Below are 144,179 nucleotides of genomic sequence, written 5' to 3' on the forward strand. Positions count from 1 at the left end.
AGAAAAGAGCCCTCTGCCAGAGGTTGAGTCCTGGGAAGCAGTGTGGAGGGGCCTCCAGGCTATCTCCTCCATCTGAGGAAGGTAGACATTGGAGAGAGTGGGCAAGCTGAGACCCTGGTAGAGTCATTCTAGAGTAGCACGCCAGGCCTGGACCCTTTGGGCCACCCCACTCCTGTGCAGAGAAGGGAGCTGCCCCCATCTCTACTCCTTCCCTTCCATTGCTTAAGTGCAACACGATGTTAAAATGGACGTTTGTGTTAAGAATCAACACAGAGATCAGATTGCTAAAGCGAGTTGTGCGGCAGACCACCATACAGAATTGGCAAAAAAAAAAACCATATAGTGGCTGAGAAATTGTTAGATTATTAAGGTCCTCACCCATACTAGGAGCATCGAAGGGTTCAGAGAAGAAATTGGAGGGTGTTTTCAAAATTTTGGAAAGAGCTTCACAAAGGAAAGGGAGTGGAGAGGTTGCTTGCCCCATGGTTCAAACCTCGTGAGCAGACTTTAACAGGCTACTTGCACAGCTTGATATACATAAGAGTTTGGGGTCTCAGTGGCCTGATGCATATTTTTCCTTAAGAAATCTAAAGGGCAAGAAATGGTCAGGTTGGGGAGAAAATTTGGTGGCAAAAGATGCATAAGTTCTTCCCATGGTCTAGACATGATCATGTGCCTGGGTCCTCTTAGGTATTTTCCACAGGGCTGTTCGGATCTCCTAGAAGAGAACTCTAGGTGTTGAGCCAATAAAGAGAAACCAATTGAAATAAAAACACATTTGCCAGGGCTAACTGAAATGCAGGAGAGGAATCCTCAGCACTGAGGGAGTCTCAAAATTCTACCAAAGTCCCAGAGGGTAAGATCCCTGCTGATGACACACTACTGACCACCTGCATCCTTGTTTGTCCTCCCTTCCCTGCTCTGACTCTGAAGAGGCCAGAGACACAGGGAGCTGTGGGTGGACAGCTAGAAGCACAAGACCAGGAGGCAAGGAGTCGTAACTTTAATTCATGTTCATAGAGTTGACTATCATGTGGTCTGACTGTTGTAATCACAGCCTGGGGGGTTATTCTTATCATAGAATGACCACAAAAATCTTGGAAATTGTGTGGGATTGATGGGGTTAATACATAATTCAAGTAATGTAGAAATCAAATGTATAAGCACACATGACTTGATTGTTTTTCCCACATACTCTGTTGATGTGTAATCACGGACAGAGTGATGAGAACCAAAGCAGTTCTCATGGCTCGGAGCCACCTTCACACAGTTTGGTATCCTTGAGAAGCGTTGCGACCTTGGGCTAGACTCAAGGCCGGATAATGATGTTTGAGTTCATTGTAAGTTCATTTATTCAATAAATACGAGAAATGCCTTCTTGGCATTACTCTTGAGCTGTTAAGCCTTGAGTACCCTGGCTGACCCTTTCAGGCGGGTCAGAGGCGGGAAGGGGACCGACAAGTGGCACCCGAACAGGGACCATTGAAACTCAGAACAGAGACTGTTGAAACTCAGAACGGCGACATTTGAAACCCAGAGCGGGGAAGCTCGGCTCGGGAGACGCTTAAAAAGCAGAGCGGGCAGCTACGAAGACCGTAGATCCGGTAAGATTCCCGGGAAATTGTGCGTAGGGATAGGATCGAGACATCAGGGACGCTATAATGAGCCAAACTGAAACCAAAACAGCTAAACCGGAGGATTATTTAAAATTGCTCCGTGCCCTCCTCAAAACATCAGGATTGAAAACTTCTAAAAGAGATTTTGCTCAGCTTTATAAATATATTAAGAGACATTGTTATTGCTTGCCACCACAGGGAACCCTCAAACAGACTGGGCTAATGTTATGAGAGATTTAAAAAAAGGCTCACAGACAGGGAAACATTATCCCTGTGCCTGTTTGGGTGGATCAATAGCCCCTTAACAAAGAAAAACTGGCATCCTTACACACGTTAGTTTAAGAACAGCTTCAGTTAGATAGATTAGAATTTTCCACAAGCCCGTGTAATTCCCGTATTTGTTATAAAAAAGAAGTCAGGAAATTAGAGACTCTGGCATGACTTAAGGCAAATTAATGCGGTTCTTAAACCTATGGGACCTTTACAACAAGGCCTCCCTTCTCCGGCTATGATTCCAAAAGACTGGAATATGGCTATCATTGATCTTAAAGATTGTTTTTTTTACAATTCCTTTGGCCATAACACATAGGGGAAAATTTGCTTTTACTTTCCCTTCTTTAAACTTACAGGCCCCTTCAGAAAGATTTCAATGGAAAGTGCTTCCTCAAGGAATGCTAAAGAGCCCTACAATGTGCCCAAATTAGGTGCATAGGACTCTTCAGCCTATATGGGAAATGGCCCTCAGCTTATATTATTCATAATGTGGATGATATTCTCATAGCTCTACATAAACATCTCTCTTACTACTATTCTCAATGAGACCGAAGCTGAATTAAAACAATGGGGCTTATAAATAGCTCCTGATAAAATACAAATACAATACCCAATTAATTACTTGGGGAATAGAATTCAAGAAAAAATTCAATAATCCTTCAGAAAAATCAGATAAGGGGAGGTCATCTTAAACCTTTAAATGATTTTCAAAGATTATTAGGAGATATCATTTGGATCTGACTGTTATTAATATTCCTACTTATAAACTGCAACATCTCTTCAATACTTTGAAAAGACCCTCAGATCTTAATAGTCCTAGAGGCTTAACCTTAAAAGCTGACGAACTCAAGGAGGTAGAACAACACATTCAAAAAGCTCAATTATTAAAAATTGACTTACACAAACCTTTACTCTTATTAATTTACCTTGCTCCCCTTTCAAAGCAGTCAGTCCTCTTAGGCCTGTGCCGCTTTCTCCTGTGTAATGTAAATGGCGCCTGTAAAGTAATCAAGCCGAACCCTCAGACCAACAGGTAAATAGCTCTATTCTATTAACTCCTTTCCTTAGAGGCAGTCATCCTGGAGCTAAGCATTTCCTTTCTGCAGCCCCAGGGAAGCGAAACAAGCCTGTGGCTCAGATCAAGACTCTAGCAGCAAAAAAAAAGTCACACAGTCCCTGCGCTTATTAGACAGGCAGGGGCCTCTCAAGGAACGACTAAAGCTCGGGCAGAAAAAACTAGGGAAGCTAACTGAGAGTAATTCAATCCCTAAACTCTAAAAAAGAAGTGTCTTATCTTCTACACACAAACCTGGCCTCAGTACAAACACTCTGATTAGAGAGGCTTGGCCCCTGAGAGAAGTATGCAACGTACTGTTATGCAGCTAAATATATTTTGCCACAAGGAAAGAAGATAGTCAAAAGTCCCGTGAACTACTGCAATATGGAACTAGTGTTCTAAATTCTTTTAGTGAAAATCTGTTCTACTTATTAAGTTCATCATTATCTTTGAAAATTGGGAAGTCTTAAACTAGACTCCCTGAGATAGAAGAAATTTATCTTTTACAATCCAACCTGGCTTTAAATAGCTGGTGCTAGAATTGTACTTGTATTTCATTTCCAGCCCCCTGGATGCACACAGTCCCTATCAGTTCAGAGCCTTCATCAGCCCTGTTAATCTAGGGCCATTTAAACCTTAACCCAGTTATGTAAACTGCTTGCCCTTAGAGTGTATTCTTGAAAACTGAAGTACTTTTAATCAAGTAAGCTAAAAAGAAAGAAGGCAATTGAATATTAGTAACTCAAATCTTTATATCAGTTTATCTGTGTATATGCTTTTATATGAAAAGTGTTGCTAACTGTAGTCATTACGTCTCTGTATGTTTGTGTGTCTAAGTGTGAAAATAAAAAATATTTTCTACCTCTGGATGGTATTAATAAAAATTGATTTAAAAACCAGTGCTTGTGAAAATTGGGCATTCTAAAACTTCCAGAAAATCTAATAAAAAATATTAAGCATTAGTGCTAATTTAAGTTTAACTGAAATGGACATGTCCTTACAGTTATCAGCTGCCAAAGTTTACTTAAAGTCATTGAAGTTGATATTACCTGTTAAATATTTCAAGAAGACGCTTAAAGAAAAGCTTGACTTTGTCTAATGTTTGGTTAAAGTTTTATAAGTAATCTGGCATGGTTGCTAAAAATAAGTAAACAAGTGTAGCAAATGAACATCTTAATAACAATACTGTATTAATGTATAACAGTGTATATATCTGCAAACAGCTTGAGAATTTTTGTGGTAACCAAAATTCTTGAAGTTTTGCTAAGTTATATAGACATATTTTGTGCTTAATGAGAAATTGTGCTGTAAGGCACATTTCCAAAAATGATAAAATGTGTTCATCAATGTATCAATCTGAAGACTGCTGATGTAACAGTTTATAATGGCCTATTTTTCAGTGTTCACTGAGGGTTGAAGTACCAAATGGTTTTAAGTTCTAATTAAAACTAAATATAATAAGGAAAACATTTCTGTATGCTAAAGAATGTGTTTTAATAAGGGAAAGTATAAGGAATAAAAATGCATTGTATTGAAAGTAAAAGAAGATAACTATTCAAAAGTACAGCTGTTTGTTTAAAGACAGTGAACACTGAATGTAAAAGGAAAGTCGTAAAAAGTTTATAAAAAATTGATATAGTCATGCTATGTGAAATTAAAGCAAATAAATCTTGATATCAAGTACACAGCAAGACTAGAATTTTTGTTTGTTAAAAGGACAAAAGTTTATTACTCTACCTTTAATGTTGAAAGATTGTAAAAAGTTTTCTGATTGTTTATTACAACAGTTTCTTATGCTTAAAGTCTCATTGAATTGTTGAGTATTTAAGAAAACAAGATCTTAATATTAAAAGGACTGTAAGCTAAGTGTTGTTAACAACTGTGTAACCTTCTGTATTTGCTTTTAAGCCTTCTTATTATCATTCTGGTTAAATAACAAGTGTTATTTAATAACTATAATTCTATTTAGGCAAGTGTCTTAAAAACTTTTGACAGCTTCCCAAGACCAAATTTAAAAAAGTACTTTTACCTCTAGTTAACTCTGATATTTTCCAGAGGGCCCCTGGAACATGTCAGAGGAATTTCTTCTCCTCATCAAGGAAAATGTTTGATTAATTTGGCTTATTTACCTGATATATATACTTACCTGGAAAGCGCTGTCAAAAAGAATAACGCTAAACTTTATTACTGAATGTTTTATGTTACAGAAATATCACTCTTCCCCATAAGACGCTTACTCCTGATGCCTAATTAAATTTACCTGTTAGCACTACTATAATTACTGAATGTGTATGTATTAATTGTACTCATGTAGCCTTTTATTGTAATTCTACAATCAATGTAAAATGGTCTTCTAGATATAGACTTCCAAATGGTTGGGTATTTTTGTGTGATAATAAAACGTATCAAGCCCTTTCTTCACACTATCGAGGTGTTTGTGGTGTGGGACGCATTCTTCCTGCCCTAATAGATCATCCTGGATATAAGCATAAGAGACTTCACCGACCTCTGCCATCTGATTGTGATGAAAACTTGAAACTTTCAGATCCTGCCGCTGTTGCAGTTGGAGCTGCATTCCTCCTGCTGGTTCCTGGACTTGTCGTAGGAATGCAGAAAGGGATATCCAAGCTGGCCTGTGTGTACAGTAAAATAACAAATCTGACTGCTTCTATATTATCTGAACTCAACCAAGAACTAGGAGAAGTACGAGTTGCAGTACTTCAAAATCGTGCTACTATAGACTTTCTATTGTTAAAAGAACATATGGGATGTGAACAGTTTCCAGGATTGTGTTATTTCAATTTGTCTGATTTTTCTCAAACTATTCAAAATCAATTAGATGATATCCATCATATCGTCAATAAGTTCTCACAAATGCCTGAGTTATCTAACTAGTTTTCTTGGTTTCATTAGATATGGCTGGTAATTGTAAAAAAAAAAACCAAAACCTTCCATTAGAAATTGTCTACTTATTATACTCCTATATCTATGTACTACTTAAAAGAAAAGGGGGAAATGTGGGATTGATGGGGTTAATACATAGTTCAAGTAATGTAGAAATCAAATGTATAAGCACACGACTTGACCGTTTTTCCCACACACTCTGTTGATGTGTAATCACGGACAGAGTGACAAGAACCAACGCAGTTCTCATGGCTTGGAGCCACCTTCACACAGTTTTGGTACCCTTGAGAAGCGTCGCGACCTTGGGCTAGACTCAAGGCCGGATACTGATGTTTGAGTTCATTGTAAGTTCATTTATTCAATAAATATGAGAAATGCCTTTTTGGCATTGCTCTTGAGCTGTTAACGCCTTGAGTCCCCTGGCTGGCCCTTTCAGGTCTTCGATAACTCATCGTGTCTCCTCCCTTATCTGCGGGTCAGAGGTGGGAAGGGGACTGACAAATTGTCCCTCCTCTTTTCACCCTCCTTAACTGCCTTGTCCATGAGAGGGAGAGCTAGCAAACAATATATGTTTAAGGGATGATAGGAAACAAAGTCACTTCATGATCCCATCTCACATTTGCACTTGTTTAGAATGCCCTCTGAAATAAAAGCTAGATTCCATTTGCTTCCCATCCAAATTCCTTGGATAAGAAATGCAGATGGTTTAGCATCTGTCAGGAGAGCATCTCTCTGGCTGCAGAATCAGGTCATGTGGCCCAGGCTGGTTAGAGTGACAGAAACACCGTCACTGGGCGGAACCATAGGCCGACAAAATTTATCAAATACTGTGTCTGCAGCAAAGCTCTGACATCTTTAAAACTTACTTCTCTTTTAAAATAAAGCAACACAACTTGTTTGGTGTGGAGGGGGGTGTACAATAGATTAAAAGAACAGAATAATCTATAGGAATTAAAAAAATATCAGATTCGTTGGTTCAGGTGGAATAAATCTTGAAATTAAGTGTAAGGCAATTTTCCTATCTTTTTCTTTCTCCTCATCTCTACATTTTCTTTCTAAAAATGATACTTTGCCCAGAAAAAAATGCTCTTGCTCCAGTTTTTCTAAAACCATAGGCTGATTTTCTTTTCTCAATATTGGGAGAACAAGTGCTGATTCTTCTGAAATAAGTGAGCTGGGGGTTATTACTGATGACTGAACATCTGCTTTTATAATAAAAAGGAGATTGTAACGGTAAATAGTATCTAGCTAGTAGAGCTTTTAAAATGTGGTTTATGTATATATGAAAAGAGAATTTTACCAATTTACTTAAGAAACTTGGAAGGACCTCATTAAAATTAGAAAATTAAAGTTTGCAAAGACCTGATTCTTAGGCTATAATATCTATAAAATAGATTCTTGGAATGTAAAATTTTTGAAAGGTGGAAGAATCTAAAGAGTTTCAGAGTTTTTGTCTGGCATCACATTAAAATGTTAATTATAGGAGATTTAAATAAATAGAAAGGTGTTGTTTTCTATTCCAGCTGAGGAGGCAAGATCCATTTAAGACATTTAAGTTAAAACTCATGTCAAGATGAGGGATCCCTAGTGTTTAGTACTGATTTCATCGTTGTTCACTGGTTCACAATAGCAATGGAACCACGTTGGAAAAGGGAAGAAAATGTCACTGCAACAAAGCCCCAAAGGACAGCTTCCAATCTCTGAAAATGGGGATGGAAGTGATGCCCCCAGGATGTCCTCCAGCTAACCAGTCTGAGGAAGGGTTAGACCCCCACCAGTGAAGAGAGATCAGGGCCACCCAAGCAGCAGCCACAGTACCCTTCTGTTGACTCACACAGAGTCTAATTTTCGATGAGTAAGAGATAACAGCAAGCTTATTTGTCTTTTAATTCTGCAGAACTAGGAAAAGAGAATTGTTCCTGGCACAAGAAAACTATACCGGTGAAAATTATGAAAGGGCTCAGAACTTTTTTTGTAGGGGCCGGCCTACGGCCGAGGCTGAGTCCCACTATGGCTGAACACCGCCCTTCCACTGTAGCTGACCAACGCCCTAAGATGGCGCCCGCTTTCTGGGCGCCACCCTTCCTGGTTTGGTGGCATTAGCATAAGGAAGTTGCTCCTATAGGCTTGCCCCATGCTTCCGCGCTCGTGCTCAACTCATGCAGAAGGCATGCTACCAATCAGCTTAAAGGTCACGCATGATCTTGATCACCATAGGCCAGCTTCCTTTATATAAGGCATAAGCAGGAAAGAGAAGCTCTCTCTCTCTCCTCTCATTCTTCCTCTCACTCGCTCCCTCCGGCTGTTGCTTCTCCTCACTCACCTTCTCCCGACCTTCCGAGCAACAATAAAGAACTGAAGTGAACCAGGTCTGTGTACGTATCGCTGTCGTCTCCGCCACAAGGAGCGAACGCGATATTTTTTTCCAGAAAAAAGTATGAGGCATCCTCCGAGATAATGGAGTCCTTGATATGAGGTGTGAAAAGCCTTATGGAGCAACAAACTGGGTTTAAAAGAGAGTAAAACAAACCAAAGGAAGACCTTAAGGAAACCAAGATGGACATGGCAGGATTCCAATGTACTCTGTTTAAAGAGCAGAACTGAAGTTGTAGAAAATGGAATCCCAGACGGATACCTCAAAAAGCAGAGAAACTGTGAAATCACAATATATCCACTATATATAAGGATAGATGGCATCCCTGGAAAAAGTCTAGAACAGAAGGAACAGAACCAAGATTGAAAAATATACTAGAAAACTTTTCTAAGCTGGCTGAATGAAAAATATTCTTCTATACTTGATTTCCTCCATTACTGGGCTATGTCCTTGTTCTCCTTAACAGCTTTAAGGATATGAGCACTGCAATTAGCCTTTTGACCACAGGTTAACCAATTGTATAGGTTAGAAATAACATTGATGTTTTAATTTTAACTTATTTTGAAAGATGTCTTTTCGTGTTTATAAGTAATGTATAACTCATTTTCTGCTGTTCCTCTGTACCTGTTTCTTGTTGGTCTTTTAAAAAATAGCTTTTCTGGTGACATGTCCTGTGACCTGGCAAAGTGGAGAGGTGCACAGGAACCTGAGTAAGGTTTCAACATCAGGGGGTCTCCCGCGAGGGTGCCCAGGTGGTGAAGTAAGGCCTCTCAGTGTCTCGTGAATTTTCCCATTCACTTGCGAAAAGGACACCATCTAGTCATTCCGAGAGTTAGTTCTCAGATGTTTTTTGCTCTGAAGGGACAAGGATACCCACCGAGGGCCTTGCAACACAAGCGTTGAGGCTTTCTGTTTCATCAGATGGGAAAACGGGCAGCTATGGTTATGACCCCGACGTGACTTGAACGCGCAACCTTCTGATCTGGAGTCAGATGCGCTACCATTGCGCCACAAGGTCACAAGAAACAGTTCGCTTTTGATCTACTAAGGCTCTTTCCCACTACACATGTTGCTTGCTTCCCTGTGCAGATCCTTTCCTTTTCGTAGGAACTCAAGTTAAACAGAAAGAGTGAAGGGAAGGGGCGGCAGGCTGGACGGTGCGAGACCCGGGCTTCCCTTTGGCCGTGTGCCTAGGCGCCTCCAGCACCTGCCGGGCGCTCGGCCTGCGCCCCAGGAGTCGGCTCCGCGGCGGCCGGAGGGGCGCACCCACTGGTCTCTGCCGCCCATCGCGCGTCGGCTCCCGGGTCCCTGGGCCGCTGCAGGCGGGCCCGGCCGCCGGTCGGCGCGTAGTGCTTCTGTTTCAAGGGAGAACGAAAACTCAGTCTGCGGTCACACTTAGGAGGGGACTTTGGCGCTTAGTATAAAAATAGAAAGCTCTTGAGTCCTGCTCCCCTACTTTCCCAGCTTCAAATCTAAAACTCATTTTTGAAAACTTGGACATTATAGAAAAGTGCAATAAAAATTAAAATAAATAATCTCACCACCCATGGTAAACATCTTGATGTATTTCTTTCCAGATTTCCTTCCTCCCAGGTGTACACAGGTGTCCGACTATGTTAAACCCTTTGTCACTGAAAGCACAGCGCAGTTACAGAAAATAGAGTTTAAGGAATTATCAGTGAACAGCCCTGCCACCACCAACCAGGTCAAGAAACAGCACCTGCCACCGCCCCCAACCCCCAGGGAGCACAGCCGCTTTCCTCCCGGCAACGGCAACTCCCCTGTGTATGGGACCCTTTGCTTTTCTTTATAGAGTTGTATCAAATGTGCATCCATAAACATTCTAGTTTCGTTTTTTCTGGTGCATATGTCACTTTCGATCTTCTGGTGGTTGCCCCTCCATCCTTTTCCCCTTCACATCCTCCCTCCACCCCAAAGAAATGATGCGACCTCCTCAGTACATCGCATGAGGAAGTTCCTGTTGTATGTCTTATTACCGCTGATGTTACCGCAGGTCATTTACTTAACATGGTCTCTGCTGTGTTCCTTCACTGTAATTCTACTATCTCCTCCTTTGTAACTAATAGATATTTTGAGGTAAATGCTTTGAAAAGATGAACTATCCTGTTTCTGCTCAAACTTGCACCCCTAATTTAACTACTTAATTTCGTTTAAAATTTTTTTGTGTCCTTTTAAAATTTGTCTAGTTGATATACACTATATTGGTTTCAGATGTACAACATTGAGATACAACTATATACATTACAAAATGCTCACCATGGTAAAGTGTGGTTACCATCTGTCACCATACAAAGTTATTACAATATTGATTACATTCCCCATTGCACCTGCTAATTTTTGCATCCATCTTGACTGCAACAACCATTACTGTGGTGTGTACCTTATGGTAATTTTCTATTTCCCTTTTTCCTTGTACATTTATCACAATAATTCTTTGGTAAGAAAGCACTGATTCTTCACTCCCTTTTACTTCTATATTATATATTCAATTATTTATTTGCATTAATACAGACTCATGAGATTAATTCTATAGGTTTAATCTATAGAATAACATTTCTATAGTTTCCGAAATTGTTCCAGCTTTGGTCATTATAAACTCCTTCACGTTGGCTCATGAGTCCTTTTGATGTGCTGCCATCCTCTTTAGCACTTCCTTACTTTCTGGCACAAGATGTTCCTGGTTCATCTTGTGTTTTTCCTGTGCCGGTCCTGGAATTAACCATTTCTCCAAGGAACTCTGGTTCCTATGTTTTCAGAATGGTGTTTAGAAATCAAGATCTGGGTGTTAGGTGTGCTCGTTGCAATGTGGTGTCATTCCTCTTTCCCTTATTTGTAACTTTTCTCTTTGACATTGACAGACCCAAATCTCATTACCTATATATACTTATTACAAATACAGATCTGTATGAATGTGTATATATATATATATGTGTATGCATTTCAGAGTTACTAACCTGTACATCTGTAAGAAAAGATTTACTAAAGGGATTACATGTGTACAGTTCTTTTTGTCTTTAGTTTTGCAGTCAAAATATTGTTTTGAAAAATATTAGTTCTTCTCTTCCCCAAGCCCTTCACTGTTGGTTCTGTTATTCATTTGTAATAGAGTTAGGCTGCTAGTTTTGTATTCTATTTCAGGTTCACACCTGCATGCACACCCTGACTGATTTTCATTATTTTCTTTAAAAATTTGCACGTGTAAAATATTACCATAGTTCTGTGTCAGAGCTATATAAAAGGGTATACTAAAAACTGTGTCATTTTTTTTATCATACCTATACGCACACCCACTGTCCCCTCCTTCCCACCCCTTTACCAACCATCCCTGTGGGTAACTAATATTTTCATTTTCTGGTTGATCCTTCCATTCTTTTGCAAGATGAGTAGATACATCTTCTTGACTTTGCCATAGGAAAAGGCTTCTTAGGTCACAGAAAGCAATAGGTATAAGAGAAAATGTTTATCAGTTAATCCTCATCAAAGATGAAGTCTACATATAAAAAGGCACCATGAAGGAATGAATAGCCAAGTATGATGTTTATAGCTTTAGAGATGGGAGAAAATATGTGTTAACCTACATTTGATAGAGATCAGGTAACCAAGGTTTGTAAAGAACTTCTACAAATTAATAATTAAAAGGATGAACAATTCAATAAAAATGGGCAAAAACTTTAAACAGACCCTTCACAAATGAAGACATATGAATGACCAATAAGCACATTTGACATTATCATTCATCAAGGAAATGAAAGTTAAGAACACCTGAGTTATCATTACAAGCTCCCAGAATAGCTGAAATTAAAAAGACAGACAATACTAAATAGTGAGTTGTGGCACTACCAGAACTCTCATACATTGTTGGTAGAATGTAACATTCAGCTCCTTGTAAACTAAGCATATGCCAGCATGCATCAGCAATCCCACTCTTAAGTATTTACCTAAAAGAAGTGACATTATATGTCCACAAAACACTTGTACACAAGTATTTATAGAAGCTTAATTAATAATGACCCCAAACTGGAAATGGGTTGGGTGTCCACATACACTTTTAATGGAATAATGTATTACATATTTGGTTAATTTTTTTTCATTTAACACTGTACAGGAATTATTAAACATTCTTCCATACCATAATTTATAATGTCCTGATGGCTGCTTTATGGATCCTAATATTTTACTCAAGGCTGTGGTTTTGATTATTAAAGTAATTATAATAGTTTTGTCTAGTTGTTTACAAATAGGACGCACTTGCATTTACTTAATAAGTAAAATACTTGAGAGGTAGTGAAATCCCATGGGGTTTATATACCCCCATTCCTCCAGGAAAGGACAAGGGAGTGGAGCCAAGCTGGGCAGAAGAGCTTCGGGGGGAAGCCTGGGGGAAGCCCCGGCCATGGCACAGAAGAGAAGTTCTGTGTGGGGCTGGGGTGCTCATCCTCCCCCACCCTCCCAATCACCCCAGAGCTTCTGAGGCCTCTGCCTCGTCAGACATGAATGAGGCCCAGTTGGTCTCCGGTTTGTTTTGTTATTTGCCACCCACTGTGTGTGGGGCTGTAGAGAGGCCACACTGGTGCCAGTAGAAAAGCAAGGGCCAGAAGACCGATTCTTGTCCTCAGATGGAAAACCTAGCAGAGCACAGGGCCAGTTAGGAATACAGTTCCAGGGAACACGGCACGTTCCAGACCCGTGTCTTCTAGCGAGTTCATTCTGAGGGTGCTAGCACAGCCTCGGGTGGTCCTACGTGGGCACAGTACTGGGGTACCTTGTGTTCCTCTGACCAGTCAGAGAGTCCTCATGCGTCTGGAAAGCAAGCGTGCTCACCATCTGAGATTCAACAGCACTCCCACTGGTCGGGTCACACGGGCGGGAAAGGGAGGGAGCGCAGGATGACGTGGGTGTGGTTTGCTACGGTGCTGCGAGGAGGTGAAAGGAACCGGTGAGAGGGCGGGGACGTTGTGTCTGGAGTCAGAGGGCCTTTGTGACTCCGAGTCTGACCGGACCTGGGACCTCGCCCACCCCCCATGAGGCAGGGACGGTCCCGCGGCTAGTCACACCTCCCGGGGTTCTGCGTCCCGCCTTCCTCTTGACCTCCCCAAAGGCCTTGCTGCCTCCTCACGCCCTGCTGGCGCCCAGGAGCTGCTGGGGTCCTCCTGGAATGACTGAGACTTTTTCTGCTTTCAGTCTTGACTTCAACAGCAAGAACATGCCACCCATGCAGACCTCGCTGTACACGCTAATCTCATCCAGAGGCGCAACAGGCGCGGCCCAAGAAGTCTGGAAGGCGTAGAGAAAGAAGTGTTTTTTCTCAAGCCTTTCTCATGGCCCAAAGCCCTGCATCTGAGATCCTGCCGTGAGACCAGATGCTTTTGACTCATGCAGGTGCTTTTCTTCTCCAAAATGCTCCTATGGATATGAGAGCGGTGACCTCACTGCCACCGTTTATGAAGCAAAGGAGCTCCAGTACAATGGGAATTCCAAGGTTGTTCTGGGGAGTTTCCAAGAGCAAGTACTTAGAGGACTGGACAAAACTTCTAATTGCTTTTGCTCTGTGCTAATGCTGGCTTCACTGGTCACTTTACCCCACTGGACAGAGAGCTCCCAGAGGGTAAGGAAGGAATAAAGGCCCACGGGTCTGTGGTCTGAGTTCCGCTTTAGCCAGGCAGCACCCTCCTGCCTTCCCTTCCACTCTGTACTGTGAGCACTGGCCCCACAGAGAAGCCCCTGTAAAGGAGACCACAGCTCCCCCTCAGAAAACCTAAGTCCAGAGTCTGCCCGGGAGTTTCTCACCTACAGAGAACAGTGGCACTGAGATGCCAGTCCTCTTCTCCCGTTCCTAGATACACCTGGGTTTTCCTGAGCTACCTACTGCCTGGGTGTGTGCAGCATCAGGATTTTCCATGTCAGTAATATCGCCCCAAGGGGCAGTCTGTGTGGTGTTCTGCACGTGTGAGGGGATTAGGAGAAACTCCTGGTGGAGATGGCATGGCAGGAGTTGAAAGTTTTCTCTCAAAGATTTGATTCCTGCTTACTTCAATTATCTTGATATTTTCAAAAACTCATTTCCTTCTTTTGTATAAGAATAAGGTCCTTTTCGAGTTGCTTAGAGAAGACAATGTCAAAATAACAGTTAATAAAAAAGGATGTGACTGCCTAGTGTTGGCAAAGGTTGTGGGGCCAGGAGGCACTCTCCATACAAGTGGTGAGAGTTCAGTGCTTTTGGAAAGCATTCGGCATGTTATTAAAAGGCCTTATCAATTTGTGTACTTTGCCCCCCAAATTCTACTTTTATTACCCCTGCCCCCAGAAACAGTTAAAGATGTTTGCAAAGACTTTCCCGTACAGTTATTAAAATTGTGTTTATAATAGTGAAAAATTAGCAGCAACCTTAGTGAGCTCTGTTCCATTAGTAGAGTCTAGATTTTCAAAATACGAGTGGCAGGGATCCCAGGTTAGGTTCCCCAGGAGGCTGACTCTGAGATGGACATTTGCATGGGGGCCGGGGATTGCACACTGTGGAGGAGAAGAAAGCAGGATTGGGTAGAGAGCAGTTGGCTGGCTATGCAGTCTCAGTAAAGGCATCAGCTGACCCCACGGAGAGCTCCAGAGCTGCGGTGGTCCTTCAGAATTGCGTGGAAGGGCCAGACCTCTGTCCTGTGTTAACCAGTCATTGGGTGTGGCTGTCTCAGGAATGGGGTGTGCTCCTGGCTGAGATGACTCTCAAGCTGAGGACTGCTTGCTAGTATCTCACTTAGCAGCTGGAGAATAAATCATCCAGCTCTGAAAGGGAGAACCGGGTGGTACAGGCAGCATCCACCACAGCCCACTTTTCACAACTTAGATTCACTTCTTCATGTAAGTTTTGGGAGAAGCAGCTCCAAGATACTGGAAGACCCTGGATCCTGGGAGAAATCTACAAGAGGGCTCAACTGAAGCTTTACCTCCCCTTGCCGCTGGTATTAGGGCTGCAAATTACTGTTCATCACATGTTGCCCTCCCCTTATATGTCTTCTAGATGCTCTCCCACCTCATCCAGCCCCTCTGCTGCTCTTGGTAACTTACCAGGCGGCCTGACCCGGATACCCATCTCTGAGGCCCTGAGTACCATATGCTCCTCAGGCTATGACTTCTGTACTTATCTATTTACTACCAAGTGGGTGAGGGAGTACCAAGAGGTATTGTACTAGTACAGCGAATTCCCTGGCTGCCGAACATAGCCCTCCCTTCTCCCACAGTGTGACAGTGGCCTCACCTTCTAATGACTGGGATCAAATATCCCTGGCACGATGGTGCCTCCTCTTCTTGCTGGCTGGTCTCTTGACAGCAGCTGTAGTTTGTAGCTCAAAAGGACTGTCGATGTGTTACCTGAATGGAATGTTCTGCCTTGGGAATCTCTAAACCTGTAGTACTCAGGTTTGCAGAATAGGGAAGCATATATTCTTCAAGTCACTCTCCCGCGTCTATTCCCTGGTTCCCAGTAATACATTCTGTCTATCAGCAACTCAACCACATACAAGTAGTTGATTTAAAGTATACATTGCACCCTGAGGATGAGGCCCCATCCTTGTAAACCACTGCCTCCAAGCTGCCACTTCAGCTGAGCCTTCAACAGGCCATGACATCTCCGTCATTCCATCAGCCTGGCAGCTTCCGGGGGATGGGGCATGTGATGGGACCAGTGGGTCTCATGAAAATATGCACATTCTTTACTGTCTCTGCTATAAAGTAAGTTCCCTAATTTGGTTTGATGTGATATTATGTGTGACCCTATGCCAATGAATCAAACATTCTCCACACCCCAAAAGAGTTTTTTTCCCCCCGAGGCCTTGGAAGCAGGAAAGGCAAACATATAACTAGAGTAAGTGTTGATTCCAGTCATGAGAATTGCTGCTGCTTCTAGAATAGAAGGGGTCCATGTAGCCAACTTGCCATCATGTGTCTGATTAGTTTTCTGGTGGGATGGTAACCATACTGGGAACTCTGTTACTGGAAGGTTGGACACTGAACAGTTGCAGTAGCTAAATAAATTTTGGAAAGAGGAAGCCTACGATATTGGGCATATGCATAGTTTCTATTTCTGCCACCATGGCTACAACAGTCATGTTTACACTGTGTCAGCAATGAGTGACTAATGACAGAAGCTGATTGACATCAACTAAGATCTTTGATAGAAATGAAGTGTAAGAGATGATCTTCATATCTACCTAGTTTTTCCTCTGTGAGCAATTTCCAATTTATGGAGCCCAGGAAGAAAATAACACTCTTACTGTCAGAAGTTAGAGGTGTTGCTGGAAGAAAAAGGGCTGTATCCTAGAGGAAATAGCTCTAAAATTTGCATAAACATTTCCCTGAAATCTTTAGCTGATCCCTGAGCTGTGCATGGTGAAAATAAGACAAACTGAACAAAGCAGCATCTGACTAGAATAACCACATGAGTGTAGATTTCAGCAGCGCCCCAATACTGGGAAGACAGGAATTACAGTTTGGGATCAAGCCCTACCAAGTTAGGGGGGCTTGGTAAACACTTTGGAGTTTCTGTTGTGACTCCAGAAGAACCATGTTCTAGAAGTAAGGGCAACTTTAACAAATCTTAAAGTTTATCGTAAATAGGATCAAGGTGTACACTAGTACATTAGTACACTAGCTGTCTGCTAACTTAAAACTTGACCCCCTTCTTTAGAGGAAGATAAATCAGGAACCTGTAGAATTTTTTTATCTATAATGTCTGGCATCAAATAAAATACTACAAGGCATGCTTGAAAAAAGAAAAAAGGACAAGATTAGAAGAAAAACAATAGACATAGGAAGAGACTCAGAAGTGATTCAACTTTGCAGTAAGAATCAAGGACTTCAAAATAAATATTATTAACATATTCAAGAAAAAAGAGAAAAGAATGTAGAATTTCAGAAGATACCTAGAATCAACATAAAGGACGAAAATTCCAGAAATAAAAAATTTAAAATTATGAAGTCAAAAGGTGGTTTTAATAGCAGATTAAAAACAGCCAAACAGATATTAGCTGATGAAAAGGCAGGCAGGTCAGGAGAAATTATCCAGTTTGGTGCACAGAGAGAAAAAAGGGCTAGGAAATACAGAAAACCTTAAGAGAATCTGGAACGTGGTGAAAGGTCTAATTTATATATTTGGGATCCCAGAATGAGGGGATGGGATAGAAATAATACATAAGCGCTGGTTGGGCATTTCCCCATACTGATGAAAAGACACATCAAGCTCTACAAACTGTAAATTTGATTTTAAAACAAACAAACAAATAAAACACTCCATACCTAGGCAGATCACATTAAAACTTATAAAAACCAAAGGCAAAGATAAAAATCCTAAAAGGAGCTATAGAAAAATAAAAACAGGAACAGAACATTTAATTGACTTTTCAGTAGAAACTCTGTAAGTCAGAGACAAAGGAATGTTATTTTCTTTTAGGCAGTGAAAGAAACAACAAAAAAATGCCACCTTTGCACCCTAATTCAAGTGAAAATATCCTTCCTAAATTAATGCAAAATAAAGATATTTAAGACAAAAGCTAGGATAATCCATGGGAATACTACCAAAATGACTAAGGGAATTAACCAAGCAGAAGGAAGATGGTCCTACTTGGAACAAGACACTTGAGGAAAGAAAAAAACTAGACTAAATATGTGAGTAAATATAAACAAACATTTCTTAAATAATAATCATAATAATATCTTTGGATTTTAAAACATATGTAGAAATAAAATATATGACAATGGAACAAAAGGCAAGGAATAAATGGAATTAAACATTTTTGTTCATTGCTTCAAAATGCTAAAATATTAATTTCAAGAGTGCTCCAATGAGTCAAAGATTCATATGGAAGTTTAAGGGCAGTGACTTTCAAATATTTCAGTTTCAGGACACCTTTACAATTTTAAAAATTATTGAGAAAACCAAAAAGCTTTTATTTACATAGGTTATATCTTGATATTTACTGTATTTTAAATTAAAATTGGAAAATTAAAAAATATTAATTAAAAATATCAATAAACTACATGCTATTAAAATCATTTTTGTCATTAAACTGAAAAATCATATTTCCAATAAAAATATTTCCAAAACAGAAATATTAGTGCAGAGTGGTAGCGTTTCATGTTTTTACAAATCTCTTCACTGTCTGACTGTATGAGTTTGCAAGGAGTGCAAAATACCACAGGTTTGAACAGCAGAATTTTTTCCTCACAGTTCTGGAGGCCAGCAGTTCCAGATCACAGTGCCTGCAGGGCTGATTTCTCCTGAGCCCACTCTCCTTGGCTTGCTGATAGCCACTCTCTTGCTGCCTCCTCACAGGACATCCAAACTTCCTCTTTTGACAAAAACACCAGTCCAATCAGATTAGGGCCTACCCTAACGGCCTCATTTTAACTTGTTACCTCTTTAAAGTCTCTATTTCCAAATACAGTCACATTCTAGGGTACTGGGAGTTATGGTTTCAACATATGAATTTGGGCAGGGACACAATTCAGTTGATAATAAGGGATGAATAGGAGATGGCTGAATTCTTAGATCTCCTTCTACATTAAATCTTTTGCAATATCACATGTCATTAAGTTTCTGAAAAACTTCAATATATACTGAGAAAAATGAGAGTGTAAAAGGTAAATAATATCAGAATTATTGTGAAAATTAGAGAACCATTGCTCTAGGATAATCAACTAAATAATGTGTAATTAAACTGAATAGGGTAGAAAATGAGATAATGAAAAATACCTGATTAATCCAAAGAGAAACAAGAAAGGAGAAATAAAAGAACAGATAAAACAAATAGAAATAAATGAGATTTACACCCAAATATATTAGTAATCACATTAAATGTAAATGGACTAAATACTCTAATTATAATACAAATGTCATCTGACTAGATAAAAACAAGACCAAATATATACTGCTTACAAGAGACACATTTTAAATATAAGAACACAGATAAGTTGAAAGCAAAAGAATGGAAAAAAGACCATGAGTATAGCAAACAGTAGCTTAAAACAACTATTTATTAGCTTACTGTTCAGAAGATAGATCAGAAGTCTAAGCATGGCATGGCTGGATTCTCTGCTTTGGTTTCACAGACTGAAATCAAGAAGTCCCTCTTTCCTTGTTGGCTGTCAGCCACAAACTACTCTCAGTTCCTAAAGAATGCCTACATTCCTTGTCACATAGCCCTCTATCTCAAAGCCAGTGATGAAGAATGTCACTCACACAGAATCCCCCTGATATGTTAAATCTCTTTCACCAGGGAGAACCCCATATACTTTTTACAGTCTCACCTGATTAGGACAGGCTAACTGAGGGTAATTTTCTTATCTTTTGATTTAGCCAATTTGAAGTCTTAATTACATCTGCAAAACCCTTTCACACAAGCACCAGATTAGTATTTGAATAACAGGGAGCTGCTTGTATACCAGGGAATAGGAACCTAGAGACCATTTTAGAATTCTGCCTATCATGTCATGCACACACTTAACCAAAATAAAAAACACTTTTTTTTGCCATATTAATATAATAAAAAGTAGAATTTACAGCAAAAACATTATTAGAGGTAAAGAAGGGTACTTAATATTGATAAAATGGTCAATTCAGCAAGAAGATATAACAATCCTAAGTTTATATGCACTGAATAACATAGCTGCAAAATATGTAAATCAAACACGGATAGAAATAAAAGAAAAACATAAATCCACAATCATAGCTGGAAATTTGAAGATACCACTCTTAGTAGCTGATAGAACAAGCAAAAAAAATAAGTCAGTCAGAATACAGAAGATCTGAGGAACATCATTAACAAACTTGATTTAATTAAATTTATAGAACATTACATCTAACTGCAGAAATTTCAAGTGAAAATCCAATTTCTATGTAATTTTCATGTGAACATGGAATTATTTACTGAAATAAATCACAGGCTGGCCCATAAAGTAAGTAACAAGTTTCTAATATTGAAATAATCAGTGTGGTCTTTGACCATAGTGGAATTGAACTAGAAATCTGTAATAAATAAAAATCCACAAATTCTTTAAAATTAAGCAACACACTTATAAATAACCCAAGGGCCAAGGTAGAAGTTAATATGAATCTTATAAAATATTTTAATTGGATGATAAAAATACAACAATCAAAATCTATAAACAGAATAATTAACTCCCCCCAAAATCATAAGCCTATACATAAAATCTAAAATTACACTTTTAGAAGAAAACAGGGAAAAAAAACCCTTGAGCACCTTAGAGTGAATAAAAATTAGGACACAAAAAGGATGACCCATGAAAAAGAAATGTTAATGTCTGCTCTTTAAAGATAAACTAAGAAGAGTTAAAAGGAAAGCCAAAGACAGGGAAAATTATTTCTACATGTTTATCTGACCAAGGTTTTATAGCTAGTCTATATAATAATAATAATGTTATTACTACAACACAATGGGCAAAAAATTTAAACAGATAGTTCACTAAGGAGAGAGATAAATGGCCATTAAACACATGAAAAATGTTCAACATCATTGTCACAGAAATGCAAACTAATACCACCACGGAGTGGTATTACACACTTTAGAAAATCTAAAATTAAAGATTGACAATAGCATGAGGTGGCAAGGCTAGGTGTAACTGGAACCCTCACACATTGTTGATGAATTGCAAAATGCTACACAGTTGTAGCAAAGTACTAGTTTCTTATAAAGTTATACATGCATTTACCATATGACTCAGCAATTCCAAACCTACGTTTTCATATAATATGAAGGAAAATATATCTATACAAAAACTTGTACATGAGTGTTCACAGCAGGTTTATTCATAATAGCCCCCAAATGTAAATAATCCAAATGTCTATCAATGGGTGAAAAAATAAATTGTGGTATACTAACACAATGGGATTCCACCCATCAAAAAAAGGAAACAAAGTATTGACACACAAAACATGGATCGCAAAACTTAAAGATGAGTGAAAGAAGGTAGATACAGAACAGTATGTACAATATCATTCCACTTATATGAAGCTCTAATATAGTAACAGAAAGCAGATTAGAGGTTTCTTAAAGTCAAAGATGGAGAGAATTGTCTAGGAAGGGATATAGGAAATTTTTGGGGGGATGAAAATGTTTTATATCTTGATTTTCGTGGTGGTTCGTACCAGTGAGTACACTTGCAAAAACTCACCAAAATGTAAAGATAAATTTAGTGCAACTTATTATATGTTGATTATGTCTCAAAGGTGATAAAACATCTATTAGGTGCAGCTAAATGAGTTCTTAGAAATTTAGAGTGTTAAATACTAATATTAGCAAAGAAGAAAGGTTGAAAAAAATTGGTTATCTATAATTTCACTTAAAGAAGATAAAGAACAGTGAATCAAATCAGTAAAGTAAAAGAAAATATAAGAGCATGAATCAATGAAAACAACTTAGATATATAATAGATAAGAGGTGTTTTTTTAAAAGATTGAGTGTTAAATCATTGAAAGCCTAATCAAGAAAATAAAGAGTACACAAATTACAGAGAACAAGACTGAAAAGAGAACATTGCTTGAGATCCTAGAGATATTAAAAACAATAAGCAGATATTATGAATAATTTAAAGCCAATAATTATGTATTTCAATGAAATAATATGGACAAATTAAAAAAGAAACTAAAATTACCACAAGCAAAAATTTCAGTAGTCTTGTTTATCAAAGTAATTGAATCTACAATTTAAAACTTTCCTACAAGAAAATTTCTGGCTCAGATGGCTTTGTGAGTTTTTTTTTTTTGTTATTTAAATATCTTTTTTATTTTATTTTATTTTATTTTATTGAAGGGTAGTTGACACACAGTATTACATTACATTAGTTTCAGGTGTACAACACAGTGATTCAACATTTATATACATGATAATTCTAGGTACCAGCTATCACCATACCAAGTTGTTACAATATTTTGACTATATTCCTTATGCTATACATTACATCCCGGTTACTTATTTATTTTACAATTGGAAGTGTGTACTTTTTTTTTTTTTTGTGAGGGCATCTCTCATATTTATTGATCAAATGGTTGTTAACAACAATAAAATTCTGTATAGGGGACTCAATGCTCAATGAACAATCATTACTCCACCCCAAGCCTAATTTTCGTCAGTCTCCAATCTTCTGAAGCATAACGAACAAGTTCTTACATGGAGAACAAATTCTTACATAGTGAATAAGTTACATGGTGAACAGTACAAGGGCAGTCATCACAGAAACTTTCGGTTTTGCTCATGCATTATGAACTATAAACAGTCAGTTCAAATATGAATACTCATTTGATTTTTATCCTTGATTTATATGTGGATACCACATTTCTCTATTATTATTATTTTTAATAAAATGCTGAAGTGGTAGGTAGATACAAGGTAAAGGTAGAAAACATAGTTTAGTGTTGTAAGAGAGCAAATGTAGATGATCAGGTGTGTGCCTGTAGACTATGTGTTAATCCAAGCTAGACAAGGGCAATAAAACATCACGTATGCAGAAGATTTCTCTCAGAACAGGGGGGGTGAGGTTCTAAGCCTCACCTCTGTTGATCCCCAATTTCTCACCTGGTGACCCCCCTGCGACTGTGCCTGTCTTAGGTTGTTCCTCCCTTGAGGAATCTTACCCGTCTCTGGCTAACCAGTCATCTTCCGGGGCCATACAGGGAGATGTAAAGTTGGTAAGTGAGAGAGAAGCCTTATTGTTTGAAAAGGTTAGCTTTTCACTTCTTTGCATATTTATGCCCTGTGGCTTCTATGCCCAGCATTTGTCTTGAGGTGTCTTTACCACTTGGAAGAATTATGATACTTGGTAAATTTGATATGAGGCACGAATTCTATTTAAGGGTTGTAATTAGGAAGGAAAAAGAAAAGCTATAGAAGTAGCAGGCAGAAGAAAACATGGGAAGATTGATTATTTCTTTGACATATCCTCTTGTAGAGTAACTTCAGCATGTATATGTTTTAAACTACTACTTAAATTGCGCACACATATTAACATAATAGGAGTATAGTTACATAACCAAAGCATATCTGTAATTACCAGCCATCTCCAGTGAAACCAAGAAAACCAGTTAGGCACCTTAGGCATTTGTGAAAACGTATCTATGGTATGGTGGATATTGTCCAACTGAACTTGAACAGTCTGAGAGAAATCAGACAAATTAAAACAACCCATTCCTGGGGACTGTTCACATCCGATATGTTCTTTTAACAGTAAATAGTCTGTAGTTGTAAGATTTTGGAGCAATACAATTTGCACTTCTCCTAATTCTTGGTTGAGTTCCAACAGCATAGATCCAGTCCAATTTGTTGTTTTACTGTATGCACAGCCCAGCTTAGATATCTCCTTCTTCATTCCCATGGCAAGTCCAGGAACTGGTGGGATGAGTGCATCTACAGCTGTAGCAGTGCGTGGATCTTTGTTGGGGTTTCTTGATGATCATCTTCTGCCATGAGTCTTCCAGAGAGTGCTGATGTTGGAACTTCTTTTTCATATCGTATCTTAGTTCATTTTCGGGATAGCCCAATTAGGCTTTGATCCTCTGTATAAACACAAACAGACCCTTTGCCTACACTTTTATATGCCCTTTATACCCTTGTGTAGAACTCATTGGAGGTTACCACACAGGAAATGCCTTTTTTTCCCTTTTTTTTTTTTGCTATCACTAATCTACACTTACATGACGAATATTATGTTTACTAGGCTCTCCCCTATACCAGGTCCCCCCATCAACCCCTTTACAGTCACTGTCCATCAGCATAGCAAAATGTTGTAGAATCACTACTTGCCTTCTCTGTGTTGTACAGCCCTCCCCTTTCTCCCACCCCCTCATGTATGCTAATCTTAATACCCCCCTACTTCTCCCCCCCTTATCCCTCCCTACCTACCCATCCTCCCCAGTCCCTTTCCCTTTGGTACCTGTTAGTCCATTCTTGAGTTCTGTGATTCTGCTGCTGTTTTGTTCCTTCAGTTTTTCCTTTGTTCTCATATTCCACAGATGAGTGAAATCATTTGGTATTTCTCTTTCTCCACTTGGCTTGTTTCACTGAGTATAATACCCTCCAGCTCCATCCATGTTGCTGCAAATGGTTGGATTTGCCCTTTTCTTATGGCTGAGTAGTATTCCATTGTGTATATGTACCACATCTTCTTTATCCATTCATCTATCGATGGACATTTAGGTTGCTTCCAATTCTTGGCTATTGTAAATAGTGCTGCGATAAACATAGGGGTGCACTGATCTTTCTCATACTTGATTGCTGCATTCTTAGGGTAAATTCCTAGGAGTGCAATTTCTGGGTCAAATGGTAAGTCTGTTTTGAGCATTTTGATGTACCTCCATACTGCTTTCCACAATGGTTGAACTAACTTACATTCCCACCAGCAGTGTAGGAGGGTTCCCCTTTCTCCACAGCCTTGCCAACATTTGTTGTTGTTTGTCGTAAGGATGGCAGCCATCCTTACTGGTGTGAGGTGATACCACATTGTAGTTTTAATTTGCATTTCTCTGATAATTAGCGATGTGGAGCATCTTTTCATGTGTCTGTTGGCCATCTGTATTTCTTTTTTGGAGAACTGTCTGTTCAGTTCCTCTGCCCATTTTTTAATTGGGTTATTTGTTTTTTGTTTGTTGAGGCGTGCGAGCTCTTTATATATTCTGGACGTCAAGCCTTTATCGGATGTGTCATTTTCAAATATATTCTCCCATACTGTAGGGTTCCTTTTTGTTCTGTTGATGGTGTCTTTTGCTGTACAGAAACTTTTCAGCTTAATATAGTCCCACTTGTTCATTTTTGCTGTTGTTTTCCTTGCCCGGGGAGATATGTTCAAGAAGAGGTCACTCATGTTTATGTCTAAGAGGTTTTTGCCTATGTTTTCTTCCAAGAGTTTAATGGTTTCATGACTTACATTCAGGTCTTTGATCCATTTTGAATTTACCTTTGTATATGGGGTTAGACAATGGTCCAGTTTCATTCTCCTACATGTAGCTGTCCAGTTTTGCCAGCACCATCTGTTGAAGAGACTGTCCTTTCACCATTGTATGTCCATGGCTCCTTTGTCAAATATTAATTGACCATATATGTCTGGGTTAATGTCTGGATGGTCTAGTCTGTTCCATTGGTCTGTGGCTCTGTTCTTGTGCCAGTACCAAATTGTCTTGATTACTATGGCTTTATAGTAGAGCTTGAAGTTGGGGAGTGAGATCCCCCCTACTTTATTATTCTTTCTCAGGATTGCTTTGGCTATTCGGGGTCTTTGGTGTTTCCATATGAGTTTTAGAATTATTTGTTCCAGTTCATTGAAGAATGTTGCTGCTAGTTTCATAGGGATTGCATCAAATCTGTATATTGCTTTGGGCAGGATGGCCATTTTGATGATATTAATTCTTCCTAGCCACGAGCATGGGATGAGTTTCCATCTGTTAGTGTCCCCTTTAATTTCTCTTAAGAGTGACTTGTAGATTTTAGAGTATACGTCTTTCACTTCTTTGGTTAGGTTTATTCCTAGGTATTTTATTTTTTTGATGCAATTGTGAATGGAGTTGTTTTCCTGATTTCTCTTTCTGTTGGTTCATTGTTAGTGTATAGGAAAGCCACAGATTTCTGTGTATTGATTTTGTATCCTGCAACTTTGCTGTATTCCGATATCAGTTCTAGTAGTTTTGGGGTGGAGTCTTTAGGGTTTTTTATGTACAGTATCATGTCATCTGCAAATAGTGACAGTTTAACTTCTTCTTTACCAATCTGGATTCCTTGTATTTCTTTGTTTTGTCTGATTGCCGTGGCTAGGACCTCCAGTACTATGTTAAATAAGAGTGGAGAGAGTGGGCATCCCTGTCTAGTTCCCGATCGCAGAGGAAAAGCTTTCAGCTTCTCGCTGTTCAGTATGATGTGGGTTTGTCATATACTGCCTTTATTATGTTGAGGTACTTGCCCTCTATTCCCATTTTGCTGAGAGTTTTTATCATGAATGGATGTTGAACTTTGTCAAATGCCTTTTCAGCATCTATGGAGATGATCATGTGGTTTTTGTCTTTCTTTTTGTTGATGTGGTGGATGATGTTGATGGACTTTAGAATGTTGTACCATCCTTGCATCCCTGGGATGAATCCCACTTGGTCATGGTGTATGATCCTTTTGATGTATTTTTGAATTCGGTTTGCTAATATTTTGTTGAGTATTTTTGCATCTACATTCATCAGGGATATTTGTCTGTAGTTTTCTTTTTTGGTGGTGTCTTTGCCTGGTTTTGGTATTAGGGTGATGTTAGCTTCATAGAATGAGTTTGGGAGTATCCCCTCCTCCTCTATTTTTTGGAAAACTTTAAGGAGAATGGGTATTATGTCTTCCCTGTATGTCTGATAAAATTCCGAGGTAAATCCATCTGGCCCGGGCGTTTTGTTCTTTGGTAGTTTATTGATTACCGCTTCAATTTTGTTGCTGGTAATTGGTCTGTTTAGATTTTCTGTTTCTTTCTGGGTCAGTCTTGGAAGGTTGTATTTTTCTAGGAAGTTGTCCATTTCTCCTAGGTTTCCCAGCTTGTTAGCATATAGGTTTTCATAGTATTCTCTAATAATTCTTTGTATTTTTGTGGGATCCATCGTGATTTTTCCTTTCTCGTTTCTGATACTATTGATTTGTGTTGACTCTCTTTTCTTCTTAATAAGTCTGGCTAGAGGCTTATCTATTTTGTTTATTTTCTCGAAGAACCAGCTCTTGGTTTCATTGATTTTTGCTATTGTTTTATTCTTCTCAATTTTATTTATTTCTTCTCTGATCTTTATTATGTCCCTCCTTCTGCTGACCTTAGGCCTCATCTGTTCTTCTTTTTCCAATTTTGATAATTGTGACATTAGACCATTCATTTGGGATTGTTCTTCCTTTTTTAAAAATGCTTGGATTGCTATATACTTTCCTCTTAAGACTGCTTTTGCTGTGTCCCACAGAAGTTGGGGTTTAGTGTTGTTGTTGTCATTTGTTTCCATATATTGCTGGATCTCCATTTTGATTCGGTCATTGATCCATTGATTATTTAGGAGCGTGTTGTTAAGCCTCCATGTGTTTGTGGGCCTCTTTGCTTTCTTTGTAGAGTTTATTTCTAGTTTTATGCCTTTGTGGTCTGAAAAGTTGGTTGGTAGGATTTCAATCTTTTGGAATTTTCTGAGGCTCTTTTTGTGGTCTAGTATTTGGTCTATTCTGGAGAATGTTCCATGTATACTTGAGAAGAATGTGTATCCTGTTGCTTTTGGATGTAGAGTTCTATAGATGTCTATTAGGTCCATCTGCTCTACTGTGTTGTTCAGTGCTTCAGTGTCCTTACTTATTTTCTGCCCGGTGGATCTATCCTCTGGGGTGAGTGGTGTGTTGAAGTCTCCTAGAATGAATGCATTGCAGTCTATTTCCCCCTTTAGTTCTGTTAATATTTGTTTCACATATGCTGGTGCTCCTGTTGAAAGGAAAGGAGTGACACACAGCAGCCATTCACCAGAGAAATCCGCTTTATTGGGGAAAGGTGCTGGGTTATATAGGAAGGGGCATGGGGTGATTCTGGTGTTACTTTAACGGGGCTGGTGGCTATTGGCTAGGTGCTGGGAGTGGGAGTGGGGAGAGAGGTGATAGGTCTTTAGGTGGCGCCGTCGGGAACTGAGGACCCGGAAGAGAAGCCGGAAGTTCACCATCTTACTGGTGGGGGCCCTTCATTCCCCCCTTTCTCCTCTATGGGGTTGTGGACGTTACTTTCTTTCTGACTGCTTCCTGCTGAACGGGGGCAGAGAAGGGAGTGAGGGCTTGAGGATTGGGGGGAAAGATTTGATAGGGCTCCCCACAGTAAGGACGAGTAGATGTGGACTTCTTCAGGTTGGAAATCAGTGAAGGTTTCTTGTAACTATAGGTCGAGGACTTGTTGATTCTAATGGTGCCAAGAGGATACGGGTGTCAGAAGCCAGGCGTCTGCGGCCATTGTTTCCAGGAACAGTTTCCAGCGGAGCGAGGGGTCCATATCAGCGTGTGGTGAGGAGGTTACGTGAGGGTGAGGGATCTTCTGTGGCTAAAAGCTGGTAGTTCCTGAGTAAAAGCTGGTTGAAAGTTTGATTAGAGATTTTTCCGACTTGGGATTTGATGAACTTCATTATACAGGGTAAGAAGAGACAGGCAAGAAGAATGATTATTATGGGGACTGCAATGGGCCAGAGCCAGGTAAGGAGGGGGTTTGTTAGTATTGAAGAGAATGGGTTGGAATTGGAAGCAGACTGGAGGCTGGAGGCAAGGTCGGTGAGTTTGGTAATGTCAGTTTCTACAATGCCGGATTCATTGATGTAATAGCAGCACTCTTCCCAAAGGAAGATGCAGTTGCTGCCCTTCTCGGCTGTAAGCAGATCTAAGGCCTGCCAGTTTTGAAGGGTGACTTTAGCTAGCGAAGTGATCTGTCTTTGGAGAGAGGCTAGGGAATTGGCAGTGGATGTCAGGGCTCTTTCAAGTTTGTTGTTGAAATTTCTAATTGCCCATAGAGAGTGACTCAAGGCTCTTCTCGAAAACCCTGCACCAATGGCTGAGGTGGTCAAAGAGCTACCGACCATGATGGGAAGGAAAGCAGCCCTTTTTGTGCACGAGGGCAAGGGAGATTGGAGCTCAAGGAATTCTGCCATGTTGTAAAGTGTAAGCTGTGGGATTAGGGTGATGAGAATGCAGGGTATATCGGAGTTGGGAGGCAGTGAGTTGAAAAGACTGCCATTGCACTAAAAGAAGTGTCCCGGTTGAGTGAAAGTCTTAGAGCCAGAGGTAGGGGTGTAGATAGAGAGGCAGTGAAGTGCGCTGGAGGGGGGTAGAGCAGGGCCTACACAGTGGTGGATGGTGAGATTATCTGCATATTCTGGTTCCCATAGGGGTATGTCTGCCAGGGGGTGGAGGGGTTGTCTTTCTGCATGGAAGGAGTAGTTGGAAATATTAAGGGGCACGGCGGTCAGCAATGGGCGCTGTAGTGATGCGCACAAGAAACAATTGGCGGTGTTGAGGGTGTGGTTGAGAAAGATGGTGGTGTCTTGAACAAGCTGTAACTAAGAGTAGGAGGAATAAGAAGATGAAGAAGTGCCGTCAAGAGTTTGGATAATGACTTTTTTGGAATGTCCGATATCTGATGCAACTTGAGAGATCTGGGAGTGAGAGGGAACATACTCTTGAGAGATATGAAGGGTACTGTGGGGGGTCGAGGACTCCTCATAGTAAACTGAGGCTGTGACCCCGGCGGCCCATCAAGAGTCCCAGGGATCTGGGATTGATAAGGAGAATGAGCCGTTGGGGTATTTCATGAAACGGTTGGAGGAGTAATACTGTGGTTACTGGGAGTTACTCATGTAGTGAATGGCGCAAGACCAGTAGGGACATCCCCCGTAGATGTCTTGCCATCGCCTGCAATAGGTTTGTCTTTGGTCATAGAGGAAGCAGAGGTAGGGAGAATAAAGGTAGCTGCTAGTGAACACTTCAGTGGAGGGAGGAAAGTGGAGGTATAAAGGCTCAGAGCAGCTTTTCAGAGGGCAGTCTGATGTGGCAATGAGGGCAGTAACTTTTGTTTGACGCTGTGTGTAAGTCTGTCTTACTTTGAATCGCCATACAAAGGAGGCTGGGGTGGCGGGGAAGACAATAGGAATGAGGAGAAAAAGCAAGAGAGTGGTAAAGGAGGAAAAAGTCATGATTCGGGTATGGATGGCAAAGGGGGTGAACGGGATTTTGGAGGAAAGAGGACAGTAAGGTCAGGAGTCTGGAGGGAGGGAAAGTCTGTAAACTTTTGTAAGTTAAGAGATCTTTTAGGTGATGTGGGGACAGAATGGTAAGGGGCGCCCCGAATGTCAGTTTATGAGCTTCCTTCTGCAAGAGCTGTCCAGCGGCTAATGCCCGTAGGCAGGGGGCTCATCCCCGAACTGTGGGGTCTAATTGCTTGGAAAGATAAGCTACTGGGGCAAAGGATGGGCTATAATATTGGCTTAGGACTCCTAGAGCTTGACTGGACCTCTCATGAATGTATAATGAGAAGGGCTTCGACAAATCAGGAAGGTGGAGAGCTGGGGCTTCCACAAGGGCTCGACGGAGCTTAATGAAGGAGTGTCAGGGTGAGGAGGATAACGGTTCTTCAGGGGAGCCCTTGCTGAGGTCGTATAGGGGTCTTGCCAACAGGGAGAAGTTAGGGATCCACGCTCTAAAATACTTAGCCAGGCCTAGAAAGGAAAGCATTTCTGTCTTGGTTTTGGGAACGGGCAGGTCAGAGAGGAGCTGTTTTCTGTCTAAGGTAATGGACTTTCTTTGTTGAGGTAGAAGAAATCTGAGGTAAGTGACAGAAGGGGAAGAGATTTGAGCTTTGACAGGGGATACTCAGTAACTTCTGGAAGCTAGAAGGTTAAGTAGGGAGGCAGTGTCAAGTTGAGACTGTTCCCACGAGGGACTGCAGAGTAGAAGATCGTTCACGTATTGTAATAAGGTGGACTCAGAAGCTTTGTGGCAAAACTGTCTAAGTGAGTTGTTCAGAATGTCTTGTGTATGGGTCCGTCCAGGTGAAGGCGAAGAAATCTTGGGAGGAGGGGTCCAGAGGGATAGAAAAAAATGCATCCTTGAGATCTAGGACTGAGAAGTGGGAGGCTGAGGCAGGGATCTGCGATAAAAGGGTGTATGGATTTGGAACTAAGGGATGGATAGGGACAACAGCCATGTTGATGAGGTGAAGGTCTTGGATGAGGTGGAAAGATCTGTTGGTTTTTTTAACAACTAATATGGGGGTATTAAACGGGGAGTGAGTGGGTCTGAGGTAATTTTTGTTTAAGAGATCTTGGATGATGGGTTGGAGGCCTATGAGGGCTGAAGTGGTTAGGGGGTATTGGGCCTGACAGATATACTGAGAGGGGTCACGTAGTTTGATAGAGGCAGGAGGACATAGAGCCACGGAGGGGCTTGTAATGTCCCAAACTTTGGGATTTACAGGGTGTATGAGGGCGAAACTGGAGCTTTCATTGGGTAGAGGGGGGTCGTCAGCTATGAGGGCCATCAGAAAGGGAGTACTGGGGGCTGTGGGAGTGGATATAGTTATGGAAACATGGAGGAGAGAAAGGATGTCTCGTCCTAGTAAAGTGATGGGACACTGGGGCATAACTAGGAAGGAGTGGGAGAAAGGTATAGGATTGTCTTGGATTGTGCATAAAAGGGGGAGGTTTAATGGGAAAACCTGTTTACCTCCTACCCCGACTATAGGAGTAATGGCAGGCGTGGTAGGGCCCCAGTATTCCTGCAAGACTGAGAAGGTGGCTCCTGTATCTAGGAGGAAGGAGATGGGGCGACCGTGTATTACTGAAGTAACCCTGGACTCCTGTTTGGTGATGGAAATGGTCGGGCGAGAAGCTCCCAGGCCCCGTCAATCTTCTTCTGCCAGCCCCACTACGGCGGGCTTAGGATGGGGGTTGTTCGTCCAGCCTCCCCTTCGGGTGGCTGGGCAATCACTCCCAGCGGCCCTTTTTGTGGCATCTGGGGCATGGGGTGGTAGGAGATCTGGGGTAGGGGCATGCCCTTGACCAATGTCCTTCTTGTCCACACTTGAAACAAGCTCCTGTGGGGGGCTTGTTTGTAGAAGAGTGCCCAGGTTGTGGTTTTATCAGCTGGGCTAACATTTGGAAATTGGCGTGATCAGCCTTTTGTTTACGGCGTTCCTTCTCCTCTTCCCGGTTATGGAAGACTTTAAAGGCCACTGTTAAGATCTCAGTCTGTTGGGTAGCGGGGCCCTGTTCTAACTTTTTGAGTTTAGCTTTAATGTCGGGGTAGCTTTGAGCTAGGAAGTAAGTCATAAGGACATGTCTTCCATCAGGCGTTTCTGGGTCCAGGCTGGTATACTGTAATAGGGCTTGAGTGAGTCTGTCTAAGAACCCGGAGCTTTTGAAAATTGATTATTTACGAGCTGTTTTTTTCAGACTTGCTATTAAGCAGCAGGCAAAGATATCTCGAGAGCGGAGACACACAGTGGTGTTATAATCTCAGTGTGGGTCTTGTTCAGGGACAGCGGTGGGGCCAGAGGGATAGGTGGGGTCAGTCCTGTGGGTTTAGGTGGCATGCATTTGGGTGAAGTCTCAAACTCATCTATGCTCTTCAGGAAGGAGGGTATTGGCTAGGAGCATGAAAATGTCATGATGTGTGAGGCTGTATGACTGGAGGGTCTATTGAAACTCTCTGATATATGTTGTGGGATCAGTGGAAAAGGAACTTAGGCGTTTCTCAAGTTGGGCTAAATCTCTTAAGGAGAAAGGGATGTGAACGCGCACAATGCCTTCGGATCTTGCTACTTCTCAGAAGAGGGGCGATAATTTTGGGAGGCCCTCGGGACTGAGTCTGAGGAGGACTGAAGGGTTCTGGCTCAGTCTGTGGGGGAGAAACAGGTGATGGGGGCAAAGACAGAGGAGGCTCTTGGAACTTAGTTAGAGGGGGGCTGAAAGGCTCAGGCTTGATCTGCAGGGGGGTGAGGTGGGGGAGGAGATGGTGGTGGAGGAAGGGGGAGGGGCTGTTGTAGGAGAGGAGGGGGAAGGGAGTGGGCGGGAGGCTTCTGTGGGAGAGACGGCTTGCAGGCTAGGAGAACTTGGGGGGAGGCGGAGGGAGGAGGATGCAGCAGCTGCGAGGGAGGCGGAAGGAGGAGGAGGAAGGGAGTGAAAGGGAGGCTTTTGCAGGGGAGACGGCTTGCAGGCTAGGAGAACTTGGGGGAAGGCGGGGGGAGGAGGCAGAAAGCTTCGGTATAGGGAATCTCATTCCAGTTTTTCAGGCGCTGGCAGTAGTTAAAGAGATCGCGAGTGATGTTAGGATCAAGAGTTTCCCCTGCGGGCCATTGGTTGTTATTGTTTAGGGGCTATGTCGGCCAATCTTGGGAGCAGTATTTGCGGAGAAGTTTTGGTTTTATATCAGGCGTCAGGGAGAGGGTGGCTAGATACTTGAGCAGGCATTCAAGAGGTGAACTTTCAGGGAGGGATGAGGAGGCTCCCATGGCTAAAGGACAGAGAAGGAGACAAACAGGGGAAGACGAACGGAGATCCTCGGACTGGGAGCAGACCGCAAGGAGACAAAGGGCATCCCCAATGATCCTTGGGGATCTGCGGAAACTCGTATACGAGTCGGTTTCTTAGGAAGTGTGGGTCGTCACCCAGACTTCTCTAAGAAGGCAGAGTGCCGGAGTCCGAGGTACCTAGTACTAGGAGTTTTTGGCGGACGGAATGGATTTTGGCAGGTAATACGGAAGGAAGGAGTGGAAAAGGGAGCGTTCTCATCCACAAAGGAGTCACCTCGTTTATGGCTGTTGGAGGAGGGGCCTGAGGGTCTGCTGCAGCCTTGAAGGCCGGAGGCGGCAATTTATGGCTGTTGAGGGGGGCCTGAGGGTCTGCTTCAGCTGTGAAGGCCGGAGGCGGGGAGAGTTCTTTCGGAGCCTCAGGGCCTTGCCAGACGATCACAGTCAATGGCACTGCGATAGCTCGGGGAAGAGTGGCTCACTCTGGGGGAAAACTTACCTAAAGGCCAAAGAGGAGAGGTGAGTGTGAGGAGCCAGCGCCGGAAAAAGAGGACGAGGGCAAGGTGCTGCTGGTGTCGGGGGGAAGACGGGGCCCAGTTGGGCTGTCCCATCTCCCAGGTTTCGGCACCAATGAAAGGAAAGGAGCATCACACAGCAGCAATTCACCGGAGAATTCCGCTTTACTGGGGAAAGGTGCTGGGTTATATAGGAAGGGGCATGGGGTGATTCTGGTGTTACTTCTACGGGGCTGGTGGCTATTGGCTAGGTGCTGGGAGTGGGAGTGGGGAGAGAGGTGATAGGTCTTTAGGTGGTGCCGTCGGGAACTGAGGACCCAGAAGAGAAGCCGGAAGTTCACCATCTTACTGGTGGGGGCCCTTCACCTGTGTTGGGTGCATATATATTTAGAATGGTTATATCCTCTTGTTGGACTGAGCCCTTTATCATTATGTAGTGTCCTTCTTTATCTCTTGTTACTTTCTTTGTTTTGAAGTCTATTTTGTCTGATATTAGTACTGCAACCCCTGTTTTCTTCTCACTGTTGTTTGCTTGAAATATGTTTTTCCATCCCTTGACTTTTAGTCTGTATATGTCTTTGGGTTTGAGGTGAGTCTCTTGTAAGCAGCATATAGATGGGTCTTGATTTTTTATCCATTCTATTACTCTGTGTCTTTTGATTGGTTCATTCAGTCCATTTACATTTAGGGTGATTATTGAAAGATATGTACTTATTGCCATTGTAGGCTTTAAATTCGTGGTTACCAAAGGTTCAAGGTTAGCCTCTTTAGTATCTTACTGCCTAACTTAGCTCGCTTATTGAGCTGTTATATACACTGTCTGGAGATTCTTTTCTTCTCTCCCTCCTTGTTCCTCCTCCTCGATTCTTCATATGTTGGGTGTTTTGTGCTGTGCTCTTTCTAGGAGTGCTCCCATCTAGAGCAGTCCCTGTAAGATGTTCTGTAGAGGTGGCTTGTGGGAAGCAAATTCCCTCAGCTTTTGTTTGTCTGGGAATTGTTTAATCCCACCGTCATATTTGAATGATAGTCGTGCTGGATACAGTATCCTTGGTTCAAGGCCCTTCTGTTTCATTGTATTAAATATATCATGCCATTCTCTTCTGGCCTGTAGGGTTTCTGTTGAGAAATCTGATGTTAGCCTGATGGGTTTTCCTTTATAGGTGACCTTTTTCTCTCTAGCTGCCTTTAAAACTCTTTCCTTGTCCTTGATCTTTGCCATTTTAATTATTATGTGTCTTGGTGTTGTCCTCCTTGGATCCTTTCTGTTGGGGGTTCTGTGTATTTCCGTGGTCTGTTCGATTATTTCCTCCCCCAGTTTGGGGAAGTTTTCAGCAATTATTTCTTCTAAGATACTTTCCATCTCTTTTCCTCTCTCTTCTTCTTCTGGGACCCCTATAGTACGGATATTGTTCCTTTTGGATTGGTCACACAGCTCTCTTAACATTGTTTCATTTCTGGAGATCCTTTTATCTCTCTCTATGTCAGCTTCTATGCGTTCCTGTTCTCTGGTTTCAATTCCATCAATGGCCTATTGCATCCTATCCATTCTGCTTATAAACCCTTCCAGAGTTTGTTTCATTTCTGCGATCTCCTTTCTGGCATCTGTGATCTCCCTCCGGACTTCATCCCATCTCTCTTGTGTATTTCTCTGCATCTCTGTCAGCATGTTTATGATTCTTATTTTGAATTCTTTTTCAGGAAGACTGGTTAGTCTGTCTCCTTCTCTGGTGTTGTCTCTGTGATCTTTGTCTGCCTGTAACTTTGCCTTTTCATGGTGATGGGAATAGTTTGCAGAGCTGGAATGAGTGACGGCTGGAAGAACGTCCCTTCTTGTTGGTTTGTGGCCCTCCTCTCCTGGGAGAACAGCGACCTCTAGTGGCTTGTACTGGGTGGCTGTGCACAGACAGGGCTTCTGCTTCCTGCCCGGCTGCTATGGAGTTTATTTCCGCTGTTGCTGTGGGCGTGGCCTGGCTCAGGCAGCTACTCCAAAGTGGTGGATTCGCGTTGGAGGGGGAGTGGCTGGGAGGCTATTTATCTCCGTAAGGGGCCTCCCTGCTCCCTGCAGCCCAGGGGCTAGGGTGCCCAGAGATTCCCCGGATTCCCTACCTCTGGATTAAGTGTCCCGCCCTGTCCCTTTAAGACTTCCAAAGAGCACCCACCAAAACAAAACAATGACCACACACACACACACACAAATTTTTAAATTTAAAAAAAAAAAAAAGGTGTCTGCTCGCTTTTCTTTATTCTCCGGCACCAGCCTCAGGCATCTGCTCACCGGTCTTGCTGCCCTGTTTCCCTAGTATTGGGGGTCCCTATCACTTTAAGACTTCCAAAAAGCGCTAGCCAAAACAAAACAGAAAAAAAAACTAAAACAAAAAAAATGGTCGCACGCTTTTCTGGTGTCATCCGGCGCCAGGTCTCCGGTGCCCGCTCACTGTTCTTGCTGCCCTGTTTCCCTAGTATTGGGGTCCCTATCCCTTTAAGACTTCCAAAACGCGCTCGCCAGAACAAGAAAACAGCAAAAAAAATTTTTTTAAATTAAAAAAAAAAAAACCCCAAAAATGGTCGCATGCTTTTCTGGTGTCCTCAGGTGCCAGGCCTCCAGTGCCTGCTCACTATTCTTGCTGCCCTGTTTCCCTAGTATTGGGGTCCATATCCCTTTAAGACTTTCAAAACGCGCTGGCCAAAAAAAAAAAAAAAAAAAAGTGGTCGCACGCTTTTCTGGAGTCCTCAGGCGCCAGGCCTCCGGTGCCCGCTCACTGTTCTTGCTGCCCTGTTTCCCTAGTATCCAGGGCCCCCCTGCGCACGCACTGTGTCTGCACTCTGGCCAGGATGGCTGGGGCTGGGTGTTCGGCAGTCCTGGGCTCCGTCTCCCTCCCGCTCTGCCTGCTCTTCTCCCGCCGGGAGCTGGGGGGAGGGGCGCTCGGCTCCCACCGGGCCGGGGCTTGTATCTTACCCCCTTCGCGAGGCGCTGGGTTCTCTCAGGTGTGGATGTGGTCTGGATATTGTCCTGTGTCCTCTGGTCTTTATTCTGGGAAGAGTTGTCTTTGTTATATTTTCATAGATATATGTGGTTTTGGGAGGAGATTTCCGCTGCTCTACTCACGCCGCCATCTTGGCTCCCCCTATTTCGGCTTTGTGAGTTTTACAGAAAATACTTATGAAAAAAATAAAACCAACAGCAATAATACACAATTCTACACAAACTCTTCCAGACAAAAAAAAAGAAAGGAAGTGATTCCCGATTCATTTTATGAACCTAGCATTATCCTGATACTGATCCCTGACAAGGCTATTACAAGAAAAGAAACAAAACAATATGGAAATAGACATAAAATCTTACATAAAACTTAAACAATTTAATTCAACAATATATTAAAAGGATAATACATCATGAACAAATGGAATCCATTCCAGGAATGCAAGGTTGCCTTAACAGTAAAAAATCAGTCCATACTAATGAACTCTGAGTGCTATTGTGTTAAGTGAAATAAGTCAGTCACAAAGGAACAAATATTTATATGAGGTACCATTTGAATTCTCAGAGACAGAAAGTAGAATGGTAGTTTCCAGGGGCTGAGGGTAGTGGAGATGGGGAGTTATTGTTAATGGGTATTGAGTTCCAGCTTAGAAAGATGAAGAAAGTTTTGGATATGGATGGTGGTGATGGTTGCATGACAATATGAACCTACTACCATTGAACTGTATACTTATAAATGGCTAAGAGTAAAATTTATGTGTATTTTACCACAATTTTTAAAATAAATAAATCAATCCATATAATTCAACATTAACAGAATGAGGAACACCATATGGTCATTTCAATGCAAAATATGTATCTGATGAAATTCAACACTTGTCCATGATAACAAATCTCAGCAAATTAGGATTTGAGAGGAACATCCTTAATCTGATAAAGCTTATCTACAAACACATTTACACCTCATGTCATACCTAATGGTAATATGTTTAGTGTTTTCTTTTAGATTCTGGGAAAAAGGCAAGGATGTCCACAATCACCACTTCTAGAGGTCCTAGCTACAGCAATAAAGGAAGAAAAAATGGTATAAAGATTGGAAAGGATAAAGTATTTTTTTAACTTTACTGCAGATGGCATATTGTGTATATGCCAAAGGAATGAACAAAGTATTATACTAACAAATGCAAAATATATGGTATATATCCATTAGTATAGATGTTATATAGTATTATTAAATATACATGATGTATTACATATTATATATATCTACTTATATATTTAACATATATTAACAAGAATCAGAAAACGAAATAAATGGCATTTATATAACATCAAAACATCAAACACAAAGGATTAATCTAACAAAAATATTCAAAATTTCTACATTGAAAAAATTTAAAAATTGCTGAAAAGAGGCATACAAACAAAAGGTATAGCATGTTCATGGATTGGATGTCTCAATATTGTTAAGGTATCCATTCATCAAAAATTATCTATATATTTGATGTAATACTAATACCCATTAAGATCCTAACTTTTTGATGTTGAGCAACTGAAAATTATTCAAAACTGTACATGAAAATGCCAAGAACCTAGAATTGCAGTGACAATTTTAAACAAGAACAAAATTAGAACACATATGCCACCAGATGTGAAGTTACTTATAAATCTGCTTATCCTAAGAACATTTTATGGTAGATAGAACAGTGGAGAAAAATAATCTAGAAATAGACCCCCACCTAATATCATCTGATTTCTCATGAGTATCACTGCAAACCAAGGGGGAGGGAAGATGGTCTTTTCAATAAATGACTTTGAATAAATTGTGTATTTCTATGAGATATACTTCGACCTCTACCCCACACCATACATAAAAATTAATTTCAGATATACTGTAATCTAAAAGTGAAAAGTAAAACAGTAGATATGCAGAAAAAATGTAGGAAAATATATTTATGACTGGTTCAGGAAAAGTTTTCTTAAAAGCACTAATCATAAAGGAAAATATTGAATTATTCTTCATCAAAATTCAAAACTTCTGTTCACCAAAGGACATGATTTAGAGAATGAAAAGGCAGACTGCAGGTGGGGAGATATTTGTAATACTGTTTAGATATTTTTAATAATTAAAATTACCTTGCATCCAGAATATATAAAGAATCCTATAAATGAACAAAAAGAGTTTACAGTTGAAAAAATAGACAAAAGTCTTGAACAGGCACTTTTCAAAAGAGGCTCTTAAAAAACCAACAAATACCTACAAGGGGACTCAAAATCATTAGCCACGAAGGAAATGCAAGTTAAGCCTATCAGATACTATGACACACTAGAACCAGACTTTGGTGCCTTACCATTCCATTAAAACCCAGTAAAGGAAGACAGTCATCTCCATTTCCTAACTCAATGGAGACTTTTCAGTAACAGTCAGACATACGTCATTTGAACAGTGCTCTTATTGAAATGCTTGGCTCTAGTGCAGTGAGGTGGAATTTAGGTGTGGGGAGGGTTAGGAGTTAGAAAGCAGCAGCCTATAGAGTTGGCATCAAGTCATGTCAACTATTTGACAGTAGGGTTTCTTAAGGGTAGTATTTCAAGGTCTAATCCTCAAACTTTCCAATCAGAAAGTGGTACATTACATTCAAAGAAGGCAAGTTTCTTGGTAATAGTTTAATACATTCCACTATTAAAATTCAATCAGAAAGGGTAATTTTAACCACAATGTCAAATTACTCATTTGCAATGGGTGATAGCTCAAATCATTCATCCAATATTCCTTTCCCAATATTAAATGCACATATCCTAGCATTGGGGGAGGGACAGTTGATTTCCTTTCCTTCAGTTTCCACTGGAGCTTAGCTCATATCTTTCCTTTTTAGATATCAGGTCCATGGTCTATAAGGGTCTTCTCATATTAGGGCCACAGCCTCTGGGGTCTCATTTATATTCTATTCTTTAGTATTTCCAGAACTGCCAAGCCTTCATTTATGGACTTGGGAATCCTTGGCTGTTTCCCCTCTCTATACTCCATCATGTACTGTTCTGTAAGGCTGTACACAGACCTTTTAACCATAGTGACCTTTCCATTGGTGTCTTGTTGAAAGTAGAACTTTCTCTCTGAGGCTTTGTCTTCTGGTCTAGAGCCTGGACACAAGTTGCAGATACTCTTGGATACATTTCTAATCTACCTGACCTTCACCAAGTGAAACTGAGAGGTGGGGGCAATGAGGTACTGGGTAACCTTTTTGGAATCTAGGCAGCATCAAAACCAATTCCCATGCTCTTAGACCCATGACCCCCCTCCCCCACCAATGTATTAAATAAGTTTCACAAGAAAAATAGGCTTTTCCTGTTTATGTAACTATTACATGCTCAGTGGAAAGAAAAAATTAAAAATACTGAAAAGCATGGGAAAGTCAAACCAAAAACACCAGATACTCCAACTCAAACATAATCCCATAATCAGGTAAGTTCACCTCTCAGGACTTCTGGCCCCAGTGCTACTTTTTCCCTCCCTCTGCTTATTGCCTGAAGTGATGGAGTGCCCAGAGGCTGTGCATGGTATGTACCCTTCACCACAGGAACGCTTCATCTCTGTTCTTTTTGGAGGCCATCACTTCATCCATGGCTCTTGAAAGTTCACACAAGTACGAAGTTTTACATAGAGTTTTAAACCATACATGCTTACATTTTTCTATTTTCCCTCTATCCCCTCTGATCTCCCTACTTTTCCTTTTCTCCATGAAGGTAATCAATATTAACAGTTTGGGTGTGTATTCTTGCATACCTGTTTCCATGCTCATCTTACCATATACACATATACATGACTGTGACCATTACTTCAAAATAAAATTTTGTACATATACATCTCTGTAACAGAGCAATTACTTATTAAAAAATCGTGAAAATACCTTGATGTCAACTTGTGTAGATATAACTCATTAAAAAAATTACTCTCATGCTGTTCCATAGTATGTATGCATCAGTTTATTCACCATTCCCTTATTAATGGGCATTCACTTTCTATCCAGTTGGTTTTCTTTGCCTCTACAAACAATATTTCAACAAACACCGTTATTTCAACAAACATCATTCTTATGCACTGATGTTGCTATTTCTATGGGGCAGACTCCCAAAAGTGAGACAATGGCTCAAAGTGTTTTTCTTTTTAAATTTTATTTAATAATTTCAAATGTGTTGCTGGATTGCTGGTGGAAATATTAATTGTTAAAACCTTTTTGTAATGGTACATGGTTTCCCAAGTCCCACTAACAAAAGATTTAATTTTTGTCAACTCCATGAAGTGGAAGCAACATCTCATTGATTGCTTTAATTTGCATTTCCCTGACTAATATTTAGGTTCATAATACTTTTGTAGATTAATGGCCTTTTAGAGTTACTCTTCTAGGAAAAACCATCCAGTCCAGATGGATTAAAGACTTTAAAGAATAAAATTATCAAAATCTTAGGAACACGGACAGCCGCATGAGAAGCAGATGGATGGCCCCAGGTGTCGGCGCGGAAAGCCGACGAGCTGGCGGTGCAGTAACGGTAGTTATGAGACAACGTCAACAAGAACTGGCTGATACCCTAAAAAAGCAATCTGTCAGAGGCTTCGCTGGAGGTTACATCAAACTACAGAATTAATTTAGAAGATGAAACACAGGATTTAAAGAAGAAATTGAGGCAAATCAGAAGTCAAGCTTGAAATAGAAAATGACAACTTAAAAGTAATCAAAAAGCAAGTGGACAAAATTGAACAGCTTCAGAAAAACTTTCTAAGTACAGATTTGTCTCAGGATGAAAAGGAACAGTTAAGGAAATTGACTGAGTTAAAACAATCTCAAGAACACAGTTTGGATCAAGAAGTGAAGAAAAATAGTGAATTAGAAAAAGAGATTTCTGGACTTAAGAAACTCTTAAAAATGACAAGAAAGAAGTTAAATGAATATGAAAATGGAGAGCTTAGTTTCCATGGAGATTTAAAACCTGGTCAAATTGAAGTGGATATTCAGATTAACACACTAAAACATAAGATTGATGATCTTACAGCAAAATTGGAAACTTCATCAAAATATCTACATCTAGATGCAAGAAATCAAGTTCTTCAACAGGAGCTATTATCTATGAAAGCAATGCAAAAGAAATGTGAAAAACTAGAGAAGAATAAAAAGAAGTTGGAACGGAAAGCACAAGCAGCATCTCAAGAAGTTAGAGCAGTTCAGAGAAAATAATAATGCTTCAATAAGAAGCCAGATGGAACTCAGAATTAAAGACCTGGAATTTGAGCTCTTCATAACAAAAACTTCTCAATATTCTAGTAAAGTAGAATTGGAAAAATACAAGCAACTCTACCTGGAAGAATTAAAAGTTAGAAATTCATTGGAAAATGAATTAAACATGACTAATGAGAGGCTAACAGAGATGAATGCCAAACTTCTTGAGGAGAACCAGCAGAGCAGAACTTTAATCAGCACTCCTACTATGAGGCCAGTGCTGGAAACACCTTGCATTGGAAATCTTACTCCAAGAGAAAACTTAGTGATTCCTACCACAAACCGGTGGACTTAAGATAACGTGGAGACGTTCTTTTTTTGCCAAGATGCAGCCAGAATTGGAAGAGACTATAACTAGAGAACTAGAAGAAGCTGCTGCTGAATTTGAATCTGAATCCTGTAGAGTTCCTCCACTAGGAGCTACTGATGTGTCAAATCGAACTCAATATCTACTTTTGAAAACAACACAAGAATATGCAGATTTTGAGGAAAAATTATATGATCTGAAAGATAAATGTAAAAATGTATATACTGGTCTGTTTATATAACACTTTAATCCTTTCTCATTAAACATAGGACATGTGAAAATCTTAAAAAACAATCAGGAACAACAAATTTAGGTGTCTATGTACAACCTAAGGATTAAGAAGACCCTTTAACTAAAAGAGTGCTTAAAGACTCTAAAAAGGAAAATACATTTTACTATAAAAAATTAAAATATGTGGTGACTCCTTTTACTACATAAAAAAGTATAAAGACAAATGCTTATGGAAAACATTTGCAACACACCATTTAATATTTCAAATATATAAATAGCACCTCCAGATAGATAAGACACACAAACCAAACAAGTAAAAATTACAGAGGCAATCCATTGGAGATAATTTGTTCAATGAATAAAGTATGAAATCTGGATGAAGGCTTTTATTTGTCTGGTATTTTTCTCTGTTGTGAATTTTCCTATAACTTCTAAGGTTTAATATGACTAAATGCTTTCCCATATTCTTATCTTTATAGTGTCTCTTTAGTATGTATTTTCTGGTAAATTGCTCCTGAAAGTTTTTCCACATTCATAAAAATTAGTTTATTATTTTTGGGGACCTGACATCTGGGTGAATGATTCATTGTTCTCTATATTAACTGCATTTCTCTCTGATGTATTCTTTGATGTACAGTAAGGCTTGAGCTGCTCCTAAAGGCTTTTCCACATTCCTTACATGTATAGGGTTTTTCTCCAGTATGCATCCTCAGATGTACAGTAAAATCAGAGTTAGTTCTGAAGGCTTTTCCACATTCTTCACATTTATAGGGCCTCTCACCAGTATGAATTCTCTGATGTAGAGTTAGCTGTGATAGAGTAATACAACCTTTCCCACATTCCTTACACATATAGGGTTTTTCTCCAGTATGTGTTCTCCAGTGAACTGTAAGGTATGAACCCCTCCTGAAGGCTTTTCCACAGACATCACATTTATAGGGTTTCTCTCCACTATGGATTTTCTGATGTTCTGTGACATGTACCATCTGGCTGAATGCCTTCCCACAGTCATTACATTTAAATGGTTTCTCTCCAGTATGTGTTCTCTGATGGGTATTAAAGCCTGAGTTACTTGTGAAAACCTTCCCACAATCATTACATTTATAGGGTTTTTCCCCAGTATGCCTTCTTTGATGCACAGTAAGTTGTGATGTATTAGTGAAAGCTTTCTCACATTCATTACATTTGTATGGTTTTTCTCCAGTATGGGTCCTTTGATGTACAATAAGATATGACTTAGTCCTGAAGGATTTTCCACAATCATGACATTTATAGGGTTTCACTCCAGTATGAATTTTCTGATGTTCCTTGAGATTTACCATTTTTGTAAATGCCCTCTCACAGTCAGTACATTTATATGGTTTCTCTCCAGTATGAATCCTTTGATGTACAGTTAAGTGTGATTTTATTCTGAAAGATTCCCCACATTCATTACATAAATAAGGTTTCTCTTCTGTATGAATTCGCTGATGTATAATTAGAGATGAAGAACGCATGAAGGCCTTTCCACATTCATTACATTTATAAGGTTTTTCTCCTGTATGCATTCTGTGGTGTACAGTAAGGCATGAATAATTAATGAATGCCTTCCCACATTCATTACACTTATAGGGCTTTTCTCCTGTATGAATTCTCTGATGTTCTGTGAAATTTGCAATGCGATTGAATGCTTTCCCACATTCATTACATTCATAGGGTTTTTCTCCAGTATGTGTTCTTATATGTACAATAAGGCTTGAATTACTTCTATAGGCTTTCCCACATTCATTACATCTAAAAGGTTTCTCTCCAGTATGAATTCTTTGATGAACATTAAAAATTGTGGTATTCTTGAAAGATTTCCCACACTCATTGCATTTATATGGTTTCTCTTCAGTATGTGTCTTCTGATGTACGCTAAGATATGACTTATTCCTAAAGGCTTTCCCACAGTCATTACATTTGTAGGGTTTCTCTCCACTGTGAGTTTCATGATGTCTTGCAAGTTTTGATTTATCACTGAAAGCTTTCTCACATTCATTACATTTATAAGGCCTCTCTCCAGTTTGAATTCTCTGGTGTTGATTAAGACGAGCACACTGGCTAAAAGATTTTCCACAGACATTGCATTGATAAGGTTTCTCCTTAGTATGAATTCTCTGATGTACCATAAGTGATGAAGAAGCAATGAAGGCCTTTCCACATTCATTACATTTATAGGGTTTTTCTCCAGTGTGAATTTTTTTATGTTGACCAAGATATGAAGGCTGGCTAAACATTTTCCCACATTCATTGCATTCATAAGGTTTTTCTTTCGTATGGGTTCTCTGATGTTGAATGAGTAATGACCTATAACAAAAAGCCTTTTCACATGTACTACATTTATAGGGTTTTTCTTTATTACTGTGTTTTTTCCCTAAAGTAAGTTCTGAAGTAGGCCTTATGGACTTGCCGGCTTCTGTATCATTGCAAATGTTCTTCCCTAGATGGATATTTGTAATCAAATTCTCAGTGAAAATTTCCTCATGTGTCTGGAATTTGCTGTGGGGCTCTTCTGAGATAACTCCTGGTTTTGAAAAAGGAATAGATCCAAATCTAAAGCTTGTGGGAGTTTTTTTTGGTGTAACTATTCTTTGACTCAAATGACTTTCTTGACTATTTTGTGATCTCAATATCCTTTCATCCCAGTTCCATATTCTTGCGATTGTAGAGTCCCATAGACTATTCCCTGTGAACTTCTCTACTATGGTGTCCTGTGATAAGTCTTCAGAAATAACCTCTGTTGGTATAACATTCTTGGTTGCAGGTTTGGTCTCCAACTCTGGGAGGAACAAAAAAAAGAAAAACCAAGTGACTCCTATTTCCAAAGTTGGAGAGATCTCACTAAACAGTGAAACTTGGGCTAAAAATGAATATATAGATTTAACTTATTGCCAATTGGCCTTCATTTCTAGGAAGGAGGAGGTATGGTTATGGGAGGCTGGTTGAGCAAGAATCAAATAGTAAATTCAAGGAGTATTCCCCTTCAAAAAATTAATTCATGGTAACCCGCCTAGAATCTAGTCTCTCAAATATTATTCTCATTCCTTTTAGAGCCAACTTCTTTAGAGAGCATTCTTCATAGGTTGTAACTATTTCCTTGCTTTCCATGTATTCCACAAATCAGGTATTTTGTCCCCAACTGTACTGTTTATTCTCATTCTTTGTTCACCAGCTGTCTTTGGGCGAGGGCTTTCTCAAATTTCCCTGGTAGAGTACAGTACCTTACTAAAGAATTTGCATAGTTTTTATTGAACTTTTATGGAAGAAGACACTTTGGTTTTTCAGAAAGTAGAATGAATTATAAATAAGAATTCATAACATTTATTGATACTTCAAATAGTGATAATTATTAGCAAGGATAGTTTTGCAACCTTTCAATGGGTCTTAAGAACATTCCTAAAAGTTTGTCAAAAACTCCTTTAAAAAAATTACTGTGGGGTCATATATTATTTTGTATATGCAATTTAATATTTTACTTTTTAAGATACTTTTATATTTCCTTTACATTTCTATTTCCAGGCAATTACATCTAAATGTTTAAAAACAAATTGGATCAAAACCTTTTGTGGATAGAATGGCTTTATGAGTTTAAAACTCAAGGTAAATAGAATTTCAATGGACTCACAGGCCTAGATAAAGAGCTGAACTCAGCATGACCACTCTTTGGTCAACTAGAGTCCAGCTGACTTAAATACCTAATTGAATAAGGTGACTGAGGATTGTTAAGCCCCTATCCTAGCAGCCCACCAAAATCAAACATTAGGAGATTCAAGATGGTGGCATGAAAGGTGAGAAGGAGAACTCCTTCCAAAACCACAAATAGTATGAAAATGTAGTTAATTGATACAACTAACCTTAAAACAGCCACAAGAAAGAAGGCTGAACCAGACTGCATACAGACCTCATGAACAGAGCAGACCTCACAGTACAGGATAATGTATGAAAGCCTTAATCTGGCAGGATCCCAGTCCTTCTCCCACCCCAGCTCACCAAGAAGAGGAAGAGACATGGAACAGGGGAGGGGGTGGAGGCCTGGAGCTGCTGAACACCAAGCCCTGGGGGTCTGCTTTGGGAGCAGAAACCTACATTGTGTGGTGCTCTGGACGTTGGGGAGCTCAGACAGGTGGAGTGCTTGAGAGACAGATTCTGGCCATTTGTGGAGGAGGGGATCCACACCCGGCTGCTCTGGGAGAAGGGAAAGTCAGTGGTCTGAGAGGCTTCCTAGCAGTGAGAGGGCTACTGAAGGAGCAGGGTCTGCACGGAGCTTGCTGCATGGGGGAGGGGAGAGCTGGACAAGGTTGTCTGGGTGTGCTCTGTCCACCAGGTTGGGAACTTTGAGGAGCTTCAGGTGCCCCATCCCCCTGGCTGCCAGCTCAGCTCTGAGGCCCCCCACTGTGACATGCAGCCTGCTGCGCCTTCCTCCTAGCCTGCCGGCACTGGTTTGAAAACCTGCAGTCACTGTGCTGGCATCAGGCCAGCCAGAGGGAGGCCCCACCTACAAAAGCTAGAGACGCAAAGCACAGAGGCTTACACCTGTGAGCTTGGCCCACTGGCTCTGATGCCAGAGACAGGCACCGCAGATGGGAATCAGGAAACAGATCTTTCCTCCCCCAAGGCACCAGCTCTGCTCCCCTATGACTCCTAACCTCACTCTAGGGGCTGAGCAGCTCCAGAGACTGGAGCTTCTGGGCAATAGAGGGCACCACAGAGAAATATGAAATGCCAAAAGAACATGGTTCAGACCCAAATCTCACAAACCCCAGAAAAAGGGTAAAATGAAATTGAACTCACCAAACTGCCTGAAAGAGAGTTAAAAATAAAAATCATAAACATGCTTATGGAGGTACAGAAAAATATTAAAGAACTCAGGAACGAATTTGAGTCAGAGATTCAATCATTAAGAAATTCCATACCTGAAATGAAACATACAATGGAGGGATTTAAAAGCAGATTAGATGTATTAGTAGAGACGGTAAATGGAATAGAAATTAGAAAAGAGGAATACAAAAAGCTGAGGCACAGAGAGAAAAAAGAATCTCTAAGAATGAAAGAATTTTGAGAGAACTGTGTGACCAATCCAAACGGAAAAATATTTGCATTATAGGGGTACCAGAAGAAGAAGAGAGAAAAAAGGGATAGCAAGTGTCTTTGAGGAGGTAATTGCTGAAAACTTCCCCAATCTGGGAAAGGAGATAGTCTCTCAGGCCATGGAAATGCACAGATCTCCCAACACAAGGGACCCAAGGAAGACAACATCAAGACATAATAATTAAAATGGCAAAGATCAAGGATAAAGACAGACTCTTAAAAGCAGCTAGAGAGAGAAATAAGATCACATACAAAGGAAAGCCCAGGCTATCATCAGACTTCTCAACAGTAACCTTACAGGTCAGAAGGGAGTGGAATGATATATTTAATGCAATGAAGCAGAAGGGCCTCGAACCAAGAATACTATACCTGGCAAGGTTACATTTAAATTTGAAGGAGTGATTAAACAATTTTCAGGTAAGAAAAAGTTGACAGAATTTACCTCCCACAAACCACCTCTACAGTGCATTTTGGAGGGACCGCTATAGATGGAAGTATTCCTAAGGCTAAATACATGTCACCTAAGGGATAGACAAAGAGTACAGAATATGATTCATAACATACAAAGAATGGAGAGGAAGAAAAAGGAGGAAAAAAAAAAAGAACCGTTAGGTTGTGTTTATAATAGCACATGAAGTGAGTTAAATTAGACTATTAGATAGTAAGGGAATTACTCTTGAACCTTTGGTAACCACGAATCTAAAGCCTGCAGTGGCAATAAGTACATACCTATCGATAATCAACCTAAATGTAAATGGTCTGAATGCACCAATCAAAAGACATAGTCACTAATGGATAAAAAAACAAGACCCATCTATATGCTGCCTACAAGAGACTCACTTCAAACCCAAAGACATACACAGACTGAAAGTAAAGGGATGGAAAAAGATATTTCATGCAAGTAACAGGGAGAAAAAAGCAGGAGTTGCAGTACTAGTATCAGACAAAATAGACTTCAAAACAAAGAAAGTAACAAGAGACAAAGAAGGACATTACATAATGATAAAGGGGTCAGTCTAACAAGAGGATATAACTATTATAAATATCTATGTACCCAACACAGGATCACTGACATATGTGAAACAAATACTAACAGAACTCAAGAGGGAAATAGAATGCAATGCATTCATTTTAGGAGACTTCAACACACATTCACTCCAAAGGACAGATCAACCAGACAGAAAATAAGTAAAGAGACAGAGGCACTGAACAATGTATTAGAACAGATGAACCTAACAGACATCTACAGAACACTCCATCCAAATGCAACAGGATACACATACATTCTTTTCAAGTTCACATGGAACATTTTCAAGAATAGATCATATACTAGGCCACAAAAAGAACCTCAGTAAATTAAAAAAGATTGAAATTATAACAACCAGCTTCTCAGATCACAAATGTATGAAACTAGAAATAAATTACACAAAGAAAATGAAAAGGCCCACAAACACATGGAGGCTTAAAAACATGCTCCTAAATAATCAATGGATCAATGACCAAATAAAAACAGAGATCAAGCAGTATATGAAGACAAATGAAAACAATAATTCAACAACACAAAAATCTGTGGGCGCAGTGAAGGCCATGCTAAGAGGGAAATATACTGCAATACAGGCCTACCTCAGGAAAGAAGAACAATCCCAAATTAACAGTCTAAAGTCACAATTAATGAAACTGAGGCCCAAAGTCAGTGGAAAGGGACATAATAAAGATTAAAGCAGAAATAAATAAAACTGATAAGAATAAAACAATAGAAAGAATTGATGAAAGCAGGAGCTGGTTCTTCAAGAAAATAAAATAGATAAACCACTAGCCAGACTTATCAAGCAAAAAAGAGAGTTTACACACATAAACAATCAGAAATGAGAAAGGAAAAATCATGACGGACACCACAGAAATACAAAGAATTATGAGAGAATAGTATGAAAAATTATATGGTAACAAACTGAATAACCTAGAAGAAATGAACAACTTTCTAGAAAAATACAACCTTCCATGACTGACCCAGGAAGAAACAGAAAATCTGAATAGACCAATTACCAGCAAAGAAATTGATTTGGCAATAGAAAAACTACTTAAGAAAAAAAATTCCTGGACCAGATGGTTTCACTGCTGAGTTTTATCCAACATTTAGTGAAGACCTAATACCCATCCTCCTTAAAGTTTTCCAAAATGTAGAAGAGGAGGGAATACTTCCAAACTCATTCTACGAGGCTCACATCACTCTAATATCAAAACCAGGCAAAGACACCACACACACAAAAAAACTACACAACTATATCCCTGATGAAGATACATGCAAAAATACTCAATAAAATATTAGCAAATGGAATAAAAAAATACATCAAGAAGATCATTCACCATGATCAAGTGGGATTCATTTCAGGGATGCAAGGATGGTACAACATTTGAAAATCCATCAACATCATCCCCTACATCAACAAAAAGGACAAAAACCACATGATCATCTCCATAGATGCTGAAAAAGCATTTGACAAAATTCAACATTTATTCATGACAAAAACCCTCAACAAAATGGGTATAGAGGGCAAGTACCTCAACATATTAAAGGCCATATATGACAAACCCACAGCCAACATTAGACTTAACAGCGAGAAGCTAAAAGCTTTTCCTTTAAGATTGAGACCAAGACAAGGATGCCCACTCTCCCCACTTTTATTCAACATAGTACAGGAGGTCCTAGCCACAGCAATCAGACAACACAAAGAAATAAAAGGCATCCAGATGGGCAAGGAAGAAGTTAAACTGTCCCTGTTTGCAGATGACATAATATTGTACATAAAAAAACCCTAAAGAATCCACTCCAAAACTACTAGATCTAATATCTGAATTCAGCAAAGTTGTGGGACACAAAATAAATACACAGAAATCTGTTGAATTCCTATACACTAACAACGAACTAGCAGAAATAGAAATCAGGAAAACAATTCCATTCACAATTGCATCAAAAAGAATAAAATACCTAGGAATAAACCTAACCAAGAAGTGAAAGACCTATACTCTGAAAACTACTCTTAAGAGAAATTTAAGAGGACACTAATAAATGGAAATTCATCCCATGCTCTTGGCTAGGAAGAACTAATAAATGGAAATTCATCCCATGCTCTTGGCTAGGAAGAATCAAAATGGCCATCCTGCCTAAAGCAATCTACAGATTCAATGCAATCCCTATCAAAATACCTACACCATCCTTCAATGAACTAGAGCAAACAGTTCTAAAATTTATATGGAATGAGAAAGGACCTCGAATAGCCAAAGCAATCCTGAGAAGGAGGAATAAAGCAGGGGGAATTATGCTCCCTGACTTCAAGTTCTACTACAAAGCCACAGCAATCAAGACGATTTGGTACGGGCACAAGAACAGATCCATAGATCAGTGGAACAGAACAGAGAGCCCAGATATAAACCCAAGCATATATGGTCAATTAATATATGATAAAGGAGCCATGGAGATACAATGGGGAAACTGGACAGCTACATGTAAGAGAATGAAACTGGATTATTGTCTAACCCCATACACAAAAGTAAACTCAAAATGGATCAAAGACCTGAATGTAAGTCATGAAACCATAAAACTCTTAGAAAAAAATATAGGCAAAAATCGTTTGGACATAAACATGAGCAACTTCTTCATGAACATATCTCCCTGGGCAAGGGAAACAAAAGCAAAAATGAACAAGTGGGACTATATCAAACTAAAATCTTCTGTACAGCAAAGGATAGCATCAGTAGAACAAAAAGACATCCTACAGTATGGGAGAATATATTCATAAATGACATATGTGATAAGGGGTTGACATCCAAATTATATAAAGTGCTCACAGACCTCAGCAAACAAAAAGCAAATAAGCCAATTAAAAAATGGGTAGAGGAGCTGAACAGATACTTCAGATAGCCAATAGGCACATGAAAAGATGCTCCACATCGCTAATCATCAGAGAAATGCAATTTAAAACCACAATGAGATATCACCTCACACCATTTAGGATGGCCAACATCCAAAAGACAACAAATGTTGGCAAGGATGTGGAGAACGGGGAACCCTCCTACACTGCTGGTGGGAATGTAAACTAATTCAACCATTGTGGAAAGCAGTATGGAGGTTCTTCAAAAAACTCAAAATAGAAATACCATTTGACTCACGAATTGCACTCCTAGGAATTTACCCTAAGAATGCAGCAGTCCAGTTTGAAAAAGACATATGCAACCCTATGTTTATCGCAGCACTATTTACAATAGCCAAGAAATGGATGCAACCTATGTGTCCATCAGTAGATGAATGGATATAGAAGATGTGGTATATGTACACAATGGAATATTATTCAGCCATAAGAAGAAAACAATTCCTACCATTTGTAACAACATGGATGGAGCTAGAGGGTATTATGCTCAGTGAAATAAGCAAGGCAGAGAAAGACAAGTATCAAATGATTTCACTCATCTGTGGAGTATAAGAACAAAGCAAAAACTGAAGGAATAAAACAGCAGCAGACTCACAGAACCCAAGAATGGACTAACAGTTAGCAAAGGAAAAGGGACTGGGGAGGGTGGGTGGGAAGGGAGAGACAAGGGGGTAAATGGGGCAATACGATTAGCATACATAATGTACCGGGGGGGGGAACACGGGAAAGGCAGTATATACAGAGAAGACAAGTAATGGTTCTATAGTATCTTAGTATGCTGATGGACAGTGACTGTAATGGGGTATGTGGCGGGGACATGATAATAGGGGGAGTCTAGTAACCATAATGTTGTTTAAGTAATTGTACATTAATGTATCAGAATAAAAAAAAATCAAACATTAAATCTTTGTTGAAAAATATTACATAACTTAAAGCCTTAAACATTTTAAGGTTTTCATATTAATTAAAAATAATAGGCATACAAGGAGACAAAAAGCTCATGAGAAAGTAACAGAAAAAAAACAATAGAGTTCTTAAGCATCCAGACTATTGAGGTCTCAGAAAAGAACTTTTGAAATAATCATGATTAGTATATTCAAGAAAATAAGACAAGATTAACAATTTTACCAAATAATTGGAAAGTATAAAATAAGAACCAAATAGTGATTCTAAAACTGGAAAATAAATTAAGAACTCAAATGATAGGCTAAATGTGCAGTAGATATGGCAGATGAGTGTGTTAGCAAAATGGAAAATAGGTCAGTAGTAAACATCCTTATAGAAGCACAGAATGATGAAAAGTTTAAAAACATTTAAAAACATAAGAGTCATACAGGATAGAGTGAAAAAGTCTAGCAAAGATGTACAAGGAGCCTTAGAGGGCTATTTCAAAAATTGAGAGAGAATGGGATGAAAACAAATTCAAAGAAATAATACCCAAGAATTTTACTAAACAGATAAAAAATATCAAATTTCAAGTTTGAGACATCAAATGAATCTCAAGAAGGAGAAACACAAAGGAAACTCAAAGACAAATTTCCATCCAGGAGTGACAATTAGATCAGAGGTTGCAAACTACAGCCAAATCTGGTTAACTACATGCTTTTGTATAGCCAGGATATAAGAATGCTTTTTATGGGGGGATGGAGAAAAAAGGTGGCAGAGTAGGAAGGTAAGGTGGGAACTTCCTCCCAAAAACACATAAAAGAAGAAAATACAGTGAATACAATTAAACCTGAAAATGACCTGAAGACTGCAGAACAGACTACCCACACCTGGGGAAGAAGAGAATACCACACAGAAAAGGGCCAGGAAACGGAATATCTATGTAATACAATGGAAGAAAAACAGATACTCTGACAAAATGAGGAGGCAGAGGAATATGTTCCAAACAAAACCACAGGACAAGACACCAGAAAGAGGCCTAAATAAAATGGAGATCACCAATATTCTTGATAAAAATTTCAAAATAAAAGTCATAAACATGCTCACTGAATTACAGAGAAATAGTCAAGAACTCAAGGACTTCAACAAAGACACAGAAGAGCTGAAAAAAGCCACTCAGAGCTGAAGTAACTGAAATGAAACATATAATGTAGGGATTGAAAAGTGGATTATTGTAAGTAGAGGAGACAGTCAACAAGATGGAACTTAGAGAACAGGAACACAATGAAGCTGAGGAACAAAGAGAAAAAAGGACCTCAAGGTATGAAAGAATGGTAAGAGAGCTGTGTGACCAATCCAAAGAAAACAATATTTGCATAATGGGGTACCATAAGAAGACTGAGACAAAGGGATAGAAAGTCTCTTTGAGGACATAATTGTTGAAAACTTCCCCAATCTGGGGAAGAAATATATACTCAGTTCATGGGATCACAGAGAGCCCCTAACAAAAGGAACCCCACGAAGACAACACCAAGAGATAACTAAAATGAGAAAAATCAAGGATAAGAAGAGAGCACTGAAAGCAGCCAGAGAGAGAAAAAAGATTACTTACAAGGAAACCCCATCAGGATATCAGCAGACTTCTCAGCAGAAACTTTACAGGCTAGAAGGGAGTGGCATGATATATGTAATATAATGAAACAGGACTTCTGACCAAGAATCCTATATGTGGCAAGATTATCATTTAAACTTGAAGCAAGGATTAAACCATTTCCAGATAAACAAATGTTGAAGGAATTTACCACCACTAAGCCAGTCTTACAGGATATGTTAGAGGGACTGCTGCAGATGGAAATGTTCCTAAGACTAAATAGCTTTCACCAGTGAAAATAAAACCACAGTAAAGGTGGTAGACCAAGTAATTACCAAGAAAGTACAAAATTAAAACAAAAGAAGCAAAATCAATTATACACAAAATCAGTCAAGGGATACACAAAAAGTGCAGATTATGGCATCTAATACATAAAGTGTGGAGAAGGAAGAAGGAAAAAAGTATCTTTACATTGTGTTTGAAATAGAGTAACTGGCAACTAATATAGACTGTATTATAGTAAGGGAGCTTTCCTTGAATCTTTGGTAAACACACAAAAAAAAAATTAAAAAAGAGAAATCTAATCACAACACAAAAGAAAACCATCAAATAACAAGAGTATAAGAGAGGAGAAAGGAACAGAAAGGAGCTATAAACAACAACCAGAAAATAACTAATAAAATTGCAATAAGTACATAGTATAAATAACTATCTTAAGTGTAAATAGAATGAATGCACAATCAAAAGACAGAGTGGCACAATGAATAAAGAAACAAGACTCATTTATATGCTGCTTACTAGAGACTCATTTCATAACCAAAGATACACAGACTACAAGTGAAGGGATGGAAAAAGATATCTCATGCAAATAATGAGGAGAAAAAAAGCAGGAGTAGCAGTACTTATATCAGACAAATTAGATTTCAAAACAAAGAAAGTAACAAGAGACAAGGACATTACATAATGATAAAGGGGTCAGTCCAACAAGAGGATATAACCATTCTAAATATCTATGCACCTAACATAGGTGCACCTAAACATGTAAAACAAATACTAATAGAATTAAAGGGGGGAAATAAACTGAAACACATTAATTTTAGGAGACTTTAACACACTACTCACATCAATAGATCAACCAGACAGAAAATAAGGAAACAGGCGCTCAACAATACATTAGATCAGATGAACTTAACAGATATCTACAAAGAACATTTTACCCAAAAGCAGCGGGATACACATTCTTTTCAAATGCACATGGAACATTCTCCAGAGTATGTCACATACTAGGCCACAAAAAGAGCCTCAGTAAATTAAAAAAAAAGATTGAAATTATATCAAGCAGTTTGTCAGACCACAATGGTATTAAACTAGAAATAAATTATACAAGGAAAACAAGCTCACAAACACATGGAGGCTAAACAACATGCTCCTAAATAATCAATGGATCAATGATCAAATTAAAACAGAAATCAAGCAAAACACAGAGACAAATGAAAACAAAAATTCAACAGCCCAAAATCTGTGGGACTCTGTGAAGGCAGTTCTAAGAGGGAAGTACACAGTAATACAGGCCTACCTCAAGAAACAAGAACAATCTAATAAACAGTCTAAACTTACAACTAAAAAAACTAGAAAAAGAAGAAATGAAGCCCAAAGTTAGTAAAAGGAGGAACATAATAAAGATCAGAGCAGAAATAAATAAAACAGAGAAGAATAAAATAAAAGAAAAAAATTAATGAACACAGGAGCTGGTTATTTGAGAAAATAAAATAGATAACCCCCTGACCAGAATTATGAAGAAAAAAAGAGAATACACACTTAAACAAAGTCATAAATGAAGAAGGAATAATAATCACAATGGATGCCATAGAAATACAAAGAATTATTAGAGAATACTATGAAAAATTATACGCCAATAAATTGGACAACCTAGAAGAAATGGGACAACTTCCTGAAAATATACAACCTACCAAGACTGATGCGGGAAGAATCAGAAAATCTGAACAGACCAATTACCAGCAGTGAAATTGAATTGGTAATCCCAAAACTACCTAAAAACAAAATTCCAGGTCCAGATGGCTTCACAGCTCACTTCTACTTAACATTTAAAGAAGAGTTAATACCTAGTCTTTTTAAAGTATTCCAAAAGGAGGAGGGAATACTTCCAAACTCATTCTATGAGGCCAGCATCACTTTAATACCAAAATCAAAGACACTACAAAAAATAAAATTATAGACCAATATTCATGAAGAACAAAGATGCAAAAATAATCAACAAAATATTATCAAACTGAATTAAAAAATACATCAAAAAGATCATTCATCATAATCAAGTAGGATTTACTCCAGGGATGGAAGGGTGTTAACAGTATTTGTAAATCAACCACTATCACATACCACATTAACAAAAAGGAGAAAAACCACATGACCATTTCAACAGATGCTGAAAAAGCATTTGACAAAATTTAATATACATTCATGATAAAAATAAAATGGGTATAGAGGATATGTATACCTCAACATAATAAAGGCCATATACAACAAATGCACAGCTAACATCATACTCAATGGCAAAAAGCTGAAAGGTTTTCCTTTATGATCAGGAACAAGCCAAGGATGTCCACTCTTACCACTCTTATTCAACATAGTACTGGAGGTCCTAGCCATGGCAATCAGAGAAGACACATAGATAAAATGCATCAAAATTGGTATAGAAGAAGTTAAACTGTCACTGTTTGCAGATGACAAGATATTATACAGAGAATATCCTAAAAACTCAACCAAAAAACCACTAGGACTAATAACTGGATTCAGCAAAATTGCAATATACAAAATTAATATACAGAAATATGTTGCATTCCTATATACTAACAACAAACTAGCAGGAAGAGAAATCAGGAAAACAATTCCAATTACAATTGCATAAAAAAGAATAAAACACCTTGGACTAAACCTAACCAAGGAGGTGAAAGACCTGTATTCTGAAAACTGTAAGATACTCATGAGAGAAATTAAAGAAGACATAAATAAATGGAAATCTATCCCATGCTTATGGATAAGAATTAATATTGTCACAATGGCCATCCTTTCCAAAGCAATTACAGATTCAATTCAATCCCTATCAAAATACTGACAGCATTTTTCAATGGACTAGAGCAAATAATCTTAAAATTCATATGGAACCACAAAAGACCCTGAACAGCCAAAGTAATCCTAAGAAAGAAGAACAAAGATGAGGGTATTATGCTCACTGACTTCAAGCTATACTACAAAGCTACAGTAATCAAAACAGTAGGGTATTGGCACAAGAACAGATCCATAGGTCAAGGGAACAGAATAGAAAGCCCAGGTATAAACCCACACATATACAGTCAATTAATATATGATAAAGGAGCCATGAGTATACAATGAGGAAAAGACAGCTTCTTTAATAACTGGTGTTGGCAAAACTGGACAGCTATATGTAAGAGAATGAAACTGGATTACTGTCTAACTCCATACACAAAAGTAAAGTTGGAATGGATCAAAGACCTGAACGTAAGACATGAAACCATAAAACTCTTAGAAAAAAACATAGGCAAAAATCTCCTGAACATAAACATGAGCAATTTTTTCCTGGACACATGCAAGGGAAATAAAAAAATGAAATGGGACTACATTAAAGCAAAAAAGCTTCTGTACAGTAAAGGACACCATCAATGGAACATAAAGGCATCCTACAGTATGGGAGAATATATTCATAAATTATTTATCTGATAAGGCATTAATATGCAAAATATATAAAGAACTCATATGCCTCCACACAAATAACCCAATTAAAAAATGGACAGAGGACCTGAAGAGACACTTTTCCAAAGAAGAAACACAGATGGCCAACAGGCACATGAAAAGATGCTTCACATTGCTAATCATCAGGGAAATGCAAATCAAAACCCCAGTGAGATATCACCTCACACCAGTTAGAATGGCCACTATCTAAGACAAGAACTAACAAGTGTTGGCAAGAATGTGGAGAAATGGGAAGCCTCCTACACTGTTGGTGGGAATGTAAATTGGTGTAGCCACTATGGAAAGCAGTATGGAGGTTCCTTAAATAACTACAAATAGAAATACCATTTGACCCGGTAATTCTACTTCTAGGAATTTACCCGAAGAAAACAAAGTCCCTCATTTGACAAGATACATGCACCTTTATGTTTATTGTGTCATTATTTACAACAGCCAATTATGGAAGCATAAGTGTTCATCAACAGATGAATGGATAAAGAAGATGTGGCACATAAACACAATCGACTTTGAAAATACAAACAAGGAATCAGTTCAGAGTCAAAATACAGTATTTATTTATTTAAGCACTTTTACTGGACATCTGTACATAGTGAACTGGGTTCAGTACTAGGTCTAAGGCAGTGAGTAAGAAACTAGAGGAAAGAGGATTCCCCTAAAGTTTCAGGAGGTATACAAATGAAGAAAGTTAAATAATGAGTAAATAGGATTTGTTTCAAAGAAATCAGTGGTGATCCTTAAGAAAGCATTTTCAAGAATATCAATGAAGGAAGAGATATCAGTTAATGGTTAAACAAGTGAAAAAAATGTAAGGATAACTAGAGAGGACAGAACTCAAGGGGATATTTATGCATGTTTGAATGAAAGAATTATTGTAAAAATAATGTCCTCAAGAAAAGAAAGTAGAATAGGATGGAACAGAGAAATAGAGGACAGAGAAAGTTGGAGAGAGAAAAGGAGAGGAAAACAGAGAGAGAGAGTGAGAGACAGACAGAGAGAGCGGGGGAAAGAGGGATAGGGAAAGAGAAAGAGATGGAGAGAATCTTTTCTTTGGAGATAGCTCTGAGCACAGATACTCCTCAAGATATTTCAGATGTTCTGCTCCATCCAAGACCTATTCATCTGAAATAAATGCCATCTTCCTGGTTGTGGGAAAAATGAAAGTTCCTATGTCCAGGATCCTCACCTGACCCTAAACTACTTGATGATATAATTGGCCTGCTGCTAGGCTACTGCTTCCACACCTGTAGGCAATAAGCTATTAATGACTGAGTCACTATATAAAGAGTTCTGCCCAGTGCTCTGGGCAGAGGCAGACACGGAGGAGTATTACAGACCTGTGGACTGCTGGGTGAAGATGTGATTCTAGGACTTGACCTATTGCTGGGGAATAAAGCCAGGTATAAATCCTTTTACCCCAAGAACGTTCCATTGTCATTTCTTAGTCTCATTGAATCCATAGTGAACTTGCCTGGGGCTGAAACCCACTGGCAAGACACTGGTTCTTATTAACTCACCTGGATAGGGAGGTCTTGAAATTTCTCTCACTACCACCCATGGTCCTTTCCCATTCTCCAAATGAGATATCATGTCTGGTTTGGAAACTGCAAGCCCTGTTCCAGAAAAAAATGGATAGGATTTGATTATCTCTATGAGCAAGAACTATTGCCAAATTGAGTCTCAGTTCTTAATCTTCTGTGCAGAGCAGCTACTATAGGAAGTTCAAGAGATGCACTGTCCAATACAGCTGTCAATAGCCAAAATGTGGCTATTTAAATTAAAATCACACAAAATTTAACATTTAGTTCTTCAGTTGGACTAATCAGATTTCAGGTGCTCAACAGTCACAGGTGGCTAGCCCCTGCCATATTGGACAGCACAAATACAGAACATTCCCATCACAGAAGAACATTCTACTGAATAGTGGTGTTACAGAGAATTACAAGTCTCAAAGGAGCTCAACAGTATGATCTCAGATTTGCTAGGATAATAATAGATCATGGAAATAGTCTGAGTTTAGAAAGAAAATGAATACATTTTTTCCTTTCTAGAGGCATTAGTAACTCCCATTTATGTAAGTGACCAGAAAAAACCTTAGTCCTAAGTCTGAAGGTGGTTAACAATCGCCAAAGTTTCCAATGAAATATTCTTCCTCTAATGGGCAGACCATTTAGTTAAGAGCAAGGAACAGCATGATTCATAACAATACACTCCTAAGATTATGAGATTTTAATGCCTAAACTCTACCCAAAAATTCACTTTAGAGGCTCTATGTCTTCAGCAAACCAGGTCAAATGGGCAGACACATGAACACAGCATTTATTCTTACCCAGGGAGACAAGATTCCTATAATTTTCTAGCATCACATCCTTGTGCAGGTTCCTCTGTGAAGGGTCCATCAACCTCCACTCTTCTAATGTGAAGTCTATAGCCACATCTTTAAATGTCACTGAATCCTAAAATAAATACAGTGTGGTCACCTAGGGACTATACAATTGGACCTGTAGGGCAGAATGACACAATCAAAGCTGAGAACTGCAGAAATCAGAATCACCTAATGACCATGGAAGTCAACCAGTTCAATCCTTGATGGAAGAACTTGAACCTATAAGCAAGAGCCCATTGTACTTTCAGAGTTTCACCTGAAAACAGAATTCTTTTTCAGACTAATTCAAATCTGGCTTCTATAACTTCCAAATAATGGCCTTCTGTATTATCAGGAATCAAACACAAGGATTCCTCCTTCCCTAGAAAGTCTTCAGAATGTTTGGTAACAGCTAAGAGTTTCCACACAAATCATTTTTTTCCCCTTAAAACCTTGGCTTATTTACAATACCCACTCTTTTTTAGTTCCAATCTATAGAATATGGGTTAATAAAAGATACAGTTTATCAATTGGATTATAGATACGAAATATTATAAGGTCCCTGAGAAAGAAAAATAAAAATCACAGGGCTATGAGAAACTTCTTTGGTCAGGATATGAAATATTTATGTGCCCTTGTATAAAAATGCAAGAATGATATTTTTATGGTTATTTACCTATTGAAGAAAGGAGAAAATAGAGTGGAGAGGACTAGAATAGAAACCAGATTCCACTGAATATTTTTTGTTTCGTAGATTGACTTTTTGAACCATGTGAATACTTTATGATTATAAAATAAAAACCAAATTTTATCAAAGCAATCCCTAAAAATTAAGAGTAAAATGAAACTAGCTAGTAGCATACACATTTATCAGACAGGAACTATTTTGAGTGACTTTAAAACACAGTAATTTTTCTGTATATCCCTTGTAATCTATACCCCAAGGAGAAAAGTAATTCTTAAAAATAAAAACATGTTTTCAGTAAATAATCATATTGTTTTTGGTGACGGAAATGTTATTTTGTAATTGTTGTGTATAGTATAAGATAAAGCAAATTAGCACATTTATGTCACTGAGAGTTAATAAATTTGGCATGAGAGAAAAAAGTTGTAAAAGTAATACTGATGAGATTATGCAAAAACTCCATAGGCCCAAATTTGATTTAGAATTACCAGTATAAACTCAGGAATTATTTTGTTTTTAAGGAAAAAATAAAACACATTTCCTAGCTTCCTCCACTGAAAAGGCCTTAGAAATAATGACCAATAAGGCTGCATTATGTAAGCCAGACTATGGTCTGTAAACACTACTTCCCATTAAAAGGAGCAAGGCCCTGATAGCAGGGAAGCTCTCAGAGACTACTAGGATCAGGTCTAAGACACAGAGACAACTTGGAGGGGTTCTTACTGGCCATAATGGGACAGTCTGAGCATCAATAGGATAATAAATGCAATGGATTTAAAAACACACTTTTAAAATTCATGATTTCATAACAATACTATAAAAATACTCATTGGTCATATTTGGAGGATGCCTAGAAACTGGTAAATAAAAAGAATCAACCTTTTGTTCTTCTTTTCCTATGCAAAATACATATACTTTGTAGAGTAATCACGTGTGATCAAGTAGTTGAGGAAGGGAGTTTCTCCTTATGGAAGTACTCCAGCTAATCCATGAAAAGGAACAAAGAATTAGAACACCATCATTTTGCAAACTAATGAATTAAAGGATCATCAGTAGCTGCTGACACACCAAAGAGGCCTCAACTAGGCATTATGTAGCTTCTGGTGGTATATACAAGAAACATGAAATATTACTGCCAAAAATATTTTTATGAAAATCAAAATTTGAATCTGATCAAGTCTGTAAATCTAATTAATGATATACAGGAAATACAGGGGACAGGGGAGCATGTTAACTAACCCCATGGGAAGAAATCAATAAAATCCATATTGTGTGAAATTCTAAATCAATGCTGTCCAATGGAAATATATGCAAGTAACATGCAATTTAAAGTTTTCTAGTAGCCACATTAAAAATAAAAAGAAACAGGGGAAATTTATTTTAATAATACATTTTATTTAGCTTAATATATACAAAACATTATCATTTCAATATGCAATCAATGTAAAAGTTATTAATGATACTTAATTTTTTGTAGTAAGTCTTTGAAATATGATGTGTATTTTAATTTACAGCAAATCTCAGTTTGTACTACTCACATTTCAAGTGCTCCACAGCCACATATGGCTAATGGCTACTGTACTGGACAACACAGCTCTAAAGTACAATGACTTGGTTTCTTCAGCAAATGATTACAAGGGGAAAAATAGAGGGCAGGGGAAACCTTTAGATTAAAAGTGATTTAAGAGACAATATTAACTAATCCCAACATATGAATTAACTGGGAAGACAAATACCAACTCAAAAGTTGATGATATTAAGGCTATTAATTTTTTAGCTGTAATAATGGTGACATACTTAACATTTTTAAAAGCTTATAGACATATAATGAAATATTTAGAGATGAAATTATATTTCTATTTGCTTCAAAATAATTAGCAACAGAGGGTAAAATTACAAATGAAGTATGATCTATTATCATGATATCCATGGGTTGATATTTATTGAAGATAGGGAATAGGTTCAAGGGGATTCATCAAACCATTCTCTTTACTTTTATGTAAGTATAGTGTGTATTATTTGTCAGCTACTGATCTAAGAGCTTTTTATGTAATGATTTCATCCTCACAATAAGGAAGGTGCTACAGATAAGGCAAGTGGGGCAAGAAGAGGTTAGATGCCCAAGTTTTCAGAAGAAGCAAAGTCTAGATTCAAAATGAGGCAGGTTGGCTCCAGAATTCAAACACATTGTCACTATACACTACGACCTAGCTGGTAGACTAAAATTCCTGATTAGCTAGTCAGAATGGGTCTGAAGTTAGATCATATTCAGCTAAGACCTGTTCAGTTTCATAAGAAACAGATTTTCTTTGGGGTGTTTTTCTGCCATATAGACATGTATGTTTGACAAACTGTTTACACTTCTTTATTTTGAACTGAAAGTTTGTGAAGCACTTTGCTAGTTCTGCTATTAATAAAACATGGCTAATATGGGAGACAATGATAGTTCATAAACTTTACTGTTAATCCTCATTTCATATGTAACCCAAATTATAACGAACAGACTGGGTATTGTTTTCTTTTCCCATGAAAAGTAAGTCCCAGGAAAAACTTGGGGCCCTCAGCTCTTACTTCCGGCTTACCTTGAGATTCCGTGCAACCAAGTAGTGAAGGTAAGGCAGAGTTGTAAACTGCATGCCTAAGAGTGGAGGGTGTACCCAACACACACAGAAGCCTTCTGTCAGATGCTGGGAGATCTACTGGTCTGAGGTATTTAAAGAAACCTACGTCTAATCATTGACTAATCCCTATGTTAACCAAGCAGAGATTGTAAGGACCGTACAATGACAAAGAATACAAACTTTACTGAATTAGTTCAGAAAAGTTACAAAACAGCAGCAGCATAACAGCAAGCACTGGGGGTGGAGAACCTGAGTCCCAGGGATGCCACAGTATCTCAAGATACCGGGTTGTCAGGAAAATACTATCAAACACACAAAGAAACAAGAAAGCAGGGGCAATAAACAGCAAAAAAAGCAATCAATGGAAACTTCCTCCTTGAGGAAGCCAACAAGTTTTACTTACTAAATTAGGACATTAAACCAGTATTATTAATATGTTCAAAGACCGAAAGAAAAGGTCTAAAAAATAAAAGGAAATTATGAGAATGATATCTCACTAAATTGAAATACTGGAGTTGAAAAAATGTAATAACTGATGTGAAAAATTCACTAGAGGGGTTCAGCAGAAGGAAACAGCAAGTCTGAGCAGTGGTATGGTATGACTGTATGTGCCCCCCACCTCTCAAATTCATGTTGAAATCCTAATGCCCAGTGTGATGGCATAAGAAGTGGGGCCTCTGGAGGTGCTTATGTCATAAGGGTGGAACCCTCATGAATAGGATTAGTGCCTTATAAAAAAGGCTCCAGAGAGATCCCTGGCCCCTTTCTCCATGTGGGGATATAATGAAAAGTCTGTAACCCAGAAGACAGGCTCATCTGACCTTGCTGCCACCCTGATCTCAGACCTCCAGTCTCCAGAACAGTAAGAAATAATTTCTGTTGCTTACAAACCACCCAGTCTGTTATATTTTGTTGTAGAAGCTCAAACAGACTAAGACAAGCAGAACAAATAATTGGTAAACTTGAAAATACATCAATTGAGATTATCCAGACTTAGGCACAGAAACAACAAAGAATGAAAAAAAAATGAACAGAGCTTCAGAGACCTGTGGGACCACAACAATAGCAATACATGTGTAACAGAATCCACAAAGAAGAGGAAAGTAAGGGGAAGAAAGAATATTTGAAGAGATAGCCAAAAATATCCCCAAATTTGATGAAGAATATTAATCTGCATATATAAGAAGCTCAACAAACACCAAGTAGGAAAAAAAGAGATTCATGCCTAGACAGATCACAAACTGCTGAAAGAGTACTGAAAGCAGCAAAACAGAAAGGACTCCTTACATACAAAGGATCCTCAGTAGGATTGTCTGCTGATCTCTCATCAAAACCATTGAAGCTATGAGACAGTGGTATGACATACTTAGAATGCTGAAAGAAAAAGTACCAACAAAGAATTCTATATCTAGTAAATCTATCCTTCAAAAAATGATAAACAGTGGAAAGCAATATGGAGGTTCCCCCCCAAAATAAAAATAGAAATACCATTTGACCCAGGAATTCCACTCCTAGGAATTCACCCTAAGAATGCAGGAGCCCAGCTTCAAGAAGACATATGCACCCCTATGTTTATCGCAGCACTATTTACAATAGCCAAGAAATGGAAGCAACGTAAGGGTCCATCAGTAGATGAATGGATAAAGATGTGATACATATACACAATGGAACATTATTCAGCCATAAGAAGAAAACAAATCTTACCATTTGCAACAACATGGATTGAGCTAGAGGGTGTTATGCCCAGTGAAATAAGCAAGTGGAGAAAGACAAGTACCAAATGATTTCACTCATCTGTGGAGCATAAGAACAAAGCAAAAACTGAAGGAACAAAACAGCAGCAGACTCACAGAACCCAAGAATGGACTACCAGTTGCTGAAGGGAAAGGGACTGGGGAGGATGGGTGGGAAGGGAGGGATAAGGGGGAAAAAGGGGCATTACGATTAGCACACATAATGTCGGGGGTGGGCAAGGGAAGGCAGTGCAACACAGAGAAGACAAGTAGTGATTCTATAGCATCTTACTACGCTGATGGACAGTGACTGTGATGGGGTGTGTGGTGGGGACTTGATAATGGGGGGAGTCTAGTAACCATAATGTTGCTCATGTAATTGTACATTAATGATACCAAAAAAAAAAAGAGAAGGATACAAAAGTTACACTGCATCATCTGGTTATCTTTTTCTTAAGTTATGTTTTTTTTTTAAATAAAAGGTTATCTGCCAAAAAAAAAACCATGATAAACAAAAATAGAGAACTCATTACTGGCATATCTGGTTTACAATAAATGCTAGAGTATCCTTCAAGCAAAATGAAAGGACAGGACAGTAACACAAATCCCCATGAAGAAATAAATATCAGTAAATGAAACTACAAAGACAACAACATAAATGTATTCTTGTTTGTACCTCTTTGTCTTTTCCTATCTTATTTAAAAGACAACTTCATAAAGCAATAACTATAAAATTGTGTTGATGTGACTGTAATGTAATATACTTTGACAATAATGGCATGAGAAGAGGGAAAGGAATGGAGCTATACTGGAACAAAGATTGATATACTATTAAAATTAAATGGCATTAATCTGAAATACATTGTTTTATGTGAAGATGTTTACTGTAATCCTCAGGGAAACAACTAAGATAACTCAAAAAAATATTGTGAAAGAAATAAGGGAAGCAAATGGTATACTCAGAAATATCTAACACAAAAGAAAGCAGCAGGGGAGGAAGAAAAAACAAAAGGACATAAGACATACAGAAAACAAATAGCAAAATGGCAGACATAAACACTAACATCAGTTATTAAATGAAAAGTAAATAGACTGAACACTCCAATCAACAGGCAGAGATTGGCAGAAGGGAGTTTTCTTAAAGTGATATGAATATATACTGTCTAACGAAGACACGCTTTAAATTCAAAGATACAAACAGACTGAATGTAAAGAATGGAAAAATATACTATGTAAAAAGTACATAAAAGAGAACTACTACTATGTATCAGACAAAATAGACAAAAATTATTAGTAGAAACAATATTTTATAATGATAAACCACTTTATGTACCAGCAAGCCATAACAAATTTAAGTCTATTCACCTAACAAAAGAACTTCAAAATATAGAAAGCAAAACTCATAGATTGTAAGAGACAAAGAGACAATTCAACAACAATAGTTGGAATCTTCAATACCCTAGTTTCAACAATGGATAGAATAACAAGGCAGAAGATCAAAGAGGAAACAGAGGCCTTGAACAGTATTGTAAACAAACTAGATCTAGCAGACATCTGTAGAACACTGAGACACCCAATAACATACATTCTTTTCATGTGTACATGGAATATTCTCCAAGATGACCAGGTGTTAGGTCACAAAACAGTTCTTAGTATATTTTAAAAGACTGAAATCATACAAAGTATCATTTCTGATCACAATGGAAAGAACTACAAATCAGTAAGAAAGAAAACTAGAAAATTCACAAATATGTAGAAATTAAACAAGACTCTTAAAAAGCAACTAATATGTCAAAGAAGAAATTATAAGGGAATTTAGAAAATATCTTCAGAGAAATGCAAATGAATCACTTTATACAAAAAACTTGTGGGATATAGTGAAAGCAGTGCTTAGTTGTAACTGAATAGCTGCAAATGCCTATATTAAAAAAAGAAGAAAGCCATCAAGTCAATAACCCAAATATACATCTTATGGAATTAGAAGAGTAAATTAAATGTTTTTAAAGAGCAGAAGGAAATAAGAAATATTAGAATGGAGATAAAATAGAGAATTGAGAAAATCAACAAGAGCAAAAGTTGGTTCTTTGGAAAGATCACAAAAATCACAAACCTTTAGCTAGACTGACAGAAAAAGAGAGGACTCAAATTACTAAATCAGGAATGAAAAAAGAGACATTACTACTGATCTTATAGAAATAAAAGAATTATAAGGGAATACTATGAACAATTGTATGCCAACAAATTAGATAACCTAGATGAATTGGACAGATTCCCAGAAAAACATAAACTACCAAAACTAACTCAAGAAGAAATAGAAAATCTGAATAAATCTATAATACTTAAACTTCCCACATAAATGGCTTCACTGGTGAATTCCATCAAATTTCAAGAATTAACACCATTCCTTCACTAACTCTTCCAAAAAATAGAAGGAAAAATTCCCAACTTGTTCTATGAGACAAGTGCTAACAAAGAAAGACATCACAAGAACACTACAGATCAGTATCTCTTACAAATGTAGACACAAAATCCTCAACAAAATATTAGGAAATTGAATCCAGCAACAAATAAATGCAGTATATGCCATGGCCAATGGGATTTATCCAGGAATATGAAACTAATTTAACATCTGAAAATAAATCAAGGTAATACAACATGTTAATAGTATAAAGAACAAAACCACACAATTACCTTAATGGACTCAGAAAATGTATTTGAAAAAGCCCAACAAACTAGACAGAAGCAAACTTTATCAACATGACAAAGCTCATCTATGAAAAACTCAAATCTAATACCTTACTTAATGATGAATGGCCACATGCATTCCCCCAAGACCACAAACAAGACAAAGATGTCCTCTCCCTCCACTTTTATTCATGTACTGTAAGTTTTAGCAAGGGAAATTAGACAAGAAAAAGAAATACAAAGTATCCATATTTGGAAAGGAATAAGTAAGCTTTTATTTGCAAATGACATAATCTCTTTACAGATACATTATCTTGTACATAGAAAACCCTAAAGGTTCCACACACATACACATGCAAAAAAACCCTATTATAATTAAATAAATTAGTTCAGCAAGTTTCAGGATACAATATTAATATACATAGGTCGGCTATTTATATATAGTAGCAATGAATATTCCAATATACATTTAAGAAAAAAATTGATTTAAAATAGCAAAAAGAATAAAACACTTAGGAATAAGTTTAACAAAAGATGTGCAAGAAATACACTGAAAACTACAAAACATTACTGAAAGAAACTGAAGAATACATAAATGGGAAGACATTCCATATTCTCTCTATTGGAAAATTTAATACAGTCAAAACAGCAATATTTCCCAAACTGACTGAGATTCAACATAAGCCGTCTGAAAATTCCATCTTGCTTGTTTTGCAGAAATAGAAATGTTTAAAGTTATTTTGAAAATATTGGTTCTACTCGAATTAAAATTAAACAAAGCTAGTTCAGTACTTATAAACAGGATGCAGAATTTAAGGAAGAGACAGACAGAAATAATCTGCCAGGGATTCCCTCCATCAGAAGATCAAAAATAAACCATATGAATTGTTACCATGTCAAAAATCATGGTACTTTCCTAAGGGTAATGATTCAAAGTCTGAAATAATGAATATTTTAATCTTAAGTTAAAGTTTAAACTGTCATATGTTAAGGGATAATTTCAAGAATCACTGGTCCAGTACTAAACTTCAAAAAAACTATGTATACAATTGAATCTTAAATATATTTTTCTCATAAACATAAAGAAAAACTCAGTTTTACACAAAACATTTTGGGAATAAAAGCAACTTTCAAAGCATGATTTTCAAAAACTTATAAACAATTCTTAAAAAAAGGAGCTGAACTTCTACATAAAATTTTAAAAAACCATAGTTCTCCTAAAAGTATAGCCAACATATATCAGATATTTACTTAAGTCATTAATGATCAGCTGCTTGACAAAGATGGTTTAAAGGGCATACCAGAAAAGGGTATATATTGGCAGTGGAAAAAAGAATGCTGGAATAAGATCGCAAAATTAGATAGAAACCTGGTGAATGTCCTACAGAACAATAAAACCATATCTGTGGGTATTATCTTTTCTCCAAGGTAGAAATAATTTGCAATTTTTCAGTTTTCTACAAGTTGACATCTAACTTTGAGGATCTGGATATGAAAATAGTAAGTTGTAAGTTAAACATAACCTCCTCTACTATGTCAGATGACCCTTAGGCTGGTTAGACAATGGTCTAATATGGTACTGAAAAAGCATATATTTATCTTTTGCTTCATTTCTAACTTTTAGGTAAATTCTTAACACAACTCATGAACTTCTGATTTTTGTATTTTCTGGAAAAACCAGGTGGATTCTGTATCCACAAATAAAAAAGTAAGCTTAATAAATATAATGAAATAAAAAACCTAAACCAATATAAACACATCTTAATAAAATTTCCATTTCCACGGAATGGAATCTAAAAAATAAAACAAATGAACAAACAAAAAAAAACAGAAACAGACTCACAGACATAAAATAATCTGGTGGTTGCTAGAGGGGAGAAAGATGATAGGGTGGGTAAAATAAGAGAGGGAAATTAAAAGGTATAAACTTCCAGTTATAAAACAGGTAAGACACAGGGATACAATGTACAACATAGGGAATATAGTTAATGACATATAGTATGTAACAACTTTGTATGGTGATGGATGGTAATGAATAGTGGCTAGATTTATTGTGGTGATCACTTCAGAATGTATATAAATGTTGAATCCTTATGTTATATACCTGAACTAATGTAATATTGTATGCCAACTACACTTCAATTGAAAAAAAAAGAATAATTTCCAGTGATGTTGATGTATTCTTGACATTTTTAATGATACTGGGTCTTACAATTCAAAGCAAGTCAGATTATGTGATAAAGAATACTTTATTATTAGCAGTTATGTTGTGTATCTGTCAAATTAGAGCTACCACGACTGAGAGAAATGAAATCTGTTAATCGATGCTACCAGGGGTTAGCATACCTATCACTGCAAGTCATTGTGACTTAGCAATGAACTGGGAACATTAAGAACTAGGGACAGTAAAGAGGCACTTCTCTTTATTCCCCTGAAATACAATGTTAAGAATTACCTTTACCAATTCTGGTTCTTCTTCCTGAAAGTGAAGATCTTCACCTGACCGGGAAACTTCAGGACTCTGAGGGGATACAGGATAAGACCACTCAGGGACAGGCTGCCTATGACCTACAGCAGAGCCTCAACCCGTCACCACCAGTCCACTGTGGATGTGGTGTATAGAGCATGACCTGGTTTACTGTTTTACATAGGGCTGAAATTAAGGTTTCATAGTAACATCCAATCATAATCTTCTTTGCCCTCATTTGAGACGATGACAGATACAAGTAGGAGAAAGTATAACTGCATGGTTTTTAAAGGCTTCTAACAAAGAACCTTCCAAAACAAAAATTTATAATAAGGGGTCCTCAGATGCTACATAATTATTTTTCACTTGGGGATGAAAACAGTTTCTCAGAAAGTACCTATCTTGCTCAAGAATAATATTCAAAACTTACTAACACCATATGTTTTCTACAGAGGAGGTAAATCCTTACAGCTCTGTGGGTGTGCAGGCACGTCTCAATAGTCATTCAGGAAATATTTCAGGGACCTCTCATGACATTTTCTCCCAAGTTTTATAAACTATATCCACACAAGGGCCTGATTTTACAAGTGAAATGAAATTTTACTATACCTTCTGTAGTATGCTTACTAATTTTTGATTTTGTGCCATTTTTAAAAATAGGTAATAAAATTATTTAAATTCCATTGAGAAAAGTGGTATCTAAATTATCTCCTCCCAAGTTCTTATCTAAAAAAGTACAAATATTTGGCTTCCAGAAAATTAATAACGATATGAACCTCAACCTCTGAGAATTAGGGATGTTTGATCAGGCTAATACTAGACAAATATTTTGGATCTATTGATCAAGTGCAACATTTGGTTTTTATTTATCTTTTCAATGGTATGTTTTAAGGGCTATTTACATGTTATACATCTTGGCAACAAAGAATAAAATATCACTACTACAGGCTATTATGGATCACTACTACAACAAATTATATTTTTCAGTACTGCCTTTCTTCTGAATCTATTTCCAAAAATCACTGCTAAAGCACAGCTTTTATCACATTAATACCCATCTCAAACACATACACATTCATACAAATGTCTTCAGGAAAACATTAAAAGATTCACCTTAAATATCTAATTTCCAGTCCCAACTTTCATAACTTTCCACCTTGAATATCACTAGCTCACCCACTGTTCTCTACCTCAGCTTTGCCCTTAAACTCCCTTCTTACCTGAAGTACCTTACAAATACTTTATGACAATTTAAATCCTACATGTAATTGGGTACTACTAATCATCCAACCCACCATTAACTATCCCAACTATCTATGAGCTTTCCATGACCAATTTATGCCCATACTAATGGCCCATTTCTTTCCTTACATAGCACTCCTCTATACATTATACTAAACAATTATCATTCACCTAAATAAATTAGGTAACTATTTCTTCTGTATTCCTTACCTCAATGGGACTGTAAGCTCCCTACAGCCAAGCACTGTGTCTTAAACATCTTCTTTCTCTCCATGTCATCTATTAAGCTTGATCACTTCTTAGTGGGTAGAAAAGAAGAGATCACTGAGGGTGGGCACAGGGGAATAGTCCCTATGAATTAAGAGGGGATGTGTGTACACATATTTGTTCCAAAAATTTCCTGAACAAAATTTTCCAATTTAAAATATTCCACTCTATTACTCCTTAAATAACTGAAAATTTCTGGGAACAATACAAATTTAACATCACAGGTAAATTTCCCAGAATGCCTATCATATTTAAAACTAGACCAGATAAGTTCTGAAAGATCCTATTTGGTTCAGTATGTATAGTGAATCTTCCTATAGATTACAAGCTTTATTATGATGAACCCAATTTTCACAGGTCAAATAATTTGATTCAGTTACCAGAAGGGGTGAGGTCCAGAAGTCACAAGGCTTCAGGAAAAAGAGACAAGCTCTTAAACCAAAACAAAGGTCAGGAACAGAAGAAACTCCAACCTACCAGAGGTCCAACGGAAAAAATCACAGCAGCCATAATCTCTTCTGTGTTGCCCTCTCTGGAAAGAGGGGAGACCTGCAAAGACATATCTGAGAAAGAGAAATAAGCCATGAAAACCAGTCCTACCTTGGAAATCTCAGGCTCACCAAGTTGGAATCCTGACATTACAAGTTAACATGATTTTCCTAACAGATATAAGATTAACCCCTAAGATCAGTGAGAAAAGAAGATTCTTGCTCCTACCTGTTTTGAGATTTTAATATCATTAAATGTAGTCAAGGCTAGGAGGCCAAAGAGCTTTGAAATATTTTCTTATTTGATCTTCACATCAACTTAATGGGAATTATATTCCTGTTCCATACATGAAGAAATTGAGACTTAGAAAAATTGAACTATTCATCCAAGGTCATGCATTACTCCAAATCAGTCTATCATTGTCCATACCTTTTCCATTACATCAACTTGATGTGTGATATGAAAGAAAATAATTCAACCTTGCACAATCACCTACTCATTAAAAAATGAAATTCTAAGAATTCTTTCTCCTATGTTTCCTGTGAAGAGTCAATTTGCAAAAAATTGTAGAGACCTCAACTTTATGTAAAGAGAACACTACAACTTCCACACTTAAAAGCTACTAGAAACCTTGACATGTCTCTCTAAATCTCATATTCAAACAGATCTTTATCTACCCTTTCCGTCAAGCAAACCGAAATAAAAAGGAAGTAAGGATAACAATAAATATAAAAGAAAATGGAATTAAATGAACAAAGCACTAAGCAGTAGTGTTTTTTAAAATTAAAGAAGGTATATGCTGCTTAATATAATCATATTATTTGCCCTGGAGAAATAGGGCAAAAATCTTGTTCAGGCACCCTGGGCAGCAAACTGCTTTTTCTACCTTGATTAAGTTTATGGCCTTGCTGATGCTAAGTTTGGTTCAAAAACAAGAATAGTGTGATGTTTATAAACCTTCTTTTAGATGTGTAGCTGCAGAATGACAAATAACAGGGCAGTAACACAATGAGAATTGAGCTTCCCAGAGCCTGTGAAATTCTACTTTTTAATGACAGTTTTCTAAGCAGTTCAACATTTTTACCACCCTGTAGGGCTTCTGGGGTCCAAAGGAACCTATGCTGAATCTGTCCCTGCCTTAGTGGACAATTTGCCTCTAAGAATCCACATTCAAGAGGTTTGTGTTCAAACATGTAGTTTGAAGACCAGCAGCATCACCAGAGTTTATGAGAAATGCAAAATCTCAGGACCAACTACAGGACCTACTGAACCATAATTAGCCTTTTAATAAGATCCCTAGTTGACTCATATACACATATTAAAGTTTAAGACACACTGATCTAAAATAAATCATGCCAACAAACTGGACAATCTAGAAGAAATGGATAAATTCCTTGAACACACAACCTACCAGACTGAATTACAAAGAAACAGAGAATCTAACAGACCAAGTACTAATAAGAAGACTGAATCAGTAATAAAAAATACCCCAACAAACAAAAGTTCAAGTCCAGATGTCTTCACAAGAGGACTCTACCATTTAAACAAGAATTTAAATATACTAATACTTCTCAAACTATTCCAAGAAATAGAAGAGGAGGGAAAATTCTAAACTCATTTTATGAGGCCAGCATTATCTTGATACCAAACCTAGGCAAGGTTATTATAAGAAAAAAAATTAGGGGCCAATATCCCTGATGAGCACAGAAGCAAAAATCCCCAACAAAGTAGCAAACTGAATTCAACAATACATTAAAAGGATTATACACCAGGATCAAGTGGGATTTATTCCAGGGATTTAAGGATTGTTCAATACCTGCAAATCAATGTGATACAGCATATAACAAAATGAATTGTAAAAATCATGTATCATCTCAATAATGCAAAAAAAGCATTTGACAAAATTCAACATCTACTTATAATATAAACTCTCAACAAAATGGGTACAGAAGGAGAGTATCTCAACACAATAAAAACTAAACACAGTTAACATTATACTCAATGGTGGAAAGCTTCAAAGCTTTCCCTTTAAGATCAGGAACAAAACAAGATGAGGATGCCCACTCTCACCACTTTAATTCAACACAGTATTAGAGGTCTGAGTCAGAGCAATTAGGCAAGAAAAAGAAATAAAAGACACCCAAATTGGAAAGGAATAAGTAAAACTGTCACTACTTGAAGATGATATATACAGAAACCCCTAAAGACTGCCAAATAACTGTTAGAATTAATAAATGAGTTCAGTAAAGTTACAGGATACAAAGTCAATATACAAAAATCAGTTGCGTTTCTACACACTAATAATGAGCTATTTGAAAAAGAAATTAACAACCTCATTTACAATTATGTCAAAAATAATAAAATACCTAGGAATAAATTTAACCAAGGAGGTGAGAGACCTGTACACTGAAAATTATAGAGATTAAATGGAAATATATTCCATGCTCATGGATTGGAAGAGTACTACCAAAAGCAATCCATAGATCAATGCAATCCCTATCAGAATTCCAATGGCATTTTTCACACAAATAGAATAAATGATCCTGAAATTTGTATGGAATCACAAAAGACCCTGAAGAGTCAAAGCAATCTTGAGAAAGAAGAATGAAGGCATCACATTTCCTGATTACAAACTATATTACAAAGCACTATGGGATTGACATAAAACACACATAGGTCAATAGTACAGAGGAGAGAATCTGGAAATAGACCCATGCATATATATCAATTTATGACAAAGGAGCCAAGAATATGCAACAGGGAAATATACAAGGATAGTCTGTCTCTTCAATAAATAGTACTGGGAAAACTGGAATAGTCACATGCAACAGAATGAAACTGGACCACTATCTTAAAAAAAATTAACTGAAAATGGATTAAACTCTTGAATTTAAGACCTGAAATCATAAAACTCCTAAAGGAAAACATAGGTGGTAAGCTTCTTGATATCAGTCTTGGTGATGATTTCTTCCTGGCTTTGACACCAAAACCCAAAACAAGTGAGTAGGACTGCATCAGGAAAATGAAAAAGTCACCTACAAAATGGGAGAAAATATTTGCACAAATCATGTATCTGATAAGGGGTTACTATCCAAAATATGTAAAGAACTCATATAACTTAATAGCAAAAAACAAACTGATTTTAAAAAAAGGGCAGAGGATTTGAATATGTATTTTCTTCCAAAGAAGACACACAGATGGGTAACAGGAATAGGAAAACTCAACATCACTAATCATCAGGGAATGTAAACCAAAACCACGAGTTATCATCTCATACTTGTTAGAATCACTATTTTCAGAAAAACAAGAAATAACAAATGTTGATGAGGATGTGGAGAAACTGTTAGTGGGAATGTAATTTGGTGCAACCAGAATGGAAGAGAATGCAGGTTTCTCAAAAAATTAAAAAATGGAACTACCATATTTTCCATCAATTCCACTCCTGGGTATTTAACCAAAGCAAACAAAAACACTAACTCAAAAAGATATCTGCACCCCCATTTTCACTGCAGTATTATTTACAGTAGCCAAGACACAGAAGCAAATTACGTGCTCATTAGTGGATGAATGGAGAAAGAAAATGTGGTGATACACACACACACACACAATGAAATATTATTCAGCCACAAAAGAGAAGGAAACCCTACCATTTATGACAAAATGAATGGACCTTGAGGGAATTATGTTAAGTAAGTCAGACGGTGAAAGACAAGCATGATCTCACTTATGTGTGGAATCTTAACAAACAAATAAACAAAAGCAAACCCAAACTCACAGTACAGAGAACAAATTGGTGGTTGTCAGAGGCAGGTGTACGTGTGTGTGTGGGGGTTGGGACACAAAGAAATGGGTGAAGGTGGTCAAAGGTACAAACTTCCAGTTATAAAATAAGTAAGTCTTGGGGTGGAATGTACAGTGTGTTGACTATAGTTAATAATCCTGTGTTGTATATTTGAAAGTTGCTGAGAGAGTAAATTTGAAAAGTTCTCATCATAAGAAAAAAATTTATAAGACATGTGGTGATGGATGTAAACTAGACTTATTGTGGTGATCACTTTGCAATATATATTTGCCAAATCACTATGCTGTACACCTGAAACTAATGTTATGTGTCAATTACATCTTATTACATAAAAAATGATGTAATAAGTATCTTTGTGCATGAAAAGAAAGAGAAAGAAAGCTCTTGCTACAAAATATAAATAAATAAAATAGATCATCATTCTAGGATATTTGGGCCAAAGTTCATAATAATAAAGAAAAAATGGAGACACCTAAATTTGGGATCAACACTGCCAATTTAAACACATAGGTTGATATGACAACATGTAGTAGGATCCATCAAAGTTGTGGAAAGAAGAAAAATAGCACTCAGAGTATAATAAAACAATGAATATGATTAACAGAAAAAGGCCATAAATTCATGATGAGACAGAAAAGTTACAAATAATAATAAATAAGAAAATAGTTATCAGCAAATATGGGTTAACGGATTGGTAGCCATCAAAAAAATACAAAGATATGAGTCACGATGGCCAGATACATGACCATCCAATAAACCTATCAGGAATGTCTAGGCAACATTTCCCATCCCCCAACCCCTTCTTAAATGAGGACGTGGCCTTAACTGATGCTGAGTTTGATTTAAGAACCAGGGGTATCTGATGAACGATACTGTTTAAAACTAAATGGTACAGATTGTTCATATAAATTCCTCCAGAATGGTAGTATTAGCCTTGGGTCTAAAAGGGCAGTGATAGAGCTAGTTTTGAGTTTTTCAGAAACCCTACTTTATACAAAAAGTTTTTACTAGCAGTTGCACGACTGATCCCTTGATTAGGGACTTTGTTTTGATTAAACAAGTTGAATTTGCTCCTGCCCTGAATGGGCACCTTGCTTCCATAAGATTCAGTAGCTTTTGCTTAATAAACATAGCATAACTTAATTTAATCTTACAGTTTGTGCCAATCAGAAGCTCACCTGAAATAATACTTGCAGTAAACAACCACTATCTCCTGAAAAACAAGAATATATAAAGCGAGGCTGTTATAAATTCAAAGAACATAAGAGATAGAAATTAGATATGAGTATACTGAAATGTAAAGTCAAAAGTTATTTCAAGCATTCATGGAACATTTGCTAAAATTAATTATACACCACAAAGATCAACGAACACAAAGAAAAATCTCAAAAAAAATTAAGTACTACATTCTCTAACCATGATACAGTAGAATCACAAATGTAAATGGAAGTCTGGAGGGAGAAAATTAAAAAAACCTATCACCTGGAAATTAAAACAGACCCTCCCGAGTAGAGAGAACTTTAAAATGTAATTGCCAGTGAATTAGAAAATGAGAGTATTATAAATTAAAAACTCATGGGTTACTGCCAAAGTTTTAAAGGGACTCAATTTGTATCCCAATACATTAAGTAACACAAGAATGAAAATATTATACATTCAACTAAAGAAGAAAAAACATTGAGTCACAAGGAATAAACAATAAAGGAAGAAACTAATGAAAAAGAAAACTTCAAACAAAAACAGCTGACAAAGGCAGAAGCTGATTCTCTAAATAATGAAATATACTAGCTACCAGCCAGTCAGAAAAGAAAAAATATCAATAAACCAAAAATAGAAACAAGGGGCTATAGCAGATAAACATCTTAAAACATAGGCCAATACAAATAAAATTGCCCAAAGAACAATTTTTATTTAAAAATTTTCTAAAACTAACTCAAACCAGGGAACTTAAGTAGCCCAGTGTAGCCGAGACTGACTGTTAACACCTTCCAATATCCAGACTCCCCTTCTACTTGAGAGAGGCTTGAAATCTCAGCTGGCCAGAAGGCCACCCAGCTAAAGACGCTTCCCCCCCTCCTTGCAGGCAGGTGTACCTGTCACTAAATTACAGCAAATGGGATCTGAGTAACAGAGGTGTATGCAACTTCCAGGTCACATCTCTCAAAAGGAGCTGTTTGCCCCCGAGTTCTTCATCTCCCCTTCCAAAGGACTGGAATGTACAGTGTGACAGTGAGACAGCCTCTACCAGGACAACACTTGAGGAGGAGGTGGAGCAAAAAGATGGATGGAATATGAGTTTTATAAGACTTAATGGACCAGAGCTACCTACTCCACCCACCCTCTTCACTGCCAGCCACCTACCAATTCAGACTTTCATGAGAAATAATTGTCTTTCTTGTTCAAACACTGGACTCAATTAAAACTGCAAAATTAATTTCCTAGCTAACAGAATGAACAATCATGAAAGAAAAGTTATCAGGTAAGCAACAGGGAACAGGATTTAGTTTAAGTCAAGAAAACATGTGAATATCTTAAGAATGTAGGTAAGTTTGTTCTATGACACTGAGGTTTCAGTAGGCACAATGAAAAGATTTTGATGAAGAGAAACAGTAAGTTGAAGAGGAAAAACACAGTGTAGTGAGGTGATAAGACTTGGCTAAAGAAAGAATAATCTGAGAGGATTCCTATATTGAAGTCTCCAGGTTATCAATAAGTGGCTTTCCCTTATACTCGTGTTTCATTACCTCGTTTCAAGTCATGGATTCCTTTGCAAATCTAGTGAAAATGATGACTCTTCTCTTAAAACGGAGGATGCAAAAAGTTCACTAGGCGTGATTTAAAAAGGAAATTCTTCGGCTCCATCCAAGATCTAAATTGGGTCTCCAGGTATGAGGGCAGAAATCTACATTTTCAACAATTTTCAGGTTCTTACTTTGAAAAATACTGTTCTAAAGCTAACTCCTGAACCCCAAATTAAAGACTTCCTTACACATTTGAAAATCCAATGAAGTATGTTTTACAAGAGGATTCTAGAGCCCAGGCAAAGCTGTTGGCTCTGCATTAGTTCTCTCAGCTGAATTTCTGCTTCAAGCCTGGTATTTCTCCAACCAGTTCAGAAGCAACACTTGAGGCAACTACAACCACAATTCAAAACGATAATTACAGCTGTGCTGACAAATATTAACAATGACTACGTGTCAATGCCAGTAGATCTTAACTTTTTGGCGTTACAGATCCATTTGACAGTCTGACCTTATTCACAGAATAATGTATGTGCATATATAGTGTTGCATACTATTTCTGGGAATTTTGAAAACTGACACCCCTGACACCTTACACTGACACTCAAGTCAAGAAATCCAGTTTTACCAGGTTGGAAAGAAAAAAATGGGCTAAGAAATAATAAAAACTGTTTTTTTCCCTGAACACAAAAGCAGACCTACAAAGAGTGACTTAAGACATTTTCAATTCCAATACTACAGTAATGGCTCTCTGTATCTTTAAAACTTATTAAGAATGACCGGTGCCATCATTTTTTTAATTTGCAGAGTAATCAACTCCTCCCCAACAATATTCCACACAGACAGTGCTAGTCAAGCAAGATTAACACCAAACTGTGCAATAAACATCTTTATTTTATAATTAGAACAGTGCTAAACAATGCTATTTATTTATCTGATATTTCCTCAACTGTGTAAAAATAATAGAGAAAAAGCTAATGAATAAGCCAAAACTCTACTGTGACCTCTGAGACCTGAACCTGTGACGTTTACCCTTCTTTCTACTTTTCTTTACTTTGCAACTAGACATATACATAGGAGTTCGGTATGAATAAAATTCCAGAGTGGCTCTCCACATCCCCCAGGTTCTAATTTGGTTCGGCTACTGCGAACATGTGACTACAGGCAAGTCATTTGAGCACAAGAAATCAGCTACCAGCAAATGAGGCTAACTGCATTATATGTTTCTCCTTTCACCTTCGACATCATGCAGAAGATATCTAGGCTATTTCCTCACAATCTTAATTTCCTAGATGTATTTTCTGGATGTTGACTTCACCCAAGCACTGTCTTCCCAAGCATGGCAAAGTATCAAAGACTTAAGGAGAAACCTCACTTGCTGTGGATCTTAAGCAGGTGCTGTTACTTTAAGATAATGAAGGGACCTTGTTCGTGCTGAGAACGCCATGGGCCAGTTCATCATTTCCCAGCCAAAGCACTGACACCGTTGCCAGGTCAGGGACAGACCCGGTGACTGTAAAGTGATTATTTTAAATGCTGTAAAATGAGCCTGCAAGGAAAAGCGCCTCGGTTACCTAAAGACAGTAGATCATCTACCTGTCGGTCACCAGATGTGAAACCCGGTTCTATCCTTGCCGGTTCAAAGCCAGGACCGAGATCCTCCCTCCTGCAGCCTCGCCTTTTCCCCAGTAACTGCTCTTCTCGTCCACCCCGGGGCCCCCCTCTTCCCTCCACCAAAGGCGTGGGGCTGGGAAGACTGGCTTGGTCCGGTCGGGGGCCGGTGCGCCCTAGTCGAACCTCTGGCGTAGGCCCCGCGCCCGGAGCTCCCCAACGCCAGCGCTGGGGGGCTCGCAGCCAGCGGCACCGGCCGCCCCCAGAGTCAGGCCGGGGAGAGACTTAGCCGACCTCCAGGCAGGAGGCAGAGCCCCAATTGCTCTCGGGTGGGCGGGTCAGACCTGGGACACGGGCTCTGGAGAGAGCGGCCACGCCCCGGACACCGCCTGGAGCCCAGCGCCGAGGGAGGGGCGGTGCGGCACCGGGGCTGGTGTCCCGGGCGACGAGTACCTGCAGGCCAAACTGAGGACACCGGGCGCTCGCAGAGGAGGGCGGGAAGGCTTCCAGCAATGGCGCGGGCTCCGCGGGCTGCCTGCCAGGCTCGTCAGTGCGCCTGAGCAGGCGGGGCGTTGGAACTACACTGCCCAGAATCCCCAGCGCGCAGCCTTTCCTCACCCCTCTCTTTTTGTTTGTATTTATGAAAGAATTGGCTACGTATATCGAGTTTGGGTGACCAGAAAAACCCAATCAACTTGAACAAACTTGGACTGAGAGGCCACGACTATGTGTCAAGCACTAGCGACACCAAAAATGGATGACCCAACCCTTAACTTGGAATATTTGTGTGACTAAGGGAATAAAGCTATTGAAAGAACAGATAGGCCTCTGGTACTTTCGTTAAAACCCCGGAAGCCGGTGGAATTGGTAATTGGGCGTGCACCTTTGGTTGTCTTTCAATCAAGTTCTTGACGGATAAATCGATAATGCCTTCATTATAATTTCTGGATCTTTGAACCGGAGCTGCCTGCTCTAATTCATCTAAGTAATATACTCTCGACAGCAGGTCAAACAGAATCCTTAAGGACTCTATAGCTGTGTCTTGCCAATGGGTTTCAGTGCTAGGCAAGTTCGCTGTGGATTCAGCGTGACCAAAGAAATGACAGTAAAACATTCTTGGGGTGAAAGGGCTTATTAACCGGCCTCTTCTCCAGGCGGTAGGTTGAGACTAGCGTTCCTGCCTCCGCACAGAGCACTGGGCCGAGGTCTCTCTATAGTGCAACAATAGCGTATTGCCTAGGGTGTGTAAGCAGTAGCCTAGCAACAGGCCAGTTACATCACCAAGTGGTTTAAGTTCAGTGAGGATCCTGGCCATAGGAACCCCAAATTCCCCACAAGCTGCTTCCCTCAATGATGAGCTGGCTTCCTCTCTAACCCATTCCTGCTCTATGTGCCTTGGCTTCTCTGCTGCCTTGATTGTGTGTGACTCACACAGGAAGCTTGGTGAGATGAACCCTGTAGAACTGGGCTCTTGGGAGCTCAGAGAAACACTGGAAACCTTTGGGGAAGTATTGTTACGGGCTATTTGTTCTCCTCTGTCCTTGTCCCTGCTACAAATTGAAAGGCAGAGACACAACAGTGAGGTGGAGTGAAGGTTTTATTTGAATACACTCCAAGAGAGGCTCAGGCCAGCCAGAGTCAAGGTAGGCAAGGGCCTCCATCCCTTAGGCAGAAGACCTATTGTAAGTCCGGGGAGAGGAAATCCTGGAGCAAAATACCTCTAAAACCCGAAATCAGTCAAAGGGAAAATAAAGTTTAAAACCCATTTATTGCTTACAAAACTGCAGTTCCGGGCCGTCTTTCTCGCTGCTCTGAAAGAAGCCAAAAACCGGCCCTCCTCCTCACCTCTCAGGTACAGAGAAGCCCTCCTTGCCCAGATAATTGCCCACTGATATGGAGATGAACTTCTCTTCACCCCTGAGGAATGATGCAAATGCACTAAAGCCATACTTCTTTCCACCTCTGAACGCCTATTGATATGCAGATGTACTAAAGCCAGGCGAGATATTCTGGAAATGTTACAATTTTACCCACACCTATATATTATATTCTGGCTATGAGGCGCCTGTTTGATTGACAAGGTGGTGGTATTTGATTGACAGGCCGACCTATATAGCCATCTCTCTCAGTGCTCATGTCTTTTCCCATCATGGGGTATGTTTTGGGCAGTTTTTAGTTTTGTTCGATTGCGTCCACATTGGGATCAGCCTGGGACCAGTTTAGCCTGGTCCTGATAGGCAAAGAAATTATCTCCCTGCAAAGCCTTTGTCATCTTCACATGGGACCCCCTGCCTGGGCAGTTTGGACAGTTTTTCCTTGAACTTCATCTTCCCCTTCTCTGGCTGCTCCTGTCTATGTTTCTACCTAAGTGTATGAAGTAGCCCAGTGACCCTCGAACTATCAGAGGAAAACTGCAAGTGAGAAATCAAATTCCTGGAGATAACAAATAGATATCTGAAATGAGAAATATACTGGATTGGGTTAAGAACAGGTTTGACATGCAAAAGAAAAGACTGTTAAATTCAAAGACATAGAAATAGAAACTGCCCCGAATGAAACACAGGGAGAAAAGAAATGGAGAACGAACAGAGCACCAGTGAGTTCTGGAACAGTGTAAAGTAACCTAATTATGTGTAATTGGGATCCTAGACGGAGAGGATGTTACGGAAAATACTAGAAAACCTGGACTGGATCACTGACGGAAGAACCAAGCAGCACTTGGAGGTCTTGGAGTTTTGAGGTTTATTTTACACCGGCGGGCTCAGAGGGGAGTAATCTCCCAAGATCTGAGCCCCGAACAAAGGCAAGGGGAGCAATATATATCTTTCTGCTTCCTTATCTGCAACATTTCTATGTGCACAGCAAGCAACAAGGGGAGTAAGTTTAGGTGAGTGCCTGGCAGAGCGGGGATTGAAGGGGTGGGGGAAGTTAAGGGAGTTTCTGTTGTCTTTGCTAAGAAGAGCAGCAGAAGGGAGCCACCTGGACTAGACTGCTGTCCTTGTAAGTTTTTCCCTAACAAAGAGAGAGTGAGGGAGTAGAAAAGTGTTTGAAGAAATAATGGCTAGATATTTTCAAAATTTGATGGAAATTATAAACCCACATATCCAGGAAGCTCAATGAAATTCAAAGAAAAGAAACAATGGAGAGGACACCAAGGCATCTCATATCAACTTGCTACAAACTAGCACTAAAGGAAAATCTTAAAAACACCCAGAGGAACAAACACATATATGTATTGGGGCACAAAGATAATTACTTCTCAGCAGAACAAAACAAAACAAGCCAGAAGACAATGGAGCAATACTTTTAAAGTGCTGGGAGAAAAAGTCAACCAAACTATCAGCCCAGATATTTATGCCATCAAAATATTTTTCATAAATGAAGGTGAACTGGCAGTGGGATGAGATGGAGTAGATACATTTCTCCCTATATCTCGCACTAAGTACAGCTAAACCTCTTCAACATCATATATAAAACAAATATTAGAAAACTCTGGAAGTTGGACAGAAGGTAGTCCAGCTCAGGGTCTTGCAACCTGAGGAAGGCACAGTGGTAATTTTTCTAGGTTTCTATTTACTTCATGTACCCTGGACTGGATGCTGGAGAAGCTGGCAACCCAAAATGCCAATGGGTACAAAATTTAAAAAAGCTCCATAAAAAACCTGCTCTCTCCAGCCAAAGAACCAAGCAAAGGGCAGCAGAGAATAACAGAAACCTTGTAAGAAGATAACCACTCTACTGCAGCCAAACACCACAGAAAAAACTCTGGTGCCACCTCATCCCCACCAGCAGAGGCTGAGTGGAGAACATAAATTCCCACCCTCACCTCACTGTAATGAGGTGCCTTTCTGGCCCTGCAGGAGTTTTAACTGAGAAGGCAATGTGGGGAGCATGAACTTTCATTCACACCTGGTAATATTGATAGGAAAAAATTTACAAGGACAGCAGTCTAGTCCAGGTGGCTCCCTTCTGCTTCTCAGCAAAAACAACAGAACCCTCCCTTAATTCCCACTCTGCCAGGCACTCACTCCCTAAGCTCACTCCCTAAACTTAATCCCCCTTGCTTGCTTGCTGTGCACATGGAAATGTTGCATGGAAGGAAGCAGAAAGATATGTATTGCTCCCCTTGCCTTTGTTCAGGGCTCAGACCTTGGGATATTACTCTCCTATGAGCCCGCCGGTGTAAAATTAAAACCTAAACACTCCAAGACCTCTGAGTGCCGCTTGGTTCTTCTGTCAGCGATACAGTCCAGGTTTTTCTGTAACATTTGGTTCGCTGACCGGGAAACCCAACCGCGCTGGCAGATCCCAGCAGAGAAGGCGTGCCCCGCCTGATCACTAGGCATTCTCCCGCCTGGTCGGTCGCCCTGGGCCTGCCCGATCCCCTGTTCCTGCTGGACTTAAGGAGGCTTGGCAGGTGAGGACCTGGTTCTGAGGTCGAATCCAGTAAGGCCCTGGGGCCCCCAACCCAGCCAGTTCCCACACATTAGGGTGGAAGGGGAGACTGATCACCTCCCAGAGACTTCTTAGAAGTATCACAGGTAGACATTCCCAGGGGCGGAATGTTCAAACTCTGGTCTGAGTGTGTGAGTGAGTGTGCAGGGCGGCTGAAGCCATTCAGTCTGCACTGAATCTGTGATTCCATGGCCTGCGCTATGGAATCTGATGGGCCCTTCACAGTATTTGTGGTCGGCTGCCACGACATAACAATGACTCAGCTTTGGCTGACCTGGCCGGGGACTTATACGGGTGCTCCTTAGTCAAGGCTGACCAAAGTCTCGGAGAGGAGCGCAAACGGACGGGCATCTGCTTGGTCTCTACTCTAGAGGAGGCACCCCTCCCTTGTCTGTTGTTGCGGCACTGTTACACGGACACATCAGGGGTCAGGGCACAGCAAACCCACAGTTCTTGACACCATGATCAAAAATTTGAGGAAGGGGTTTTCAAAAGACTATGGAGTAAAATTAACTCCCAGAAGGTTAAAAACCCTGTGTGAATCTGAATAGCCCAACTTTAGTATAGGATGGACTCCAGAAGGGGTCCTAGATGTCCCAATAGTCTGCCAGGTCTGGCGGGTCATCACTGGAGATCCAGGTCATCCTGACCAGTTCCCATACATTAACTCCAGGTTAGGAGTTGCCCAGACTCTTCCTCCTTGGGTGCGATTCGCTTGCAACAGGCAGGAACAAGGTAGGGTCTTAGTCGCCTCAACAAAGCAGCCCACAAAGAATCAACAGAAGCCTTAGCCTCTGCAAATTCTTGCTGGTGACCCAGAGGAAGAGCCAATATTGCCCTCACCTTATGCACCCCCAAGGCTGTCAGTACCCCATGCCTGGTCCCAAACACCCTGCCACTGTCAGCCTCCCCACCAACTCCAGAACCAGTGGACCTGCTCTCCCCCGGACCAACAGCCAGACTGCACCTTTGGCCAGGAGCAGGCACCCTTCAGATGCTGGTGCAAGAGACATGAGAGCCTGAAAGATGTAATAAATATGGGACCATCCAGTCCAGGCAGTCCATGTTTTACTATCAACCCTTCTCCATGACTCACGCCTGTGAGAAAAGCCACAAGCCCCAGTTGATCTCATGAAATCCATCTTCCAAATCTATCAGCTGACCTAAAAAAACTGGCAACAGTTTCTCTGCACCCTGTTCACAGTGGAAGAGAAGAGGCAGCCAGGGTCCTTGATCAGGGCGCATTGGCTGAAATTGCTGTCCCCAAGGAGCACTCCAAGTAGGACTTCACCACCCCTGAGGGACAGCACCCGATCCACCGATATCAGGACGCCCTCATCCAGGGGATCAAAGCTGGGTCCAAAAAGCCGATGAACATGACCAAAGTTTCATCAGTCACTCAACAGGAGAGTCTCCTGGGGACTATTATGAAAGACTGTGTGAAGCTTATCGTATCTACACCTCTTCGTAATGAGTCACCAGGGAGCCAACACATGGTCAGCACCTCATTCATAGCTCAAGCAGCCCCAGACATCAGAGGAAAGCTCCAAAAACTTGAAGGCTTTGCCAGGATGAACATCACTCAGCTGATTGAAATTGCCAACAAAGTTTAAACAGAGAAGTTCAGGCTGACAGAGAGGCTGAAAGAGAAATGAAGAAAAAGGCCAGCCTCCTGGCAGCCGCCCTAAGAGAAAGAGAGAGATGACCAAAAGGCAGAGAAAAGCCGACCACCAAGAGGGGAAAGCCTAGGAACCCCCCCAGGTAGGGACCAGTGTGCTTACAGTAAAGAGAAGGGGCACTGCAAGAACGAATGCCCCAACCGAGGCAAAGCCCTGAGGCCCAGTCGCTGCTGGGAGGAGCCTCACGGGGAAAAGCTCACTGGCCTGGCAGGAGCAGATGCAGACAGACCAGGACCGGGCTCTCTCGCACTCAGCCCCCGTGAGCCCACGGTCAGAATGAAAGTGGGGGGGCCAAAACATGACTTTTATGGTTGACATAGGGGCAGAACACTCTGTAGTCACCCTCCCTGTAGCCCTCTTCAGTGAAAAGACTGCAACTATTCTCGGAGCCGCAAAGACAGCGGCAGTATCCCCTCTCACAAGAGGCGAGAGCAGGCATCCAGGAACACCTGATCAGACTCAGAGAGGCAGGTGTTCTGATCCAGTGTCAGTCAAAGGCCAGGAGGAAAGTACCAGCCTGTTCAAGACCTGCCAGCCATTAACAAAGTGACTGTTTCTTTCCACACGGTGGTTCCAAATCTGTACATCTCCTCAGGCAGATCTACCAAATGGTTCACTTGCTTAGGCTTAAAAGATGCCTTTTTCTGCCTCTGGCTGGACCCCCAAAGCCGGCTCTTGTTTGCCTTTGAATGAACTAAACCAGATACGGGGTGGCAGATGCAGTTAACATGGACGTGGTTTCCACAAGTGTTCAAGAACTCACCCACTCTCCTTGGAGAGGCACTGGCTGCAGACCTTGCCAGCTTTCTGAGGAAAGACATGTGCTGCACCCTCCTCTAGTATGTAGATAACCTCCTCCTTGCCAGTGACACCCAGGAAAATTGTGCAAAAGGCACAAAAGCCCTCCCGCAACTCCTGTCAGACTCAAGATACAGAGCCTCATGAAAAAAGGCACAAATCTACCAGCAGTGAGTCCAGTACTTGGGGTTCATCCTCACACAGGGAGAAAGGGCACTAGGGCTGGAGAGGAAAATGGTCACTAACTTCTTACCTCAGCCCCAGATGAAGAAAGGTATATGAGAGTTCCTGGGGGCTACTGGGTTCTGCAGAATCTGGATTTCCAGATTCTCAGCAATGGCAAGACCCCTCTACAGCCTCCTTTGGGGGCCAGACCAAAAGCCCCCTGTCTGGACAAAAGAGGCAAGAGCCACCTTCCTGGAAATAAAGGCTGCTTCAGAACAGGCACCAGTCCTAGGCCTGCTAGATATAAAAAGCCCTTCAATCACTTCATACAGAAAAAAGTAGCAATTCTACATTGCAAAGAACACCAAAAGAAAAACACCCCTGTAACACAAGGAATCCAGCTTGCAGATAAAGCAGCTGAAACCGCCGCCAATAAAAAACAGGTAAAACTCATAGCCAAAGTAATGCTGAGAAGGAAAAATAAAATGGGGGGATCTTGCTCCCCAACTTCAAGCTCTACTACAAAGCCACAGTAATCAAGACGATTTGGTACTGGCACAAGAACAGAGCCACAGACCAGTGGAACAGATTAGGGACCCCAGACATCATTAACCCAAACATATATGGTCAATTAACATTCGATAAAGGAGCCATGGACATACAATGGCGAAATGACAGTCTCTTCAACAGATGGTGCTGGCAAAACTGGACAGCTACATGTAAGAGAATGAAACTGGATCACTGTCTAACCCCATACACAAAAGTAAACTCCAAATGGATCAAAGACCTGAATGTAAGTCATGAAACCATAAAACTCTTAGAAAAAAACATAGGCAAAAATCTCTTGGACATAAACATTAGCGACTTCTTCATGAACATATCTCCCTGGGCAAGGAAAACAAAAAGCAAAAATGAACAAGTGGGACTATATCAAGCTGAAAAGCTTCTGTACAGCAAAGGACATTATCAATAGAACAAAAAGGTTCCCTACAGTATGGGAGAATATATTCATAAATGACAGATCCGATAAAGGGTTGACATCCAAAATATATAAAGAGCTCACACACCTCAACAAACGAAAAGCAAATAATCCAATTAAAGAATGGGCAGAGGAGCTGAATAAGACAGTTCTCTAAAGAAGAAATTCAGATGGCCAACAGACACATGAAAAGATGCTCCACATCGCTTGTCATCAGAGAAATGCAAATTAAAACCACAATGAGATATCACCTCACACCAGTAAGGATCACCATCATCAAAAAGACAAACAACAACAAATGTGGGCGAGGTTGTGGAGAAAGGGGAACCCTCCTACACTGTTGGTGGGAATGTAAATTAGTTCAACCATTGTGGAAAGCAGTATGGAGGTTCCTCAAAATGCTCAAAATAGAAATACCACTTGACCCAGGAATTCCACTTCTAGGAATTTACCCTAAGAATGCAGCACTCAAGTTTGAAAAAGACATATGCACCCCTATGTTTATCGTTGCACTATTTACAATAGCCAAGATATGGAAGTAACCTAAGTGTCCATCAGTAGATGAAAGGATAAAGAAGATGGGTACATATACACAATGGAATATTATTCAGCCGTAAGAAGAAAACAAATCCTACCATTTGAAACAACATGGATGGAGCTAGAGGGTATTATGCTCAGTGAAATAAGCCAGGCAGAGAAAGACAAGTACCAAATGATTTCACTCATCTGTGGAGCATAAGAACAAAGGAAAACTGAAGGAACAAAACAGCAGCAGAATCACAGAACCCACAAATGGACTAATAGTTACCAAAGGGAAAGGGACTGGGGAGGATGGGTGGGTAGGGAGGGATAAGGGCGGGGAAAAAGAAAGGGGCCATTACAATTAGCATGTATAGTGGGGTGGGGCGCAGGGAGGGCTGTGCAACACAGAGAAGACAAGTAGTGATTTTACAGCATCTTACTAGGCTGATGGACAGTGACTGTGCAGGGGTATGTGGGGGGGACTTGGTGAAGGGGGGAGCCTAGTAAACATAATGTTCTTCATGTAATTGTAGATTAATGAAACCAAAATTTAAGAAAAAACAGATAAAACTCCTTCCCTCACTGTGGCCCTAACACCCCCAATGGAGGCCCCTGTACCCAAGTACACTAAAAAAAAGGACTGGGCCATAGCTGAAGGAGCCACCCTAACTAAAAAACAGTAATAGATACTGCCTGATAAATGCATCTTTGTCCCAACTGCAACTGGAAGGCATCTAGTCAGCAAATACCATCAGCTCACTCAACCTAGAAAAAAACCTGCACTGGCAGCCCTCCTCAAAAAGTGTTACTGTATCAGCCACTTGCCAGCATTATGCAGAGCTGTGAGCGAGCAGTACATAACTTGCACCAAAAATAATGATCAATCTGCACCTCGACCCCCACCAGGTGTCCTAAAAGCAGGAGTTGCCCCTTTTGAATACATTGAGATAGACTTTACAGATGTCCAGCCAAGCAGAGAGCTCAGATACTTCCTAGTAATAGTGTGTGCATACTCTGGGGTGGGTCAAAGCCTTCCCAACTAGGACAGAATGAAGCCAGGAGGTAGCCAAAGTCCTCCTGAGAGAAAAATTGTGCCCCAGTTTAGCCTACCATCTACAATTCACAGTGATAATGGACCTGCCTTTGTAGCAGAAGCAGTGCAGATTTTAACTAAATCTGTCAACATTACCTGAAAACTCCACTCTTTGTACAGGCCACAAAGTTCAGGGAAAGTAGAATGAATGAATCGCACCCACAAAGGAACCCTAGCTAAGTTTTGCCAAGAAAGTGGCCTTCCATGGCCGGGCCTACTGCCCCTGGCTCTCCTGCGTGCTTGCTGCACCCCTGGGACTCAAGGCTTTTCCTCTTTTGAATTAGTGTATGGACGCCCTGCCCCGTGTCTAGGAAGCCTCTCAGGGAACCTACACCAGAGAGGAGATAAGGGAGCAAGAGAACAGCTCCAGGCCTTGGGAGCCACCCTAAATCAGCTGCAGCAATACACCATAGAAAGAGCCCCAATCTCCTTAGGGACCCCAGTGCATTCCTTCCAGTCTGGGGACTCAGTCTGGGTCAAAGTTTGAAAAGGGACCCCCTCATACCTCAGTGGACTGGCCCCCACATTGTTGTTCTAAGTACTCCTACTGCCCTCAGAGTTGCAGGCAGCACCCCGTGGGTCCATCATTCCAGAGTGAAAAAGGCCCATAATCTGGATGAAAAAATACATCAGTGGAATGCCCAGCCAGACCTCCTGAATTCTCACCGTCTCTGCATCCAACGATCACCCTCTGGCTAGTAAACACCTGCACGCAGTGGATCCTGGCCCTCGCTGGGGTGGTATCTTTCATCCTGGGCATTGAACTCTCTGCTGTTGCCCCCCCCGGACAAGACTATTCATCAAAAAGTTGCCCTTTCTATTGTCTATTGAGTAATTGTAGGTTGTTCTGCTGTGCTTACCTTTTTTTCCTAAACTATACTCAAGCCTCAGCCTGCATCTCCCCACTACAACTCTGTAATGTTATTTTTATACCTTCTTTCCCTTCCCTTCCTCCCCCTTCCTCCCAGGGAACCTTGGTGTGGTTGCATAAAGTCAGACAAATGGGGGACTGGGTTCAGTGCCTACACCTATATGCTGGCTAAATGTTATGATAAGAACAGCGCCACCCTTTACCTTAAAGACGGGAAAGGTACTGGACTAAAACAATAAATAAATGGGACTCAGACTGTGCAAATAGGGAAAGAAAGAGATCCACTGTCTGCTGGACCTGCCTCATCCACATTGGAATGTCTGATGGGGGGGAGTCCAGAAGCAAGCACGAAGGGACAGGGATGAAAAGGTCGAGCAGGCCCTAAAGGCGCTAACTAAAGAGCCAGTTTACCACAAAATATTGACCTCTCAGGTTTTTCTGTAACAGATTAAGCAGTTTAGTATTACTATGGGGTCTGCCTTCAGTCCCTTGAGTGTCCTCAGCTCCTACTGCACAAAGTTGGTGGAGGGCTGTGCTAAAGAGGTGCGCCAAGGAGGACTGGGGTAGGGGTCTGGGGGGTACGTGCCCCTCCCACTCCTTTCTAATTTTTTTAATGTAATTTTTTTTGAAGAGGGCATCTCTCATATTTATTGATCAAATGGTTCTTAACAGCAATAAAATTCTGTATAGGGGACTCAATGCACAATCATTAATCAACCCCAAGCCTAATTCTCAACAGTCTCCAATCTCCTGAAGCATAACAAACAAGTTCTTACATGGTGAACAAGGTCTTACATAGTGAATAAGTTCTTACATGGTGAACAGTGCAAGGGCAGTCATATCAAAGAAACTTTCGGTTTTGATCATGCATCATGAACTATAAACAATCAAGTCAGATATGATTATCCATTTGATTTTTATACTTGATTTATATGTGAATCCCACATTTCTCCCCCTTTTTAAAAAATGAAATGTTGAAGTGGTAGGTAGATGCAAGATAAAGGTAGAAAACATAATTTAGTGCTGTAAGAGGGCAAATGTAGATGATCAGGTCTGTGCCTATAGCCTAAGTATTAATCCAAGCCAGACAAGGGCAACAAAACATCCACGGATGCAGATTTCTCTCAAAATGGGGGGGGGGTGAGGTTCTAAGTCTTACCTCTGTTGATCCCCAATTTCTCACCTGATGGCCCCCCTGTGACTGTGTCTGTCGTAGGTTGTTCCTCCCTTGAGGAATCTTACCTGTCTCTGGCTAACCAGCCATTTTCCGGGGCCATATAGGGAAATGTGAAGTTGGTAAGTGAGAGAAAAGCAATATTCTTTGAAAAGGTTAGCTTTTTACTTCTTTGCAGATTTATGCCCTGTGGCTTCTATGCTCAGCATTTGTCTTGAGGTATCTTTACCACTTGGAAGAATTACGATACTCGGTAATTTTCGATATGAGGCACGAATTCTACTAAAGGGCTGTAATTAGGAAGGAAGAAGAAAAGCTATAGAAGTAGCAGATGGAAGAAAACATGGGAAGATTATTTCTTTGACATAACTTCTTGTAGAGTAACATAAGCATGTATAGGTTTTAACAAACTACTAATTAAATTGCATACACACATTAATAGAATAGGAATACAGATACATAACAAAAGCAGACCTACAATTACCAGCCATATCCAGTGAAACCAAGAAAACCAGTTAGGTACCCTAGGCATTTGTGAAAACTTATCAATAATATGATGGATATTGTCTAACTGAATTTGAATAGTTTGAGAAAAATCAGACAAATTAAAACAACACATTCCTGGGAACTATTCGCATCCCATATGTTCTTTTAACAGTAGATAGTCTATAGTTGCACGATTTTGGAGCACTGCAACTTGCACTTCTCCTAATTCTTGGTTGAGTTCCGACAATATAGATCCAGTCAAATTTGTTGTTTTACTGTATACACAGGCCAGCTTAGATATCTCCTTCTTCATTCCAATGGCAAGTCCAGGAACCAGCGGGATGAATGCAGCTACAACTGCAACAGTGCCAGGATCTTTGTTGAAGTTTTTTGATGATCATCTTCTGGAGTGACTCTTCCAGAGGATGTAGATATGAAGTTCTTCTTCATATCGTATCTTAATTCGTTTTCTGGGTAGCCAAATTAGGCTTTGATCCTCTGTATAAACACAAACAAACCCTTTGCCCACACTTTGATATGACCTTTATACCATTGTGAAGAACCTATTGGAGACCATCACACAGGAACTGCTTTTTTTTTAAGAGAAAGAAATATTATCAGAAACATGTACTTCCATAGCTGATCATCCGACACCCTTTAAAAGATCAAAATTAAGGATATGTAAACCATGCATTAATTGTTGATTTACAGTTAATTTTATCCTATCAGGGAGTAATCCCCCCCTTTTTTTGTTATCATTAATCTACAATTACATGAAGAATATTATGTTTACTAGGCTTTCCCCTACACCAAGTCCCCCCCACAAACCCCATTACAGTCACTGTCCATCAGCATAGCAAAATGTTGTAGAATCACTACTTGTCTTCTCTGTGTTGCACAGCCCTCCCTGCGCCCCACCCCACTATACATGCTAATTGTAATGGCCCCTTTCTTTTTCCCCGCCCTTATCCCTCCCTTCCCACCCATCCTCCCCAGTCCCTTTCCCTTTGGTAACTATTAGTCCATTTGTGGGTTCTGTGATTCTGCTGCTGTTTTGTTCCTTCAGTTTTCCTTTGTTCTTATGCTCCACAGATGAGTGAAATCATTTGGTACTTGTCTTTCTCTGCCTGGCTTATTTCACTGAGCATAATACCCTCTAGCTCCATCCATGTTGTTTCAAATGGTAGGATTTGTTTTCTTCTTACGGCTGAATAATATTCCATTGTGTATATGTACCCATCTTCTTTATCCTTTCATCTACTGATGGACACTTAGGTTACTTCCATATCTTGGCTATTGTAAATAGTGCAACGATAAACATAGGGGTGCATATGTCTTTTTCAAACTTGAGTGCTGCATTCTTAGGGTAAATTCCTAGAAGTGGAATTCCTGGGTCAAGTGGTATTTCTATTTTGAGCATTTTGAGGAACCTCCATACTGCTTTCCACAATGGTTGAACTAATTTACATTCCCACCAACAGTGTAGGAGGGTTCCCCTTTCTCCACAACCTCGCCCACATTTGTTGTTGTTTGTCTTTTTGATGATGGTGATCCTTACTGGTGTGAGGTGATATCTCATTGTGGTTTTAATTTGCATTTCTCTGATATCTCATTGTGGTTTTAATTTGCATTTCTCTGATGACAAGCGATGTGGAGCATCTTTTCATGTGTCTGTTGGCCATCTGAATTTCTTCTTTAGAGAACTGTCTTATTCAGCTCCTCTGCCCATTCTTTAATTGGATTATTTGCTTTTCGTTTGTTGAGGTGTGTGAGCTCTTTATATATTTTGGATGTCAACCCTTTATCGGATCTGTCATTTATGAATATATTCTCCCATACTGTAGGGAACCTTTTTGTTCTATTGATAATGTCCTTTGCTGTACAGAAGCTTTTCAGCTTGATATAGTCCCACTTGTTCATTTTTGCTTTTTGTTTTCCTTGCCCAGGGAGATATGTTCATGAAGAAGTCGCTAATGTTTATGTCCAAGAGATTTTTGCCTATGTTTTTTTCTAAGAGTTTTATGGTTTCATGACTTACATTCAGGTCTTTGATCCATTTGGAGTTTACTTTTGTGTATGGGGTTAGACAGTGATCCAGTTTCATTCTCTTACATGTAGCTGTCCAGTTTTGCCAGCACCATCTGTTGAAGAGACTGTCATTTCGCCATTGTATGTCCATGGCTCCTTTATCGAATGTTAATTGACCATATATGTTTGGGTTAATGATGTCTGGGGTCCCTAATCTGTTCCACTGGTCTGTGGCTCTGTTCTTGTGCTAGTACCAAATTGTCTTGATTACTATGGCTTTGTAGTAGAGCTTGAAGTTGGGGAGTGAGATTCTCCCACACTTTAGTGTTCTTTCTCAGGATTGCTTTGGCTATTCGGGGTCTTTGGTGTTTCCATATGAATTTTTGAACTATTTGTTCCAGTTCATTGAAGAATGTTGCTGGTAATTTGATAGGGATTGCATCAAATCTGTAGATTGCTTTGGGCAGGATGGCCATTTTGACGATATTAATTCTTCCTAGCCAGGAGCATGGGATGAGTTTCCATTTGTTAGTGTCCTCCTTAATTTCACTTAAGAGTGTCTTATAGTTTTCAGGGTATAGGTCTTTCACTTCTTTGGTTTGGTTTATTCCTAGGTATTTTCTTCTTTTTGATGCAATTGTGAATGGAATTGGTATCCTGATTTTTCTTTCTATTGGTTCATTGTTAGTGTATAGGAAAGCCACAGATTTCTGTGTGTTAATTTTGTATCCTGCAACTTTGCTGTATTCTGATATCAGTTCTAGTAGTTTTGGAGTGGAGTCTTTAGGGTTTTTTATGTACAATATCATGTCATCTGCAAACAGTGACAGTTTGACTTCTTCTTTACCAATCTGGATTCCTTGTATTTCTTTGTTTTGTCTGATTGCTGTGGCTAGGACCTCCAGTACTATGTTAAATAACAGTTTGGAAAGTGGGCTTTCCTGTCTTGTTCCCGATCTCAGAGGGAAGGCTTTTAGCTTCTTGCTGTTCAGTATGATGTTAGCTGTGGGTTTATCATAGATGGCCTTTATTATGTTGAGGTAGTTGCCCTCTATTCCCATTTTGCTGAGAGTTTTTATCATGAATGGATGTTGAATTTTGTCAAATGCTTTTTCAGCATATATGGAGATGATCATGTGGTTTTTGTGCTTCTTTTTGTTGATGTGGTGGATGATGTTGATGGATTTTCGAATGTTGTACCATCCTTGCATCCCTGGGATGATTCCCACTTGATCATGGTGTATGATCTTTTTGATGTATTTTTGAATTCAGTTTGCTAATATTTTATTGAGTATTTTTGCATGTACATTCATCAGGGATATTTGTTTGTAATTTTCTTTTTTGCTGGGGTCTTTGCCTAGTTTTGGTATTAGGGTGATGTTGGCTTCATAGAATGAGTTTGGGAGTATTCCCTCCTCTTCTATTTTTTGGAAAACTTTAAGGAGAATGGGTATTATGTCTTCTCTGTATGTCTGATAAAATTCCGAGGTAAACCCGTCTGGCCCGGGGGTTTTGTTCTTGGGTAGTTTTTTGATTACCGCTTCAATTTCTTTGCTCGTAATTGGTTTGTTTAACTTTTGTGTTTCTTCCTTGGTCAGTCTTGGAAGGTTGTATTTTTCTAGGAAGTTGTCCATTTCTTCTAGGTTTTCCAGCTTCTTAGCATATAGGTTTTCATAGTAGTCTTCAATAATTCTTTGTATTTCTGTGGAGCCTGTCGTGATTTTTCCATTCTTGTTTCTGATTCTGTTGATGTGTGTTGATTCTCTTTTTCTCTTAATAAGTTTGGCTAGAGCCTTATCTATTTTGTTTATTTTCTCAAAGAAGCAGCTCTTGGTTTCATTGATTTTTTTTCTGTTGTTTTATTCTTCTCAATTTTATTTATTTCTTCTCTGATCTTTATTATGTCCCTCGTTCTGCTGACTTTAGGCCTCATTTGTTCTTCTTTTTCCAGTTTCGATAATTGTGATGTTAGACTATTGATTTGGGGTTGTTCTTCCTTTAAGTGTGCCTGGATTGCCATATACTTTCCTCTTAAGACTTCTTTTGCTGCGTCCCACAGAAGTTGGGGCTTTGTGTTGTTGTCATTTGTTTCCATATGTTGCTGGATCTCCATTTTAATTTGGTCATTGATCCTTTGATTATTTAGGAGCATGTTGTTAAGCCTCCATGTGTTTGTGAGCCTTTTTGTTTTCTTTGTACAATTTATTTCTAGTTTTATACCTTTGTGGTCTTAAAAGTTGGTTGGTAGGATTTCAATCTTTTGGAATTTACTGAGGGTCTTTTTGTGACCTAGTATGTGGTCTATTCTGGAGAATGTTCCATGTGCACTTGAGAAGAATGTGTATCCTGTTGCTTTTGGATGTAGAGTTTTATAGATGTCTATTAGGTCCATCTGTTCTAGTGTGTTGTTCAGTGCCTCTGTGTCCTTACTTATTTTCTGTCCGGTGGATCTGTCCTTTGGGGTGAGTGGCATGTTGAAGTCTCTTAAGTTGAATTCATTGCATTCTATTTTCTCCTTTAGTTCTGTTAGTATTTGTTTCACATATGCTGGTGTTCCTGTGTTGGGTGCATATATATTTATAATGATTATATCCTCTTGTTGGACTGCCCCCTTTATCATTATGTAATGTCCTTCTTTATCTCTTGCTACCTTCTTTGTTTTGAAGTCTATTTTGTCTGATTCTAGTACTGCAACCCCTGCTTTCTTCTCTCTGCAAATATGTTTTTGAGTCCCTTGACTTTTAGTCTGTCCATGTCTTTGAGTTTGAGGTGAGTTTCTTGTAAGCAGCATATAGATGGATCTTGCTTTTTATCCATTCTATTACTGTGTGTCTTTTGATTGGTGTATTCAGTCCATTTACATTTAGGGTGACTATTGAGAGATATGTACTTATTGCCTTTGCAGGCTTTAGATTCTTGGTTATCAGAGGTTCAAGGTTAGCTTCTTTAGTATCTTACTGCCTAACTTAGCTCACTTATTGAGCTGTTATATACACTGTCTGGAGATTCTTTTCTTCTCTCCCTTCTTATTCCTCCTCCTCCATTCTTTATATGTTAGTTGTTTTATTCTGTGCTCTTACATGTTTCTTTTAACTGCTTTTTGTGGTTAGTTGATTTTATTTTTTGACTTTAGTTAGTATTTGTTGGTCTGCTTTCTTTGCTATGATTTTATTTTCTCTGGTGACATCTGTTTAGTCTTAGGAGTGCTCCCATTTAGAATAGTCCCTGTAAAATACCCTGTAGGTGGTTTTTGGGAGGCAAATTCCCTCAACTTTTGCTTGTCTGGGAATTGTTTAATCCCTCCTTCATATTTAAATGATAATTGTGCTGGATACAGTATTCTTGGTTCAAGGCTCTTCTGTTTCATTGCATTAAATATATCATGCCATTCTCTTCTGGCCTGTAAGTTTCCTGTTGAGAGAGAAGTCTGATGATAGCCTGATGGGTTTTCCTTTATAGGTGACCTTTTTCTTCTCTCTAGCTGCCTTTAAAATGCTGTCCTTGTCCTTGATCTTTGCCATTTTAATTACTTTGTGTCTTGGTGTTGTCCTCCTTGGGTCCTTCCTGTTGGGAGTTCTGTGTACTTCCATGGTCTGATCGATTATTTCCTCTCCTAGTTTGGGGAAGTTTTCTGCAATTACTTCTTCAAAGACACTTTCTATCCCTTTTTCTCTCTCTTCTTCTTCTGGTACCCCTATAATGTGGATATTATTCCTTTTGGATTGGTCACACAGTTCTCTTAATATTGTTTCATTCCTGGAGATCCTTTTGTCTCTCTCTGTGTTAGCTTTTAAGCGTTCCTGTTCTCTGGTTTCTATTCCATCAATGGCCTCTTGCATCTTATCCACTCTGCTTATAAATGCTTCCAAAGATTGTTTCACTTCTGTAATCTCCCTCCGGATGTCTGTAATCTCCCTCCGGACTTCATCCCTTAGCTCTTTTATATTTCTCTGCATCTCCATCAGCATGTTTATGATTTTTATTTTGAATTCTTTTTCAGGAAGACTGGTTAGGTCTGGCTCCTTCTGAGGTGTTGTCTCTGTGATATTTGTCTGCTTCAGATTTTGCCTTTTCATGGTGATAGAGATAGTTCGCAGAGCAGGCACGAGTGACGGCTGGGAGAACGTCCCTTCTTGTCCTTCTTGTTGGTTTGTGGCCTTCCTCTCCTGGGAGAACAGAGACCTCTTGTGGCTTGTGCTGGGAAGCTGCAGGCAGATGGGGCTTCTGATTCTTGCCCAGTCGCTATGGAGTTTATCTCCGCTGTTGCTGTGAGCGTGGCCTGCCTCAGGCTTCTGCTCTGATATGGCGGAGCCGCGTCGGAGGGGAAATGGCCGGGAGGCTGTTTATCTTCGTGAGGGGCCTCTGAGCTGCCCTGCTATCCAGGGGGTTAAGGTGACTGGAGTTCACCAGATTCCCTGCTGGTGGGCTAGGTGTCCCAGGATGCTTCCGTCCAGCTGTGAGGTCCCTGTCCCTTTAAGACTTCCAAAAAGCACTCGCTTTTCTTTGTCCCTGGGGCACCGGCTGCGGGGACCCACTCACATGTCTTACTGTCCTGTTTCCCTGGTTTTCAGCACCCCATGCATGCACTGTCTGTGGTCTGGTACAGATGGCTAGGGCTGGGTATTTAGCAGTCCTGGGGTCCCTCTCCCTCCCCACTCTGACTCCTCTCCTCCTGCTGGGGAGCTGGGTTGAAGGGTGCTCAGGTCCTGCTGGGCCGGGGCTTGTATCTTACCCCTTCACAAGGCACTGGGTTCTCGCAGGTGTGGATGTAGTCTGGCTGTTGTCCTGTGTCTTCTGGTCTCTCTTTTAGGAAGAGTTGTCTTTGTTGTATTTTCAAAAATATATGTGGTTTTGGAGGATATTTCTGCTGCTCTACTCACGCCGCCATCTAGGCTCCCCCTCACTCCTTTCTAATTTTAATTGGCCCCTGAAAAACGTGCCCATCCGCTTCAATTGTGCAACAGCCCCCATCCCCTGTTATTTGTGCCTTTCTAGCTGCACATTTTAAGATGGAATCCGTGGCTAATAATTCTTTTAACTGGCTTTGCTTGGCCAGTGGTTCTGTTGCTCCTTGAACTATTAGTTGGACTCTGCATCTTTAACTGGGTCATTAACTTTACTAGGGAATGCATTTCCTCTGTACACCTTATGTACATGCAGAGCCATTATGAACCTATCATGAACCAAGGAGATGATGCCCCCTAGAATGAAGTATTTAAAGGGGTATCAGAGTGGGGAGTGATAGGGAAAAATTTACAAGGACAGCAATCTAGACCATGTGGCTCTCTTCTGCTTCTCAGCAAAAACAACAGAACCCTCCTTAATTCCCCAACAGTCACTCCCTAAACTTACTACCCCTTGCTTGCTTGCTGTGCACGTGGAAATGTTGCACATAAGGAAGCAGAAAGATATATATTGCTCCCCTTGCCTTTGTTCGGGTCTCAGACCTTGGGAGAACACTCCCCTTTGAGCCCGCTGGTGTAAAATCAAACCTAAACACTCCAAGACCTCCGAATGCTGCTTGATTCTTCTGTCAGCAATCCAGTCCAGGTTTTTCCGTAACAGTATTGAGTCTCCCCACCCACAATATCAGTGGCAGCTATGCTGAAGTAGTGGTTGAATGCCTCTCCTCTCTTAGACAAAGTTGTTTCAGAGATGTTGGACTAGTGGGGAGCCTGAAATTCTACCTTTCCCCAGAAGTAATGAGAAATACCCCCACAGAGCTGTCAATAGAGGCTGAGTAACTTGGACTTCCATCCTCACCAAGCAATAACCAGGTGGCAGTGACTTTCCCTCTCCCAGCAGAGAAGGCCTGCTAAAACACAAGATTTAAATAAAAATCCAGAGTATCATAATACTCAAAGCATCCCCAAATATGGCAAAAGATACAAATCTGCAGATTCAAGAAGTGAAGAAATGCCAAGCAGGATAAATGCAAAGCAATCTAAGACAAATAATAATCAAACTCCTGAGAACTGAAGACAAAGAATCCTGGAAGCAGCAAGAGAAAAAGCGTACCATGCCATTAATGGAAAGATACTTTGAATGGCAGTGGATTTTAATCAGAACCATGGGGCCAAAAGGGGGTGGATGATATTTTTCATCTGCTAAAAGTAACTCTGAACTCAGAATTCTAGTTTAATCAGTGATAATGCAGCAAAAAATTTTCTCTTCATGTTGCTGCCCTGTATTGCAGTTTAAAGATACATTGGAACAAGAAAACGCAGTGCTTGATATAAATTGTACTGAAATTCTTCTTGGAGATGAGCCAAAAAACTACTTGATGATAACACTCAATAATTCAAAGCAGAGAAACTAGAAGAGAGGTCAAAACAAAGAATGAGAAGCAGCGTGGGTTAAAACATATGATCTAGCAAAAGAAAACATACAAACAAACCCCAAGCCCCCTGTATGATGTGTGCAGTCAAGCAAAGTGCCTCTGATTGCAATGGTGACACATGAGTACAGATGCTAGAACAGGCTTGTTAGGCACAGAGGATCAGAAGGTCTGTCATCTTTCACCCTGGAAGTCAGAACTGGTTCATAATCTTATAACCAAGAAAACCTTGGACACTTACTGCAGGGATGAGCTGGTTTCCCAGGATGGGCACTAACTTTTCAGAGTGGAACATATCAGGGGTTGGGGATGCATTCTTTTCTGAATCTTGTTGAAAATACATACTTTTTCTGTGCCATACAAGTCAGTTACACTCAAAAGTCAAAGCTCTCTCCAACCCAGTTCTGCAGGAATAACAAACCTCTGCATTAGCTCAGTTTAGGAGTTCAAACAATAGTGAATTAACAGGTTCCATTTTCAAAAGTATTTCACCACATTTGTTGGATGGTACTGTCATTACAAACCCAGCATATTCTTAAGTATGATATTTCACATAATCAGAGCTATAGGAAAGCAACAGGGCCATCATTTTCATGTTCTACCAAAATGGAATTTGGGACCATTTAAATAGATGGCTGTATGATAACAATAACTTTCAAATCAAAGTTACACTTTAAAAAGCATTACAGAAATTAAAGAAAATACCATGTCTGGTCCCCTCCCTGTCTCTGACCTGCAGATGAGGGAAGAGACACGATTGGTCTTTGAAGATCTTAAGGACCAGCCAGGGGACTCAAGGCGTGACAGCGCAAGAGTGATGCCGAGAAGGCATCTCTCATATTTATTGATGAAATGGTTGTTAACAACAATATTGGGGTTTCCACGCACAATCATTAATTCAGTCCAACTCTCAACAGTTTCACCTTCTGAAGGATAATGAACAAATCCTCATGGTGAACGAACACAGAAACTCTTTCTGTCTTGGCTACTGTTTCTGTCTTAACTACAAATCATGAACTATAAACAAACCATCAAGGCAAATGTGCTTATACATATGATTTTTATACTTTATATATAAATTCCCACATTCCTCCCCCTCTTTTTTTTTAAAGAACTTCAAAGTAATGATTGTTTTAACTCAAGCGAAAGATCCATTTTTAATTTTTTAAGAATCAACCTAGCTGGACAAAAGCAGCAAAGAATGCCTTATATAAATGGGGGCGATGAGGTTCTAAGCCTCGCCTCAGTTGGCCCCCAACTCCTCACCTGTTGACCCTTTATGACTGTGCCTGTCTTAGGTTGTTCCTCCCATGAGGAATCTTACCCGTCTCTGGCTAACCAGCCATTTCCTGGGGCCACACAGGGAGAGAACATGTGGAAAAAGGAGGCATTAGGAGTTGACTGATGTTTGTTGATGTTTGTTTTCATACTCTAACTCTTATGTCCAGCCTTAATCATAGAAATCACAAAACACAAAGATTTAGTGCATGGACTTTCATGAGTAACAATGCAAACAAAGAACAATCATTTTTTAGACATCGCTTCCAGGAAAGTAGCATAAGCATGCATTGGTTTCAACAAATTGGTGACTATATGATGCAACCAGGCTCTCAAGACTGGAAGACAAATACACAAAAGAAGCAGGCCTACAATTACTGGCCATATCCAGTGAAACCAAGAAAACCATTTAGGTAACTCAGGCATTTGAGAAAACTTTTCAATAATATGATGAATATTGTCTATTTGATTGTGAATAGTTTGAGAAAAGTCAGACAAATTAAAACAACACATGCCTGGAAACTGTTCACATCCAGTATGTTCTTTTAACAATAGATAGTCTATAGTACCACGATCTTGAAGTACTGCAACTCATACTTCTCCCAGTTCTTGGTTGAGTTCAGATAATACAGAAGCAGTCAGATTTGCTGTTTTGCTGTATGCACAGGCCATCTTGGATATTTCATTCTGCATCCCTATGATGAGTCCTGGAACTGGCAAGATGAATGCAGCAGCAACAGCTACAGCAACAGGATCCAACAACTTCAAGTTGTCATCACAATCAGGTGGCAGGGCTCGAGAAACCTGTCTGTGTTTATATCCAGGATGGTCTATAAGAGCAGGAAGAATTCATCCCATTCCACAAACACCTCGATAATGTGATGAAAAGGCTTGATATGTTTTGTTATTGCATAAAAATACCCAGCCTTTTGGAAGTCTATACCCAAAAGGCCATTTCACACGAATGGTAGAATTGCAGTAGGAAGGAATATGAGTGCAATTAATACATATACATTCAGAAACTATAGTAGTACTGACAGGTAAGTTCAATTGAACTTCACGAGTAAGAACTTTAGGAGAGTGAGTAATGTTTATTCCTGAAATATTAGTGAAAACAGAAAAAGGGAGTCCTATACCTATTAAATTTTTCTTTAATAATCCACTAATAGAGGAATCTCCTGCTACACAAAAAGATGACTTGTTCAGTCCTCGACTTGCAAGTTGTAACCACATGTTAGGTGAAGAAAATTCCCTCTCTGGAGAGACTGATATGTCTAGGTAGACATAACTACTTTTATATAATATATCAGGAGATCCTTTTTGATATTTCTCACAAGAATAATTGCCAATATCATTTCTGTTCAAAGCTCTTTTGTAAATGTCATAGAGAGTATTATCTCTTTTAGACTGATCAGTTGCATTATTACATCCAAGCTTTCCTCCATGCTTTTGTCTATATATCTCTTTGCCATCTTTTTTCCACACTACAGGACCTACAGGAGTAGAACAGGTGGATACACACTGAAGGACTACTCCTCGGCCTAAATATGGAGGACTGCTCACACTAGCTGTAATAGTGCAAGCTTGTACAGTGTGTGTATGTATGAATGTTATCACCAAAATTAGAAGTAGAAACTTCACTATCCAGGAAGCTTCATTCCAGTGATGAAGTTTGTTGGTGGCCATCCTCTGGAACAACTCTTTCTGAGGATGTTGATGTTGGGAGTTCTTTTTCATATCGTATCTTAATTCTTTTTCTGGGCAGCCAAATCAAGCGTTGATCCTCTGTAATGACACAAACAAACCCTTTGCCCCACACTTTGATATGATCTTTATACCACTGTGAAGAAACTATTGGAGACCACCATACAGGAACTGCTGTTGTTTCAGGAAAAGAAATATTGTCAGAAAAATGTATTTCCATAGCTGATCGTCCATCACCTTTTAAAAGATCAAAATTAAGAACATGTAAAGCACGCATTGTGTTGATTTGCTGTTAATTTTATCATATCAGGGAGTAATCCCCCTTTTTGTTTTAGCAAATAATGTTTAAGAGTAAGATGATGACGTTCAATTAGAGCTTGACCTGTAGAATTGTATGGAATGCCTGTTTTATGAGTAATATTATACAGCTGAAAAAATTTCTTTAGCATAGAGGAGAGGTAAACTGGAGCGTTTTCAGTTTTTATGGTGGCAGGAACGCCTAGTACTGCAAATGCTTGTAAAAGATGAGTAATAACATGATGAGATCATTCTCCTGGTAAAGCTGTTGCCCATGAAGTGGAAGAATAAGTATCAATGGAAACATGAATATGTTTAAGAGTTCCAAATTCAGGAACAATAGTAACATCCATTTGCCATAGGGTGTTAGGACATGTTCCCCTGGGAACAGTTCCTGCTTGTAAATGAGGAGCTGGGAAATCTTGCAGAGCCTGCAACACAGCATATAACTCCTTTTGTTGTGCAGAAGTGAAAGATGTTTGAAAAGTTTTTGATAAACCAGAGCAAGTTGTATAGGCTGCTTTAAAAGATTTTGTGCCATCTGTAAAACAGGTAACAGTATTTAATAATGGATTAGGAGTTTTTTGAGGAAGGATCCATTGATGGTGCTGAAAAAAGGAAAATAACTTATTTTTAGTGTAATGACAGTCAATATTTCCTAAATAATCTGAAAGTACAATTTGCCAATGAATATTTTCTTGAAATACTTGCATAATATTTTGTTTAGATAAGGGAAGAATAATGGAATGAGGGTCTTGACCAATCATCTGTCTTAGTCTTTGTCATCCTTTAAGGATAATGGAGGCTACTTTGTCAATGTAAGGTTGTAAGGAGGGTTTAGTTTGATATTGCAAAAATATCCATTCTAACCAACCATCACATTGACAGAGCAATCCTGTAGGAGAATGAGGAGTAAAATAAATTAATAAAAGTAATGGTTTGTGTAAGTCAATTCTTGATAATTGAGCTTTCTGAATGTATTGTTCTATCCACTTAAGTTCTTCCTCAGCTTTTGAGGTTAAGTCTCTAGGACTATTAAGATCTGAGGGTCCTTTTAAAGTATTGAAAAGATGTTATAATTTATAAGTTGGAATTCTTAATAATGGTCGGATCCAATTAATATCTCCTAAGAGCTTTTGAAAATCATTTAAAGTTTTAAGATGATCTCTCCTAATCTGAATTTTCTGAGGAATTATTGAATTTTCTTGAATTTTCTTCCCCAAATAATTCATTGGGTATTATATTTGTATTTTATCTGGCACTATTTATAATCCCCATTGTTTTAATTCAATTGCAGTCTCTTTGAGAATATTGGTAAGAGATAAATGCCTAGGTAGGGCTATGAGAATATCATCTATATAATGAATGATATATGCTGAAGACCATTTTTCACGTATAGGCTGAAGAGCTCTGTGCACATAATTTTGGCAAATTGTAGGACTATTTAACATTCCTTGAGGAAGTACTTTCCATTGGAATCTTTCTGAAGGTGCCTGCAAATTTAAAGAAGGGACGGTAAAAGCAAACTTTTCTCTGTCTATTATGGCTAAAGGAATTGTAAAAAAACAATCTTTAAGATCAATTATAGCCATGTTCCAGTCTTTTGGAACCATAGCCAGAGAAGGGAGGCCTTGTTGTAAAGGTCCCATAGGTTTAAGAACTGCATTAATTTGTCTTAAGTCTTGTAAAAGTCTTCAATTTCCTGATTTCTTTTTTATAACAAATACAGGAGAATTCCACGGGCTTGTGGAAAATTCTAACCTATCTAGCTGAAACTGTTCTTGAACTAATGTGTGTAAGGCTGCCAATGTTTCTTTACTGAGGGGCCATTGATCCACCCAAACAGGCGTCTAAGTGGTTCACTGTAATGGTATAGGAGCTGGCAGCTGTTTATCAATGACCCCTAGGAAAAAGACTGAATTGATGAAGGCTCATCAAAAGACAAAGTAGTATGCCATTGTTGCATTAAATCTCATCCCCAGAGGTTAATTGCTACATCAACAATTAAAGATTTCAACAAAGCGAATTGTTTTTCAGGACCTAGACAATGCAAGGTAGCTGAACTTTGCCATACTTGAGAAACCGTACCAATACCTGAAACTTGAATATGCTTTTCTTGTTTGGGCCAATTTTTTGGCCAATATTTAAGAGCAATTACAGATACATCAGCTCCTGTATCTAACAATCCTGTAAAAGACTTGCCTTGAATACTGATCTTGCATTGAGGTCTGTCAGATGTAATTTTTGTATTAAGCCATATTTGTTTATTTGTACTTCCAAATCCACCTTGTCCTCTCTCATAAGGTGTTGAAGGTGGGAAATAGGGAAGTAAAAGTAATTGAGCAATTCTTTCTCCTTGAGGTATATATAATTCCTTATCAGATGATACCATTATTTTAATCTCACCCATATAATCTTGATCAATAACTCCAGGTCTCGCTATTAATCCTTTTAGAGTCCAGCTACTATGGCCTAAAAGCAATCCTACAGAATTGGCTGGTAAAGGACCAAAAATTCCTGTACTAATTAATTGGACTTCTTGTGATGGGTGTAAGTATACAGATTGAGAAGAGGCAAGATCTACAGCAGCACTTCCTTTAGTTGCTGCTTGTAAATCACGCCATGTTCTTTTAATTGGAGAGGATGCCTCTGTATTATTTTCTAGGGCCTCAGAGGCTGGCCCGATTGGAGGTTTAAAGGCTGAGATTCATTGATAGGATTACCATCTTTATCAAATTTTGAACAACATTCATTAGACCAATGTCTCCCTTTTTTACATTTTGGGCAAACAGATGGCAGTTTAGTTTTAAAATCGGACTCTTTTGTTTTCTTCTGCAATCGGCAGTCTTTTTTCATATGCCCTTGTCTGCCACAACCAAAACACTCTAAATTTCCTGCATTTCTCCTTGACTTTCCTTTCATAGCAGTTGCTAGTAAATTAGCTTGATATGTAGGAGAACCTACATCAGCACAGGCCTTGATATAATCTTCCATTCTAGCTCCTGCGGCTTTTAAAGGTCTAAGAACTCTCTGACACTCTGTATTTGCATTATCACAGGCTAGCATCTGTAACAACAGATCTCTCAACTCTGGGTGTGCTACTGTCTTTCTCAAATTATCTTGCAATCTCGCAACAAAGTCAACATAGGACTCATTAAGCCCTTGTTTAAGCTTACTAAATGGCAAGGCAGGCTTTCCAGCCACTTGTATTTTCTCCCAGGCTTTTTAAGCAACACAGACGTACTTGTGTTACTGCTATGTCTTCATATCTAACTTGTCTTTCTATCTGCAGCCAATCTCCTTGTCCTGCTAGTTGTTCAGCAGTTATAAGAATTGGAGGATTGGCATGCTGATTTCTCAAAGCTTGTGCTTTTGCTTCCTCATACCACCAAGTTTTAAATTGTAAAAACTCGGAAGAGTCTAAACAAGTACGAGCCAACAAATCCTAATCATGAGGAATCATCCTTTCCTGTTCTGCTAACCCTCTCAAGAGACCCACAACATATGGAGAATTAGTACCATAAAAAGAAATAGCCTGTTTAAAGTCTTTTAATATCTTGTAAGGAATAGGTGTATAAAGTGCTTTAACTTCTCCCTGTGGAAAATCAGGATCCTCACCTGGCCCAAAAGGAGTTAAATTAACTGGTGCCACTAAGGGTGTCAGATAAGCATCTATATCACCCTCCCTCTGAGCTTTATGTATTCCTGCCTCCAAGGCAGACGTAGCAGGAACAGAGACTGGGGATTTTTTACTGAGAGGAACAAACAGAACTCTCATCATCAGTCTCTGAAGAAGAGGAAGAGGAGGATGAAGAGGAGTCAGATGATGTGGGGATGGAGATCGCCTACTTGATCCCACCACATCATCTAAGAGTTCTCTCTCACCTTCTTGTGTGTCTGACTTAGTTTCAGACAGTGGGGGAGTTTGCAAAGGCTGCAAGGCGAGAGTGATCAAATTACATAAAGACCAAACAGGCACAGGGATGATGTTTCCCTGCCTGTGAGCCTTTTTTAAATCTCTTAAGACATTATCCCAATCGTCTTGTTTAAGTGTCCCTTGTGGTGGTAACCAATAACAATATTTTTTAATATACTTGTGAAGTTGAGTAAAGTCTTTTTTAGAAGTTTTCACTCCTGATGTTTTTAGGAGGGCATGGACTAATTTTAAATAATCCTCTGGTTTTGTTGCTTTAGTTTTGTTTTGGCCCATTTTGATGTCCCCGACGTCTTGATCCTGTTCCCTACGTGTAATTTCCCGGGAATCTTACCGAATTGACGATCTTCAGTGCTTTACCCGCCTATGAATTGTAAGTGCTGCTGAGTGGAGGTTTTCCGCCCTAAGTTTTGACCGTCTTTCAGGTCCCTGCTCAGGCACCACTTGTCTGGTCCCCTCCCTGTCTCTGACCTGCAGATGAGGGAAGAGACACAATTGGTCTTTGAAGATCTTAAGGACCAGCCAGGGGACTCAAGGCGTGACAGCGCAAGAGTGATGCCGAGAAGGCATCTCTCATATTTATTGATGAAATGGTTGTTAACAACAATATTGGGGTTTCCACGCACAATCATTAATTCAGCCCAACTCTCAACAATTTCACCTTCTGAAGGATAATGAACAAATCCTCATGGTGAACGAACACAGAAACTCTTTCTGTCTTGGCTACTGTTTCTGTCTTAACTACAAATCATGAATTATAAACAAACCATCAAGGCAAATGTGCTTATACATATGAGTTTTATACTTTATATATAAATTCCATATAAATTCCCACAATACCAATAAATGGAAACACATCCTGTGTTCATGGATAGGAAGAATTAATATTGTCAAAATGGCCATCCTACCTAAAGCAATCTGCAACTCCAATGCCATCCCTATCAAAATACCAAGAGTATTCTTCAATGAACTAGAGCAAATAGTTCTAAAATTCATATGGAACCCCAAAAGACCCTGAATAGCCAAAGCAATCCTGAGAAGGAAGAATAAAGCCAGGAGATTATGCTCCCTGACTTCAAGCTCTACTACAAAGGCAGAGTAATCAAGAAAATTTGGTACTGGCATAAGAATAGATCCATAGACCAATGGAACAGACTAGAGAGCCCAGATATAAACCCAAGCATATATGGTCAATTAATATACAATAAAGGAGCCATGGACAAACAATGGGAAAATAGCCTCTCCAACAACTGGTGTTAGCAAAATTGGACAGCTAAATGCAAGAGAATAAAACTGGATTTTTGTCTAACATCATACACAAAAGTAAACTCAAAATGGATCAAAGACCTGAATGTAAGTCATGAAACCACAAAACAAGGGCAGAAGAAAACATAGGCAAAACTCTCTTGGACATAAACATGAGCAACTTTTTCCTGAATACATCTCCCCTGGCAAGGGAAACAAAATGAAAAATGAACAAATGGGACTACATTGAGCTAAAAAGCTTCTTTACAGCAAAGGACACCATCAGAAGAACAAAAAGGCATTGTACAGTATGGAAGAATATGTTTGTAAATGACATATCCAACAAAGAGTTAACATCCAAAATATATAAAGAACTCATAGGACTCAATACCCAAAAAGCAAATAACCCTATTAAAAAATGGGTGGAGGACATGAACAGACACTTCTCCAAAAAAGAAATTCAGATGGCCAACAGGCACATGAAAAGATGCTCCACATCGCTAATTATCAGGGAAATGCCAATTAAAACCACAATGAGATATCACCTCACACCAGTTAGGACGGCCAACATTGAAAAGACTAGGAACAACAAATGCTAGGGAGGATGCAGAGAAAGGTGAATCATCCTACACTGCTGTTGGGAATATAAACCAGTTCAACCATTGTGGAAAACAGTATGGAGGTTTCTCAAAAAACTAAAAATAGAAATACCATTTGACCCAGGAATTCCACTCCTAGGAATTTACTCTAAGAATGCAGGAGCCCAGTTTCAAAAAGGCATATGCAAACCTATATTTATCACAGCACTATTTACAATAGCCAAGATATGGAAGCAACCTAAGTGTCCAAAAGTAGATGGATGGATAAAGAAGATGTGGTACATATACACAGTGGAATATTACTCTGCCATAAGAAGAAAACAAATCCTACCATTTGCAACAACATGGATGGATCTAGAGGGTCTTACGCTCAGTGAACTAAGTCAGGCAGAGAAAGACAAATACCAAATGATTTTCCTCATTTGTGGAATATAACAATAAAGCAAAACTGAGGGAACAAAATAGCAAGAGACTCACAGGCTCCAAGAAATGACTAACCATTATCAAAGGGGAGGGGGAGGGGGAGGGCAGGTGGGGAGGGAGGGAGAAGGGGATTGTGGGGTATCATGATAGGTGCACATGGTGTGTGTGGGTTCACAGGGAAGACAGTGTAGCTCAGAGAGGACAAATAGGGACTCTGTGGCATCTTACTACATTGATGGACAGTGACTGCAGTGGGGTATGGGGGGGACTCAATAATAAGGGTGAATGTAATAACCACATTGTTTTTCTTGTGAAACCTTCATAGGAGTGTATATCAATGATACCTTAATAAAAAAGAATGAAAAAAAGCATTACATATTTAAGACTTTATGACCTTGAAATTGTTTCCATGTGATTGTTACTTGCATTAAAAAAAAAGTCTCATAGAAATTGTTCTTTGCTTTTGTGTTCTAACACAACTCACTGAAAAAAAGTGGCATGGTGATACTCAGACACTGTTATTTTATAGGGTATTTCCTCACTTTTGTTAATGATGGACATGTATATCATGTTCTACTTCTATGCACATCCAAAGCCATATTTCTGGGTCTTTTGTATAGTCCTAAGACAGGGACCATGGGCTTAGACAATGTAGGGTGAGGTCCTCTGGAAAAATACCCCTACCAAAACTCCATGTTAAACAAGCAAAGCCAAAGTCACATTAATTCTGTAAAATAAAAACATGAAACTAGGAACATAAGCATTCTTCAGTGAAATTAGTTAAAACTAAAAAGCCAAGAGCAACTTGACCTAGAAGTTTGAATACTCCCCAGAAAAAGAAAAGTATCTCATCATAGCCTATATTTTCACTGTTCAATTAGAACATACCATTGTAAAATGTACTTTGGCATCTGCTCAAAGGCCCAGCTTATTCAGGAAGAATTCTATCTTGAAGCTAAGACTACATTTTAATCAAATGGATAGTGGCTCAGCCCACATTAGAGGCAAGGCAGACAGTATTAATTAATATGCTTCCAGACAGGCTGATATCCTGGAAAAGAATCAAAGCAGTAAATTTCTTGTGTTAAGCTAACTTTGAAGAATAACCCACTGATAAGAAATTTAATATCTCTTCAAAAATAAACGTTCTGGGACAATCTGGCAGGTCTGCATCCGTAGCCCTTTGTCTCTCAATGGCCTATAAATCCCCTAGACAATGCACCACCCTGGGCTCTCTTGTCCCCTCCCAGCGTGAGCCCAGAGCTCTGTTTTCTCAATCTCTAAATAAAAGCCTCTCCCTGGCTCTCCTCCTTTGAGTGTTTGCTAAGTTCATTCCTTAACTCCACAAACAAGAACCCCAGCATCAGTACCAGGATTTCAGGAATAAGCTAGCGGAGGTTGGGGATTTATTTAAAAAATATCTTTCTCTAAGTTTACTGGGGTTGGAATTTAAAAATTATGTTTTTACATTATATTTGCACAATTTTTCTTTACTTAGTGTAGTCCTTTAACAGGGCTCTAGAGCTTAATTAAAATAGTCTAAGAATTTCATATTTTTCTAGAAAGAATGAAATCATTTTCAAATAAATTAGTTCTTGGCCTAAGGCAAACTGCAGCTGCTTTTATGCATAACCTAACAATAAACACATGGCACGGTATGAACATTGCCATGATGTTCCATATTAAGATGACTTAATATGGTTCTAAGAGCTTGGAGCAAGTGAAGATAATTTTAAATGAATCTTTTATTTTTTAAAGAGCACACACATATAAACACTTCATAAGTGAAATATAATACCTAAATTTTTTCATTGATCTCCAAATGTGGCTATATGTTTCATAAACTTATTTTCACATATGGAGTTTATGTCTTAGTTGGACTCAAAGAGAAAGATCTAAACTTAATGCTTTTAAAATTCTTTAATTTCTTCAAGATGGCCATTATTTTGACTTTTTAATCCTTGTTTGAAAGCTATATGAGATGTGGTTCAATTTCTGGAATAAGATTATATAATTTAGTGATAAATGTCTTGATGCATGAAAGCTAAAATGTGTCTTAAAAATTTTTTTTGTATCATTAATCTACAATTACATGAGCAACATTATGGTTACTAGATTCCCCCCATCATCATGTCCCCTCAACATACCCCATTACAGTCACTGTCCATCAGCATAGTAAGATGCTGTAGAATCACTACTTGTCTTCTCTGTGCTGTACAGCCCTCCCTGGGCCCCACACCCCACCCACCATACATTATGCATGCTAATTGTAATGCCCCTTTTCCCCCCTTATCCCTCCCTTCCCACCCATCATCCCCAGTCCCTTTCCCTTTGGTAACTGTTAGTCCATTCTTGGGTTCTGTGACTCTGCTGCTGTTTTGTTGCTTCAGTTTTTTCTTTGTATACCCCACAGATGAGTGAAATCATTTAATACTTGTCTTTTTCTGTCTGGCTTATTTCACTGAGCATAATACCCTCTAGCTCCATCCATGTTGCAAATGATAGGATTTGCTTTCTTCTTATGGCTGAGTAATATTCCACTGTGTATATGTACCACATCTTCTTTATCCATTCATCTACTGATGGATACTTGGGTTGCTTCCATTTCTTGGATATTGTAAATAGTGCTGCAAGAAACATAGGGGTGCACATGTCTTTTTCAAACTGGGCTGCTGCATTCTTAGGATAAATTCCTAGAAGTGGAATTCCTGGGTCAAATGGTAAGTCTATTTTGAGCATTTTGAGGAACCTCCATACTGCTTTCCACAATGGTTGAACTAATTTACACTCCCACCAGCAGTGTAGGAGGGTCCCCTTTCTCCACATCCTCACCAACATTTGTTGTTGTTTGTCTTTTGGATGGTGGCCATCCTTACTGGTGTGAGGTGATATCTCACTGTGGTTTTAATTTGCATTTTTCTGATGACTAGCGACGTGGAGTATCTTTTCATGTGTCTGTTGGCCATCTGGATTTCTTCTTTCAAGAAGTGTCTGATCAGATCCTGCGCCCGTTTTTTAATTGGATTATTTGGTTTTAATTTGTTGAGGTGCATGAGCTCTTTATATATTTTAGATGTCAACCCTTTATCGGATATGTCATTTATGAATATATTCTCCCATACTGTAGGATGCCTTTTTGTTCTATTGATGGTGTCCTTTGCTGTACAGAAGCTTTCCAGCTTGATATAGTCCCACTTATTCATTTTTACTTTTGTTTCCTTGGCCAGGGGAGATATGCTCATGAAGAAGTCGCTCATGTTTATGTCCAAGAGAGTTTTGCTTATGTTTTTTTCTAAGAGTTTTATGGTTTCATGACTTACATTCAGGTCTTTAATCCACTTCAAATTTACTTTTGTGTATGGGGTTAGACAATGATCCAGTTTCATTCTCTTACATATAGCTGCCCAGTTTTGCCAACACCAGCTGTTGAAGAGGCTGTCATTTCCCCATTGTATGTCCATGGCTCCTCTATCATATATTAATTGACCATATATGTTTGGGTTAATATCTGCACTCTCTATTCTGTTCCACTGGTCTGTGGGTCTGTTCTTGTGCCAGTTACAAATTGTCTTGATTGCTGTGGCTTTGTAATAGAGCTTGAAGTTGGAAAGTGAGATCCTCCCTGCTTTATTCTTCCTTCTCAGGATTGCTTTGGCTATTTGGGGTCTTTTGTGATTCCATATGAATTTTAGAACTATTTGTTCTAGTTTTTGAAGAATGCTGTTGGTATTTTGATAAGGATTGCACTAAAGCTGCAGATTGCTTTAGGTAGGATGGCCATTTTGATGATATTAATTCTTACTAGCCATGAGCATGGGATGAGTTTCCATTTGTTAGTGACCTCTTTAATTTCTCTTCAGAGTGTCTTGCAGTTTTCAGGGTATAGGTGTTTCACTTCTTGGTTAGGTTTATTCCTAGGTATTTTATTATTTTTGATGCAACTGTGAATGGAATTATTTTCCTGATTGCTCTCTCTGTTAGTTCATTTTTAGTGTATGGGAAAGCCACAGATTTCTGTGTGTTAATTTTGTCTCCTGCAACTTTTCTGAATTCAGATATCAGTTCTAGTAGTTTTGGAGTAGAGCCTTTAGGGTTTTTTAAATGTACAATATCATGTCATCTGCAAATAGTGACAGTTTGACTTCTTTTTTACCATTCTGGATGCCTTCTATTTCTTTGTTTTGTGTGATTGCCATGCCTAGGACCTCCAGTACTATGTTGAATAATGGAGAGAATGGGCATCCCTGTCTTTTTCCTGATCTTAGGTGAAAAGCTTTTAGCATCTTACTGTTATGTATGATGTTGGCTGTGGGTTTGTCATATATGGCCTTTATTATGTTGAGGTACTTGCCCTCTATACCCATTTTGTTGAGAGTTTTTATCATGAATGGATGTTGAATTTTGTCAAATGCTTTTTCAGCATCTATGGAGATAATCATGTGGTTTTTGTCTTTCTTTTTGTTGATGTGGTGGATGATGTTGATGGATTTTCGAATTTTGTACCATCCTTGCATCCGTGGGATGAATCCCACTTGATCATGGTGTATGATCTTTTTGATGTATTTTTGAATTCAGTTTGCTAATATTTTATTGAGTATTTTGCATCTATGTTCATCAGTGATATTGGTCTGTAATTTTCTTTTTTGGTGGGGTCTTTGCCTGGTTTTGGTATTAGAGTGATGCTGGCTTCATAGAATGAGTTTGGAAGTATTCCCTCCTCTTCTATTTTTTGGAAAACTTTCAGGAGAATGGTTTATATGTCTTCTCTATATGTCTGATAAAATTCAGCAGTGAATCCATCTGGCTCTGGAGTTTTGTTCTTGGGTAGTTTTTTGATTACCAATTCAATTTCTTTGCTGGTAATTGGTCTTTTTAGATTTTTCTGTTTCTTCCTTGGTCAGTCTTGGAAGGTTGAATTTTTCTAGGAAGTTGTCCATTTCTTCTAGGTTTTCCAGCTTGTTAGCATATAGATTCTTATAGTATTCTCTAATAATTCTTTGTATTTCTGTGGGTTCCATCATGATTTTTCCTTTGTAATTTCTCCTTCTGTTGATGTGTGTAGATTCCCTTTTTGTCTTAATAAGTCTGGCTAGGGGCTTATCTATTTTGTTTATTTTCTCAAAGAACCAGCTCCTGCTTTCATTGATTTTTTTCTATTGCTTTATTCTTCTCAATTTTATTATTTCTTCTCTTCTCTTTATTATGTCCCTTCTTCTGCTGGCTTTGGGCCTCATTTGTTCTTCTTTTTCCTGGTTCAACAACTGTGACTTTAGACTATTCATTTGGGATTGTTATTCCTTCCTTAAATAGGCCTGGATTGCTATATACTTTCCTCTTAGAACTGCCTTTGCTGCATCCCACAGAAGTTGGGGCATTTTGCTGTTATTGTCATTTGTCTCCATATATTGCTTGATCTCTGTTTTAATTTGGTCATTGATCCATTGATTATTTAGCAGCATGTCGTTAAGCCTCCATGTGTTTGTGAGCCTTTTTGTTTTCTTTGTACAGTTTATTTCTAGTTTTATACCTTTGTGTTCTGAGAAGTTGGTTGGTAGAATTTCAATCTTTTTGAATTTACCGAGTCTCTTTTTGTGGCCTAGTATGTGGTCTATTCTGGAAAATATTCCATGTGCACTTGAGAAGAATGTGTTTCCTGATGCTTTTGGGTGTTGAGTTCTGTAGATGTCTGCTCGGTTGATCTGTTCTAGTGTGTTTTCAATGCGTCTGTGTCCTTACTTATTTTCTGTCTAGTGGATCTGTCCTTTGGAGTGAGTGGTGTGTTGAAGTCTCCTAAAATGAATGCATTGCATTCTATTTCCTCCTTTAATTCTGTTAGTATTTGTTTCACATATTTTGGTGCTCCTGTGTTGGGTGCATATATGTTTATAATGGTTATATCCTCTTGTTGGACTTCCCTCTTTATCATTATGTAATGTCCTTCTATATCTCTTGTTACTTTCTTTGTTTTGAAGTCTATTTTGTCTGATACAAATACCTGCAACACCTGCTTTTTTCTCCCTATTGTTTGCATGAAATATCTTTTCCATCCCTTCACTTTTAGTCTTCATATATCTTTGGGTTTGAGGTGACTCTCTTGTAAGCAGCATATGGATGGGTCTTGCTTTTTTATCCATTCTATTAGTCTGTGTCTTTTAATTGGTGCATTCAGTCCATTTACATTTAGGGTGGTTATCAATAGATATATACTTATTGCCATTGCAGGCTTTGTGTTTGTGGTTACCAAAGGTTCAAGGGTAGCTTCTTTACTATCTAACCATCTAACTTAACTCTCTTATTAAGGTATTATAAACACAGTCTAATGACTCTTTATTTCTCCCTCTTCTTATTCTTTCTCCTCTATTCTTTATATATTAGATGTTTAATTCTGTACTCTTTTGTGTTTCCTTTGGCTGCTTTTGTAGATAGTTGATTTTATTTTTTGCCTTTAGTTAGTATTTGGTTGGTCTGCTTTCTTTGCTGTGACTTTATTTTTTCTGGTGACATCTATTTCGCCTAGGAGTGCTTCCATCTAGTGCAATATCTTTAAAATATCCTGTAGAGGTAGTTTGTGGGAGACAAATTCCCTCAACTTTGGCTTGTCTGGAAATTGTTTACTCCCTCCTTCAAATTTAAATGATAATGTTTCTGGATACAGTATTCTTGGTTCAAGGCCCTTCTGTTTCATTGCATTAAATATATCATGCCATTCTCTTCTGGCCTGTAAGGTTTCTGTTGAGAAGTCTAATGATAGCCTGCTGGATTTTCCTTTGTAGGTGATGTTTTTTCTCTCTCTGGCTGCCTTTAATTCTCTGTCCTTGTCTTTGATCTTTGCCATTTTAATTATTGTATATCTTGGTGTTGTCCTCCTTGGGTCCCTTGTGTTGGGAGATCTGTGGGCTTCCATGTTCTGAGAGAGCATTTCCTTTCCCAGCTTGGGGAAGTTTTCAGCAATTATTTCTTCAAAGACACTTTCTATCCCTTTTTATCTCTGTTCTTCTTCTGGTGCCCCTATAATGAGAATATTGTTCCATTTGGATTGGTCACACAGTTCTCTTAATATTCTTTCATTCCTAGAGATCCTTTTATCTCTCTCTCTATGCCTCAGTTTCTGTGTATTCCTGTTTTATGATCTCTATTCCATTAACAGTATCTTGCACCTCATTCAGTCTGCTCTTAAGCCCTTCTATCTATTGTTTCATTTCTGTTATCTCCCTCAGGACTTTATCCCTTACCTCTTGCATATTTCTCTGCATGTCCATCAGCATGGTTATGACTGTTATTTTGAATACTTTTACAGGAAGATTCTTTATATCTATCTCACCAGGCTCTCTCTCTCTGGGGTTGTCTGAATGATTTTTGATTGGACCAGATTCTTCTGCCATTTCATGGCAATGGAAGTGATCGCAGGCAGGTGGCGCATGTGTCAGCTGGGAGAACAAAGGCCCTTCCTGCTTGTTGGTCACCTTGCCCTCCTCTGCTGCCTGTGCCATCTACCTTCACACTGGGAGCAGTCTCTTGGTTAATCTCCTGAGCTGTCATGAGTGGGGCGACCCTTGCAATAGCCTAGCATACTGTGGGGGGTCGCAGACGTGCTGGGTATGTTCTTCTGTGAGAATGGCACCCCTTCATGCCTTCTGGACCTTGCTTTCATTTCTGCTGCCTGTGGCGGTTACCAGCACACTGGGAGCAGTCTCTGGGATAATCTCCTGAGCTGCCATGGGTTGAGTAGCCCTTGCGATAGCCTAGCACACTGTGGGGGGTGGCAGACATGCCAAGTATATTTTCCTGTGAGAACAGTGCCCCTTCTTGCCTTCTGGACCCTGCTCCAGCCTCCTCTGTCTGTGCTGCACAGCTATGTGCTGGCAGCAGCCTCAGGATCTGTCCCAATTAGCTATGCACTGGGAGGAGACTCTGTGTGGTTGCTGTGGGTGGGGCTGTTTTCCAGCTGCTGGGCAGCTGTGGTGGGTCAGCTGGTTTGCTTGTAGCACCGGGGAGAGTGTGGTGGAATGAATGGCAGGCTGCTTACTGCTGTATGGGGCTTCGGGGCTGCATTACCTGCCAGGGGTTAGGGAGCCTGAAGTTCCTCAAGATTCCCAGTCCATTGGGCTGAGTATGCTGCGACAATTTTGTCCAGCTGTTGAGCCCTTGTCCCTTTAAGACTTTAAAAAAGTGCCTTCTTTTGTTTTGTCCCAGGGAAGCCGGCTGTAGGGACCCGCTTGCAGTCTCCATCTCGGATTTTACTTTTCCCTTTCTCTAATACCCAGTACACCATGCAATGTGTGTCCATGCTCGTGGTGAATATTACTTGGGCTGGTTATTAACAGTCATGTGCCTCCACTCCCTCCCCACTCTGATTCTTTTCCTCCCACCGGTGAGTTTGGGTGGGGGGAGTGCTCAGGTCCTGCCGGGTCACAGCTTTGTATCTTACCGTCTTGGTGAGATGCTGAGTTCTTGCAGATGTAGATGAAGCATGAATGTTGTACTATATCTTCTGGTCTCTCTTTTAGGAATAGTTATATTGTATTTTCAAAAATATATACGGTTCTGGGAGGATATTTCTGCTGCCCTACTCACACTGCCATCTTGAGCCCTATCCTTAGGTAGATTTTTGATTACCAATTCAATTTCATTGCTAGTAATTTGTCTGTTCAGATTTTCTGTTTCTTTCTGGGTCAGACTTGGATGGTTTTATTTTCCTAGAAAGTTGTCCATTTCTTCTAGGTAATCCAGTTTGTTAGCATATAATTTTTCATAGTATTCTCTAATAATTCTTTGTATTTCTGTGTTGTCCTTAGTGATTTTTCCTTCCTCATTTCTGATTCTGTTTATGTGTGTAGACTCCTTTTTTCTTGATAAGTCTGGCTGGGGATTTATCTATTTTGTTTATTTTCTTGAAGAACCAGCTCCTGCTCTCATTGATTCTTTCTATTGTTTTATTCTACTCAATTTTATTTATTTCTGCTCTAATCTTTATTATGTCTCTCCTTCTACTGACTTTGGGTTTCATCTGTTCTTCTTCTCTAGTTTCATTAATTGTGAGTTTAGACTGTTCATATGGGATTGTTCTTCTTTCCTGAAGTAGGCCTGTATTGAAATATACTTCTCTCTTATCACGGACTTCGCTGCATCACACAGATTTTGCAGTGTTGAATTATTCTTGTTACTTGTCTCCATATATTGCTTGATCTCTGTTTTTATTTGGTCATTGATCCATTGGTTATTTAGGAGCATGTTGTGAAGCCTCCATGTGTTTGTGGGATTTTTCATTTTCTTTGCATAATTTATTTCTAGTCTCATGCCTTTGTGATCTGAGAAGCTAGTTGGTACAATTTAAATTTTTAAAAATTTACTGAGTCTTTTTTTTGTGGCCTAGTATATGATCTGTTCTTAAAAATGTTCAATGCACACTTTATAAGAATGTGTATCCTGCTGCTTTTGGGTGGAAAGTTCTGTAGATGTTCTGTTAGGTTGATCTGTTCTAATGTATTGTTCAATGCCTCTGTCTCTTACTTATTTTCTGTCTGGTTGATCTTTCCTTTGGAGTGAGTGGAATGTTGAAGTCTCCTAGAATACATGCATTTCATTCTATTTCCCCTTTTAATCCTGTTAGTATTTGTTTCACTATATAGGTGCTCCTCTGTTGGGTGCATAGATATTTATAATGGTTATATCCTCTTGTTGAATTGACCCCTTTATCATTATGTAATGTCCTTCTTTGTCTCTTGTTACTTTCTTTGTTTTGAAGTCTATTTTGTCTGATACAAGTACTGCAGCACCTGCTTTTTTCTCCCTATTAGTTGCATGAAATATCTTTTTCCATCCCTTCACTTTTAGTCTGTGCATGTCTTTGGGTTTGACATGAGTCTCTTGTTCAGCATATAGTTCAGTCTCATTTTTAAAATCTATTCAGTGACTCTATGTCTTTTGACTGGTGCATTCAGACCATTTACATTTAGAGTGATTATCAGTAGGTATATGCTTATTGCCATTTCAGGTTTTAGATTCATGGTTACCAAAGGTTCAAGGGTAACTTCCCTTCTATCTGAGAGTCTAACTTTACTCACTTAGTATGCTATTACAAACACAATCTAAAGGTTCTTTTTTTTCCACTCATTTTCTTCCTTCTCCATTCTTTATGTATTAGCTATCATATTCTGTACTCTTTGTCTATCCCTTTTTATTACCTCTGGTGACAGCTATTTAACCTTAGGAACACTTCCATCTATAGCAGTCCCTCCAAAATACACTGTAGAGTTGGCTTGTGAGAGGTAAATTCTCTCAGCTTTTGCTTATCTGGAAATTGTTTAATCACTCCTTCAAATTTAAATGATAATCTTTCTGGATAGAGTATTCTTATTTCGAGGCCCTTCTGCTTCATTGCATTAAATAAATTATGCCATTCCCTTCTGGCCTGTAAATTTTCTGCTGAGAAGTCTGATGATAGCCTCATGGGTTTTCCTTTGTATGTGATCTTATTTTTCTCTCTGGCTGCTTTAAAAAGTCTGCCTTATCCTTGTTCTTTGCCATTTTAATTATTGTATGTCTTGGTGTTGTTTTCCTTGGGTCCCTTGTGTTGGGAGATCTGTGTACCTATATGGTTTAAGAGACTATCTCCTTTCCCATATTGGGGAAATTTTCAGCAATTACTTCCTCAAAGACACTTTCTACCCCCTTTTCTTTCTCTTCTTCTTCTCATACCCCTATAATACAAATATTGTTCTGTTTGGATTGGTCACACAGTTCTCTCAGTATTCTTTCATTCCTGGAGATCCTTTTTTTTCTCTGTGTCTCAGCTTCTTTGTATTCCTTTTCTCTAGTTTCTATTTCATTCATCGTCTCCTCCACCATATCTAATCTGCTCTTAGTACCCTCTGCTGTGTTCCTCAACGATTGGACCTCCATCCTAAATTCGTTCCTGAGTTCTTAAATATTTTTCTGTACCTCCAGGAGCATGTTTATGACTTTTACTTTGAAATCTATTTCAGGAAGATTGATTAGTTCAGTCTCACTTGGTCCTTTTTCTGGTGTTGAAATTTTGCTTTGAACCAGGTTCCTTTTACATTTCATATTTGTATGTGGCATCCTCTAGTGCCCAGAAGCTCTACTCTTTGGAACTTCACAGTCCCTGGAGCAATGTTGGGGGTTGCAGGGGAGTGGGGCTGGTGCCTGGTTGGAGGAAAGAGCTGTTTCCTACTTCCTGGCTACTATGTCTGTCTCCACTGCCAGAATCAGTGGGCTGAACACACAGGTGTAAGCCTCTATGCTTTGTGTTTGTAGTGCTGTATTTGGGGCTTCCCTCTGGCTTTCCTGATGCCAGGGCAGGGGCTGCCGGTTTGTGAGCCAGGTGTGGGATAGCTTGGAGAAGGTGCAGCAAGCTGCATATCATGGTGGGCAGCCTTGGATGGAATGCCTGAAAATCGTTAATATTCCCACCCTACTGGGCAGAGTGCACCTGGACAATTTTGTCTTACCTGTCCTTTCTCCTGAGCCGTAAGCTCTGTGCAGTACTTGCCCCTTTAGCAGCCTTCTCACTTTTAGGAAGTCTCTCAGACAGCCCTCCCAGATCAGCTAGGTATGAATTCCTGTTTTACACAAGCAGTTGGAATCTTGGTCTCTCCAGGTATTCTGCCTGTCTTAACTTTCCAACCCCACTAATAACCAGAGCACCATGCAATGTGGGTTTGTGCTCTCAGAGGAGATCTCCAGGGCTAGGTGTTCATCAGTCCCAGGTCCCCACTCCCTCCCTGCTCTGTTTCTCTTCATCATACTGATGAGCTGAGGTGGGGGAAGGGCTTGGGTCCTGCCAGGTCATGGCTTTGGTACGTTACCGTGTTCCATAAGGTCTGTTCTTTCCTCCAGGTGTATGCAGTCTGGTGCAGCCTTCTTTCCTGTTGCTTTTTCAGAATTAGTTATATTAATTATATTTTCATATTATATGTGGTTTTAGGAGGAGATCTGTGTCTCACCTCTCATGCTGCCATCTTTAATCCCTCATTCAGTTCTTATAGATTTTAAAAACTTATTAAATATATAATGCAAAGAAGAATGTCTATAAAAATCACTATAAACTGAACAATAGTGTAACCCTATGCACCTTAAGAAATACAATATTACCAATACTTTTGAAGTCCCTGTGTGTCTTTGCTAGATCTTACCCTTGCAAGAATAATAACCTATCCTATATATTGTAGCATTTCATTGCTCTATACAGTTTAACCAAATGAATGTGTATCTCTAAACAAGGTACTGGTCACTTTTGCTTCTACTTAAATATTACATAAATAAATTGTATTGTATACATTCTTGTCTGCTTTATTAAATGTTATTTAGATTCACCTATGTTGATGAGTGACCCTGTCATAGTTAATTTTCACTCCCCAGTTGCACTGCATTTTATTAAAATGCTACAACATTTTTATTCATTCTACTACTGATGACATTTGACTTCTTACCAAGTTTCTGATATTACAAATAGTGTGGCCATGGACCTTTTTGTTTTCGATTCAGTGAAATTCCCATGAGCTTTACTCTTTCCCCCACAATTGGATTCCTTGTCTGTTCCTTATTGATGTCTGAGTGTTCTTGGAACCAGGCTGTGGGTGGAGCTGTAAGGAGTTTGAGAATATTAGTGGAAGTCTGACATTACCTTGAAAAGATTGTAAGTAGAAGCATGATGGCCTTTGAGCAGGCTGCTGATGGGTTCCAAAGGAAGAGAGTAAAAATGTTTTGGAAACTGGTGGAAATGGGATTCTTTTTCTTCAGTGGCAGAAAGCTTAGCAACACTGCTGCCTTCAGAAATGTGGCAAGTAGAGTACATACCTAATGAACATGTTGATCTAGCTAAAAGGGATTTCTGGAAATGCCTCTTAGTTTCTTCTTGATGCTTATACTAAAATTCAAGAGGAGAGATAAACTAAAGGACAGGGTGATAAACATGAAGGAGCCAGGAATTGAAGGTTTTTCATGAGCAAATGATGTTCCAATTAAGGAACAGATTCTGCATAAAGATCAGATCCAGGAAACTATCAGAAAAACAAAGCCTGAAGATAAAGCCTAGGAAGTGACCATAAAATCCTTTGTTAAGACCTCAGAGAGATCTAAAGGTAGTACCTCGGGGACTCTTTCAAACAACAGGACTTCTAATAATTTTTAAGGGTGTTGTCCCTCAGCAGTTTCAGTAGAAGCCCCCAGTAGAGAAGGGCTTATCTTGAAGAGCTTTCTGGTGTGGCTATTGTCTAATGGAGTGAATCCCAGTACACCTCAGAGGAGACCCAAAAAACTTTTAAGGTAATTACATTTGTAGAAAAAACACCAGATTGGACTGAAAGGGGCAGAGATAACAAGTACGCCCATGGTCCATACCCGGGGAGTGCTTTTTCTCCCTCTGTGGTTCATTACTGGATGTGCTGGTCTTCAGGGGGTCTTGGCTTTTCTCAGAGTCTTTCTCTGTTCTCTGTGGTGTGTCAAAACTCTGTAGGCCATCAGGTCCTGGCATATAACCACCTCATGGCAAATGCCAGTTTCAATACTTGTTTATTCTATAAGCTTCATTTTTTCTTTTGAGATTTTCTTACTTTTATACTTATTTCCTACATATATATATATATATATATATATATATATATATATATATATGTGGGTAAAATTATAGCATTTCTAGAATATCTCACCTTGCTTTGGTACATCTGCATATCAACAGGCATTCAGAGGTGGAAAGAAGTTTGGCCTTAGTGCATTTGCATCTTTCCTCAGGGGTAGAGAAGTTCATCTCCATATCAATGGGTGACTACCTGGGCAACAGGAGGGTTTATCTGTACCTGAGAGGTGAGGGGGAGGGCTGGTTTTGCTGCTGCTTGAGCAGAAGAGAGAGAAGGGCCAGACTGCAGTTTGTAAGCAATAAACGGATTTTAAACTTTATTTCTCCCTTTGACTGATATCGGTTTTTAGAGGTATTTTGCCCCAGGATTTCCTTTCCCTGGACTAACAATATATTTTATTTAGCATTTTTAACTAAGCTATATTCATAGGGAATTAGGTAAATATTCAGTCATTTTACCCTACAAGGGAGCTCTTAATTTGAAGATCATCATAAAATATTTTCCAAGTTTTCTTTTTATTGCAAAATGTAACTCATGTCTACTGCCAGAATTCTTGGATTTCTAGTCTTCAGGATAAGATAAATGTATTTTTATTACAAATGGTATACTGATTCCAGGTGTTTATTTCCTCTCCTTCCTGTATCTCCATTAAAATTGTTTGACAGTAAAATAGATATGAACAGGGTGGAAAAGAGAAAAAGACCCAAAATTAATCAATTAAAGCTCAAAAAGCCAAGAGTAACTTGGCCTGGAATGTTTGAATATTTCCCAGATAAAGGAAGGTATCTCAGCATAGCCCATGTCTTTTTTGTGTTAATCATGCAGGCCCAGCTGACTCTCTTTACCTTTACCAGTATGCTGTTTTTCCTCCTTCCAGCCCTAATTACATAGTTTGTAACCTAGGCAACTAATTTAGCATGTAGGCCCAGCCATAAACAACATAGTGAAAGGCAGGAAGGATTCCATCTTAAAGACTGTATTTTAATACCCAGGAAGTTAAAAATGTAAGATTCTTAACTTACTCCTTAGGAAACAGACAATAACAGAGCCCACCTTGAAGGCTGGGCAGGCAAGTTGGTTGATACCCTCCCAGACCAAGACGCCTGGCCGGTAGGTATCTCAGGGAGAAATCAGAGCAGGAAGTTCCTTGTGTTAAGTTAATTCTAAGTATTCAAAGACCACTTAACAAGTCTGCACTCCCAGCCCTTAGTCACATTCCTAAAAAGTCCTTACAAGGGGGAACCCCCAGCCTTTCAGTGAGCTCCTCTCTCTGAGGTTGCCCACACTTTCTAAGTGTGTAACTGTAAGATAAATTTTAGCTGAAATAAGCAGGTGACGAGAGGCAACAAAGGGCCAGGCAGTTTATTTGAGCGCAATTCCTGGGTGAGGTTTCTCAGTCTACAGAAATGGAGGCTGGGAAGGTCACGCCCAGCAGGGCAGGCAGCAAGTTTTTAAAGAAGGTGGGGGGAGGGAGAGTTTAGATTTACAGCTGTGTGAGGGTTGGCTAGCCTAAGGCACATTTTTCAGGTTGGGAGGGGGCAGCAGCCGGGGACTTTGGCACGTCATCAGTGTCTGACGTGCTCCCCCCTCCCCCCAGTGCCTTCAACCTTAAATTCCAGCCTTTTGGTCATAATGGGCAACGACTTGATCTGGCTACTTCTGGCTGACAAGGGGCATCGTGTGGGGGTGTTTCGTAGCATGTAGTTACATTGCTCTGACTGCAAATATCCTGCCTTGCTTCCTCCAGAGGCTCTCACCTTATTCTGTCTAAGCTTATGGTTTCTCTGTCACTTTCCCCTCTACAGATAGAGACTGTAGCTGCTGCTAGGGAAAAGGGGCGATGACCGCTCTGGCTGCTTCACACTGAGAAGGGGCGCAGTAAAGGGTGCAGCTAGGTTTCTATCACTGGTCAATTGAGAGGGCCTCGGAAGGTTGACACTTCTATTCTGGAAGGACAAACTTGATGAGATTAAGAATGCATGGCTGAATATGAGAACTAGAAATATGAAGAGTCTAATTGAGAATCATAGCCAGGTATTATGGGGAAACTAAAATTCTGGATTGAGTTTACATCTCAATGACTAGTATTAGGATTTAGTATAGATAAGACTGCGTTACTGAAACAATACTTTTCTCTAAAATCACCCTTATTTTTATTAGAAGGAGCCAGATTAAGAAAATAACTAACAGTTGGCTTAATTATTTGCATAAGTGCAGCAAGAAGAGCAATTGATTACATAGGTTCTTTTAAATGTGCTTTGCTGGAACTTTTTGTAAGGAATTTCAGATTGGACTTTTAAAGGCCTCTTGAGGCCAGAAAGCTAAGCCAGACTTGCTATCAGGTTGTGCCTGCAGTACCTGTACATTTGGGTGAATTTTTCTCTTCTTGAGGTTCTTAAGACATCTTGAGGTTCCTGCACTTGCCAGGAAGTGACCTTCTTTACTCACCTGGTAAGACTGCTGGGCACCCTGTAAGCAAGGTACCAGGCCAGTTCTTCTAAGGGGCTTTGTTGGCTTTATAAAGTCAACCTTAGTTCCTTAAAGCTGTCTGTTCATATCTGAGTTTACACACGTGTCTCTCAGGTATGACGTTCCAGTCAAAGCCTTGGTAATATAACCAGTGTTTTTAATTGGTCCTCTTACAAGGAAAGCAGATTCTTATTGAACTTGTGCAAATAAACATACTTCCATGAAATATAAAAATAGTCACTGAGAATTTTTAAATTCTGGAGGAATTAGGTAGAGAGAAATATAAAGTTTCAATTCTGCTTATAAAGGCAGTCATTTACTAAACTGTTGTCAGCTTAAGAGAAAAGCTCAAAACACTTTATCAGCAATATTTGAAACAAAAAGCTACAAAATCATCTTCTTTACTTAATCTTATGTAACTAATACTTGTTCTGCTGAAATCTAGTTCTTTACTAGCTTAGGAGTAATAAAACAGTGGCTATAAATGACAAAAGACTTAAATGACAATGGTTAAAGATCTGATGGGAGCTTACTGTAAGACAATTGACATAAGGAAATTCAGATATTTCTGTAACACAAAACATTCAGTAACAAAGTTTAGCATCATTCCCTTTGACAGTGCTATCTAGGTAATTAAGCAGGTAATTATATATCAGATAAATAAGCCAAATTAGCCAAATATTTTCTCTAATGAGAAAAAATTCTTCTGACATATTCCAGGGGCCCTTTGAAAATATCAGAGTTAACTCGAGGTAAAATCACTTTTTTGCATTTAATTTTTTTTTGGCACTTGCTTAAATAAGATTATAGGTTGCTATGAAGCAATATTTATCTCTTTAACCAGAATGACAACAAAATACTTCAAAGTCAAATAAAGAAGGTTACACAGTTGTTAGCAAAGTTTAGCTTTTAGTTTTTTTAATATTAAGATCTCATTTTCTTAAATACTCCGACAACTCATTCAGACTTTAAGCATGAGAAACTGCTTTGATAAAACAATTAGAGAACCTTTTGCAATCTTTCAATATTAAGAGCAGACTAACAGTTAAGAAAACTTTGTCTTTTTAACTGAAAATAAAATTTTAATTTTGCTGTGTACTTGATACCGAGACTCATTTGCTTTAATTTTATATAGCATGACCATATTAAAATTTTCTACAAACTTTCTACAGCTTTTTTCTTACAGTGACCTTTTAATCTTAAACTTTCTCCGACCTTTCAGGGCACCTCTCCTTGCTGAGGTTGCCTGCTGCACTTCTTTCTTTAAGTAACTTTAAATAAAACTTTTACTCTGCTTCACTACTGTGTCTCTGCACTTCAATTCTTTGTCACAGTGGGAACAAGGACGGAGGAAAATACACAATGCTCACCCAACAAAGGAGGAGATTTTATGTGTAAAAACATAAAAAGGAATCAATCCATAAGGGTTGAAGGAAGGGGAAATAATACAAAAATGGAAATATCTTTAATCTGGGGGAAAAAATGAATAGTAATCAGAGAAATGAAAAAAAGTCAGCAAATAGTTTCAGGTGAATAAAATGTTGCATAAGCAAGGAAACAAACAATCACAGTACAGTACTTATCAGAATTTAATATTTAAACAGGTATAAGTCAAAGGGAAAAATTTACAAGGACAGTTTAGTCCAGGTGGCTCCCCTCTGTCTCTCTCTTCTTAACACAAACAACACAAACAATCCCTTAATTTACCACTCTGCCGAGCACCCACTCCCTAAACTCACTCCCCCTTGCTTGCTCACTTGCTGTGCATGTAGAAATTTTGCAGATAAGGAAGGAGAAATATATATATTGCTCCCTTTGCCTTTGTTCGCGGCTCAGGGCTTGGGAGATTACTCCCCTCTGAGCCCACCTGTGTAAAATAAACCCCAACATTCCAAGACCTTCAAGGGCAGCTTGGTTCTTCTGTCAGTGATCCAGTCCAGGTTTTCCAGTATTTTCCATAAAATTTGGTTCCCTGACAGGGAAACCCAACCTTGCTGGTCCTTTGTTGCCAACCTGTTTGGGGAACGGGAGGGTGGTGATGGAACAGGAGATTGCAACAGAGAAGGTGTGCCCTGCCTGACCTTTTGGCAGTCTCCTGCCCAGTTGCCCTGGGCTGGCCCCGCTCTGCTGTTCCCACTGGACTCAAGGAGGCTTGGCAGGTGAGGACCTGGTTCTGAGGTCAAATCCGGTAAGGCCCCGGACCCCTGACCCAGCCAGTTCCCACCTACCGGGGTGGAAGGGGAGCCTGATCATCTCCCGGAGACTTCTTAGAAGTCTCACAGATAGACATTCCCATGGGCAGAATGTTTACACTCTGGTCTGGTCTGCACTGAATCTGTGATTCCATGGCCTGTGCTATGTAACCCTTCTCCACCTTCGCGGTCAGCCGCCACAATATAAAAGTGACTCAGCTTTGGCTGACCTGGCCCGGGACTTATATGGGTGCACCTTAGTCAAGGCTGATCAAAGTGTCCAAGAGGAGTGCAAATGGATGGGCATCTGATTGGTCTCCTCTCTAGAGGAGGCACCCCTCCCTTGTCTGTTGTCACGGCACCATCCACAGACACGTTATGGGATCAGGGCACAGTAAACCCACAGAACCTTCACACTATGATCAAGAATTTCAGGAAGGGATTTTCACTACGGAGTGAAATTAACTCCTGGCCCTGTGTGAATCTGAATGGCCCACCTCAGTGTAGGGTGGATGAAACAGGAGTCCTGAGTGGGACTCTTACCACCCCTAAGGGACAGCACCAAATTCACTGGTATCAAGATGCACTCCTTCCTCCAGGGGATCAAAGGCGGGTCCAAAACCCTATGACCATGACCAAAGTTTCTTCAGTCACTCAACAACCAGGAGAGTCTCCTGGGGACTATTATGAAAGACTGTGTGAAGCTTATTGCATCTACAGGCCTTTCTGTCCTGAGTCACCAGGGAGCCAACAAATGGTCAACACCTCATTTGTAACCCAAGCTGCCCCAGACATCAGACAAAAATCTCCAAAAACTTGAGGGCTCCACTGGGATGAATATCACTCAGCTGATGGAAATTGCCAACAAAGTATACATGAACAGAGAAGGTCAAGCTGACAGGGATGCTGAAAAAAGGATGAAGAAAAAAGCCAGTCTCCTGGCAGCTGCCCTAAAAGAAAGAGATGAGCAAAAGGCAGAGAGAAGCTGGCCATCAAGAGAGGGGAAGCCCAGGCCCCCCCAGTCAGGGACCAGTGTGCTTACGGTAAAGAGAAGGGGCACTGGAAGAATGAATGCCCCAACCCAGGCAAAGCCCAGAGGCCCAGTTGCTGCCGGGAGGAGCCCCACAGGGAAAGGCTCACAGGCCTGGCAGGAGCAGACTCAGATTGACAGGGACAGGCTCTCTCACTCTCGGCCCCCAGGAGTCCATGGTCAGAATGAAAGTGGGGGGACAACAGATGACTTTCATGATTGACACAGGGGCAGAACACTCTGTGGTCACCCTCCCTGTAGCCCCCTTCAGTGGAAGGACTGCAACTATTCTTGGAGCCACTGGGACATAAACAGTCCAGCAACACTTTTGCCAAGCCCGCCAATGTGAACTTGGAGGCCACAAGGTCGATGTGAGTTTCTCTACCTGCCCAAGTGCCCCATTCCCCTTCTCAGCTGAGACATACTCTTAAAGCTCAGAGCCCAAATAACTTTGAACCAACTGGACACACCAGCCTCAAACTAAACACAGGCCAAGAAGAGCCAGGGTCCTTTATACTGGCAATAACCACACCCAGGGAAGAGAAGTGGAAGCTATTCTATGCCCAGACCCTCTCAAGTAGCCCACCTGAATAGGTAGTATAGGCTGAAGACAACCCACCTGGACTTGCTCATAACCAAGCCCCTGTCATTGCAGAATTGACTCCAGGGGCCCAGCCACAAAGACAGCAGCAGTACTCTCTCTCACAAGAGGTAAGGGCAGGCATCCAGGAATACCTGACCAGTCTCTAAAAGGCAGGTGTTCTGATGGAGTGTCAGTCCCCCTGGAACACCCTGCTTCTACCAGTCAAGAAGCCAGGAGAAGGGTACTGGCCTGCTCAAGACCTGTGAGCCATTAACAAAATGACTGTCTCTTTACACCCCGTGGTCCCAAACCCCTACACCCTCCTCAGCCAGATCCCGGGGTCTACCAAATGGATCACTTGCCTAGACTTAAAGGATGCCTTTTTCTGCCTCCGGCTGGCCCCCCAGAGCCAACTCTTGTTTGCCTTTGAATGCACTGAACCAGATACAGCGGCTGATGCAGTTAACATGGACATGGCTTCCACAAGAGTTCAAGAACTCACCCACTCTTTTTGGAGAGGCATTGGCTGCAGACCTTGCCAACTTTCTGAAGGATGCCCTCCTGCAGTACGTAGATAACATCCTCCTTGCCAGTGACAACCAGGAAAATTGTGCAAAAGGCACAAAGGCTCTCCTGTAACTCCAGTCAGACTCAGGATACAGAGCCTCATAGAAAAAAGGACAAATCTACTAGCCGTGAGTCTGGTACTTGGGCTTCCTGCTCACACAGGGAGGAAGGGCACTAGGACCAGAGAAGAAAAAGGTCATTAACTCCTTACCCCAGCCTCAGACGAAGAAAGGCATACGAGAATTCCTGGGGGCCACTAGGTTCTGCAAAAATCTGGATTCCTGGATTCTCAGCAATGGCAAGACCCCTCTACAGCCTCCTGGGGTGGCCAGACTGAAAGCCCCCTGTCTGAACAAAAGAGGCAAGAGTCACCTTCTTAGAAATAAAGGCTGCTTCAGAACAGGCACCCGCCCTAGGCCTGCCAGATATAAAAAGGCCCCTTCAATCTCTTCGTACAGAAAAAAGTAGCAATTCTGCATTGCAAAGAACACTGAAAGGAAAACAACCCTATAACACAGGGGAACTAGCTAGCAGATAAAGCAGCTAAAACAGCGGCCAAAAAAATAGATAAAGCTCCTTCCCTTAATATGGCCCTAACACCTCAGTGGAGACCCTCTCCAACCAAGCACACTAAAAAGGAAAAGAACTGAGACATAGCTGAAGGAGCCACCCTAACAACAACAAAAGCAATACTACATCAGCCAGTTGCCAGCATTGTGCCGAGCAGTAAGTGAGCAGTCAGTGATCCAGTCTAGGTTTCTCCAGTATTTTCTGTAACATAAGTACATGCCAACTAATGACTTATTCCCCATCTGTGATATAATTATGTTGAGAAGATGGGAGAAGCAAGGTAGAGTTAAGTACAAGGTTAAAACTGACATATCAAGAAAGAATGGCTTATTAGAAATACAGACATCAATTAAGAAAAAAACAAGAACAGCTCAAAGAGTTGAAGTGTTTGCTTCTGGTGTGCAGAAGAATTCTGGGTTTTGGTTTATAAGCCTTTCAGCTCTTTGATTTTCAATTTTGTGCATATGTTATTCAATATAAATAAAAATTAACTTAAAAAAGACACAGTTCAGTCATTAATTCCACATATATTTAGTGAGCCCTACTACATGCCAAACACTGTGCTAAGCACTGGGGATCTGAAGTGATCCATCATTAAGGAACTCACAGTTTAGTGATCAGGCAGGCCGAGGCCATTTGACTGAGGGAAACTGGCAAGGAACGGCCCAGAAGTAAAACTCAAAGGCAAGAAGACAAGAGCACAGACAGCATTTCAAGTTTGGTGTCACTGATGGTACTGGATTTTGAGAGATGGAGTAAAATAAGAAATGAAAGGCTTCCTTTGGCTCTAACAGCAGAGATGGTGGCTGACTTTGGTGGGTAGTTTTGGTGGAATGGTAGGACTGGAAAACTGCAGATGGTGAGGAATGAATGGGATAAGGAAGGGTGGCCATCAAGGTTAGCTGGGAAGGAAAGGAGAAGAATAAAATAATAGTTGACTGTGTTGTCAAGATGAAGGATTGGTTTTAAGGTAGAAGAGATCTGAATAAGCTTAAAGTCTAATGAGAACAGTAGTGAAGAGCAAGCATAAAAGCAGGAAAAGCAGTCCAGAAATTATTTCATTATTCCAAACAGGAAATGATGGCTGTAGGATGGACTAGGATGATCACATTGGAGATGGAAAAACATAAATTGTGTTTTAGAGGTAACTCAATCAGACTTTGAAGTACATTGGTATGTGGGATGCTAAACAAGGATGTGCCCAAAATTCATTCAATAAATATGAGTGTGCAGGCTCTTAAATAGGGACTGTGTATAGTAAAGAAACAAACAAGAAATTGAATGTCTACTTCCAAAGTGGAGCCACAGCAGTGTGTTATAAACATGTAATGTCAAAAGAGCTGATTTGGATTCTGGATCTCACACTGAGCTATAACTGTATCAATGAAGTTATGCTGTATCTACATAACTCTTAAGGCACAAAACAAGCACAACACAAAAACAAACTCACTTTATACTACCTCCCAGTATCCTTCAAAAACATGATTGCTGCTGAAACATTCATAAAAGATTCAATCATCTAGGATCACAATTCAATTTCTTAGTATTTGTCTTTCTTTTCCCTCACAAACACATAGTGAAAATTCATTTAGTCATGTGGTCCATCGATGTCAAGAAAACAATATATCCAACAAGTATGATTTATTCATAAGGTGAATGAGTATTGAATCGAGCATGCCAAATTCCCAGAGAATTTGGGGAGCTGATCTTTTACTTTGTAGTAATGCTCCATTTTTTTAAAGCTTGTATTGCTTGATTTTATTTTATACTAGGTGGTGAGTAAAAAACAACCCACCTTAATCAAGTTGACAATTAGATTCATTCAGAATATTTTTAATAATGCACATTAAGAACATATATTCATCTTACATATTGTTTTGCAATCCAAATATACAATAGCTTGGAAAATAATGTTTAGAAAACAAAAGCCAATGTAGAAAGACATTAAAACAACTAGAATAGTACATGTTTTGTTTTTTTTTTCCCCTTTTTTTTTTTTTTTTTCAATAATTATTTTTTTTTTATTGAAGGGTAGTTGACACACAGTATTACATTACATGAGTTTCAAGTGTACAACACAGTGGTAGAACATTTATATACATAATTCTAGGTTCCAGCTATCACCCTACCAGGCTGTTACAATATCTTGACTATATTCCTTATGCTATACATTACATCCCGGTTACTAATTTATTTTACCATTGGAAGTCTGTCCTTTTTTTTTTTTTTTTTTTTTTTGTGAGGGCATCTCTCATATTTATTGATCAAATGGTTGTTAACGACAATAAAATTCTGTATAGGGGAGTCAATGCTCAATGCACAATCATTAATCCACCCCAAGCCTAATTTTCGTCAGTCTCCAATCTTCTGAGGCATAACAAACAAGTTCTTACATGGAGAACAAATTCTTACATAATGAATAAGTTACATAGTGAACAGTACAAGGGCAGTCATCACAGAAACTTTCGGTTTTGCTCATGCATTATGAACTATAAACAGTCAGTTCAAATATGAATACTCATTTGGTTTTTATACTTGATTTATATGTGGATACCACATTTCTCTCTTTATTATTATTATTTTTAATAAAATGCTGAAGTGGTAGGTAGATACAAGATAAAGGTAGAAAACATAGTTTAGTGTTGTAAGAGAGCACATGTAGATGATCAGGTGTGTGCCTGTAGACTATGTGTTAATCCAAGCTAGACCAGGGCAATAAAACATCCACGTATGCAGAAGATTTCTCTCAGAACAGGGGGGGTGAGGTTCTAAGCCTCACCTCTGTTGATCCCCAATTTCTCACCTGATGGCCCCCCTGCGACTGTGCCTGTCTTAGGTTGTTCCTCCCTTGAGGAATCTTACCCGTCTCTGGCTAACCAGTCATCTTCCGGGGTAGAATAGTACATGTTTTATATGGCTCTGATCGTACAGTTTTCTTACTGCATCATCAACATCAGAAATCCATTCCTTCAGATGGCTCCACTGCTCAGGATTTATTTAAAGAAATACCTTTTCTTTCTGGTTTGATTTCACCTTCCAGATCCATCCAATATTCTCTAATATTAACTAGGACTTTCCCTTTAAAGTCCCGAACACCGATGAACCACATTTTCCCAATCTGAAACATGTTATCATCTCTGCTGCTGTTGCTCTGCTTACAGGGTGACAGGGCTCTTGAAGTTTCACCAGTCTTGTTTCTTTACAGGTTTTTCTGAAGTAACTTGCCTTTTCCTCTTAATTTTTTGTCCACTTCACTGTCACAATCACTGATGGAAGAGCTTGAAGAAACACGTTCCTTTGATTTAGGCATTGTTCCACTCCTGCAGCTGAACAGCCAGTAATACTCTTATCAAAGACTTTTTGGCCATCCCAGAGTGGGATGTACTGAAACAGTACCAGTTACATAGATCAATTTGGTGTATAATACAGGCAGCATTTCACATAACCGGGAAAAACATCCATCATTAAAAAAATGTTTCAGAGGCATTTGGCTACTCATTTGGAAAAATATATCTTTACCTCATTGATTCCTAAAAATAAATTTCATGTTGCAAATGTGTAACTGAAATTATAAATACACTAAATGAAAACAGAGGAATTGCCCATAATTTTGGGTAGGGAAGTCCTTCATAAGATGACCCACTTTTCCATTGGGAGATATAGATATCTCCAAAAAGATCTAAGTAAATATCTCCCAAAAGATATATACAAATACTCAGCTGACCCCTGAACAACATGGGGAGTAGGGGCAGGACCACCATGCAGTCAAAAATCCCTATGTAACTTTGACTCTCCAAAAACTTTACAAGTAGCCTACTGTTGACTAGAAGCCTTAATAATAGCATAAACAGTTGATTAATACATATTTTATATGTTATATATATTATGTACCATAAACCCATGTTGTTCAAGGGTTGGTCAGTCAGTAGTCTATCTATCTATCTATCTATCATCTATCTATTATCTATCTACCTATCTATCTAATCATCTATCATCATTATCTATCATCTGTCTATCTTTTCCTTATTGTTCTAGAGACCTCTTGTGCATAGTCTAATAAATATGAAAATATGCTTATTTTCATTATTCATTAAAGAAATAAATAATTAAAACACTATGATACCTTTTCTCACCAAGATGTGCCTGGCAAAATGCAGAAGCTTGACGGCATCTAATATTGCCCTTTAAAGGTTTTCTTTCTCATTCACTAGTGGTCAGAATATAAGCTGTACTATCTTCTGAAGGGCATTTTAGAGGAATCTATCTGAATCTTTAGCATGAAAATCTTATGATATATACCACATGAATACAAGTTTGTAGAATATCTATGCAAAAATTCTTGCTGTAGCACTATGTATAAAAGCAAGTAAGTCACCAATCAAAAGGGGAATGAACTAATAAATTATGGTACAACTATATGATGCAATATACAATCATTTGAAGAATAAGGTGCATCTACCTATTCACATTCTTTCTCACATGTGTGTGCCTGCATGCACATGCATATATATACACACACACATACACACACACAAGCAATACAAAATCCTAAAGTCATATGCCAAACTTGCCAACACTGGTTATTTCTGTGGGGTGGGACTGAAGGGATAAGAACAGACTTCACTCTTTTCCTTATAAACTTCTGTATTAGTCAGTGAAAACCAAAACAGCTGCTCAGAAACATAAAAAAGGCAAAACTGATAAATCCAGAACAGCCATACCTCTTCCTTTGGGATTCCCCTCTTTGGAAGAGTCCTGGGAAGTCCTGAGAAGACATTTGCCTGAAGATGAGATGAAAGACCTACCTGGAAAATCCCAGACACTTTGGGCCAGAAGTCCTGACATGTCAATTCATATGACTGTGACTTTGGCAGTCCCCTTCACCCCATCCCACCTCAGAAGGGTCACAGGAGTTGTTTCATTTCCTCACAGGTCGCTGATGCTTGGTCCTTGTGGCCAGGGCTTTCATTATTTCATTATTTTACAGAGGCCAGTCACATCCGCAAAAGAGATGTGCTCTGGAAATCGGGATAAAGGTACAGCAAAGAGGAGGAAATATATCTGTATGGAGTGCCTTCCTTGTTTGAGGGAACTATATCAAGATTTACATCCATTATCACAACCTCATACAGAAGCTATAATTTTGCACATTTTCAAGATACGATAACTGAGGCTGACAGGGGTTACATCCCAAATCTCTGGGGTTGGTAATACAGCTAATAAATTGTGGTGATAGGATGTGAAATGAGATTGAATTCCAATGCCCATGCCTTCACCACTACACCATTTATGTCCATCTACAACTCACTACATGAAGAGCATATATTTCACTTTTTTTCCCTATCTTTTAATGGAGAATTAAGTTCCTTCCCTTTTGGGAAGCATATGAAGAATCAATTTATTAAATAATTAGAAAATGTTAGCTTCATATTACTTCTATTTTCATAGAAAATCTGCTCTATTTTATTGTTCTCTTAAATGGTTCATATAAAACAATATTTATCCAAACTTGAATTCGATTCATTTGAACTAGCTTGTAAAAACCATGTCATCCTTCAATTTCTAATGTTTGTAATTTCCTGAAGGTTGCTTTGGGCTAAATATGCAATACATTTTGTGTATGTTCCATGAATGCCCACAAAGGTAGAGTCTATTCATGTATTATAAACTCAAGATACATATTTTTACTTATAGGTTTGGCCTTATTAAATATGTCATTTAAGTCCTCTACATCCCTATTTAAAAATATATAATTCATGTCACAGACTGATAGAAAAGAATTAGTCTTCCAGACCAACTGTTATCTTTCTATTTTGTGTGTCAAAATGTTTAATTTTGGCTTTATATATTTTCAAGTTACACAATGTATCTAAAAGTATAATATCTTCATTGTTGATTGTATATTCTATTAATGAGTCTTAATTTAGTGTATTGCTTTTCATTCTTTGATACTAGTATTACCGTTGCCCTTCCTAACTTTTTGTGGTCTGTGTTTGGCTATAGCTACCATTTTATGTTTTAGGGGAAGTAAGGAAAGGAGCTATTTTTTAAACTATTTTAATTCATAACTGGAAATCAAAAAAATGAAAAGATGTTTGATATCATTAATAATCAGATACATTAAATAAAAAATTTGATATTGTTAATAATCAAATTAAAACAAGAAGTCATCAACTGGCAAAAGCATAAAATTTGGTAACATCAGATTTAGCAAGAGAATAGGTAGCTAATCATTCCGTATAGGGGTTACAGTCACTTTCGAGGAAATTTGACAATATTTATTGAAAGGAAACATAGGTATATCTGATGAGTTCTACTTCTAGAGAAACTCTGTCTCTAGAGAAATGTTATCCTATATTCATTGCAGCTTTGTATTAGGGGAAAAAAAAGAAACAATCTAAATGTCTGTTAACAGGAGAATAAATAAATAAATATGTGGCATACTCATACAATGAAATACCACAGTGAACCTAAAAGAAATAAACTAAAATTGTATCTCAACATGGATAGATCACAAAAACATACTGAAAATAAAAACAAGTTGCGAATTAGACACAGTATAATACCATTTTATAAAAATATCCCTATGTAGTGGGAATGTAAATTAGTTCAACCATTGTGGAAAGCAGTATGGAGGTACATCAAAATGCTCTAAACAGACTTACCATTTGACCCAGGAATTGCACACCTAGGAATTTACCCTAAGAATGCAGCAATCAAGTATGAGAAAGACCAATGCACTCCTATGTTTATTGCAGCACTATTTACAATAGCCAAGAATTGGAAGCAACCTAAATGTCCATCGATAGATGAATGGATAAAGAAGATGTGGTACATATACACAATGGAATACTACTCAGCCATAAGAAAAGGGCAAATCCTACCATTTGCAGCAACATGGATGGAGCTGGAGGGTATTATGCTCAGTGAAACAAGCCAAGTGGAGAAAGAGAAATACCAAATGATTTCACTCATCTGTGGAATACAAGAACAAAGGAAAAACTGAAGGAACAAAACAGCAGCAGAATCACAGAACTCAAGAATGGACTAACAGGTACCAAAGGGAAAGGGACTGGGGAGGATGGGTGGGTAGGGAGGGATAAGGGGGGGAGAAGAAGGGGGTATTAAGATTAGCATGCATGGGGGCGTGGGAGAAAGGGGAGGGCTGTACAACACAGAGAAGGCAAGTAGTGATTCTACAACATTTGCTATGCTGATGGACAGTGACTGTAAAGGGGTTTATGGGGGGACCTGGTATAGGGGAGAGCCTAGTAAACATAATATTCATCATGTAAGTGTAGATTAATGATACCAAAAAAAAAAAAAAGGGCAGTACCTGTGTGGAGACCTCCAATGAGTCCTACACAAGGGTATAAAGGGCATATAAAAGTGTAGGCAAAGGGTCTGTTTGTGTTTATACAGAGGATCAAAGCCTAATTGGGCTACCCTGAAAATGAACTAAGAAATGATATGAAAAAGAACTTCCAACATCAGCACTCTCTGGAAGACTCATGCCAGAAGATGATCATCAAAAAACCCCAACAAAGATCCACGCACTGCTACAGCTGTAGATGCACTCATCCCACCAGTTCCTGGACTTGCCATGGGAATGAAGAAGGAGATATCTAAGCTGGCCTGTGCATACAGTAAAACAACAAATTTGACTGGATCTATACTGTTGGAACTCAACCAAGAATTAGGAGAAGTGCAAATTGTATTGCTCCAAAATCTTACAACTACAGACTATTTACTGTTAAAAGAACATAAGGGATGTGAACATTCCCCAGGAATGGGTTGTTTTAATTTGTCTGATTTCTCTCAGACTGTTCAAGCTCAGTTGGACAATATCCACCATATCATAGATAAGTTTTCACAAATGCCTAAGGTGCCTAACTGGTTTTCTTGGTTTCACTGGAGATGGCTGGTAATTACAGGTATGCTTTGGTTATGTAACTATACTCCTATTATGTTAATGTGTGTGCGCAATTTAAGTAGTAGCTTAAAACCTATACATGCTGAAGTTACTCTACAAGAAGATATGTCAAAGAAATAATCAATCTTCCCATGTTTTCTGCCGCCTGCTACTTCTATAGCTTTTCTTCTTCCTTCCTAATTACAACCCTTAAATAGAATTCGTGCCTCATATCAAATTTACCGAGTTATCATAATTCTTCCAAGTGGTAAAGATACCTCAAGACAAATGCTGGGCATAGAAGCCACAGGGCATAAATCTGCAAAGAAGTAAAAAGCTAACCTTTTCAAACAATAAGGCTTCTCTCTCACTTACCAACTTTACATCTCCCTGTATGGCCCCGGAAGATGACTGGTTAGCCAGAGACGGGTAAGATTCCTCAAGGGAGGAACAACCTAAGACAGGCACAGTCGCAGAGGGGTCACCAGGTGAGAAATTGGGGATCAACAGAGGTGAGGCTTAGAACCTCACCCCCCCTGTTCTGAGAGAAATCTTCTGCATATGTGGATGTTTTATTGCCCTTGTCTAGCTTGGATTAACACATAGTCTACAGGCACACACCTGATCATCTACATTTGCTCTCTTACAACACTAAACTATGTTTTCTACCTTTACCTTGTATCTACCTACCACTTCAGCATTTTATTAAAAATAATAATAATAAAGGGAGAAATGTGGTATCCACATATAAATCAAGTATAAATATCAAATGAGTATTCATATTTGAACTGACTGTTTATAGTTCATAATGCATGAGCAAAACCGAAAGTTTCTGTGATGACTGCCCTTGTACTGTTCACCATGTAACTTATTCACTATGTAAGAATTTGTTCTCCATGTAAGAACTTGTTCATTATGCTTCAGAAGATTGGAGACTGACGAAAATTAGGCTTGGGGTGGATTAATGATTGTGCATTGAGCATTGACTCCCCTATACAGAATGTTATTGTTGTTAACAACCATTTGATCAATAAATATGAGAGATGCTCTCACAACAACAACAACAACAACAACAACAAAAGTACACACTTCCAATTGTAAAATAAATAAGTAACCAGGATGTAATGTATAGCATAAGGAATATAGTCAAAATATTGTAACAACTTGGTATGGTGATAGCTGGTACCTAGAATTATCATGTATATAAATGTTGAATCACTGTGTTGTACACCTGAAACTAATGTAACATAATACTGTGTGTCAACTACCCTTCAATAAAAAATAATTATCTACAAAAAAAAAATATCCCTATGTACTACATAATATTCCTAACAATATTCCTATCAATAATTTTGAGTTAGTAAGTATATGTAAAAGTATTTCACAAGCTTTTAATTATAGAAAATTTAGTATACACAGGAGTTGAGTGAATAATCTAATAAACCTTCATGGACCCTTCATCCAGCTTCAACAATATTTTGCTCATTTTGTTTTATTTACTCCTTCTCCATCATTTTTGTAAAACATTGTATCATTTTACTTGTAAATACCTGAGAATCTTTAAACTGTGAAGATTTGAAAAATTTTAATATAATTACCATGCCATTATCCCATCTAAAAAAATCAATAATTTTTAATATCATTTTCTCATATTAATATCACCTTACTAGCTCTTCCTGATTGTCTGAAATATATATTTTTACAGTTGGTTATTCAAATCCAAACAAGGTTCACACATTTGGTTTGGTGTGTTGTGTCTTAAGCCTCATTTATTCTGTAACCATTCCCTCTTCCCTTTTTCCCTCCTTGACATTGATTTGTTGGAGTGACTGTTATTTGTACAGTAGAAGATCCCACATTTCGATATGGCTTTTTCCTGTTATTTAATTTGTTCCTTTGTCCTCCAATATTTCCTGTAAACTGGTACAACTGAATGTAGAGGCTTGATTAAACTCAGGTTCAGTTTTTTTAGACAAGAATACTTCGTATATGCTACTGTGTGTTTCTTATTGCCTGAGACTCATTTCTGGTTGTCTTTTTTCAGTGCTATGATTAATCAGTGGGTTCAGGCTGTAGAACTATTTGAAACTCTAAAAACATATATTTTAGGGATAACAGTGGTTCCCACTGAACAAGGATGAGGACATGATATTAGTGGTGGTGATCAAAGGAATCTTTAGCTTTACCTGTAAAGGTTGGGGTTTTATTTTTATACATTTGAAAATTGATGTATGTGCTATTTGTATCTAATATAAAATTTAATGATTAAAGAAAAGTGGACAAAAATAGATAACTCGCAACAGGAAATGCAATGCCCAATAAACATAAAAAGTAGCAGCAATCAGCAGTGAACTATCAATTTCATTAATAATAAAAACGATAAAATAAAGTCTGACAATATCAAATGTGGAAGGAATGTGAGGAATCAAGTATTCTCATACATTGATGGTGAATATAAACAGTAATAAGTAATACAACTTGACAGTAAATATCATATATGAAATTGTATGCTCTTTGGCTTGGAGATTGCTTTTTGAAAATGCCATATAAACCCCTGGCTTTGAGTGTTCTGGGTCCTTGTTAAAACCCGCTGCGTCGGGCACACACTTGGACCCCAGCTAGCTGGAAATAAACCTCGCTGTGTGACTTGCATTATCGTGAGTGTCTTCTGTCTATTTGAGAGGTGGTTGACTCCGGACCCTAACAGAAGGAATGTGAGGAATCAAGTATTCTCATACATTGATGGTGAATATAAACAGTAATAAGTAATACAACTTGACAGTAAATATCATATATGAAATTATATGCTCTTCGACTCAGTGATTCTGTCCTGATTCCACTGCTAGGACGTGTGATTTTGGCAACTTACTTCAGTTTGGGGGCTTTAGTTAACTCCTCTGCTGTCCTGTAGAGGCCCAGTTGCTTCCTGACACTTGTGCCAAATCCTTTTCCAGGTGTTGTAGAAGTCTTGATCTCCTCAACCAAGATGACCAAAATAAGGGGAAGCATAAGCAGCTTGGGTACCTTATCAGGGAAAAACTTCACTCGCTGTGATTCCTAAACCTGAATTGCTGTGTCAAATAATAAGAGATCATGACTTGTATGACCTTCACGGCCACCGCCCAGTCCAGCAGTCCCCAACCGCTGCAATCGGGACAGAGTAGAAGTTGAAAGTGATGATCTGAATCACTGGATGAAAACGAGCTTACAAAAAAGTGACCAGATTAACGCCAGAAAGAGGAGAATGCCCACCTGTCAAGCAGCGCAGGTCTCCGGGTGTGAGACTGAGTAGGCAAGAAACACACCGCCGCCAGCACTTTTTAGGGTCCCCGGCCAGGTGCCCCCATCGGCCTCCTCCTCCCGGCCGGGTGTGGCCGGCGCCCAGGCCCTCCGGGAACAGGCTGCTGTCCGCAGACGGGCTCCGAGGAGCCGAGGGGTCGGGTCTGGGCTCCGCGGAAGGGGTCAGCCGCGACTCCGCGCCAGGTGCCTCAGCTCCACTCCCGCTTCAGGGGCGGGTCAGCCCGAGGCGAGGGGCCAAGGCCCAGGGGTTCCTCCGCTGTGCCAAGCTGGCAACCTCCTAGGCCTGGCGCGCGCACAGCGGGCTGATGAGACGGCGTCAGGAGCACGTGCGACAGTGTGAAAATGCGGGACGGTGACTGAAAACCACAGTGTAGACAGCGGTGCCCCGGGAGGTTGGATGGGGGTGGAGAGCTTCCCCTTGCTCACGTTCCTTCAGATCCTAGGATGAACACCAACCCGCCCTCGTCCTGCGCCTCTGCAACAGGACTTCCTCCTTTGACTGTTGGGCTAAATACTGTTTTTTCACTGCCCCAGTTCTGTTCCTAATACCCCCAAACGGTATTTTCCACCGCCTTGGTCAAGTGGAGAACATTCAGGTACTTTGAAGCAACCCCCTGTAAGTCCGGGGAGAGGAAATCCTGGGGCAAAATATCTGTAAAAACCAAAATCAAAGGGAGAAATAAAGTTTAAAACCTGCCTATTGCTTACAAACTGCAGTCCAGGGCCGTCTCTCTCCCCTTCTAGGGAAGAAGCAAGCCCAGGTAATTACCCATTGACATGGAGATGAACTTCTCTCCACCCCTGAGGATATGCAAATGCACTAAAGCCAGGTAAGATACTCTGGAAATGTTACAGTTTTACCCACAGGCCACCCCTCCAGAAATCTCACCTTACAATCTACTCATTCCCCTTCTTCCACAACGGTCCCTGGGCGAGAATATGAGCATTGTGACCAGACTAATGACAAAACAATAGCAACAGCATATAATCATGATAATCCTCAAGCCAGAGGATTCAACCTATGCAGCACAAAATATGTTTCTACACTTGTTTACTCATTCCTAACAACCATGTTACCAAACATTAGACAAAGTCAAGTCTTTCTTGAAGCATTTTTTTCTTGACAACAGCAACACAATGATGATAATTTTCAAGCCAGAGGATTCAGCTAGGTTCAAAGTTCCATGCAGATTAAGTCCACAGCTCATCCATTCCATAGGCAGGCAGTAGCTGAGGGTTCAGAGCAATCATCACGCCGCAGCGGCAGCCAGGGGGCTCATTCAGGCCACAAGGACTGTAGGAG

General features: G+C 39.4%; 1 protein-coding gene and 1 non-coding gene across 10 annotated transcripts; both read right to left on the reverse strand.

Moving 5' to 3' along the window:
* Positions 1–9,170: 9,170 nt before the first annotated feature.
* On the reverse strand, positions 9,171–9,242 carry TRNAW-CCA (transfer RNA tryptophan (anticodon CCA)). Its single transcript has one exon. It is a non-coding gene; the product is annotated as a tRNA-Trp (tRNA).
* Positions 9,243–42,926: 33,684 nt separating this feature from the next.
* On the reverse strand, positions 42,927–81,254 carry ZNF624 (zinc finger protein 624). Of its 9 annotated transcripts, none has more exons than XM_036925838.2 (6): positions 81,042–81,254; positions 72,423–72,494; positions 70,425–70,490; positions 60,210–60,336; positions 59,398–59,493; positions 42,927–45,383 (listed from the first exon to the last, which is right to left on the reverse strand). In XM_036925838.2, the coding sequence occupies exons 2-6, from the start codon at positions 72,453–72,455 to the stop codon at positions 43,177–43,179; spliced, it is 2,529 nt and encodes an 842-aa protein (XP_036781733.2). In that variant the 5' UTR covers positions 72,456–72,494; positions 81,042–81,254; the 3' UTR covers positions 42,927–43,176. The 9 variants fall into 9 exon arrangements, with proteins under 9 accessions (XP_036781733.2, XP_036781734.2, XP_036781728.2 ...); XM_036925839.2 differs by having other exon boundaries at positions 72,423–72,508; positions 81,042–81,140; XM_036925833.2 differs by lacking the exon at positions 81,042–81,254 and adding an exon at positions 71,889–71,973 and having other exon boundaries at positions 72,423–81,028.
* Positions 81,255–144,179: the final 62,925 nt, after the last annotated feature.

This window comes from Manis pentadactyla, chromosome 4, assembly GCF_030020395.1.
Source record: "Manis pentadactyla isolate mManPen7 chromosome 4, mManPen7.hap1, whole genome shotgun sequence".
NCBI lineage: Eukaryota > Metazoa > Chordata > Mammalia > Pholidota > Manidae > Manis > Manis pentadactyla.

Coding starts and splice junctions, on each gene's coding strand:
- ZNF624 (XM_036925826.2), bottom strand. CDS start 72,584: ATGTCAGGATTCCAACTTGGTGAGCCTGAGATTTCCAAGGTAGGACTG. Junction 59,494..60,209: donor TAGGAATCTTGTCTCCCTGG/GTAAGAATAAAT, acceptor TTTCTGGAACAG/GGCTTGCAGTTTCCAAACCA. Junction 45,384..59,397: donor TTCAAGACCTCCCTATCCAG/GTGAGTTAATAA, acceptor TGTTCCTCCCAG/AGTTGGAGACCAAACCTGCA.